Below are 121,896 nucleotides of genomic sequence, written 5' to 3'. Positions count from 1 at the left end.
ATCTATAACCAGTAAATCACTGCAGTGACATTTTTGTCTAGTGGCTTTATAATGAAGCACACTGAACTTGCCAAGGACAGAGCAAAATATTTTTTGCATGAGTTAGAAAACCAGAAATAGTTGAGTCCAAGGCATTTATCAAATATGGGTGTGTGTGTGTGTGTATGTGTGTGTGTACACATGGTTCCAAGTATCTAGTGGACTTTGGCAAAATTTTTTTGACATACCAGTGTTCTCATCTGCAAAATTGGGATAGTAATGCCAATTTCATAGGGTTTCTATGAGGATTAAAGGGAAGAGCATCTGCAAAGCCCTAGTACAGTGCCTGGCACATCGTAAGCATTTAATGAAAGGTTATTATTGCTACTGTCATTTATATTCTAGGATTTCAATCTTTATGATCAAATGATTATGACTATAAGTTAGCCCTGAATCTTCACATTTTTTTAATAAGTTATGTCCTCAAACAACTTAGTTCTGGTGCCATCACATGTGATTTTACCCAAATGGAATTCTTCTAGAATGTCTGAAGCTGTTTTATTATTTCATAATTCTCAGAACTACAAACTCTGCAGATATCTTGTTCGATTTGTACACTTGAAAAAATGAATCAGGGGATCCCTGGGTGGCTTGGCGGTTTGGCGCCTGCCTTTGGCCCAGGGTGTGATCCTGGAGTCCCGGGATTGAGTCCCACATCTGGATCCCTGCATGGAGCCTGCTTCTCCCTCTGCCTATGTCTCTGCCTCTCTCTGTCTATCATGAATAAATCTTTAAAAAAAATGAATCAGTTCTAACATTCATACAACTAGAGATTACATAAAAACCTAGATTTCCATGTTTTCTAGGAAAAATGAGACATTTAAGTTTACAGGACCCTCATTCTCCTGTTGGAGAGCCTCCTGGCATTGAGTAGGGGTTGCCCCTTTGAATGGGGCACACGTGCTCCTGCCTGTCTCCTAATTTATGCAACTCACCTGGCTCTTGGAGACTGCTGAGTTTATACCCCTCCACCCGGGGTGATGCCTTATTTTCCTCATACATCCATGGATTGTCAGTTCTTAGCCTGGTTAGTAGGTCATAGATGAATGAAGGGGAGAGACAACACCTTCACTGCCCCTCACACCAACAGACTCTTTCAGCCTGTCAAGCCTATAGACCCCCAGCTGAATAGCCACAGGGCCCAGTTTCCATGATTCCCCAAAAGCTTCTGAACACAGTCCATCCCCCAGCCTGCCACCCAAGATCAACCCCAACTCCCACCCAATTCCATCTTCCTTTTCCAGCCATTTTTCTTCTCCAACGAACCCAGCTGCCTCCTACACCATTCTCTGAACCTGCCTTATGTTTCTCCAGCTCGGAGCCTCTGGCCTCCTATATACACCTTCCTTGCAAAAGCCTCCCCATCTTTCAAGTGCCACACTGGCAGTCCTTGGCTTGTAAATATAAACTGACACATATGGTATATATAGTGCCTCACAGTGAGCTAAGTACATACCCTAATTTTGCCTCTGGAAGTGCAGGTCTTTGCCACCCTCCAGCACCCTGTGGCAGAAGCCATGTCAGAGGCATCATAGTATCACCAGAATGGGGTGCCCAACATATTGTAAGCGATGCTCACAATATCTAAATACAGGAACACATTTCCATTTTAAGGAGAAAATGAGGCTAACAAATAATCTACGTTCTTCCTCACCCTACTACAACATGAAAACTCATCTTTTCTCAACGTGTTCGTTTGGGCTCTCCTTATAAAGCTTAACTGAATATTAACCTTTATCATATCATTTACTTGATGTCTGAGAGTATTAATTTCTTTAGTGAGAAATGGGGATAATGCAAGCTCTAGTGTGGGCATCCGGGTTCAATGAGGTAAATGCAGAAAAATGTGCTTAGCACAGTGCCTGGCATAGAGCAAATATTAAGGGCATGGCTATTATTATTACTATGTAGAAATTCACCTAATATTTAGAAGCCATTTTAGAAGTGGCTGTCTTCATTCTGTTCTTCTAAAAGCCTTCTTAGAAAAGAACAGGTCAAAGAATATAGTTTGTGTACCTGACTAAAGAAATGTATTTTGCTCAAAAAAAAAAATTAAAATTTAAAATACCAGTGGTTCAGGCAACAGTAGCTTTTTTTAAAAGTATGCTTTTATAACCACCAAGGTAATGATTGATTCAGGGAAAGAGTACCAATGAATGTTCATACTGGTGGGCAAAAGTGTGTTGAACAGGTATTTACAGTCTCACAATCTTAGCCTATCGATTACTTATTAATCCCAAAGGGAGAAAACTACTTTTACATTGGAGAAATTTGGTGGATGTCACTTTAAGCGGTCAAATTATCATCACAAAAGAAAAACTATAACTCATGTGAAATAAGATCTATAAAAGCCAGAAATAAAAATAAAAAAAAACAAGAAATAGAAATTAAAAAAAAAATTACCACCACCGTTATGGGCCAAATGGACCCTTGTGGAGTGACATAATAAGGACAAAACATCACCTACGTGGTATTCTTGCAAAGAAAAAAAATTAACCTGACTTTACCAATGAGAGACCAACCAGATAAATCCAAACACATGACTAAACATGGCAGAACAGATCCTCTTTAGGGAAAATAAGCACCGTCATAAAGATCCTTATTGGGCTGACTAGTGAAGTTTGAATATGTACTACATATTGTATAATAAAAAAAGGGCAAAATACAATTGTCTCTCTCTATATATATTTTAAATATTTTATTTATTTATGAGAAAGGCAGAGACATAGGCAGAGGGAGAAGCAGGCTCCGTGCAGGGACTTGATCCCGGGTCTCCAGGATCACACCCTGGGCCGAAGGCGGCGCTAAACCACTGAGCCACCTGGGCCGCCCTCAATTATATTTTGAATGACCAGATCTTTCCGGAAGATCTAGGGATCTATGTTTTAAGGCCTACCAGTATTAAAATTACATGTGATATGTCTCCTGCATTGGGTTGGATTAGAGGTTTAGGACAAAGAATGTGCAACTGGCTTGTCGTTGTATACGTGGGCATAAAAACTTAGAAAAGAAGAAAGTGGATGCTAATAATGCATGTAATTCTGTGCAGCGTTTGTGGGGATGATGCTAACTGCACAGAGAGTGCTGGGTAAATGTTACCAGATCACAACCACCAGTAGAAAGTTCCAAAGTGGGGTGCTTGTTTTATCTCAAGCTTTTAGGAACTTTGGCCTGATGAGGATGGATTACTAGGAAAATCAGAGCGCAATTTCATTGTCCTTTCAGTACAGCGGGGATGAGCTGTATATAATATATAATCCAATGCATACAGCTGGTGGGAGCAGCCCCGGCCGTCTCTTCGGAGACAGTGCTGTGTTAGCCTCAAATGAGGGGAAACCAAACAACCATGTGGAAGACTGGCTGGTAGTCATTAGAGTCATTCAGTGTTTGGGTCTCTGTGTTTCAGGGGGTGATAGGACCCATTAACAGCTTACTTTTGGTTTCAGAAGCCAGAGATATTTTCATTACTAGTGTCCTCAGGCATAGACTTTTTAATTTAAAAAAAGAAAGAAAGTTCAGGATGGAAATCACCTATCACTACAGGAACGTCTCTGCAGCAGAAACACATTATAGTTTACCTGTCAATCTTAACATCATGCGAGGTTTATTGTGAGCGTCTGGAATGAGGAAGAGGAAGTAGGGAAGAGAGGTGATGGCGGGGTTCACAAAGGAGCCTCTGGAATCACTAACACTGCGGAAAAGCTGAGGCTTAATTCCAAAGTGGTACTGAGACTGGGGCTAATAAGAAAGCAACCATTCTGGCTCTCAGATTTTCCCTACTTCTTCCAAAGCCACAATGCCCTATGTTTTGGACTTTTTGGGCAGGTGTGATGGTAGATTCCAGCTGGCTACAGATTCTTTGTCACTCTCCCCAGCAGGAAGTGGATTTTATTTCCCTTTCGTTTGAGTCTGGGCTGGCTCTGGATCTCCTGAACCACCAGACTGCCCCAGAAGGGCACCGAGCAGTTCCAGGCCTGGCCTTTCGGAGCATGGCGGCTTCCGCTTCCTCCCTCTTGGAACACTTGTGCCAGTTATGCTTCCTCTGAGAACCCAGCTCCCGTGCTGGGACAGGGCCAAGCCACACCCAGAGGCCCTAAGCCGGTATCCAGTGGCAGCCCGTGGGAAAGCCATGTAGGACATCACAGCCCAACCTCGCCCCCTGACATCCTGTGCCACAGAGGCAGGCCAGCAAAGGTCAGGCCACTCAGGAGAACCACAGAACCATGAGAGAGGATAAACTGTCCTAAGCTGCTAAGTTTTGGCATGCAGCAACAGATAACTGAAATTTAAAAACGAAAGGTTCATGAGAAGGAAAATGATCTTGCTAACCAGAGCAGAGTAACCAAGCACAGGTCAGGACACTCGCTGAGCGGAAGCAGAACTGTGTAGAACACATGACAACATCTTTATCCTTGAGCGGGTTTGACCTCAAAACTGGCTTCAGGTTCTTAGGCCTCTTTCTGATGTTTGACACAGAACATTTAGAAAAAGAAAAAAAAATCTCATTTTAATACAGCCTCATCCCAACACGTGTGTTTCACACAGGCCTTATTTTTTAAACAGAGTTTATTGTATTTAATACATTATAAAATTTGAAAAATTGTAGGAAAGCAGCAGACTCAAACTGGAGCAACTCTAACAAGTAATAATTTCTGGCCCCTTTGCAAAACTGATCAGTTTAAAAACAAAGTAATGTTCACATCTGTGAGGCGGACAAAAAATTGTGACTTCTGTACAAACTACATTTAAAATTTCATGTCTAATGTCTTTCGAATGCAGTGTGCTCATGAGAGTTTTCTGAAGTCCTGCCAGTCCCCGCCTAAAGAGAGGACATGAAACCTCCATACGCAAAATAAACTCGAGTCAAGGTGTTTTTTTTTTTGTTTTTTGTTTTTTTAAAAAAAAGGAAAAAGAAAGACAAAGGAAAAGAAACGATGGATGGCTGTTGGCAATGGAAACTGTAAGGAGATGCGTCCTCACTGCTCATGGCTTGTTTATTGGTCAGGGGCCTCGGGAGGCCCAGGACACTTCACGGCCATCACAGCACCAACTGTAGCTACCACCTTTTTTAAAACATTTTTTGTTCCTTTTTTTTTGCATTTCCTACCTTTTGACATATATATATATTTATATATTTTTTTACACCTTGAGGATATCACTATTCCAATTGTTCCCATATGAATACAGGTGTGGTCTCTATTGGATATAAATGTGTCTTTTTATTCATTTTAGGTCCAGGACTTGGTTTGCTGTCCCAACTGCACATAAATGTCCCTTTTTTGTTTGCGTTATTAGTTGTGTACGTTTTTTTTCTTTTTGCATAAGAAATCTGTCCATTTAGTCCAGAGGCTCTTGCTTTATCCGGATGACGGAGGGCACGCGGGGCGTCCGCCTCAGCTCCCGCCGCAGGACGTACTCGCTGAACTGGGACGAGTCCACTCCTCCTCCACAGGAGCCCACGATTTCAAATCCTCTCTGCTGTAACCTCTCGAGGACCTGCACGGGGCCAAGACAAGCATTGGGTTAGGGGGAGACAGGTCCTCTGGCCACACACACACACACACCCAAAGAAGTGTCCTGAAGTTTGAGATCTTGTGCAGCCCTGGTCACTCTTGCTCGATTCCCAAATCTCTTGAGTTCTTACTTTTTATTTTTTTATTTTTTAAATTTTATTTATTCATGAGAGACACACAGACAGAGAGAGAGCCAGAGACACAGGCAGAGGGAGAAGCAGGCTCCATGCAGGGAGCCTGATGTGGGACTCGATCCCAGGACTCCAGCTGAGGCGGACATGCCTCTTCGCCCTGGGCTGAAGGCAGCACTAAACCGCTGGGCCACTGGGGCTGCCCCGAGTTCCTACTTTTAAAGGAAGAGCCTTTACGAAGACTGAAGGGCAGGAGGGAGGGAACATCATTTCCAATACCTCAGATGCGCCTTTCCATGCTTGCCTCGCACGCACCGATACATTTAATGATTACAACCACCCGGCATTGCGGGTGATCAGCCCATTTCCTACATGGGAAAACCGAGGCTCCCAGCCTGTAAGTGATAGAACTGGGTTTCCAACTCAGGTCCGTTTGGCCTCAGATGCCACGTTTCTTGCAACATGCAACGCTACCTTCTCTGCCAAAAGAGAGGATTCACATTTCAAATCTCATTTATCACTAAGATATCGTCTAGGAGATATGATAAATGATATGGCCTGACAGCGATTTTATCTGAATTTACTCAGCCAGTGATTCATTCCCAACTCACTCTCCATTGTTGAAAGCTGCCAGTACTAACTTAATATATTTTGGTTTGGAAGATGGATATCATTTCAATAGCAGAACAAATGGGCTGCTGAAGACAGTAGAGGTTTATCTACAGGTTTTCAAGTTTATGGCGTCTGAAATAGATTTATTGCCCACTGTGCATTCAGAGAGGCAAGAATAAATGCAGTGGTTATATGTTGGAAAACACATCCAAAATAGAGTTCTAAACTTCTCACTTAATGATCACTTCTCATAATCTCTTCAATTTTGAAATCAAATACGTGACGCCAGAAAGACACTTGGGTCAGTCACCTACATGTCTGACAGTCTTAAATCCCGGAAACAACTCCTACAATCTTAGATAAGCAGAAATAAGGAAAAATTATCTAGAGCGCCATTTCCTTAGAAATCCAACAGATACTGGACTTGCAAATGTTCCCTAGGCTTCTGGGTAAAATTAAATTACTGCTATACCACTCTAAAGGAAAGACAACTCAATCATAACTTAAAAAAAACAAGTCTGGCTCAAAATTTCTTGCGGGGGATGAAGTGAAATGTTATTAAATAACTTTCAAAATTTACTTACTGTAAAGTGAGCCCTTACTATTTCTCTTTAAATTATTATTAGTTTGAGATGCCTGGGTGGCTCAGTGGTTGAGCATCTGCCTTTGGCTCAGGTCATGATCCTGGAGTCCTAGGATCGAGTCCCACATCAGGCTCCCCAAAGGGAGCCTGCTTCTCCCCCACCTATGTTTGCCTCTCTCTCTCTGTGTCTCTCATGAATAAATAAGTAAAATCTTTAAAAAATTATTATTATTGGGTCGCCTACTTCTATGTGGAATATAATTTGCTATTTTGCAAAACAGCTAACTAGAGATTGGAAAACAATACAGGCTGCTTTCTAAAAACTCAAACTTTGAATGCTGGCAAATTAAAAAAAAAAAGTCCTTATGAGAACATTGTACCCTGCAGCACTCTGTGTCTGTAGCTACATTCACAATGCATATGCACACCAGTCAGCAAAGGGACAGGATGAAGGAAACAATCCCTGAGCTCAAAATCAAGATGTACTTTGGTGGCAAGTCAATAAAAAGGTGAGGACCCAAGAGCCCACTCTAAGATTTCCCCAGCAAAGGCAGGGATGTAGCCTGCCAGCAAGAAAAACTCCAGTTTGCTTGGCTAAACCACTGCACTGAAAAGGATTCTTTGCTTTGATAAGGAGAGGAATTACCGAGGTAGAAGAAGCTGTGAACAATGAAGCACCTAACTCTGGTACTGTTTGTCTTGCAGTGTTGTTAGGTTGCTAAATTGTTAAGTAGGGAAATCCCGAAGCTTCCTACTCAGGCATCTGATAGAGCTAATATCATTATTCCAGATGTTATCATTATGTTATCATTATTCCATATTATTCAATGTTACCTTGATGCGGTCAAAGCTTATTTCCATGTCACACAAATAGCCACACTCCTTGGCCATTTATTTTTATTTTTTTAAAGATTTTATTTATTTACTTGACAGAGGGAGGGAGAGAGCCCAAGCAGGGGGAGTGGCAGCCAGAGGGAGAGGAAGAAGCAGACTGTCCGAGGAGCAGGGAGACTGATGTAGGGCTGGATCCCAGGAACCTCGGGATCATGACCTACAATGAAGGCAGATGCTTAACCAACTGAGCCACCCAGGCCCCCCTGGCCATTTCTTTTTAAACATAAATTTGTAAATAGTAAAATTCCTTAAAGTTAGTGATCACTTGAGAATATTAAAATCTTTCTGGGGGTGGATGGGAGTATCAGTTCTTGTGCATCTTATCCTAAAAGCCTAAAAGACAAGTGCCTATTTTCTTGGTTGGTGGAGCAGGAAGCTAGAGTTATTGACTGGTCATGGTCACATCAGGCTGTGTCACTGATGATCTTAATCCAGATGAAAATGTCCACATCTGATGAGACTTGAATAACTGGGAAACTTGTCAGGCATGTGAATTTATTCAGTGGCCTGAGTGGTGGGGCTGGGCTTCTGTGTGAGAGATGGGGCCCTAGGGAAGCAATGCTGTCATGGCTCTGATGGGTGCTGCCCCTCCCTCCATCTGGAGGGAAGCTGGGGCAGGTTGTGTGTGGGGGACGTGAAAGGCTTTCAGAGCTTTAGAGGCTGTGATAAATAGCGGGGGCCCTGCTCAGGAACACAGGGTGATGCGGGGTGCACCTCTGGCCCCATCCAACATAATGGCTGCCACACTGCCTAAGAACACCTGGCTCTCTCTCCTGCACTCCTGCGACACTGCTTCTGCCAGTGTCTCCTGCCGTTCTGTTCTCAGACATCTGTTTATACATTTTAAAAATTATAAATAGTTGTGGAACAATCTTCAGGGGGCAGAATGGTAGAGTGGGCACTTCTAGTCTTTGAGCTGTGGGAGAGGTTTCATTGGGTCTATTCTGAACAAAACCATGGGCCCATCCCAATTAAGAAGAGGAATAGGGGGAAACCCCAAGCCCTTATTCCACTGACTTCAAATCGTTTTGAGTCACATAGACCTGGAGCCAAGACCCAGGTATGCCTCTACTTTCTCCTCAGCAAGACAGAGGACTCCCAGTGCTTACCTGTTCTAAGAAGACAAGGCATGTACAACACTTGGCCCAGGGCTGCCATGCATTAGTTAAGATGGTGAGCATACCCACTAGCATCTAAGGGACACATCACCTCACGTGTCATCCAAACTTCTGAATTCTATGCCTAAGTCTCCTTCTCCCATAGATTTTTCTGTCTCAGAAAATAGCAATTCCATTCACCCAGTTCCTCTGTCAACAATCTTAGTCACCCTTGGCCTCCTAGGACCCGCAGCCATTGTCAGAAACCTTGTTAGCTCTACTACACTCAAGATACTCAGGATTGGACCCTTCTCAAAGTTTGCTAACTGGTTGCTTGCACTGTTTTCCATTTACTGCTAGAATATTCATTTTCAAATGTGAGTTACATCATGCCACACTTTTGCTCAAAATCCGCAAATGGCTTTCCATTTTACTCACACAAGCAAATAATTCAAAACCACAAGAAACTGAAACAAAAAATCCCAGCGTGCTTACCACCGCCCAAAAGGCAAACCATGATCTGTCCCTGGCCACCTGCTGGCTTCGTGTCTCAGCACGCACTACGCCTTACTCACTTTCTTCAAGCCACATGGGCTCTCCTGATAACTCCTCAACATGCCAAGCAGACTCCTACCTCAGAGTTGTCACACCTTGCTGGTCCCTCTGCCTGGGAGACTCCATCCTCCTCTTGCTACCTGACCAACATTTCTGTTGATTACTGTTTGCTGCATTCACCCACCACCCCCCTATGCCGCTCTCCCCCGTCCCATCCTTCCTCAGAAGGTAAATTCCGTGAAAATAGAGGTATCGTTTCTTTCTTCATCTTCTAGATCTCCAGTGCTCATACCAGCATTGGGCACATAGTAGATGTTTAACAAACACCTGTGGATTGAATGAGTGCGTAGCAGGTGCACACAGTTACCTACCCAACAGAGGTGATGCCACGTGAGAGTTTTCCAGCTCTCCGGAGGAAAGGCGCTATGTTAAGTAGCTTAAGGCAAGGTTAAGTAACAGCATTAAGAGCGACATTTGATGCCACACAGTGTATGACAAGGCTATACCTGGACCGAATTGAGGTGACAGTAGCCATTCAGTGGAAACCTAATGACGTGCGTTGAGTCGTGATTCCAGCCTGCGTTGACAGAGTTACACATCACGTCGCCGATCTCTGGAAACACCTCTTCTATCAAGGATTTGTCACCGCTAAGCGTGATCCTTTCTCCGAGGTCTGGGGCGACACGCACCACTAGGCACTCACAGGGCCTTGAAAAGCGACCAGTTTCTCTGTCCTGCTTCCATCTTTCCATCTCCAACAACATGGGCTGAAGCTGAAAATATTTTGCCTCTTCATATAACAAAGTGTAGTCCTGAGGGGAAACAAAAGGTATTTCACAGTGCAAAATACAAACACGAAGCACTGAAAATGCTCACAGGTAAGGGGGTGATTTTTTTCCCCACCTCTGTTACTTCAATAATCAAATATGTGTGTAAATGTTTCATGCACAGCACATTGGTGCATGCATTCATTCAGTGATGATAAAAGGAGCTTAAGGGAATTAAGGGCCAGATTGGCCCTATTCTAAATGCTCCCCATAAATCAAGTCCTATAACCCCCACAACCGCCCCTGAACTTGGAACCATTATTATTCCCATTGTGCAGATGAGATAACTGAGATGAGAAGGGCCGAACCCATGACTTCGCTCTTTCAGCAGAAGAGTGCCTGGGTATTTAAAATCTGTGGGATGAGAATCCTCTTTACATTCTCCCTGTGGAGCCAGGCATGGGATGCTGTGAGGGAGGCGCAGGTGCCCTATTCACGGGAGGCCCCTGTTCCCCTTCACCTTCATGGAAGCTGAGGGCTCCTGCGGGAGGCAGGGGGCCACTGGAGGTGGGAGCGGGGCTGGAGATGGTGGCGGGTGGGCACCTGGAGGCCGAGTGCTGCTTTTACCGAAGTGTGGGTGCCGATCTGTGCTGGTCTGGGGGCGGTGGGTGCACAGCCCTCAGCTGCTCTCTGTGCTGCCATCCTAAAGTGAGGGAGGCCAACTAGCCCATGATCCCTGCAGGATAGACGTGCAAGAAACGAAACCCATCCCTTTCTGAAAGCACAGCCACCCATTCTATGAGCATGGTTTCTTTTTCTTTTGCCTTAAAAAAAATCTACTGAATTAAAGCAGAAATCTAGCAAGCAGGTATTAAAACACACACACAAGGGGCGCCTGGGTGGCTCAGTCAGTTAAGAAGCTGCCTTTGGCTCAGGTCATGATCCCAGGGTCCCAGGATCAAGCCCCATGTAGGGCTCACTGCTCAGTGGGGAGCCTGCTTCTCCCTCTCCCCCTGCTCCTCTACTCCCCCTGCTTGTGCTCTCTCTGTCTCTCAAATAAATATGCAAAATCTTTAAAGAAAAATAAATAAAGCACACATACAAGTCACTGAATGGGAGGACTAAAGAGGTGGAGGGGGAGGCAGCGAGGTAGGAATGATATTAGGAAGAGGGTCAATATTATGCCTACACGTAGCTATGACCACAATCATCTCTGGGTGTGTGGCAAGTGGACACTTGTCCCAGCTTGTTGACTGAGAACATTTTAATGAGCTGACACGGGCGTGTCTGCCAACCTTCCCGGGGCTGGAGCTGGCAGGTGATGCCTGGAGCCTGGTGCCTGCAGCAGGGCCGACACCGGGAGCCCAGGGCCCGAGTGTTGCCAGACGGAGGCCCCTGCCATCTGGATGGGGTGGCACGTGGAGAGGATGACCACAGGAGAACAGGTTTTAGGTGGCACTTTGCTCTTTTTCTTGCAAATTAAGCAACAAAGGCAGCAGCAGCAGCAGCATTATTTGGGGCCTCCAGAGAAAAATGTGGAGAGGTGGGGTAAGACAGTGCCAGTGGGCCCCCAGCTGGATCTTCCACTTTCTGTGTCGAGACATCCGGGCCAGGTGAAGGTGCTGTCCCAGCCACTCAGCGTCCGGACCGCTTCTGCATCCTGCCTTCTCCCGGCAACCCCAGTTCTACAAGAGTCTGGGTTCCCCGCTGGAGAGGCGCATGGACTGACACCTGCTTCGCCTCCCGACCCACAGGAGGTACGGTTGGCTTTGAGGAGGTGAGAACGAAGCTGAGGAGTGGCCACTCTGAAGACAGGACAGAGACAGAACCGAGGCCCCCTCGGCCAGCTGGAGGGCAGGCGTGGGGAGACTGGGGGTTCCTCCCGGGTACCTGGGACCCCTGTGTGGGGACCGAGCTGTCTCTGAAGTACATCAGCTGTGAGTTAGCGACCTCAGTCCTGTACTTACTTGTCAAGATGACAGCTCTCAAGGAGATTTAAAAACAGCACCGACAGTCACACAAGCAATAGAAGTGAGAGCTTCTGCTACTGCTTTTTATTTTCCTCTGAGAATGAAAAATTTTAGCACAAAGAAGAATCTGGACTCCAGTGCAAATGTGTCATCCAGTCTTCAAATCTGAGGCTGCCTAGAGCAGTCTTAATTGACCAACCTTGGCCCTTATGGAGGAATTCTTTCAAACACTGCTGAATAGTGACCATTAGCCTCTGATTAGATGCTTCCAGTGACGGGAAGCTTACTACTAACAGGCCACAGCATCGACTTTGTTGGACGCTCTGGTTAAACTTCGGTACACTTCTTGGTTAGAGTGACCTGATTTTCCCTGTAGTTCCAACTTATTCAGATTCTGCTATCTGAGGCTACAGTGATCCTGAACTTTCTTTGACACATGAACCTTTCTTACATTTGAAGACAATGGTTATGTCTTACTACCATTCAGGCTGAAAATACCCAATCTTTTCAGGTCTTGCTCATTTGTTATGACGTAGAGGTCCTTCAACATTTGCTACGTGCTTGACTTTGTCAACATACTTCTAAAACCCAAACCGGAAGTGAACCTAACATTTCAGAGGTGACCTAATGAGTGTGCTGTAAAACCTTCGCTTGGCCGGACATTCTAACCACTCTTAAAGCAGCCTGCATTCATCTCCGATGGCTGCTGCAACACTTAACCACACACCGCGTGGCTTAAAACCACACACATTTATTCTCTTACAGTTTTGGAAGCTGGAAGCCTAAAATGGATCATTAAGGTGGTGTTTCTTCTGGAAACTCCAGAGAAGTATCCATGCCCTTGCCTTTTTTCAGCTTGCAGAAGCAGCCTGCATTCCTCAGCCTGTGGTCCCATATCACTCTCGCCTCCACTAAGGTCATATCTTCTCTGACTCTGAGGAGTCACATCCTCCTGCCTCCTCCTTTCACTTGGAAGGACCCTTGTGAGTACACTGGACCCACCTGGATGACCCACAATGATCTCCCCATAGCAAGACCCTTAACTTATCACACCTGCAAAGTCCTTTCTGCCATGTAAGGTGACATATTCCTGGGCTTCCAGAAATCATGATGCGGACATCTTTGGGGGGCCATTATTCTGCGTACCTCCCAGCATAAGGCTGTATTAACTTTCTTGTCTGTCCTATTACCCAGCCAGTTTACATTTTGTTTCCAGTGGAGTCTCTACACCTTTCCCAAGAGCTGCTCTCGAGCTAGGTCCTCCTCTTACAGCATTTGTGAACAATTTTAAATCTCCACTATTTATCCTTCTTCAAATTGCCTACTGTGGGTTCTGAATTTGTTCCACTGAGAAAATGTGGATTCTTTCGCCCAGTGCTCTGCTCTCTCATTTTTTTTGTCATTTTGAACCGGATGTTCTGTTTCTGTATGTGAATCATTTCTTAAATGTAATGACAGGACAGGGCTACATGCAGGCCTTGGTTCAGGCTGATGGCTCAGGTAATAAATTAAGGTTCTGGATTCTGGCTATTTGAACAGTTATAAAGTCTATAATTCTGAGATCAACCAGTCCACAGTTGCGGCATTTGCTGGGTGTCTGGTTGAAATACCGTGTGTTTGGAGGGGCCTCCAATGGGAAGGCTGGACATGTGGGAGGGACCCGAGTCTCCCTACTGCCCAGAGATTCTCCTTAATTATTTTCCAGTCTCCTTATCTATAAAATGAGAGGAATAAATCACATTAAAGTCACTACCAGGGGACGCCTGGGTGGCTCAGTGGTTGAGCACCTGCCTTTGGCTCAGGGCATGATCCTAGGATCTGGGATTGAGTCCCGTGTCTGTCTCCCTGCGAGGAGCCTGCTTCTCCCTCTGCCTATGCCTCTGCCTCTCTCTCTCTCTCTCTGTCTCTCATGAATAAATAAATAAAATCTTAAAAAAAAAAAAAGTCACTACCGGGCCCGATATTCTGAGCCTACATCCAGGGCAATGTCCTGATCCAACAGTTTGTCCACCATAACCTGAAGGTAATAAGGCTGGCAGGATGGGGCTACAAATCCCCTATGCCGACTCTAAATCCTCAACACTTTCTTTTTCCTTCTGAGTTCCCAAGCCACATGGGTAATTCACCCTGAGGTCCGGCCATGGACTGACAGAGAGCCTCCCTGTATGGTGCTGCTCATGTTCATCACTCCCTGCTCTTGGAAAAATAGGGAAACACTGGCCCTTATCAGATTTGTGGCCTGCTCAGTGATTGCTCCAGGATCCTGCCAGTGGTTTTTAATGTGTAGGTTAAAGGGGTCCCCTGAAGGTCATTGTATGCTCAGGGATGTATCTCAGGGGCCTAGCTTTGAGCTACCTCAGGCCACCAGGTCATCTTGCCCATCTCTACTCGACCATCTGGCTCCATCTCTTCCTTTACTATGTCATTCCTCCTGGTGTCTGGGCACAGTGCCGTCTGCGTGGGGGCAGCAGACGCTGGGGAGTAGCCGAGCACCCAGGCTCCACTTGGCCATCGCCCCCCCCCCCGAGGCCGACTTACCTCCCAACATCTGCCAGCTCAAGAATGAAAAAGGCCCTTCTTGTTGGTGTTACCATTTTCTGCATGGTTAAGCTCACACTGGCCATTGGTTTTCTTGGCAGGTTCCTTTATATTCATCTTTCTCTACTTCCTAACACGCTTCCAGTCTTAGCTTGTCAGAGAACCAGTGCCCCCGGCTGCCCTTCCTTAGGAACCTCGTCCTCCTTCCCTTCCTCAATCAGCATCAGTTAATTTTATTGTCTAAATCCCATATATTTTAGAGTTGATCAAGTTTCTCTTTAGAACTCTCTGACCTTGTGCTTGTTTCCTTCTGCTCTCTGAATCTTTTGAAATCGTCTTTCCTTACACCCTGGTTCCTATCTGGCAACACCCACTGTTCCTTTCTTTGGCTTTTACAACCTCTAGACAACTCAGTCTCTTATCCCCAAGGTATGAGGTAGAAATCAGCAGAACTTTATGGGGCAGCAGCCGAAGGTTTGGCTCTAGATTTTTTTTTCTGTTCTTTCTTTCTTTTCTTTTCTTTTTTCTTTCTTTCTGATTTTATTTGCTTATTTGAGAGAGGGTAAGAGAGCATGAGTAGGGGGAGGAAGAGATCAGAGGCAGAGGGAGAAGGGGAGAGAAAATCTCTCAAGCAGACTCTGAGCTGAGTGTGGAGCCTCACACAGGGTTCGATCTCAGAACCCTGAGATCATGACCTGAGCCGAAACCAAGTCAGACACTCAACCGACTGAACCATTCTGGTGCCCCTGGCCCCAGATTTTCTTTTGAGGGAAATGAACCCAAAGCATCCACATTTGCTTTCGGCAAAGCAATTCCAGAATATACTAGACACCGTCATTCCTCTGCCCTAGCTTCTGTGCCAGTTTTATCTTCTCCAATTAAGAAAGCATCATTCATATTTCTTGCTTAGCTTGCTTATCATATCCAGATAAAGGAAAACAGATTATTTAGACCTATTATCATGTTTAAATAATTTTAAAATCCTAGAATACATATTTTTAAAATAATTTTTTGGGAGATTTACGGTGGTTTTTTTGAGGCATAGAAATATCAAGATCCCATTTTATAGACAAATACATTGAGCTTTGCTAAGACCCCAGAGATAGGTACATGGAACAAGAAGGAAAATATGGGTAAACTCCAAAATGCAAATTGACCATGTTTCAAAAGCTTACTTCTTGATTAAATATCTGGAAATCAGAAAACATCTCCCTAGAAGAAGAAAAGGGATATAGACCGTGTATTGGTTTCCAATCGCTGCTGTAAGAAATTACCACATATTCGGTTGCCTTAAAACAACACAGAGTCACTCTTGTAGTTCTGGAGGTCAGAAGTCTGAGGTGGGTCTTAGGGCTAGCTAGCATCGAGCTCCCCGCAGGACTGCCTTCCTTCAGAAGCCTGTAGGGGACAATGGCTTTCCTTGCCCTTCTCAGCATCCAGAGGCTGCCTGCATTCCTTGGCTTGTGGCCAATAATCACAATACTTCCTTGATCACATCTTCTCTGACTCTGACCCTGACCCTCCTCCTTCTCTCTTTCACTTATAAGGACCTTTGTGATTCCACTGGCCCACCTGGATTATCCAGGATAATCTCCCCATTTCAAGACTCTTAATCACATCTGCAAAATCCCTTTTGCCACATAAAGTAATATATCCTGGGGATTAGAATGTGGACCCCCTTGGGGGTCATTATTAAGCCTGCCACACACATTTACTGGTTTCACCGAATAGTTCAGAGGTTTATTTAACTTCTAATGGCCTTGAAGTTTTACACAGTAGTTGGCACATCCTTGCATTTAAAAGTCAACTCAGTCACTTGTTCATTTTAAAATCCATTCATGTGCCAGACGCCGTGCTAGACTTTGTACCATGGGGACAAAGAGGGATTTTCTCTGGGGAATGCATCCAGGTCGTCCCAGGAGTTCCCAAGCAGTGCTTAGCTCTCCAGAAGGTAGCATATGTACATCAGGGGACCCACAAGGCAGGGGCACTGAGAAAACGAGGAAAATGAAGAACTTTATAGTTTATATTTCAAAAATAGACTCCAGGTAGTAGTCTCGAAAAAAGAAAAACCATCTCTGCAGGATTTAACTTCCTTTCATTTTAAAGTTTTTCAGATTTTTTGTTTGTTTCTTTTCTTTGCTTTCTTCTTCTCTTCTTCTTCTTCTTTTTTTTTTTTTTTTTTTTTTGGTGTGAGGTGGGTCACCATAGTTTTTCCAGTATTTCAGGTCTGGGGTGTCTAAAATTCTTAATTTCCCTGGCTCTGCAATACTTTTTTCTTTAAGAGGACTTGATATTTTTATAGCAGTTTTAGTTCATAGTTAAAATTGAGGGGAAAGGGACTCCTGGGTGGCTCAGTCAGTTAAGCTTCTGACTCTTGGTTTCCGCTCAGGTCATGATCTCGGGGTCATGAAATGGAGCTCCGCTTGGAGTTCCATGCTCAGTGGGGCTCTTCCCCTGCCCCCCACCCAATTGCTTTCTCTTTAAAAATAAACAAAATAAAATCTATAAATAAATAAATGAATAATAGAGGGGAGAGTACAGATATTTCCCATACCCTGCTCCCCACACATGCACAGTCTCCTCATTATCAACATCTCCCACCATAGTGGTGCATTTGTTACAGCTGCTGAACCTACACAATCATCCAAAGCCCATGATTTATACTGGAATTCACTTTTGCCCTTGTGCGTTCTTTGGGTTTGGGCAAATGTACAATGGACATGGACCCACCCGTTACCATACCATACAGGGTAGTTGCACTGCCCTAAACTCCTCTTTGTTCTTGCCATTCATCCCTCCCACCCCCTAACCTCCTTTCTTTTCTTCAAAGCCCAGAAAGACTGGCCCACTTACTCCTTTTCCTCTGCCACCATGTGAAACTTCTGGCCAGGAGGCCTCCTTCCCCTCCAGCAGCACCAACTGCCTGCTTCTCCTGACTATTCTTGTTTTTCTGGGGGGAGGATATCCAGCTGAGATTTATCCTGATGGCTAGTGAAGGAACAAGAAGCAGCGGCAAGGTGTCCCTTCTCTACCTGACCACGGTCTCCATCACCCATTGCCTCCAAATGTCCTAGAGAAAGGTAAGGTGATAATGACGGGGTGTTTGTGGCAGCGTTGGGGAGCAGATCACTCTGCATTCTGAAGCCACACCCTGCCTTGGCAAGTTCCCTGAATACTAACTGCAGGAGTTGGGGCCGATGTGTAGAGTGGGGCATGGGCAGGGGCTAGAGATGCTATCTGAGATGGTGCCCAGACTGCTGGCTGGCTGTTCCGTCTGCCTCCCAGTCCTCTTTGGTTGCTATGGCTAGCCTTGCCTCTAAGTAAGTGTCTTTGGGAGAGGGAGAGAAGTGGCCCTGGGCAGGGGTACTGGGAGTAATAATCTCTGCACCAGAGACACAAATACTAGGAGGCAGCAGCTGAGACTATGACTGGAGCAGCCACCCTAAGTGGCCACTCTCCTGGGTCCCAGAGAAGAGATTTCTTGGGGGTCTACCCGGCTCACCACTCTGTCTTCTCTGGAGTGAGTGCCTATAAGCCATGTCTGCTTGCCACAGCTGACTGGCTAAAGCATAAGCACAGGAGCCACTTGAGCCAATTAGATGATCTCTGTACAACCAAGGAAGGGGAAGGAAACCCAGGGCATTGTTGGAGCAGAGCCACGGGCCTCACTCCTGAAAGCCCCAAATTCCCACGACTGAGGTCCTCAGAATTGCCCTGGTATTTCCACCTCTGAGAGAATGCTCCTGCTAATTCTATGAGATAAGCTAGTATCCTTCCCATAAAAACTTCCTTCCTCTCTTTCTGGTTTTCAACTAGGGCTGACTTTGACCTTAGATGACGTTTAGCAAAGTCTGGAGACATTCTGGGTTGTCATAAACGAGAGAGGGGGTTGGTGCTACTGGCTTGCAGTGGGTGGAAGCCAGGGATACTGCACAACATCCTATGATGCACAGGATAGCCCTGCCACAGATAATTTATTTGGCTCAAAAGGTTAATAGTGCAAGATGAGAAACTCTAAGCTTGACCGGGGTCATTCTTGTTGCTAGCATTCGAGCACATATGATTACTAACATGATGTAATATGAAGTGCACAATATCACTAGAGATGTATTCTCACCAAAATGTTTAATCTAAACCCGTCGGGCCTTCAGACATGACTTGCAGTTTACAGGCAATCAGAGGCTAGAGTAGTGAACTAAACTACACAGGACAAGGCAGCCAGACAAATCCAGAAGGGGGGCATTCTGCGGGGCACCTGGCCCAGTTTCTTCAGCAAGTCGGCACCATATGAAAAGTGACAGACTATGCTAGGTAATAAAAGGAAGGAACATAACTGGATTCAATATGTGCTCTTACAGCAGATACCATCCTGGAAAAAACATCTGCAAAGGACATTTTGGGGTCAACCTGGGAAATGTGAATATGGTTCCAGTGTTAGAGAAAATTAGATTTTACTGAAATAGGAAGGTAGAGATTATTGTCTGAAATAAGGATAGGAAAAGATCCAGAAGGCCATGCGTGTGCTAAGGTTGGCAATCTCCGAGGGGTGGGAACATGGGGTTTAAACTTTTTTGCCTATATATGTTTTCAAATTTTGTACAATGTGCATAAAGGTTATTAGAAATAACTAATACATTTTTAAACTTAAGACAGGGATAGATAAGTTGTGGGCTGTGTGTTAGTGAATTTTTCTAAATCTAGGAAGGGTAGTCATCAGAGACTATAAAAGATGCTAGCAACAGAGGACACTGACCAAAGATGCCCAGAATAAAAGGCTAGAAAAAATGTAATTTTTTTGTGGTTCCCCATGAAAAAGGGAATCAAAGTGTACTGGACTCTTGGTGTACTGTGAATCACAACTCTGTGTGTGTGTGTGTGTGTGTGTGTGTGTGTGTGTGTGACCACCTGTACAATGCAGAAAACAGAGCAAAGATGAACAAGTCAGTGTCACTGGGAGGAGGGGAGAATGAAGGGAAGGAGGACAGTCATCTCCATAATATAACAGCACGGGGAAGTTCTACAATCACTTATTAGAGAATAGATTCCAATGGCTTTCAGAGGGAGCAGGGCATAAGCAGCTGCCACTTCAATGGTGTTGTGAAATATGAAATTATCTAAGTTGCTAAGTGGGTATCCAGCTCAGACAGCACATTTGCAAGATGGCATTTCAAGGGGTGTAGGACACTGTGACGTCAATGTTGCACACATTGGCTCAACCTTGCATTGAATAACTGGAGAGGGAAGCCAGAAATCAAGGAACTCTTTCCCTGGCAAACCCAGTTAGGGCAGATTCTCTCCTCATGCCATGTCCCCTCTTCCAAGTCAGGAAATCGACTTGGATGAGGAACACAACACAACTTGGGTTGTTTGGGGATGGGCAGTCTGAGGGCTCCTCTGCGTGCACGTCTGTATTTGTGGTCAGCACAAGCTGCTGCTTCCCACCATCAGTCATGGGAGCTGAATGGTCACTTTGGCTTGCACTCTCCTCCTGCTGCTCCTCTAGGTTCCAGAACACCCTGTCATGGACGTATAGCCTGTCGCCCAGAGGTTCTGTGGGAAACATCTCAGGGCCTTGAGAGACGAGAGTTTCATTTGACAAGCTTTTTGTCTTTTTCCCCAAGCGTGGGCTACAGCTAAATCCTTGGCCAATTAACAGGTATGTTTTGCACTTGGCACTGATAGATAGCACATCTTACAGGGTTCTGGCATCCTCAGGGAGCTCGAAAGGTTCAGGCAACCATCCCCATCCTAGCCCAGTGGGTGAAGCCTCAGGGGACTGTCCTCCGGGATCAGCCACAGCTTAACTCCTGTGAGGAAGTCCATCTCTCAGCATCTAACTTGGATGCTCTTGAAGAAAAAGAATAACACCTGCTACATTTAAATATGTTCGAAATACCTAGCTCCATTTCTGGAACATACTGCAACTCACAACAAATGGCTGTTATCATGTACTAACTGTAATTCCCCATCAGTTGTTTTGTATTTCCAGGATTCTGTATCTTTTTTAATCATGAGATTACAAATTAATATTTTACCCTCATAGTTGTTTAGGATGATGGTATTATACACACGTTTTATATGTGCCCTTTTGTCCTACAAATTAGTGTCCTGCCTACTTACATTTAGCTTCTGGCTTCCTGTGACTCTTTTGACCCTTTTCTGCCATATTTAAGGTAATTAATACTAAGTAATTATTATGTGCCCAGCACACAATGTCCTTTAGAATAATATAAAAATGTCCCTGCCTGTGAGACTCTTACAAAGTAGAGAGTCCTGATATATACATAAGATCTCCAGTTTGAATGTAATCAAGTATATGACCGGGTATGGGGTAGGAACCAGAATCTGGTTTGAATGCGGGACTCATTTCATTCATTTATGTATCCATCCATGCATTCATTCACTCATGCCATAAATATTCACATGCTTAGTATGTGCCAGGGCTGAGCTAGTGCCACAGTCACTGCTGGCCAGCTTCCCCAATAGCTATTCCCAGCCCCTATCCCTTGCTCATTTTTCTCTATAGAGGCTAAAAAAGAAAAATATCCCTTTCTAGCCAATGCCCTCTAAAGGGAAAGTCTACTGGGGAATTTTCTGGCAAGGACAATATCTTGTGAGTTAAAAAGGCTTTCACCTATATTTTTTCTGCCTTGAATGAGGAGGTGATGCCTGGGGCTGTGGCGGGCACTTTATGACCTTGAGGGGACAAGTGCGAGGCCAAAACATCAACACTAAAGATGGAAAAGCAAACAGACAGAGAGTTCTGGTCCTTGAAGACACCACTGGGCACATACCCCTGTCAGTAACAGGCTTCCCTCTTCAGCTATTCATGGACCTCTGATTTCTAATGTGAGAAAAGAAAAACAAATCTCCATTAATTTAAGGAGATTATGTACTTCCAAGAAGTATCTGGAAGGTACTACGGATTAATCTCCATTAATTTAAGGTGTATTCCAACACCTGCTGCCGAAAGCACGTGTAACCAACAGTTGGGTATACAGTGCTACACAATGGAGACAAATAATTACAAATGTACTGTGTGTGACCATGGCGAGAATCTCAGGGTACAGGCAAACCTAAGCTGGACTAGGCAGGGATGGCTCAACAATGAATACAATGAGCCCTAACGACAAATAAAGGCCAAGAAAAGAGCATTAAATAGATCGGTCTCTTTGAAGAGGGCAAGAAGACGGTGTGCTTGTGGAAGTAATAAAAGCCCTGTAGGGCATATGTGCAGAGGAGAGTCCAGTGGTGGGGAGCAGGGGGCGTGGAGCCCTCTGGGCCTCATAGACTCTGACAAGGATGTGCTGCTTTGCTCTGTGAACAATGAATGGGAAGCCTCTGTAAAGTTGTAAGCAGAAGCAAGTCATGATAACACCATTTTTTTTTCAAAAAGTGTTCCTTGGTGAGGGATGGGTTGGGAGACAGGGGAGGAGGGAAAAAGGCAGAAGGGTAGATCTATTAAAGAGCAACAGGAGGGATCCTTACCATGATGGAAATGTTCTGTGCCTTGATTATATCAAGGTCAATATCCTGGTTGTGCTGTTGTACTATCATTTTGCAAGATGTTACTATTGGGTGGAATTGGGTAACATAGGATCTATTATTTCTTACAAATGCCTGAGCATCTCCCATGATCTCAAAATAAAAAATCTAATGAGAAAGTGTGTCCCCGGTTTCGACATGGAGAGTGGATGAGAGGGGGAAAGGGTGGGAGAGGTAAATCAATTATGAAGCTGCTCCAAGTCATCCAGAGAGCTGAGCCTTGGATAGGGAGGTGGGATGAGAAGAGTGAATTGATTCAAGAAGTATCTGGAAGGTACTATGGACTGGCTTGCTGATGGATGGTGTGTAGCAGGTGAAGAAGAGGACAAAGTGCAGAATGACTTCCAGGTTCCTGCCCAGAGTTGGCAGGTGGATTCTGACATTTCTTACACGGATGGGACGCAAAGCCAGAGAGCAGGTTCCATGGTGGTAGTAGGGTTGGGGAGGTAGGCATGGCCAGCTCATGATTGGGCAGCTTGAGGAACCAATGAACTCTCCACGTAGATTCTATTCTGAGTAGTCATTTGGAAATGCAATCCCCTTAAAATAGAACTAAACGTGAAACTTCCTCCCTTCACCCTCTTTCTAATTTCACTGCCTTCCTTCTATGAAAACGTGAGCGATTAGGAAAATGTTGGCCTCCCCACCATTGCCATATCACACTTTCAGCCCTTCTTTTTCTACTCGCTCTCTGACATGGGAAGAAGTCCAGATCTGACTGGTGAACACCTGACATCCCAGGTGCCAGGGCTGATTACTGGCTGGGGCCACTGCTAAAGTCTGTGCCCATTTACAGCAGGCCCCTCTGCCCCCTTCTCTCACTCCCTATGCCCAATGCAGAACTCAGCCCCACTTCCTGTCTCCACACGGACCAGTGCCTGCTTTCTAGTAGCAGTCTGGACTTTCTTCTGCTCTTCTGCTTCTAGCTTCTGTTCTGCCTGCAGCTGGTGTGAGGCCTGCTGCCTAAACTGGCCAGCCTTCTCTGTCCATGTCTGAACAGGTGTGTCCCCAGGTTTACACTGAGGGCTGCAGGTAGGAGACCTCCCTTTGGACTCTGCATAAGATGCTTGCCAGGGAGTGAAATGGTGTGAGGGGAAGGCAGGAAAGAGGTTGGAAAGTTGGCACAGAAAAAAAAATTTAACACATTGAAAATTACCCTTGCAAACCTTCCAGGAAGGTGCCATCTGAGAAACAGATTCCCAATATGTTTTCCTTCCTGAGTTGGAAGAGCTCACCACTGATAAAGTAGCTTACTTCCATAAGGAGCCTATGTTGCACAAACCAGCTTCATATGTGTCTTTAGAGCCTGAATGACCCTCAGCACCGTCAGAGGCACACTCTGGGAGGCCCCTAGTCATCGCCACTAGCTGGGGAGCCACGGGGTCACACGCCACCACAGGCTGGTTCCAGGGCTGCCAGGACGTGTCCAATGTGAGCTGCAGGTCTGCTCTTTCTTTCCCATTTTCTCACTAAGTGTATATACTTGACTAGTGCCCCACTGCTCAAAATCCTGAAGGAGAGGATGAACGCAGGTCCCCTGAATCCCTATTAATTTTGGATGTAATTTTCTATATCTTTGTGTATTTATGCACACATATACATAATTTTTTACATAAATATGAAAATGACTATGCATCTTCTGCAACTTAGTATTTTCACTGATAAAATCATGGTGATTCCCCACCCACCCCGCCAGCTGCTAGCTAATGGAGCTATTGGTAAGTATGTGCCATTGCTGAACATTTTTTTTTTAGTTGTGTTAAGGTTTTGCTATTACAAATAATATGACCACAATAAACATCCCATGTACATTTATCTTTGCATATTTATGCAACTATTTCTAGAAAATAAAGAGACTCTGAATTGCTAGATCAAAGAGTATGTACGATTGAAAATTTAAAAACTGCTGAATTGCCCTCCAGAAATGTTTATTCCCAACCACAACGTATATCCCCAACACTGTATGTTACCAATTTCTTACTTTTTGCCAGTCTGATAGATAAAAAGGGGTATCTACATTTTTGTTTCTTTGATTCTACAGAGATTAAATATTGGCAATTTCTATATTCTTCTTTGGGAGATTTTTGTTTCTATCTCATGTTTTCCATTGGGTTGTTATATGTTTCTTATAGATTTTATTAGCTCTATTAATGATAATAATCTTTTATTGCAAATATTTTTGGTAGGCTAACACTCATCTTTTATTTCTATGTGGTGTCCTTCATACAACTTTTTTCTTTTAAAGGCTACGTCTGGGTATTCAGTCTTCCTTAGGTAGGCCCTCTCTGCCTCAAAATTATACTTTCAGAAATTCCTTTATTTTTTTCTGATATTTTGTATAGTTTTAATTTTTATGTTCATTTCTGGAATATCTATGAACTTATGATAGGAGATAGGGCTTTGGCTTTACATTTTTTCCAAATGTCTCTGTGCCAGCTACCTCAGTGCCAGTGACTGATTGTTCCTTTGTTTTCCCACTGATTGAAATACCACCCTTATAATATATCAGATTCCTTATACACACATCTGTCTCCAGACCCTATGCTCCTCCACTGATCTATTTGTCAATTTCAGCTCAGATGGGATCACACTTTTGAATTACTCTAGCTTAGGTGCCTGGGTGGCTCAATCAGGTAAGCATCTACCTTCGGCTCAGCCCATGATCCCAGGGTCCTGGGATCCAGCCCCTCTTTGGGCTCCTTGCTCAGCAGGGTGTCTGCTTCTCCCCTCTCCCTCTGCCTACTGCTCTCCCTGCTTGTGCTCTCTCATTCAGATACATAAACAAAATCTTAAAAAAAAAAAAAAAGAATTACTCTAGGTCTATAGTAAGATCTTATGTCTTATAGGATACTATTATAATATAGGTATAGCCTACTATTACCACCACTATTATCATCCATAATAATTTATTTAGCTAGTCTTTTTAAAAAATTAGAGCTAGTCTTAAGCTTTGTTTCTTCTTCTTTTTTAAAGATTTTATTTATTTATTCATGAGAGACACAGAGAGAGGCAGAGACATAGGCAGAAGGAGAAGCAGGCTCCCTGCAGGGAGCCCAATGTAGTACTAGATCCCAAGACCCCAGGGTCATGACCTGAGCCAAAGGTAGACGCTCAACCACTAAGCCACCCAGGTGCCCCAAGCTTTGTTCCTTCTATGTAACCTTTATATATGGATCAAATTTCATTTAAAAAAAATGTATGACTTAAATGGGTTTGTGCTGAATTATCATCTGGGGACAGGTGACATCTTAACAGTATTGACGCTTCCCATCCAGTAACACAGAATTTCCCTTCATTTATACAACTCATCTCTTATACTTTATGTAGAGATTTGCAGTTTTTTATTTTTTTAAGTTTTTTTTTTAATTTATTTATGAGAGACAGAGAGAGGTGCAGAGACATAGACACAGAGATGACTCTGGGATCAGGCCCTGAGCCAAAGGCAGACACTCAACCACTGAGCCACCCAGGTGTCCCAAGATTTGCAGTTTTTTAAATCAGACTTTGCCCATTTCTTGTTAGGTTTGCTGCTAGGTATTATAAATTTTGTTGTTGTTGTGAGTGGTATGTCTTTCCATTATATCATATGACTGGCTCTTGCTAACTTGTAGGAAAGCTATTGATTGATATATATTGATCCTGAATGTAGAGGCCTTAATGAGTTCTTCATTAGTTCTAACAGTACTTAGCTGATTCTTTAGAATCTATTTAGAGAATATTAACAGCTGCAAAGATTACATTTTTGTATATTTCCTTCTAATATTAACACTTTCTGTTTGTCCTTCTTGTCTGATTCCACTGCCTAGAGTTGCGATCACAGTGTGAGACTAACACTTGTTACTCACTTCAAAGAGAACAATCTAAAATTTTACTGTTGAGTATAAAGCATGCTTTAACATCTGAGAGAATAAGTCTATTAAGCTAAGGACGTTTCCTTTTATTTTCTACCTTACTAAGACTTAGCAGAAGCTTTGAATTTAATCAACTTATTTTCAGTGTGTTAAAATAAATGATGATTCAGTCTTTAAATAAAATCAGTCCTCTTTTGGTCACATAAAACTTTAATGACCATATACTCTATTTCATGAAGACAGTATAACCATGTCAGAGACCTCTGATGCCATTAGAGTTGGTAAATGTTAAAAATGTAAGAGCTTGAAATATTTAGGGGGGAGCACATCAAAACAAATCACATATTTATGCTATTGGTAATTTAACGTGAATCCCTCACCTTGAAATCATCAGGAATGAGGAGTTTTGATGTTCGTAGAAAATTCAAGATATATCTGAACATCTGTCCATCTCTGTCAATGAAATAATGCTGTTTGAGACTGTCCAAAACAATGGGCTCTGTACCATCAAAAAGTCTTCCGATTCTGTGATAGAAAAGAGGGAACAGTGAAAACAATTAGAATCAATTGTTTGGCCGCTAAAACTAGGAGCTACCATTTTGTGTCACTGTCAAAGGTAGCCGTTTCAAAGATGGCAGTTAGGAAAAATCACCCGTTACGTAGTTATGGTTCTCTGAGAAGTACTAGCCCTTGCTTGATAAATACTTCAGGACCAGACAATTCAAAATAGTCTCAGGCTTTCTCAAGTAAATCCTTTTATTCACTGTCTGTTACCTGTAAAGAAAATGTCCCTGACATGGTGATTATGGCTAAGTGCTGTCACTGTAATGGAAGAGCATGTCTTTCCCCTGGGTTACTTCAAACCACCTTCTCTGCTACTTCTTAAAAAATGTTATTGCTCCAAAGTGTCTTTTAAACAGATTCTACAGAGAAAGCAATTTCATTTTTAAGAAATCTGTTTTCTGAGCTTTCCCCACCCATGAATCACAAACTTCCCAAAAATAAAGCAATGCCTATATGCTAACATCTACATTTAATTATAGAAAGAATCATTGAAAATATCACTTGTCTAGGAAAATATGTTTTCCATTAACAATATACAGTCTAGTTTCTTAGTTCTCAGCAAAAATCATTTCTAACAGCCAGGCATCATTTTAAAAAATAAATATGTTGACCACCCCAAAAATATGACCTAGTACTGGAACATGAGTGGCTACAGGTAATTTTTTAAAAAACAGGAATCCACAATATGTTTTTCCCATTTGTAGAGTTAACATTTGAACAGTGTACTATAGTTAAAGCATCCTGCATCCATTTGTTATCATTTATCCCTTTAAGGATGGCTGAACCTACATATTTTAGGATATATTCAGTTAATAGAAAGTGGTCACATTTGTACCATAAACGAGTAGAGAGCTGACTAATGACAAACAAATATCCTATATCAGAAAATAGAATTTACACACTAGAAATCACTTCCTTGACCAAGAGGTGCACTGCACTTTTTATTAACAGTGTAGGCAGGCAAATGGCTCTATTTCTTTATGAAAAGCTTTCTTTGGGACTCCTGAAATGTGGCAGAGGTTATGGTAAGTCAATAATTTCACCCCTCCTAAAATACAAAAAAAACCCCAAAAAACCAACAAATAGAGAAGCAGCTCCTCCTCCCCCCCCCCCCAAAAAAAGAAAAGCTTGGGAATTTGTTTTATAAAAATTTTTAAAAGATAACCAGAAAACTCACGTCCCACCCGAAGGTAGTAAGTGCAAAGAACAAAGCAACTTACTGCAGTCAGGTCCTATTTCTAAAACTCAGTATATTATTCTCAGCTAATGTTTGTGTCCAACTTTCCATGAATTGAGGGTGATTCACTATTTGTTCCTTCCACAATTTTACCCAAGGTGTGGGGCTCCCAACCATCCTAGCACTCTTTCACTGAATGCAACCTTGTCATTCATTTCCATTAACATATCAATCAAACAGGCTACAGAAAGAGGCAGTGAAACTAAAATACACTTAGTCACTTATTTAGAGTGTTTCCAGGACTGTTTGGTGTAAGCTGGGAAAGAACAAGACTTGTTTGCTCATTACTAAGACATTTTACTCTTCATTGTTAACATGATAAATTTATGGTTGACAGGAGGAGAAAAGAGAGTTCTGTTTATTAAGTGCTGTCCAGATAGCAAGCACTATGCTTAGCACTTCATGTATGTAAAGGATCCATTATCTTCGTTTTAAAGATGAAGAAACAGGCTCAAAATGATGAGTAACTTGCCCAACTAGTTAAGTAGCACTGGGGGATCTGTGCACAGTCTGATCTTAAAGGGGCCTCCCTACAAAGAATGGAATGAAAAGAATGACCACTATTGAAGGAAAACTTTTGGTCTAGAGTTTTTCTCTCTAACTTGTTTAGCAAGGGCTCTCTGCAATGAAATCCAAGCATGTGTATTGATTATTTTTGTGGCCTGTAATTTATTAGTGTCAGTGACTGCAAGTCACTGGAGTCAAGAGATGAAAAGTAAATATTTTATTCTTAAATAAATCCTGTGCTTATTTTCTGAAATGCTCATTTTCAAAATCGAGACTGGGGCGTACTCTGGCACAGCATGAGTGATTAGTAAATCTCTACGGAGTCAACGAGTAAAGGAGTGGTTGAGTGGTGTGGGGAGTATGGCTCGGCCCTTCACTAGCTGTCCTCTGGGTCAATCGACTTCTCTGTGTCTCCATTTCTCTGACAAAATGTCTGTTTCTTTTATAAAACTGCCCTTTCTTCTTGGGGTTGATGAGAAAATCAAATGGGGTCATGGAACACTCAAGAAGAGCACAGCCAAAGAAGGCGTCCCCAACTAGCAAACACAGATTTCCAGGAAAGCGTATCTCGGAAGACTGGGGGCACTATAAGGAATAGGATTCTGGGGCCAAATGCAAAACCTGAGCTTAGGCGTCTTCTTCTTTAAAAAAAAAAAAAAAAAAATATATATATATATATATATATATATATATATATATATATTTATTCATGAGAGACACAGAGAGAGGCAGAGACATAGGCAGAAGGAGAAGCAGGCTCCCTGAGGGGAGCCCAAGGCGGGTCTGGATCCCCGGACCCCGGGATCACGACCCCAGCCAAACGCAGACGCTCAACCGCTGAGCCACCCAGGCGTCCCTGGAGTATCTTCTTTACAGACCTTAGTGAGGTCGGGAGAGATGCTCCATTTAGAAGGCCTTTAGGGGACACCTGGGTGGCTCGGTTGGCTCAGCGTCTGCCTTGGGCTCAGGTCATGATCCCGGGTCCTGGGATGGAGCCCCGCACCTGGCTCCCTGCTCAGCAGAGCCTGCTTCTCCCTCTCCCTCTTCTGCTCCCCTGCTTCTGCTCTCTCGCTCTGTCAAATACATAAACACATAAAATCTTGAAAACACATAAAAATTAAAGGCTTTTCGGATGGAAAACACCAACCCGCCAGCCACCCCTCCTCCAGCAGGTGCAGGATACTGGACCTGTGAGAAGCACCTTCGCGGGGCACGCGGCCCAAACGGGAGGTGCGGAACGAAGACTGAAGGGAGGCCCAGCGTAGGCCGGAGGGCTGCCTGGGGGAGGCTGGGTCTCCGGGGGAATCACTCAGGCCCGACGAGGGCGGGAGGTGAGGAGAGAGGGAGGTGAGAGGCCCCGGTGGTTTGGCTGCGCGGGGGCGGCGCGCGGCCTCGCCTGGAACCTTCGCATCCCCCGGAACCTTCGCCGCCCACTCACGCCGGGCCGGGAGGCTGCGGCGGGCGGACCAGCGCGAGCGGACACCAGCCGTGGGCCGCGCCGGGGCCCCTTCCGGTCTGAGGTGCGAGGCCTCCCCACAGGGAGGCAGCGCCGTCTTGGAGACACCGAACGTTAGGAGCGGGAGGGGGCAGCCTCACGCGGCTGGTTTTTTTCCGGACTTCAAAAGGAAGCCTGTTCTGGGCTGTGAGAACCAAGCGGAAGGACAGGGCGGTGCCGACGGCCGTAAAATGGCGGCCGGGGCGGGCGCGGAGCGTGGCCCGGATGGGAGAGCATTGTCTGGCCCCGCCGACAGGGCGGCCGACGACGCAGGCCGCGTTTCTTGCGGACACATGAATGGACTCACACATCAAACCGCAGTGATTTGTAGACTCTGCGGCCTGGAAACTATGTGGCACTGATTACAGTTTACCAACCTTGGAGAACATTCCTGCTTTCCACCTGACCGAGACCCGGCGGGCCCCCGCTCTTGTGTGGCCGCCTCGGCGTTTGGGCGCACTGACCCAGGGAGCCGTGCGGGGAAACACTTCCTTCCACGGTTGTTTTTTTTTTTTTTTTTTTAAAGATTTTATTTATTTATTCATGAGAGACACACACAGAGAGAGAGAGAGAGAGAAGCAGAGACACAGGCTGAGGGAGAAGCGGGCCCCGCGCAGGGAGCCCGACCGGGACTTGACCCCGGGTCACCAGGGTCACGCCCTGGGCCGAAGGCGGCGCTAAACCACTGAGCCCCCGGGCTGCCTTGACTTTTTTTTTTTTTTTTTTTTTAAACATTTTGTTTGGGACAATTTCAAACTCAACGCCAAAGCCAAGAAAATGATATAAGAAGTCCCGCCCCCCGCCGCCCCAATGTGTCCATCCGCCTCCAGGAGCCGTCAGCTCTTGGCCAAGCTTGTTTCGCCTCTGCTGCCACCGCTCCCTCTCTCTCCCGCAGCGGGATTTTTATAGGAAATCCCAAACATCCTGTCATTTTATCTGTGACTATTTCATTGACTAGTAAGATGATCAAGGCTCACGAAAAATACGCATTAAAAGATACTGAAGTATTTTGCTCTTGCTTTTTAATATTAACATTCTGTTGATTATTGTTTATGGAACAAACGATGCAGGATCAAGTCTGCAAGGAAACTAAGCTCCTTCTTGTAGAAAGGAAGTCTGGTTCCCCACCATGGCTCCCCTCTCCCTGGCATTAAAGAATGTTTTTTTTTTTTTTTTTTTTTTTTTTTTTTTTTTAGGATTTTATTTATTGGGACGCCTGGGTGGCTCAGTGGTTGAGCGTCTGCCTTTGGTTCAGGTCATGATCCCCGGGGTCCTGGGTCTGAGTCCTGCCTCGGGCTCCCCACAGGGAGCCTGCTTCTCCCTCTGCCTATGTCTCTGCCTCTCTCTCTGTGTGTCTCTCATGAATAAATAAACATCTTTAAAAAAAATTTTTTTTAAAAGATGTTTATTTATTTGAGAGAGAGTGAGAGTGCACAAGCAGGGGAACAGCATAGGGAAAGGGAGAAGCAGACACCGGGCTGAGCAGAGAGCCTGATGCAGGTCTGGATGCAGGGCTCCACCCCAGGACCCTGGGATCATGACCTGAGCTGAAGCCAGACCTTTAACCTGCTGAGCCACCCAGGCGTCCCAAAAGAATGGTCTTACGTGAAAGAGAGGATAGGGGTAGGGCCTGATAATTTGCTGTGAATCAGTTACTAAGAATTTATTTTTTCTTGTGCATTCACTCATTCATTTATTCATTCATTCATTCGACCTGGTTTCTTTGACTTACTGTGACTCGAGTCCTTAAGAATTTCCCTTTATTGTGCAGTCATTCAGCTATTCATTTATTCTACCTATATTCGCTGCACTTGACCATGCGAAATATAGGGAATGCAGTGGTGAATAAACCACACATCCTTGCTTTTGTGGAATTTAACAGTCTGTGGAGCTGGGAATGCAGATCAAGTGCAGTGTGTCCCTGGGTGTGCAGTGGGTTAGGCAAGTACACAGGAGGTGCACTCAACTTTGGGGACACGTGGAAGAAAGGGAAAGTTCATGGAGACCTGAAGGATAAACAGAAGTTGGCCAAGTACCGGGGTGGCAGGAAGGTCAGGTAAGAAAGGAGAGGGGTAGGGAAGATAGAGAGGCTTGAAGCTAGAAGAAACGAGGCATGTGATTACTCCCCACTGGGGGCAGAGTCAGGAAAACTGAAAAAGGAGGCTGGAGCAGCAGAGTGAGATGGTGAAAAGCTGTACCATCCAGGTCAAGGAGTCTGGATTGGGCTTGGAGGCTGATAGGGGCTGAAGTCAGGCTATGCTCTCCGATGCTGTTAGGTGGAAGAGCAAATTTAGAAGTGAGACTGAATGAAACACGGATCTGAAATCACATCTCCTCAAAGATGCAGTTTGTGGCTTATTCAAGTCCTTTCTTCTCTGCCTTGCTTTTGGCTGTTACTTGCATACAGCAGAGGTTCTTCACCCTGGTGGCACACTGAAATCACCCGAGGAGCTTTTAAAAAGTACTGCCAGATATTCTGATGTAATTACTGCTCAGGGCTGGGGCTCAGGCATCTCCCCAAATAAGCCTGACAAACAGCTGAGTTGAGAAGCAGTGCAAAGGAGGATGAGCAGACTACAGAGGAACAAGTCAACATCATGAACGTGAGAGGTGTTCAGTTAGTCATTCCGTCCCTTTGAACTGTCGCAGCACCTCTTCTTAAATAGCCATCCACATTTTTAAAAGTGAAAGGTCTCCGGGATGACCTAGATCAACATCCCATTTTACAAACGGAGAAACGGAGTCCCAGATATGCAGTGCTTGAGGATGCACAGCTGGGTGGACGCAGAGCTGGCTCTGAAACCACCATGCTGTCCCTGGGGTAATGGGCAGGGGTCACATTCAAGCCCGTGGAGGACAACTGCTCTAATGCTGGTTACTAGTTATTGAATTGTGTTCCATGCCAAAGAGTGAGCTGGCTGTTTTACGGGCTTTATCTCATTTGGTTTTACAATGATCCTACAAGGTGGCCATATTACTCCCAATTCACAGATGAGGAATCTGAAGCCCAGAATGGTTGTCACTTGGCTTAAGTTACAACCTGGATCTGATTCAAAGCCTGTGTTCTTGACCAGTAATTTATAATACCTTTGCAATGTGTAATTTCAAACAAAGAAAACAACACCTCGACAGCTTTCCTGGGGGAGTGCACAATTTTTATAGTTCAGTAGAGTTTGCTAGAAAATCTGGTGATTATCAACTCTGTAGAGAAACTATTTAATAGCTGCGATACAGAAAGTTGAGGCTCAGGGGCAGGGTAGGTACCCTAAACTCAACCGAAGCAAATCAAAATACTCCAAGACTTCAGAGGCGACTTCCAAACTGTTGGTACAACGTGAAGGGGGCATAAAATGAGTTGGGAAATTCTGAGGACAATGAAAATTTCTGGAGAGAGGAATTACACATGAGGTTCCAACGCCAGTTACCTTGCAGGTCTCATGTTCTCCTATGCGCCGTGTCCCTCCATTTAATCCTGACACACCCTGTGGGGATTTGTCGCTTTGCAGCTAAGGAGAGGTTTCCAACGCTTCCAAGACTCCACACACCCTCTTCAAGCCGCCTGGTGAACACCAGGTCACATCAGGCACCGTGGCGTGTAAGATGATACCGGGCCCTCGCTTTCCCAGAGGCAAGCGAGTTAATCCTCTCAGTTCTCCAGAGCCAGAACGCACACGGTAATTATACAGCAAGGGAGGGCCTTTCATCTGCAGGGGTGCAGGATCATCTTGCTCTGGGAGGGTGGAGAAGACCCTGCTCAGGGCTGAGGAACAAGTGCCGAAGACAGACCAAGGGATAAGCTGGTGACAAAAGGTCAGGACAGAGGCTGTTGGGCCGTGTCACCCACTTAGCTTCCCTTGGCCAAGAAATGCCTTTTTTCTCCACCGCTGGGCTTCCATGCCACAGAAAATATGGTCTGGACTCAAGGAAAAGATCTCATTTAGTTTCTTGACCAGATTTATTTTGCTGGGTAAGAGTTTCAGAAGCAACGGGCAAATTACCCCTTTTAGCATTTGGGGGATATTTTTAAATTATAAAAGTGATACCTACTCATTGTTGAAAATTGGAAAAGTGTAGAGTAGAGGACGAAGAAGCAGCAGAAGAGAAAAACAACTTGCCATTAGCCCACCAATCAGGACATCACTTTTTTAAAAATTGGATTTGAAGGGTATTTTTCTCTGAGTAATTTCCTTTTCAGAAGCACCTGTACCTTCATGCTTTTTTTAGGTCTACTATTCCAAATTAGTCTGTTATGTTAGTAAGTTATGTCTACTGCTCCAAGTTACCTTCCCAGCCAAGTTTTCGTCCTAATATTTGAAACTCGAGAAAGATAGCAAATAGGGTAGAGGGCTGGGTGAAGGTGGGTGTGTCTGTGGCCACATAATCGTGAGCGTGCAAGTGCATGCCCGTGCCAGAGGTGTGTGGACAGCTGTCACTGCCATTGAAACCAGAGTCAGGACAGCAGAGAGGGAGGGGAACACAGAGAGAGGGGCAACCAGGGGGTGCCTCTTCCCCCTTCTGCTGAGATGGGAAAGGAGAGAAACAGTGGTGGGAGGGAAGAGACATGCTAGGTTGATGGCTGAAAACTGGACCCTTGGGAGTTCAATATTGTACTCTCTCTATTCTTATATATATATATTTTTTAAATGTCCATAATAAAAATATTTTTTTCTTAAAAAAAAGGGAATGCTGGGTATTATTATTATAATGTTTAAAAAGAAAGAAATCACCAATCCACTTAGTGTTCTGGAAGTCTGAATTATCATAAACACTGTTTAATATGCTTAAAGTATTATAACTGTTAAAACAATTCTGGGAAGAGTTCTTTATAGTTCCCACACATGGGAAATTTTGTCTATATTTCATGCACACTGATACAAATTAATTCAGAGCTTGTTACAGAAATGGACAGAAGTAATTTAAGAGAGGGAGAAAATACCTTCTTGGTAGGAATAAACAAAACAAATTGTATCTACTTATGGGGAAGTAATGTTTCCAGTACTGTTCCCTGAGGCAGCATCATTTTCTTAAATGATACATAGAACTGAAGAAAGCAGGGGAGAAAGGAAAGGCAAGTTTAAAATATAAGAAAAACGATGAGAGCGAAACAACCCCGGAACTTGGCATTTTCGAGAATTGATCACGGATGGTACTACTCGGCATGAGTGTGGCTCGAGGGCGAGCTCGGGGCCACTCAGGGGTGCCCCCCCAGGACTCTGACTAGAACAATTATTATTTTTTTTTAATTTCAAGAGTTACATTGACTGTGAACTATGGAAAAATATATTATTACAATTAACATGATTTTTTTAAGCCACCAAAATTTACATAAGTAGGCTTTTTATTTCTGCATTTATTGAGTGCCTACCATGTTCCTGGTGCTTGGCCAGGCCTTTTAAAGGTTTTTTTTTTTTTTAAGATTTTATTTATTCATGATAGTCACACAGAGAGAGACAGAGAGGCAGAGACACAGGCAGAAGGAGAAGCAGGCTCCATGCAGGGAGCCTGACGTGGGAGTCGATCCTGGGTCTCCAGGATCACGCCCCGGGCCAAAGGCAGGCGCCAAACCGCTGCGCCACCCAGGGATCCCGGCCAGGCCTTTTAAAATGAGCCTGCTGCAGACCCACTGGGAGTCAAGGAAGGATAGTGAAGGACCCAGCCAGCCCAGAGCAGTCAGGGAAGGCTTCCTGCAGGAGGCAGTCAGTGCAGAGTCCTAGGGCTCAAGAGGTATAAGGAGATGGGTACAGGGTCTTGGAAAGAGATTTCAAGCAAGAAGGAACATGATGGGGGCAGCCCGGGTGGCTCAGCGGTTTAGCGCCGCCTTGAGCCCGGGGCGTGATCCTGGAGACCCGGGATCGAGTCCCACGTCAGGCTCCCTGCATGGAGCCTGCTTCTCCCTCTGCCTGTGTCTCTGCCTTTCTCTCTCTCTGTGTGTGTGTGTGTGTCTCTCATGAATAAATAAATAAAATCTTAAAAAAAAAAAAAAGGAACATGATGGGTGAGGTGGGAGCACAGCCCATGAAGAGCATCTCTCTCAAAGTATGGAGCCCAGAGGAGCAGGTGAGGGCACCATTATTCACAAAAGTTTGGGCATGGTGCTTTCAGGAATGTAGGAGTGTAGGAAGCCCCAGCACACTTGGCCCTAAAACTCACAGACCTGGGTTTGAATCCTGGCTTTATCATCTTTCAGACCAAATCAGTAAGTTTTGATTTCATCATCTGAGAAGTGGGATAATACCTAGCCCAAAGAATTCTTAGGAGAATAAATGGAGGTCCAATAAGAACTATGCTTCCTGAGAGTTCACTGTGTGTAGGACCCAGTAGTGAGTGCTCACGACATGCCTACTAGGTGGGTACTCTCACCCCGTTTTATGGGGACGCTGCAGCCAGCTTCTCAGCCCCGAGGCCAGAATTCACACTCGGGCAGCTGGACTGCAGACCCGGGCCCGGAGCCGCTCCCTCAATGCCTGCTGGGCGCTCTGTGCCTCAGCAGAGCACTGTGCCCACCTGGCACGGGCTCGGGGGAGGCTGACAGATTTTCGTCCTTCGGCAATGGTGTGCTACGCCAAAACAGGACTCTGACTCTATATGAAATCCTGCTGTGCATCTGGAATTGGAAGAAAACCTTTACAGTCACCTGGTCCTGTTCTCTGGCTCGAGCAAATGCCTGCTTAAAAATGATTTCTAGAGCTATTTTTCTAAGATCAGTCCAGGATCAGATCATCATAACCTCCCCTGAGAGGCCACTTGGATATTTTCGGCTCAAACAGTTTCTGTTTAGGTTTTCTCTCGCTTTTTATTTGGGCAGGCAAGCATGCACATGTGCACACGAGCCTGCCCCCATAGGCCACCCCGCCCTCCTCCCAACAGTCTATTCTATATTTGGAGGTATTTTTGACACTCTTTTTTTTTCTCTTGATTTAAAACCCTAGAATGTTTTCCATTTTACAATAATTACTATTCAGAGAAAAAAAATATTACAATAGCCAACAGTTTTTGAGTTTGTTAGATATGCTGCTAAAAACTTCATGGAATATCTGATTTAAACCTCACAACTCCATAAAGTAGTATTTTGATTTTACAGATGGAGAAACAGAAGCCAAAGCCATTAGGTGGGTTGCTGAGGGGCGCTGAGGGCTGCAGCCTCTTTTCCCTGCAGAGTAAGGGCAGCCCATGCTCCGTGCTGCCCCTGACCCTCTGTGGCTGGCTGTCCCAGAACATTCTGCTGCCCCTTCCCACTCTGGCACCTTCCACTGGCCTTCATTCACCTTGCAGTTCCACTCTGATTTTCTTGTTTCTAGTTTCTTGTTATACGAGCAAACTCTTTTATATGTGTTCTCATTGATTTTAATCTGTTTTTGAGTGACTGTTCTTATTCCTGGGGTAATACTCCTGAATATTAGCTGACCTAACAATTGAACCAGTGCTCTCCTGTGTGATGACACATTCTCGGACATCACTCTGTGTATCACTCTTCTAATAAACGGACCCTGCTTGGTCCCTCCCCTGTGACTGTGCTCTCCCGGTGGCCCCACTTGCTCTGCTCCACTTTGAGATTATCAGTGACCAGGATGTGGAAGGGAACCTGTCTCCATTTCCTCTGGTGTTTTATTGTGACTCTGGGAGGTGGCTGACAACATGTCACAGTAGTCACTTCAAATAAACACGTCACATTAATTATATGCCACTCAGACAGAGGACTATGGTGAAGCCAGCTGTTTCTATTTTCAATTTAAAATTTTTTCCTGCTTATCATGAAGCCAGCAGAACAGCAGTTTACAGTGAAGTACTTCAATATTTTGCTTAGTACCCAGAGGTGAAAAACCAGAGACTTAACAAAGTGCTTAATAAAAAAAAGAAAGAATGAGGTGACCCAGGTGGCTCAGTGGTTGAGCATCTGCCTTCGGTTCAGGTTGTGATCCTGGGGTCCTGGGATTGCGTCCTACATCGGGCTCCCTGTAGGGAGCCTGCTTCTCCCTCTGTCTATGTCTCTGCCTCTCTGTCTCTGTGTCTCTCATGAACAAATAAATAAAATCGTTTTAAAAAATGAGAAAAATACCATTTACCTAAAAATGAGGTAAATGATCTTTTGAAAGCCTAAGAGAAGATATATGGAAGAAAGCAAGTGAAAAAAAAAAAAGAAGGAAAGAAAGTGAATCTACCCTAAGTCTTCTGTACCCCATCCTTGCTCCTACACACACACCACACACATTCACTCAGCCAGTACTGATATGGTCCAAAGGTCTTAGTATAGCAACAAAGAATGGTTCAACTGCTCATGAGTATAGTATGGTTGGATGAATGAAGATGACTGAGTTCTTCTGTCCCTGCCTGACTTCACAGTGACAAGGAAGCTTGAAAGTACACTCAAAAATGAGGCTTTGAGGAACAAAGCCAAAAGGGAGGAGGGTTAGCCTCGAGACTGTGAGTTAGGCCTCTATAGATGGAAAGAAGGCTGCAAATAGGACAACAGTCACATTTACACAGCTTCAAAAGTACATAAACATTGTAAAGTATATGTAAAAAATGTTCAGACTGCCTTTTTAAAAAAGTCCAGGATTTGCTTCCTCAAATCATGATGGACAACATGCCTGGTAGGCTTTTTATTCTGAGAAGATTAAGATTTTGAATTTATGTCATAAGATGATTTAAATAATCACCAAGTGAAAATGACATCTGAAAAATACTAAGTTTCTATCAGCTTATGATTCAAAGACAACATTCTCGGGTGTGTGTGGTTGGGAAACAAGGAACACGTTGCTGACAGCATCCTGCCTTTGGCTACACCATAGTCAACAATGTGTGGTGGTAGGTGTGTATCTTGTGTAACCATCTCCGCCCTGCTGGGGTTTATCATAGTTCAAGAATTTACCCAGAGTCCCCACGCCGGTCCATAGACACCCAAGCAGTGGGTGTTAGCTCTCTATTTCTCCCCGGCCCTTCCAACAAAATTCAGAACGGAGCCCTAACCTGCAAAACATTTTAAAAAATGAATATTCTCGGCTAATAACAAGAATTTCTTATTTTTTCTTTCCCTTTTTAGATGATTATTAAACAGCAGGTGACAATGTTTAGCTGTCATCACAAGCCATCGTTTCCCATACTTGTTGCTCCATTTGAAAGTCCTGTGGGAGAAGTGTACTGAAGCCAGAGCTCCCTTGACAAATAAATACTTTTGCTAAGTTTGAAAATCTACATAAAAGGGGCGTCTGGGTGGATCAGTGGTTGAGCGTCTGCCTTTGGCTCAGGTCATGATCCCGGGGTCCTGGGATCGAGTCCTGTATCCCTCTTCGATCGAGCCTGCTTCTCCCTCTGCCCGTGTCTCTGCCTCTCTCTTTATTCTCTCATGAATAAATAAATAAATAAAATCTTCAAAAAAATCTACATAAAGGATTACAAATGGGTTCTTCAAGAGCCCAACGGCATGCATACTTGGAAATACAAATTATATTGTCACTGTTTGGTGTTTCTAACTGGCACAGACATCCAGGCAAGGTGAAGACCAGAGCTTCATCCATATTTAACATTGTTCCCTGGGTTTGCTGGGTTGTTACAGTCTTTATTCCAGTCCACTTTAATGAGTGCGACAATTTTCTCTGATTTCCACCCTTCATGCCATCTTGTTCCTTCTGCAATGTATCATCAAAATGGTGATGTGCTGATGAAGAACTTTCCATAGGGCCCCTAAGATTATGGATCAGTGGGATACACTTAAAAGATCCTTCTTTTCTGCTTTGCTATTGACTGCACTGCTTTGAGTTTAGAAGAGTTTTCATTTTTTAGGTAAGCTTTCAGCCCTCAGGGCCTTCTAAACTGTTTCTTAAAAAAAAATCAATTTTTGGAGGGATGGCAGGGGCCTTGACAAGTCTAATGAAGCTGGGCAGGAGTTCTGGAACACATTCAGCTCAGATCACGAAAGCAAGTTTGGGCGCGCTCAGATCCACCTTCCAGTGATGAAGCCCTTGGCCTGGCAAGGTTCACTGCTGTTTGAAAGTGGTGGTTAGCTGTTATGCACAGTTGTAATTTCTCTTCTGAATATGGGAACACAGTAAGAAACACTGCGCAGAAGTAAAAATAATCATTACCACCAAAAAAGATAAGCAGCAATGTCATTACTAAGCAAACGGACACATGGCACTTATGTAGCAGCAGGAAGCCATTATCCAGTGACAGTGTCATTTCCACTGACACTGTATCTTGATTAGATTCAGATGGTCTAGCAAAAAGCTGATATAATTGGGGGATTGAGACTTGGAATTTCTTTTTCTTTAACATTTTCTTTTGCAAAAGAGATTGCCACCAGATTGAAGCTTCTGGGTATCTGCCTTTGGAATATTAATACACGACATGGATACAGTTGTAACAGTACAATTTATTTCTAGACACCCCCACAGCACTACGTCTCACACTTTCTTCCTTCTTTCACTAGGGCCACCGTGAGCACACTCAGAAGCCCTCCATTGGAATGGAGGCATAACATTATGCCCCCACATCAGCTTGCTGCTTTAAGGACCAATTGTGGGTACTTTTTTAAAAATTTTATTTATTTGAGAGAGACAGTGAGTAAGCATGAGCTTGAGGAAGGACAGAGGGAGAGAGAGAAGCAGCCTCCCAGCTGAGCATGGAGCCAAATTTGGGGCTCAATCTCAAGCAACCGGGATGGAGACCTGAGTTGAAGTCAGATGCTTAACCAACTGAGCCACCCAGGTGCCCTCAATTGTTGCTACTTTCTATCTCCAGGCATCCTGAGGGTAATCTTTCAGAGGCAGAACATTGATAATCCACCTAGTTGAAGCTATAAATCCTGCATTTTTACCAAAAAGAAATGGCATTTTAATGAGTTACTTCTATAGTGATAATAGAACAAACAGTCTGGCAGATGTAGTGAACCAGACTCCTCTATTAATGTACCTTGGCTTTCAGCAAGGAGCATGCGTGTGCTCAGTGGGCCCACAAGGAATCCTTCAATGTGACTCTCTGAGGCTTACTATTATTTTTAGAGTTCTCAAAATTCAAATGCAAATTACAACATCAGGTGTTTTGGTTTTGAATAATAAACGCTTTTGTTTGGAATCTAAGGGGGGAAAAGTTTATTTTCTGCACTGGTTTAATACAGAAGACTCCCCTAACTTGAGAATAACTTGCATTGTTTTATTTCAGCCACGAATACACACAGCATAGACACAGGGGTGCCTCCTTTCTGATACAGAGAGATTTCACATCTCTATGAAGTGGATCATGGCAGCCTGGGAAGATGCTGTGAAGAACTATATGGTAGACACAAGAATAACGCTGTAGGGTGTAGTACTCCTGCCCACAGAGCTCTCTACGTAACCAAAATACAGTTCATCCTCTGGAAGTTCACCTAAAATGTTTCAATGTTGGTCCTCATTTACCATAAAGTAAGTCTCAAATGAAGCACTCCACCAAAATCGGTTATGTGACTGACAGGAACTACACTCTGTTTTGTTTTGAAGAAACTACACGGTTTGAGGATCCAAAGTCCTAAGAGATTCATGAGCTGGGTTGTGTGAAATAACAATGCCAATTCTCAGCCCTTTTAATGGAATTGTTCTTAAGACACAGTTTATAAAGTGGAGTCTATTATTCACATATTAACCTTGTGAAAGATTACCAGAATCTTCTATGAACTACCTACTAATTAACTTTTCAAATGAGTAAATAGAGCATAGAGCATTATAAAGTACTTTGTTGTATGATGAGGGGAAACATGAAAATACAATAAAAAACACAGGGCAAAAATGATCTTGGCATTGCTCAATGACACTATTCATTACGACATATCAAAAGAAGCACTGTCCATATCATTGTCCCAAGTGACGAGACTCAAGCCAGAATCAATAGGAAAAGTCTCCCTTTAATGACTTGTCTCCTGCCACACCACTGCCATCCCTTCTCTGCCCCCCACTGACCCCGGTGGGGATGTTGGCACGTTTCTGTTCCACACCCGCCTCTGAAGACCTGGTGCCCAAACTTTGAGCTGCAGGTGGATCACCTGATGCTGATGAAAACTGCAGACTCCCTCGGATCCTGACACACAGGTCACTTGAATGGTGGGGAGGGCCCAGGAATCTGCATTTTTAACTCTGGTCTGGGGGGATTAGGGAGGAGGTATCAGTTGGAGAAAAACATTTAGAAGACAGGTGTCACCCTTCTGTTCATCTGATTCACTGGGGGTTGTTGACTGGGTTGATTTATTTCCTTCTCCTTACTCTTTCCCTTAGGGTAAAGAGACTATAGAAAAATCCCTTTCTGGGCTTTGTCTTTGAAGAAAAAAAGCATGTACATCCTTGAGGCTCTGATTAGCCTAGGCCTACCATTAAGTCCTTACATCACCCCAGAGCCTAAAGAACTGAGTGAAGGCCACCTTAAGAATAAAATGGCTTGAAGTTACCATTGATGATCTGCTCTCTTGGCTCACAACCACTGTGAGAAAACATTCCAGAAGGTGGTAAGAAGGATTACATGGCTGGCCATGGGAAACATTAGACTGTCCCATGCCCTGCTCCAGACTGATGAAACTTGAATCTTTGCAGGTAGAGCCAGGTTGGTTTGTTGGTTGATTCTAACATGCCCTGAGGGTTGAGAAGCACAGCTCTAAAAGAGGAAACCACAAAGGGCCTGGAGTTGGAATGAGAGTGGGAATCCTACTCAGTCACTTGACCCCTCAGAGTTGCAGTGTTTTTATCTATAAGCTGGGCTAAATACCAGTCCCTACCTCTAAGATCACTGTGGCGTGTTAGATGAGAAACACAGACAAGGAGTCCAGCCTGGCCTGTAAACTAAACTATTTTGAACACCTTTACTCAGTTACTTGTCCTTTACTGTTTTGAGGACCTGGCCCCCATACACCATTACTTCACCCAATAATTAATTCATGTATCAAGCAAACTTCTGAACATACACTCGGCGGTGGTCACCATACCACGTAGGAAGAATATAGGAGACTGAGAAAGAGCTCTCTAGGGCCAGTGTTTCTATCCCAAATGAGGTTGAGTTCCTGGTGAGTTAGAAGGTCAGAAAGATCGAGAACAAGACCCAGGGTCCAGTCCTGAGTGGCCTCATGCTAGATACCCAGCAAAGGAAGTTTGCCGAATCTGCTCTGCCGTCGATGGCACTGCGGCCGCCACTGGCCCGGGGCGGTAGGGTGGCCTTCACCTTCTTCCCAGCCTAAGCCAGGAGTGGCTAGGGGAAAAAAACAGCTTTGTTATTTGCCACCAAGGGGGCTTCTGCCCTCATTCATTCATTCATTCATTCATCCATTCATTTACTACTTTGGTCAAACCCGAGTATAACTTCTGCGACCAATGAATGCAAAATGAAAGAAAATGTCTCAGGAATAGTATGAGGGTCAGTACAGCAGTGAAGTGATCTGGCCCTGGGAGAAGACTTTACTCCGTATCCCCCTCCTGCTGAGCTGAGGGGTGAACATCTATCTGTATGTGCCAGGGAGCACATGTCAGGGAGCAGGAGATGAGTAACAGAACTCAAAAGAGGCAACCGAGCCTAGATTGGGGTGATTTGTCTAAATGACAAAAATCTGCTTCTAAATTGAAACTAGGGGGATCCCTGGATGGCTCAGCAGTTTGGTGCCTGCCTTTGGCCCAGGGCGTGGTCCTGGAGACTGGGGATCGAGTCCCACATTGGGCTCCCTGCGTGGAGCCTGCTTCTCCCTCTGCCTCTCTCTCTCTCTCTCTCTCTCTGTCTCCCATGAATAAATAAATAAATAATATCAAAAAAATAAAAATAAATAAATTGAAACTAACAAATAAACTAGATTTTGTCATGAAAATTTAGATGAGCAATATGTAGGAATATAATGATCTTTTGGCCTAATACAGGGGGCACGCTATATCCCAAAGTGGGCGCATTTATTCTGTGTGTTATTCTTCTTACTTCCTACCTCACCTGGTACTAACTCAAATGCCATTTATTGACTGTCCTCCGTGCTTCCCCATGTAAACCACAGGGGAGCAAGGACTTCTGTTGGCCTGTATACGCCCTGGCCACTGGGGAGCATGGAAGAAATCATCCAGTAGATGAAAGAACAGGACAGGAATAAATACAGGCACCGTAGCAAGGCTCCATGTTTCTTTGAAGTCTGCTCTAAGACAAGACTTTATGAGTTATATCACTTTAAAATCTAGGTCTGTTTTGTTCTCAAGTGGCAAAGGAAGTTTGCTGAATCCGCCAGTAGTGTAGCGTTAAGTTCCTGGCTTTTCAGTACTGAAGAGAAAATCCAGTTTCATCATTCAAAAAAAAAAAAAGTCTTCTTTTGAAGCTGGTTTCATTTACTCTTTGCCTATATAACTGAGGAGCAATTTTGGAAAAGCAATAATGTAAGATGACAAGAAGAGACAGAGAAAAGGAAAATTGCCCCTATTACCCTGGAGAAACTTTCCATTTTTCATTTGCCAGGTTGCTTTACCTCCGTTTCAATCCTCCTGTAAACTAATTTTCTTTTTTAAAAGATCAACTCATCTGAGCAATCAAAACTGTTCACCATTAGGTTAGACTGTCCTCCTTTTATGCATTTCCATAGGCGTTTTCAAAGCAGCAGGGATATGCTCTTTCTTTCCATTTGTGCTGAGAGTTTATATCTCAGTATGACTTCTACTTCCCCGGTAATCTGTTCTGTGATTTTTTTTTTTAATGTGAGATAGATACTGCATTATAAGATTTATTTATTTGAGAGGGAGGAAGAGTGAGAGAGAGCGCAGGAGGAGGGACAAAGGGAGAGGGAGAGACAGTCTTAAGCAGACAGTCTTAAGCAGTGTGGAGCCCTATGGGGGCTTAATCTCAAGAGCTCACAACCTGAACTGAAACCAAGAGTTGGACACGTAACGGATGCACCACCTAGGCACCCTGATGGGCACTGCATTATAAACCATGTTGATCTAAAGAATAGGTTATATTAAAAAGCCCCCTTCTGGGTATCCTACAGTAATTCTGCAAGAAAGCTCAGTGAACTGTGCTCCAAGGAGGATGCATTTATTTTTTTTTTGGTATATTTGTTGGGATCCTGAAATGCAGGCCCACGTGATGACAGGACGGGACCATGTCTAGGGCCTGGCGTACGAAACTGGAACCATGATGTCAGAGTCACGGCACAGAATCCTCAGCCCTAATGCAGGATTACAGAAAACCTCCTCGGCTGGCCTACCACAATTACATGGAAATCCAAACGCTGCAATTCAGTTGTCCTGAGAGAGTGTGCACATCAGTCTCTTACTGGAGCGCTCATCCAACTGCTCTTTTGGGGCAGCTCCACGTGAACCATGCCTTCATGGCTAACACAGCAAGAGTGAAGCACGCCAGAAGCTGATCTCTGCTGGCAAGGCACACATGTTTGGCATCTCCATCCTAAAGCTCCAAATACACACACCCCTTGGGTGGCCATGGGTGTTGACTGTAAGGCTGAAAGGCCGTCTCTTGAGTTTTGCAATTACCCACATATGCCAGTGTGCTTAGTAACTCTGCTGCTATTTAGGAGAGACCAATTTAGCATAATCTACTTATGTGGGAGTTAACTCATGTACCGGGTTTAAAATACACAAAAGCTCTGTCAAGCAGTCAGATCGGATGGCTCAGGGGATTGTAACATGAGATCTCGTCTTTCACCTCTGGGTCACTGGCTGACCCGCTCTTTTAGTTAAGACCCCTGTCTTATTACCACCCGAGAGGTTTCTCTCATTAGCAGTCACAGCCCACTTTCCGGGTTTAAAAAGTCTACATCTGAATAACCATCAATAAAGCTGCTGTTAATACTGGTTTTGTTCATAATAAAGGATGAAAAATGGACCTGTGGACTCAGACTTTCAAAGCACAGAATATTTTTGTTTTGTTCTGTTTCGTTTTAAGTAGACTCTGTGCACAGTGTGGAGCCCAACTCGGGGCTTGAACTCCCAACACCGAGATCAAGGCCTGAGTGGAAATCGAGCTGGACACTTAACCTACTGAGCCTCCCAGACCCCTGCACAGGGTGCTTCTTTAATATCACACACACGTGGCTACAAAGATATTTCAGTGGCAACAGCGGGAGATTTTAAAGAGGCCATGTCATTTGGTACCAATCTTAATTACTTAGGACAAATGATTTAGATACCTAGATTTTGTTGTTATCAATGATGTTAACAATGGGTACCTTAGATTTTTTAAATCAGATATAATCAGGTGTATTCTTGAAACATGCAGGGCCCGGGGCAAGAGAATAAGTGAGGGCCACCTCCCATGTTCTAGATACTAGCAAGTAACAAGTATCAAGTTAGCAAACTGTCAAGTAAAATATATTCTATTTTCTTTGTAAATCCATTAAGAATCTTCCTGATGGTACTATATTTTTTTGACTTCTGTTTTGTTTTGTTTTACTCATTTGATGTAAGTTGTTGCAGATCTGAACTGGGCGTTTTTCTTGGTGATTACAATTCCGAATAGCAACTGGAATCAGAGACTTGTCAGCTCCTCTGCAAGGGATCTACCTCCTTGATCCCTGAGGTGGTGTGGATCAGCCTTGGTCTCATAAACACCTCCACAGAGCTGTTTCCATCTTACACAAAACATTAGTAAGACAGAGCACATCACCGATGTATTCACCATGTATGCACTACGGCAGTTAATTTGAAACCTTCCGTCCCTTTAGCTAGAAACCACCTGACGATGGATGTGAATAACAATGTGAGTGATGAACCGTGCTGTAAAATTAAAAGTCAGCTTGCTTACTGAATCCCTACTCACGGCTTACAAGTCTCCCCCATCCAAAAAAAAAAAAGCACAGGGGGTACCCACAAACAGGGAAGGCTGGTAACCTTGGTAATTAAAGAAATAAAGATCAAAAGGTATTTTCTTTTGGTGGAATGGCCATGATGATATAGCATGAAATATTCATTGAGGAAGAAGCTTATATTCACTTGGAGGAACTATACATCTTGGTGTTGTTTCAAAGCCAGATGGTGAAAATCAGGATCTCTTAGGCAAATCGAAAAGATTCCTATTTTATTGGTCTGGGGCAGGACTGGGCCTGGCCTTTTAATGCTTCCCAGGTGCTTCTAATGTTTAGCTGTGTGGTCCATTGTACCATTTTCTGGGGTTCTAAAGGTAGTCTTTAGCCAAGAAGGTGATAAATAGAGACAGAATAAAAAGCTACCTAAAGTATTTCAAAATGGAATAAAGGCTCTCTGCAGGACCTTTGAAGTTGTAGAAAGACATGACATCTTTTACAATCACTTACTACAAACAAATTAGGATTTTTTACACTACAAGTCTCCCCTTGAATTTCTAGAAAACAAAACCAAGGAAAAAGTCTTCTTCCCCTTTGGGCTACACCAAGAGAAAGGCAAGTGGGAGAGAAACTAGGGTGTGCTGAAGGGGAAGAGGACAGGGAATGGTCCCATGGGGTGGGAAGAGTTGGAGCTATTTGTAATTACATAGTCATGGACAAACTAATCTCCTAAGATTTATCCCCAAAGGGTTGATGATATGCAAGAGATATTCTCAGAAGTTGGAAGGAGCACCTGACATGCATAAGAAAAGCGCAAAACTCTTTCTTCCCCGTATCTTTGACTATGAAAATTTATGTAAAGATCCCATTAAACTGATCGTTGCCTTGAAATGAGCAATGAGTGATTTATAACACACACACACACACACACACACAATCCAAGAGGGAGCAGAGTGGTCTATTCAACATCTAAAGCACTGTCATCTGCTTTAGGTGTAAGCAAAAGAAAGAGAAGTCACTTTGTAAGGCTTGTTTCAGAGTCTCAACATATATGCTTTAAAATATCTCCCTAACAATAAAGATGATCTTGGAACAGCTCAGCAGCTCTGGGACAGGTAGGAGCACCAAGATCAACAGTACAGGCAAGGATTCCCTGGAGCCTGCATTAATTCAGACAAGAATCTAAAGTGTGCCTGTTTCCATGGTCTAGAAAATGAAGGAATGGGATATATTTGATATTTGGAAGCCAGTTTGAAAAGAAACAATTGCTAGGTTTGGCAGAAGATTAAGCATAAATGCAATACTATGTGTTGGGCGTAGGGCCATGGCGTGCTTTTCGTAATCACATTTAATCCTCTCAATAGCCTTGAGAGGTTAGACAGATCTGTGTCTATTTTACAAGAGAGAAGACAGGCGCTTAGAAATGGGACCTGTCCATAGCCAAACAACTACTGAATGAAAGAGTCAGCATTCAAATGTGGCACTAATGAACCATAACATTGATGTTTTCCCCATGATACCTTGGCCCAGTGGTGACAAGAAGTGTAGGGAAGGATCGGGAAAGGAAGATGAGCAATTTCATCTTTTCTAAGTAAGTTGGTGAAAGAAAAATTCAAGTTTTGATGCATGGGAGTATCAGGTTGGGGGAGAAGTAGGTTTGATTAGAAGTTTAAAAACCTGTGTATAGTTCAGCACTGTCCAATAGAAATAAAAATGTAATTTGGGATTTCCTGGGAGACACATTAAAAGAGTAAAAGGCAACAGGTGAAATTAATTTTAATGACACATTTTATTCAACTCAGAATATTCTCATTCCAGCACGAAATCAATAATAAAAAACTACTGAGATTTTTTTTATACTAATTCTTTACAATCCAGTGTATGTTTACACTTAGAGGGCATTTTGATTTGGACCGGCCACATTTCAAGTGCTCAGTGACTGCACAAGGCTAGTGGCTGTCATAGAGACAGTGCAGATATCCAGAGTACTGAGATCACGGAATGCGATGCATGTCTCAGGGTGTGGGGAATGAGGATGCGAATGCAGACTCTTAGAAAAACCCATGCACAGGTGGCCAGAGGCAGACTCTCCCAGCGGAACACTGTTTGAGGTCTTTAAAGTGGCAAATTATTTGAGAGAGGAGTTGAAATAAATACATCATATGTGAATGGGGTAATTATTAACTTCCCTCCTGGATCAGAGTTTAAGAATCTGACTGAAGGAAAAGGCCATCAGATCAGATTCATGAATTCTGCTATTGCTAAGGATTGGCTTTCTGACTCCTCCGTTTTGTAGCTTGCCCCCTAGAATTCAGGACTCATCTGAAGAGGCACGGTGATTTTCTTTTGTTGGTATTAGCTCAGAAGGAATGGAAGTATTTTTTTAAAGAAACATTACTTACTTATATCATGATATTCTTGGGAAATATAGCCATCACGTGGCATGATTTTGGAGCACCTCTTACAATGCGCTGAGGGAAAGCGGGGACTCAGTAATATTAATAACTGATTAAATAATTCCATTTAATAATATACAGTTTCTTTGAGAATAGAATTAATAGTCATCTGTGCTTTAAGAAATCATTTCACTTCAATGGCAGAAAATGAATCTGGAAATCGAGAGAAAATATTTTCATCTTTCCTCTTCTCAACCTTCACGTTCTGTCATAAAGTATCAGGTAGTAGAGTGAGAATAAAGAAACAGAAGCAAAGAAACTGGTCTTCATGCAGTTACCAGATGCCAGCGATGTCTGCGTTGGTGCTACCTGTGCAGGCTATAAGCTACCTGGTATCTGTCATTTTATGAGAAGTTCTCAAAGATGCAATTAGTGCTCTCCTGAAGCCCAAGTGGTGTGTTTCCATTTCATGTGAGCAAAACCAAGCAGAGAAACTCCCTTAACCTGAGTTTAGTCCACATGAGTTCCTGCCTCCTCCTCCTCCACCCACCAGCAGAGCTGCCGAAGATCGGCTCCCTTAGAGGACCTGGGCATAGCCCCCAAATAGAGGCAGAGCCAGGAGGGGTGTCCCAGAGGTGATAACAAAGCAAACTGTTTCCCTGGAACTCCTTTAGAAGAGGGTGGGTGGGGACACGGGAGGGGCTGTCTCATGAGCATCAAGCGTGTACTGCCGATTTGTAAACCACTCTGCCTCTTCAAACACTTTCTATATTTACTTATCTGCCTTGAGTGCTCAGAGATCCCACTGCTCTTCTTCTTCTTCTTCTTCTTTTTTTTTAAAGCAAGTCAATCTTGGCTTCCTGGACTTTTGCATACTGTTCTAAATATACTGCCCCACTCACTGATAGGAGTCTCTCGTATTTTTTTTTCCCTCTAGTTCACAAGTTGGCGGGCCAAATGATCTCCTAGAAAATTCTAGGAACTGATAAGAAAGTAGATGGAAGAAAAGCTCATGGCAGATAGAAAGCATCCTTCTTTTTGTACTACGACAAGAAACGTGAAGATCTTCGCAGGGAGAAATATCATAAACTCCATTCCCATGTGACATGTCTACATGCACCTGACTAAGCTGTGGGTCAGGCCCTGACCAGGGTGAGATTTACAGCCACATCCAAGGGCAATCCTGGTGGCCGGGTGGCCCACACGGCGCACTCATGTTCTAACCCTGGGCCCCAGTGAGGCCACGCTGCTATGCTGGTCAAAGGAAAAACAGTTAGAGCATCAAATACATGCACTTCCGAGCATGACTTTTCCTTTTTTCAGATTACCTGGATTCGGGGTATTTGGTGAGGGTGGCCAGGCTGCTGGTGTACATGTGACCACCCACATCAATGTGGACGGGCGCATTGGATTTTGTGAGCTGTGCTGGAGTAGGAATGCCTTGGTTGTTCAGTGGAGATGCAGGAGATCTAGTGATCAGAGGTCTTGACATATTGGGTCGACTGTCCTACAGAGAGATAAGCAAGTTTAGACACGTTTTCGTTTTTCAGTGGAGAGAAAGGAAACACATGCATCATAAAGAATGAGCCAGCGACTAGTGCTGATACTCATTCAGCAATAAAATCTCCCCAAATCAGCAGGCTCTCGTTCTTGTTGTAATGGATGTTAGAAAAACAAAATCTGTAACAAAGAAAAGGAAAACTTCCTGTGCTCAGAATCAAGGAGCTGAACTAATGTTCATTTCCAATCATCCTGAGCTCTATGACGGCTTATTTTACTAATGAATTCTCACATTTAACAACTGGTAAATGGCACGTGGAGAGCTACTACTCATTCCAAATGAAAAGACAATCAACACTTAAAACAGCCCACGTCTAAATAAACTACGCGTGCCTTATCCTTCTTTTCGGAAACTTAACTGCTATGCAGTTGGGATATATACAGACCTTTTGGCCCTTGTGTTCTGCAACATGTTTTCCTCGATTTCTGTTTTTTAAATCAGGAAAAAGAGGGTAGGACTAGCCTGGCCATCAGCACTGATTCTCAAAGCAACCTTGTAAATAGGCACCATAAGTTCATCAGCCAAGAGTTTTAAAACAAACAAACAAAACAAATCAATGCACACTCTGCCCGTCTGTCCTCTGCCTCTCTCTCTGTGAGACCATGGGTCTGGGGAAACTGTGAAAAGACTGTACCCTTCAGTGATAAGTATGTGTTTGTGAGCCACAAGCAAGCTGCTCTTCTCTATGTCAGACTTCTCAAAGAGATCAAGCTCCCAAGGTAGACATGGGGCAGGTGCCGAAGGAGCAGTCCCAAAGGCAGAGGTACAGTGTGAGTGACAGAGCAGATGGAGGACATTGCACGGTGGCAGTGAGAACATGCTGGAGGAAGTGTACTCTTCAGGAAATAAAATACTACATCCTTTCCATGGATACAATATAAATATTTCAAACACTCTCTAAACATGGTCGATTGCTTTTAAACAAGAGCCCAAACCACAGACAAGTCAAGTCAGGTCTCTGGCACTCAATGAAGGGGTCAAATATTTAGAGTCTACAATTGAGGAATAAGCTAAAATAGCATTTATGTCTGAGTTCTGCAAGATGAACGCCACAACAATACTCTCAGATTTATAATTTAGCCAGAGATTGTTTTCAAACATGCAAACAATGTGTGGCAAAGCCCATGATAAAGCATAATAAAGGGATTTTGAAAAATGCCTTTGATGGAGATTATAAAGGGGAAGTCATCTAGTTTTTGTGCATAAAACCCAGCATGATAAAATATAAATTTGCAAAACATCACAGATTTTATGATCTGAAACAGCTTTAGGAGTTACCTAGGGCACAACTGTAAGACTACTTAGCATTAACCACATGTCCAGGCAAGACCGTGAATGCACATGCTTTCTGAAACTGCATCTACCATGAATGGGGTGGGATGGGGCCTTTGCACAAAATGCTGACCATCTGTGTTGTGTTTTTCTCCATGCTGAATTAAACAGGGCCCAAACACAGTCATAAGAAAAGAGTTCATGTTTTATTTCTTAAATTGGGTGGTCGGTTCCTGGGTGTTCGTTGTATTATTCTTTGTACCTTCCTATGTATTTTTAATAATGCAAAATGGATATTAAGAAAACATAAAAGGATGTTTGTAGTACACAGTGAAGGGACGCTGAAGAGGTGTACCGGATGGGGAAAAAACTAAAAAAAAAAAAAAAACAAAAAAAAAACAAAGACACGGTTGATAGAAAAGAGAAAACAGTTAAGGTTTGAAAATATTGAAAGTTAGCATTTTAAACTTCTAATGACAAAGAACATTTTTCCTTTAAAAATGCAATCACATAACCTCTACTTTTAAGAGATACTTCCTACCTGGCTAAAGACACTCCCCTCCTCCCTCCCCAACACATACCCGCCCCTCCCTGGTACGATTCATCCCATCACAGCACTGCAGTGTCTGTAATAGTTTTTCAATTGGACACATTCTGTATCCTGCCTGAGGGTGCTCAGGCGAAAATGAACAGATTTGCAGGGTTAATACTGTAGTTAGACTGTGACCTCATTCAGCACAGCTCCAACACTGCGAGGTCTATATAGAAGCAGAAAAAAATTAAAGCATAACTGATCGGCTGAAGGATTCCAGACTTCCCAGAATATATACCATTTACATTGTAAATCATAAATGTATGGATATTGCTACATTTAAAATTAAGCTAGTGTTCCTTCAGCGGCAGGGGGTGGGGGGGATTAATCCTTAAGGGCCAGGAGGGAGTTTCACGATGGCCCAGCTCGGGCCCCGCTCTGGCAGGACTGCCAAGTATTGGAACTGGTCTTTGGGGAGCTGCCTGACTTTCTCCCCTTTGCTCTTCTCTATTCTGAGAGCCTTCCCTGGTCTGTGTGTGTCCTGTTAGCTGGATCACTCCTAAGGCATTTTTATGTCAGTGGCAGATCGAGAGAACTTTTAAAATCCGTAGGCTGGGATGTGGGGAGGATACTTGGGGTTGGAAGGTCTTGGCACTTATAAAGGATACTCAGTACCTACTGTGTCTACTCCAGATGCTTCATCTCACCCACTCTGGCCACCCCCTTCCTCACCAATGACTTTTGCTTCTTGCCCTCGATGCTGAGTTTCCAGATGGGGTGTCTGTACCTGCAGCAGCCTTTTCCTACCAGCCTCATGGGTACCAGAGTTGGTACCAACACTCCTACCAGGGCGTTGGAGGAAGCCAACACCCAGGGTGGCCAGTTGAGTTGGAAAGACCTAGGTTCTCAGTGACATTGCCAACACTCTGAATCAACCAACTCTGAGCCTCTCTCAATTTCCTGTTACTCGGGAAAATAAAGTTCTTTATTTTTAAAGCTAGTCTGAGCTGGGGCTTCTGGTACCTATCCTTCCTTTCTTTACATGGCTGCCTCCCTGTGAGGTCATCTGGCTTGGTGAGACGTGGCCTGTGATGTCAACAACAGCTGCCTGCTGACAGATGCAGCATTTTCTACCATATTATGACCATTTTGAAGCTCCACTTCCCCATCTGCTTTCCCTTTGATTGCTCACCCAGCATCATCTCAGTGCGGATGTCTTTTAGTATTATTTCACAGGAAAGGCAAACCAAACACTTTTACTGGGAAGGGTGCAAATGTCTTGGTTGTGCCATCATCACCCCTGAAGAAACAGCTCAGGGTGCTGATGTGTATTCAGTAAGGTGCCCAGACCCAAAGTCACCTCTAATAAACTCCTCTGGGAAACAGACCCCTCTACCTGGGAGACAGAGACCGTGACACGAAGCTACTTGGTTCCGGCCCTTCCTTCTGCAGCCCATTGTTCCCTCTTTTCTTCCACAGTATTTACTAAGCCCTCCTAAGAGCCAGCTGCTGCACCAGACATCAATATAAAACAGAGAACATGACACAATGGCCCCTGACCTCACCGGGCTTGCTGTATGGTGGGAGACAGAAGCCAAGAAACAAGCAGCTGCTACGAGGCAGGGGAAGGCCCAGTCACTAGGACAGCTGAGTTGAGGGGACACGTAACCCAGGCTTGGGTGCCGGGAGGAGGGATGGGGAAGGTGCCCTGGAGCCAGCCTAGGCTGAGATCTGATAAAAGAGAAATTGACACAGAGTTGGATGCTGGAAGGAGGGTGTCAAACAGTATTGCCATGGCCCCAAGGTCAGAGAGCACACAGTACTTTCTAGAAATTAAAAGTGTAGCGTGTTGTGAGAACTCTCCCACTTATTTTTTTTCCCCAAGGTCTGGTGGGATAAGGTAAGACACAGAAACTTGTAAGATGATGGTCTGAGAACCACAGAATTAAATGTTAATGAAAACGAGAAAAATAAAACCCACTACCACATCCTTATGTCTGGAAAGGGAGAAAGGGTAGGGGAAGGCGGCCAACAGCCAGCTTTCTAAGCAGCGCTGTCCAACAGGGCTTTCTAACAATGGGAACATTCCAGATCTGCTCCATTCAGGAAGGTGGCCACTAGCAACACGTGATGATTTGAGCATTTGAAGTGTGGTTAGTGGAACTGAAGACTGATTTTTACATTTCAACTCATTTAATGTATTTTAATTAATTTAAATTGTAATGGACATAGCCACATGTGGCTAGTGGCTGTCCCACTGAACACCATAGTAAACCCTGCTTGAATTTTTCTTTATATATGGATGCCCAAATCATGAGAGACTTGAGCTTACCAGCTATGTTTATTGTATGTATTTATTGACTGATTTTATAAAGTATTTTTAAAAGACTTTATTTTTAAGTAATCTCTACATCCAGCATGGGGTTCAAACTTACAACCCCAAGATCCAGGGGCATGCCCTACCAACCCAGCCAGGCAGGTGCCCCCAGCCAGGCTTAAATGGAGAAGCAGAGTTACTTCAGAAGTGAATATAAACTGCTTATGACCTCACAGCACTGTATCTCCCTTTTAACTGATTTTACAAAAATAAATGAAATTAATAGCCATGTGGTGAGGAAAACGCAACATTTAGGGCTCTCCCAGAGAGAGCAGTGAGAAAAGGCGCCAGACACAAGAGCACATCCCATGTGATTCCACTCACACGAAGTTACAGACCACGAAATGAGTCCGTGAAGACAGAGCTCAGCATGCTGGCCACCTGTCGGGGGTGGGGGGGTGTTTACTGACTGGAAGGGGTAAGAGCGAGCCTTCTGGACTGCTAGACAAGTTCTAAATCTTTTTTTTCTTTAAGATTTTATTATATTTATTTATTTTCTCATGAGAGACACAAGGAGAGAGGCAGAGACATAGGCAGAGAGAGAACCAGGCTCCCTGCAGGGAGCGCAATGTAAGACCCAATCCCAGGACGCCAGGATCACGACCTGAGCCAAAGGCAGACCCTCAGCCACTGAGCCTCCCAGGTGTTCCTGACAATATCTAAATCTTGATCTGGGTGGTTTCACGATTGTACACATGTGGACACTTAATATTTGTTCACTTAAAGTTCTACTTAAAAAGAAAGTGAACCGAAAATAATCTTGCAAAACATGTCAACCAAAACACCTTACTGCTCAAATACCCATCCAAATTTCTGCGAAATAATTGCCTCTTTTAAAAGCTAAAAAGATGTTTATTATTTCCTTCCATAGGATGCATCAAAGCTGACTCTACTACTCTGACATGAAAGAGCCATTTGAAATTTTATTCCAATTCCTCTTTCCCTCATTTCTATCCTGTGTGGATTTTCCAGGCATGTGGATCAGTTTACCTTTAAAATTTCCATTTCCCAGCTGCTCTAAGTCTGAGGCTTCCTTAGCTCAATCATCCACCTCACCTACCCAGCAAAGCAGCAGTGATTTTTTGGTAGGAGACTCCTTCAAGGGATTTGACTTTAGGCATCTTTCAAAAGAAGCTAATGAAAACTTTGCCTTCTAAATCTAACCTAGCTGAGTGTGCTATTCCAACAGAAGCCCCAGGGGCAGTGCCGGGGACAAATGAGCTCAAGTTTAAACTGGAAGTCTTAATGACTTTATTTGTTAAAAACGTATGCCCCTGTCTTATGTCACGTTTCACTATCAAGTGGGACTATATTATCTCTTTCACTGGGAAAAGAAACGGGTTTCTTGGGGATATTTCCAGAAAAGCATGTCAATAGAAAAATACTTATCTATATTATTATAACATTCAATACAGCAGTGAGGGAATTTAATACAAATCATAACTTCTACAAATTTCAACCTGGGTTTAAAATATATATATATTTCTCTCTCTCTCTCTCTCTCTCTCTCTCTCTCTCTCTCACACACACACACACACACACACACACACACACACACACAGACAGACTCAAGTAGCATCCATACTACATGGAATGCCCAGACACTGGAGCTTTCCCATTAATTCTATTTTCTGATAGTTGGTCAACTGCTTAGGGTATGCAAACTGTGATCACAGTATCTTCAGCATGGACCCTGCCAGTTCCTAGGATTACCTTGGGAGTGTTAATTCAGACCTGACACAATCTCAATGGACTCACAATAATGGCTCCTGTAGAAAAACATTGCTTTACTGACCACAGCCGTATGACAAGACTCCCAACAGTAATGTCAATGTATTTTGGAGAGATCTCATTATTTCTTCATTTATTCAGGTAATACTTAATTGGGCTCCTACCATGTGTCAAGCTCTGTGGTCTCTACTGACTTTAACTAAATAGCAGAATGACCCTGAAGAGAGAGAGAGAGAAAAAAAAATCTTACAATTCCACATGAGTTTAAATAAAATAAGGGCAGCCCCGGTGGCTTAGCGGTTTAGTGCCACCTTCAGCCCAAGGCGTGATCCCAGAGACCCGGAATCGAGTCCCACGTGGGCTCCCTGCATGGAGCCTGCTTCTCCCTCTGTGTCTCTGCTTCTCTCTCTCTCAATCTCTCTCTCTAATAAAATAAATAAATAAATAAATAAATAAATAATAAAATAAAATAAAATAAAATAAAATAAAATAAAATAGCCCAGCAGTGATTTAAAAGCAATGAGTATTGAAGGGTGCCTGGGTGGCTCAGTCAGTTAAGTGTCTGCCTTCGGCTCAGGTCATGATCTCAGGTCCTGCGATGGAGCCTCACAGCAGCCACCCTGCTCCATGAGGAGTCTGACTCTCCCTCTCTCTCTGCCCCTCCCACTGCTCAAGCTCTTTCTCTCTCAAATAAATAAAATATTTTTAAAAATATTAAAAATATTTTAAAATAATATTTTTTAAAAAATAAAATCAATGGGTATTGTATTTACATTTAGAGGACTGTTTCTGTCAGTCTCTGAAGACATCTAAGAATTAGGCCCCAAACCCTTCTGATCATCCAAATTTGACATCAAATCCTCCATTCACTGTATCATAGGAGCCCCCTTCAAACCCACAGAATATACTTAATCTATGCATTTATAACAGGTGTGATCATGGTTTTCTAGTGCATAGGACAGTATCTACTTATAAAAATAATCTAGAATTACATCATTTCCAAAACAAACTCCAGACTAGCTTAGATTGGAAAGCACATAATATACTGAAGAAAGATTTCTGCCCAAAAACAGGAAAGAAAAACATGTCCTTCAGGTAAGACTACTTTCAAACCTTGATATAGTAGGAAAAGTTACCTACACAGAACACACTATGTGTACAGGAGAAAGAACCCTGGTTTTGGAATGTGGCCCTGCTTTGAGCTCAGCCTCACCCTTTGTGTGATCTTGGAGAAGTTTCCAAACCTATCAGACTCCAGTTTCTCCTATCATCTCTAAGACCGGGCTGAATCTTCTCACCCTACACAGAGAGAAAGCCAGCAGCGGGGGAGATGTGTTTGTGAAGGCATACAATACAGTGCTGGCACGGAGAAGGATGAAGGTCGTTTCTTTCTTTCTGCACATGGAAAATGAAATTTCACAGAGCAGTAAACCAGAGGTACAGAGGAGCCTCCTACGGACCTACTGAGAAGTACAGAGAACTTTAAAAATAGTTGAGGAGGTAAGATCCATGGGGGAAAAAAGGCAGCATTTTGCACTGATAAAAGGATTCCACGGTGGGGTACAGATAAGTAAAAAAGAAAATAGGACAGAGCATAACACAATGCTAGTTATGTGCTTTGGACAAGTGTATGAAAGGAAGTAGAGAATGAAATCATTATGGTATGTTCATAAAATGAAGTGGCACTTGAAGTGTAGTGATTTTCCTTTTCAGATCAAAATCAGATTATAAAAACCCCAGACAGCAAAAATAGGAGGCTTCCAAGTTGTTTCAAAACGACTAGCAACTGTGTTAAATTAATCTGCAATTGCTTCCTAATCTGAAATAGCAAAATGTTACTCTTCTTGCTGCCTGCCAAGAGGAGGGGCTACTAATGTTTATCTGTTTCAATGCACAGTCTCTGCCAGATACCCAGTGCATGCCCTCAACATGCCTCTTTGTTTTTTTCTTTTTCAAATGAAACATGTATCTGAGAAGCTCCTTTATTAGATTACCAAACTGGGACCATGAAAAAGTACAACTATTTGCCAAAATTTCTCTGCTTTCCCTCCACAAAAGGAAAGTGAACTTGAAAAAAACCCACCATTTTGATACAATTTTCCTGTGCAAAAATAGTTGCATTACTTTTTAAATTATATCTCTTAGATATTTTAAATATATTTAAAATATCAGAGTATTTTATTTTTTATTTAAAATATTTTTTTGAAGATTTTATTTATTTATTCATGAGAGACAGAGAGGGGTGGGGGTGGGTGCGGCAGAGACACAGGCAGAGGGAGAAGCAGGCTCCATGCAGGGAGGCTGATGTGGGATTCGATCCTGGGACTCCAGGGTTAGGCCCTAGGCCGAAGGCAGGCGCTAAACTGCTGAGCTACCCAGGGATCCCAATATCAGAGTATTTTAAAGACACACTACAACTCAACTATGGGTGTTACTAATTTTTGTTTTCTAAATTAAAACATTAAAGTGAAAAGCACAGATTCTGTAAAAGTTATATAGGGAAAGGCTATTAATTCAAAGATATGTGTAATAAAAACCTCTGGAATTAAACACATCAAGATATTAGTAAGGTTTAGGACTGGGTGATGATATGATGGGCAAATTTTGTTTTTGTTTTTATTCTCTTGTGCTTTGTGGCATTGAACATTTATTACTCTTGACATTTTTAAAAAACAGTATTTTTAAAAAGGAAAAGTATGTATTGTCCAATTAAATCATTAGTACATATTCTTGGCATGTTGCTATATTTTACCTTCCTAATCAGGATTTTTATTTTTTTGATATTTTTGAACAAATGATTGAATGAAGAAATACAGAAATGGAACTGAAGTTTGGGATAATGCTTCCTTTCCCTTTATTTTCTTGCCAGGGAGGAAATGTGCAGAACAGAAAATTAAATGGATGCCTCAGGTTATGGTAAGCTCATATTTAGCTGACACAGAAGTCTATTTAGTTGGATCCTGAAAGATCATGGCAGGAGTGTATGGTTTCCACATTCTTGAAAACTATCTGGTCATTTGTACCTTCTCCCAAGTCACCCCCATTCCCAGACCTAAAACACAGCAAAAGTAAGATGATAAAAGCTGTCCAGGCACACCTCCCAAGTTTTCAGAAGTTGGTGTTCTGCATGCACTCTCTTGGAAGGAGACTGCAAACAGCAGAGGTTGGCAGTGAAACTGTATCTAACCCTCATAGAAGGCCTTTTAGTTTGAAATCAGAAACCTCTGCACAATGTTAAGTATTATCACCATTTAACAAAGAAGGAAGCTGCTGTGGGGTCAAGTGGCTTAGCCTATAATTATCTAGTAATGAATTTATGGTGATATTTTATACACTTGCCACTGTGTACCAGGAAAAGGTTACCACTCTCCATTACTAGGCTATCCATACTTTGGCTTTCGCAAGAGAAGGGACAGATTTACCTTGCTCCATCCACCTTCTTCCACTTGGTCTGTCTTAAAATGAACACAACTGGCTGGAGGGTTAGCAGGATGGTCAGTGGTCATGCAGAAGGCAGGAGCCAGCTGGCCCAGCATGCGGACTCCTCGCCCCACCCCCCACAGACTGTATCTCCCCACCATAGAGAACTGGCATTTTATTTACTCCTCTAACTGCTGGTCCTAGATCTTAACTACAGGACACATCTGCCTCTAAAAAGACAATAAACTTGACTTATTGACTTCTTGGATGTGGTCATAAAAACTCCTTGTATAGCAGTGTCAAAAGCTAAATGTGTTCCTTCTAACTTTAATTGCATCCCTGGGAACCTCCTCTTAAGATTCTTAGATGGCTATTTGCTTGCCCTTTGTGCATTAAAAAAATAAAAAATTAAAATATACAGCTTTCAAAATATACTAGCCTACTCTAACTTACATAACAGATGTTTCAAAAGGTTCATTTGCTCACTTGTTCATTCATTTAGAAAATGTTGGCTGGCTATTCTACTTGAAATGGGCTGGGCTGGGCTGGGGCAAGGTGGAATTGAATTTTTCAGGGAGCTGACATTTTGGAGAATCAGCCATATGCACAGGGAAATCCTGAAGAAAAGAGATATCCATGCGAATAAAAAGTTTTTAAATCAAATCATGCTTTAAATGCTCTGAGAACTGGAAGAGCAGCACCTGATGGCTCAGTCAGTGAATCATCTGACTCTGGGATTTGGCTTAGGTTGTGATCTTGTGGGTTGAGAGATCAAGCCCTGTGTAGGGTTCTGTGCTCAGTGGGGAGTCTGCTTGAGATTCTCTCCCTCTGCCCCTCCTCTTACTCCCTCTCTCTCAAATAAATGGATAAATCTTTAAAAAATAAAAGTAAATGCTCTGAGAACTACTTATCGACACTTTTAAGCATATCCTTTCAAGGGCAAGCAATACTTTGGTCCAACAAGGAATGCATTCCTCTTCCTTTTATGAACCTAGAGTACACTGTTGTTAAATAACACACACATGTACTTAGCCATTTCATGTTACGAGGATCATATAACTTTTGACTCAATTATTTTTTACAGAATTTTTTTCAGATTTTATTTATTTATTTGAGAGAGAGAGAGAGAGAGAGAGCAGAAGCAGGGAGGAGAGGTGGGGGAAAAGCAGACTCCCTACTTAGCAGGGAGCCCAGTGTGAGACTTGATCCCAGGACCCTGGGATCATGACCGAGCTAAAGGCAGACACTTCACTGAAGGAGATCCCCAGGTACCCTGACCCAATTATTTTTCAAAAGAGGGAATTCCTGCAAGTACTTCTGACAGTGCTGACATTAACTGAGGTTTCTAAACTCAGTGTTCTTCAGAGGAGGGGACAAAGGAGAGATAGGCTCAAGCTGCAGCCCGGGCCATGTCACTGATGAGTTCCAGGGCGTATCACTTCAGTCTTCCCACTGAGAATATATGCTGTTGGACTAGATGGTCCATAATGCTGTTTTCAGTCCTCATTTTTTTACTATTCTGTGATTTAAAAAATGTATCAGTCACAGAGATTCAAATATCTTAAGGTAGATAGCATTTTAGGTCAGAAATTGGAATTCAAATCTTCTTTGAAATCAAGGAGAACCGGTCATGAAATGAAAGGCATTCCAAAAGCATGAATGCAAAAGAAAAAAAGAAAGAAGCCAGCCCAGAGAAGTTTCCGAACAGTCACAGCACTTTCTCTAGCCTACTAGGAAGATTAAATTTCATTTTATTATTATTATTTAATTTTTTAAAAGATTTTATTTATTTGAGAGGGAGAGAGAGAGAACACAAGTAGGGGAAGAAGAGGCAGTGGAGGACAGCAGAATCCCCACTGAGCAGGGAGCCTGACTCAGGGTTCAATTCCATGACCCTGAGATTAAGACCTGAGCCAAAGGCAGACGCTTAACCAATGGAACCACCCAGGTGCCCCTGGAAGATTAAATTTTAATCACTACAGTTTTCTATTTGCCTTCACTGACAGGAGGAAATAATAAAATATGGTGCTTAATGAACAGAATGCTTACTTCAGAGATTCTTTACTTGGCACCATTTAATGGGAGTATTGTTTACTTATTTATATCTTGCATTGTTCTAAAATACAAGAGTTGTCTGAAAGCAGCTTGAGATCTCCTTACAGAACAGGAAAACATTGTATTAGTGATACAAAATGGATGCTTTTTAATAAAGTAACACTCTCATATAGGCAGTATCAGTGTCAACTTTTCAAAAAGACGTATTGGGTGATAAAAAAAATTGGGGGTGATAGAGAGAAGCAGTCTCAATGTTTACACACTAGAACCAACTGGTGGTATGTCGCATCGATTGGCTTGCCAGAGGTCTAGCAGTTTGCCGAAAATGCTTCTCCTGGGTGAAATCTGGTGCCAGGTAGGTTCTTTATCAGGAGAAGATGTAGACTGATCCTCTTATGGATGTTTGGGTCCTACTGATGCTTAGTTACATCATTCTGTTTGAGCTGCTAGTGGGAACCGGGGTGACTCAGTGGGCTACCCAGCTCTGCTCTTGTGAGGCGGCTGATGCTATGTCAGCTAGCAGCCAACTGAGTGAGGCCAAGAGGCCTGAAAGCATCCATAACTGAACCGCCAGGCCTGGTAAGAGCACAGTACACTCGAGTCTCAGGATATTTTTGAGGGGATGTCGGCTGATGAAACTTCCTGCTTAGGAGCAGATGGGAGAGAAGATAGCATTGAAAACACAGATTAGCAAGAAGGCGAATGAGCAGTAAAGACAGCAGCCAAACAGTCATCCTCCTCGCTACTTCACTGCAATGAGCTATTCTTTACAATTTTCACACTGTAAAGGAGACATCTGTGTTCTTGGAGAAGTATCTTAAAATAAATACCAACAAGAGTAAAAAAAAAAAAAAACACCCAACTTTTTAAAGATCAACCTGATTGGCAAGAAAAGTTTGGTACAAAAATGGAAATGCAGCAGAGAAAACAAAAATTATACCTGGAATTTACATCCTGCCTATGCACATGAAGTAGTTACCTACTAGATCCTAGAACACCCAAGGCCTCATGAACAGTCATAACCCACAGCCTTCCAAAGGGTCCAGAGAGGGAGGAGGGTAAAGCCAATACTGTCTTCTGCAAATATTTGCAGGAATATTTAGATTAATTGACCAAGGTTAAAAAAAAAAAAGAGTAGCTGATTTAAAGTTAGAAGCAAAATATTCTAAGATCTAAGCCTGCATTCCCCCATCTCATCTGTGCTGTCTCCGTCTGGGGCAATCTGGTAGCGTCTGACCCACTAGGACTTGGATCAGACTCTGAAAACAGCCCTTTCATCTGCCTGTGGCAGCAGACGGCACCGCGCCGGAGCATTTCCGCTAGCGGGAAGGGAACCGGGCAGCAGACTGCCTCTGGTATTCCTAAAAGCCCCAGCTGAATTTTATGAGATGATTATTTAACCACAAGACACAGTACGTAATGCCACGACAGCCATGGAGGTAAATGCAGTTTTGTCTAGATAGAAAAGCAGTCAGTGACAGAGAAGCAGGACAGGGACAGAGAAGCCACAAGAAGATGTAAGAACCGGAGAAGGGGCAGAAAGTGAGAAAGGGACGGTCATGTGGGAGGGAGATGGGAAGAGAAAATGATGGCAAGTACAGGAAAGACAAGAAGAGTGAGCAAGAAAAGCCTGTGTGCTAGCAGAGAGCGGAACCTCATTTCCCAACCACACGTCTACCTATCTACTCAGAAGGTCAGTTTCTGATGCCATCCTGTGGATCGTCCTGTTTATTCCCTAGTAGGATCTTCCTTGATCCCTCTATGTGGGTAGCTGTGAGGGAGGTTTGGGAAGAAGGTTTAAAGTGTTCTCCAGGCCCTGCAATTTGTTGTGGTCTTCTCTCTTATTTTAAAAATTTAAAAAAAGATTTTATTTATTTGAGAGAGAGAGAGAAAGTGAGCACAAGCAGGGAGAGGGGCATGTAGAGGGAGAGGGAGAAGCAGACTCCCCACTGTGCAGGGAGCCCAACACAGGGCTTGATCCCAGGACCCTGGGATCATGACCTGAGCAGAAGGCAGATGCTTATTAACCGACTGAGCCACCCAGGGGCCCCACTGTGGCCTTCTCTAGAACACATCTGAAGCATCCCTCCCTCTATGTATTGCTTCCTTGTAAAGGATGTGGGGTTGAAGCCTAATTTCTGGAGAACCATGTAAATCCTTCACCCGGGGAAAAAGTTTACTGATATATGGGCTCACAGATAAATGGTTCTAGCCTGTGGTGTGGAGGATCACAGGCATCCACAGAAAGCCTACAGATACAATCAGAATGAAATTGGGGGTAAGCACTACCCAGTTATCTTTCCTATCAACTCCCCACGGTACTTAATGAAATACTTTATTTTTGCACACAGTAGAAAATGAATAAACGGTACTGATGATGATAAAGCAAATCTATAATTGAGGGCTCTGATCTTCTGGTAAACAACCTCAGTGATTTTTCCTTTGGGGCAGTGGTCCTCACACACTTTCTAATGTGTCACCTACCCATCCCATCCATCACATAAAAAATAAACAAAACCCACAATCTCATGGTGCTAATGGGCACAAATTTTAATTAAGGCCACATTAAGCTAATGAGGTGATAGGGATTTTGTGGAAATCAACGCATAATACTTCCCAGTGCAGAAGCCCGATGCTGTCACACCCCACACTAAAATCACCAGCACTGCGGGGAACTGGGCAGCTCTGGGCTTGCAGGGGAAACTCCGGGGTTGGCAGTCTTTGCCAAGGTTTACAAAATGACAAACAAGGTGGCAGACCAGTTCTGTGGGGTTGGCTGGCTCTGGATCCCTGCAGCTCCGAGGGACACACCGGGACATGTGGGGTGGGGCTGACCCGGACCACGGAGTCAAACCCCAGTAAGTCCCATCCGGGGTGAGGCGTTTCCCTAAGTGAAACGTGCTCACAATCACCCCTGGGAATCCAGCAGGCTGTGGGCTCCCGGGCACAAGCGTGGGTTCTGTTCACTCTATGCCAGTCTCGAGCCCAGAGCACAGCACTTAGTAGGCGCCAAATAAACATCTGCTGCAGAACTGAATCCTGAATTCCACGAAGAGAATGTAAAAGGTGGGTAACACCATAGCCACCTCCATCTTTCACCTTCCTTCTCACAGACCTCTTTCTCTTCTCTCCAATAACCCTTTAAAGTATTGGAAACCACTTTCGAACAGAGAAAAGGAACAGAAGGGGAAATAAAAAATGAACCTGGTGCTCAATAGGTAGAATGCTTCAGGTGGGAGCACAGCAATAGAGCCACACGTCATTTCAACACAGAGACTACAGAGATGTTAAGAATAACTTGGGTGGAGGGGCGCCTGGGTGGCTCGGTGGGTTAAGGATCTGGTCTGCCTTGGGCTCAGGTCATGATCCCGGGGTCCTGGGATAGAGCCTGCTTCTCCCTCTCCTCCCCGCTCATGCTCTCTCTTTCACTATCTCTATCACTATCTCTCTCTCTCTCTTTCTCTCAAATAAGTGAATAAAATCTTAAAAAAAAATAACTGAGGTGGACATTTATTCTGTAATAGAAGTCCTACTGCTTTTAAGGGAAGTAAACTATTTTATGGTATAATCTTATGAACTGACAAGCTACTCCTTATAAATTGTATGTGGAAAACCACTAGTAGCACTTTAACAATGGTATACAGAGGCAGCACGGAGTTGGAGTCATGGGCTGCAGGCTGGAGTGCTGGGCTTCGGTCCTCATTCCACCACATGCTTGCTGGGTGATTTAATCCTCTGTGCCTCGGTTTCTCCATCTTTAAGAAGGTATTAACAACATCTTTCATCATTATTGTGAAAAATCTGTAACTCACATCAAAAGTAGCAAGTTATGAAAAGCACTTACCTAGTTCTTAAAATATAACACCCCAAAATATGTAAGCTATTATTTTTAATGATGGCTTTAAAGATTTTTACAAATGGCAATTGTTCTTTTTAAAGGATTTAATGATCATTTTTAAGGGATACTTAAAAAATACAGGTCTGCGCATAAGCTGCTCATCTAACCATCTTATTTGTTCTCTACTTTCTACCGGTTCTGAACTTGCTGTGAAATCCCAGCTTACTTTACACTACACAGTATGCAGTGCTGCACAACTATTCAGAAACAGAAACTCAGCAAAGATAATACACATTATCTGATACACATAATATGTATCAAGCTGCGTTCAATATTATTAACCACCAAGAATAAGCAGTAATTCCTTTGTCCTATTACTTCTCAAATCTCTTAAAGCACAACATCTATCTTGATGAAGACACTTGGTGAACAAAAATTTGCCTGACAACAATAGCGAATCTCACCAGTACTGCCTTTCCCCTATCTCCAGGAACTCCTGACTCTGACACTGGCCTTGGAGAGCCACTGTGTAAAGAATCCCCCGTGGGAATGGAAGTGCCCTTGGAGACACAGAACACACATCTCCTTTCTGTAGCTCTGAAGTATGACAAATAAGCCAGATGAGACCCTGGTATGTGAGTGATGTTAACATACCAACTCCCTGTTTCTAGGTCAGTCCAGTATTTCTTGGAAAGGTGTTTCTTGTGGAAACAAGTAAGAATTCTAAATCTTTTTCTTTCTTTTTTTTTTAAGATTTTATTTATTTATTTATTTATTTATTTATTTATTTATTTGACACACACACACAGAGAGAGAGAGAGAGGCAGAGGCAATAGGTAGAAGGAGAAGCAGGCTCCCTGTGGGGAGCCCAATGTGGAACTTGATCCCAGGACTCCAGAATCACCACCTGAGCTGAAGGCAGATGCTCAACCACTGAGCCACCCAAATGCCCAAAAATTCTAAATCTTTTTTTTTAAAATATTTTATTTATTTATTCATGAGAGACACACAGAGAGAGAGAAAGGCAGAGACACAGGCAGAAGGAGAAGCAGGCTCCATGCAGGGAGCCCAATGTGGGACTCGATCCCAGGATCACACCCTGGGCCAAAGGCAGGTGCTAAACCGCTGAGCCACACCCAGAGATCCCCATAAGAATTCTAAATCTTGACATTTGAAAATGTGCTGACTTTCTAATGGAAACCCCAAACGAAAAGGTAGATCAACTAAAGTCAACAATAACCGCACTTAGCTTCCTCACCTATTACTAGCTGGAGAAGACGATTTGGGTATTAGTATTCACTCAACCATTTATATACACTAAGACTCAAAATAAATCCCATCACTGGAATTATTTTATCTGCTAGTAATGGATTTGATATCCTGTTTCATATAGTTGGTATACAGAAATTAAAATGTTAAACAAATTAAGCAGTGATTACCATTTCTCTCTCCAAAGCTATATTAAGCTATATTCAGTTGCACCAATATAATTAAGTTGGATGATAATAAAGAAGGCAGTAGGAGATAGCAAGAAGTTTGCATACACGAAATGTAAAAAATAATTGTGGAGAGGTACTATAATGGTTGTAGGTAAAAGTCTATATATTTGGAGCCAGTTGCTGTCATTTGTTACTCTTAATTTATAAATCTGTAAGAAAGCATCAAAATCAATTCAATTCAGTCTTAATGAGACAGCTCTAGCAGGAGCCCATTCACTATACCTGTTCTAATTAGCATGAATATGTCCTCCATGTCAAATCTGACAATACATTTAACTAAATTAATGTTAATCCCATAACACAGGATCATAGTTGAGTCAGCAGCTCTAAAACAGAATTTGCATATTGATATTTTGATAATGAAGAGCAAATGAGCTCAGGGCTGGAAAAGAACTGGATTGTGATTGTTTCCCCCAAAAGGGAGACTAAGACTCAAGGTGAGACTCAGAGGCTTGGTCAGGGCCCAGAGCTGAGAAGTGCCTGGAAAGCACAGCGTTGGTGCATGTGTGCGCCCAGCTAGTCACCCCCGCTGCCATCTCCTGAGAGATGCTGGGAGTCCTGCATCACCTTGTAAAACTAAATGGAAGTCAGATGATTTCCCACCTCAATTATTGATGATGAAGAGCATTTCTTAAGATTCCCAAACAGAAGACCTCAGGTACCCCTGTGGAGGTTATTAAGTATAATTCTTGCTTTTTAATTGCCAGTTAGGCTAAAATTACTACCTCTTCAAGATTTATATGAAGATAATTTGGAGATTTAGTTTGGGGTGGATGTCAACACAGACGCTAATTGACCCTAATTCACATGTATTCCATATCACATGTAAAGTGATATGAAGGATAAGAGAGGAGAAAAATATGACAAATTAGAACCCAAACAACCAAAAACTAAAGTAGCTGCTGGAAAGACACTGTCAGCTAATTCCCTACCTTAGCTCTAAAATGTTCAGTATGTCCCCTCACAAAAAACTAAGATGATTAACTTTCAATTTATGCCTAGAAACATGTACTCCAGCCTGGCTGGCACTAGAGATATTGACATGGGTAAGAACAGTCCCACTTTGAACTGGCATGACTTTAAAACGTCTCAGTGTTGGGCTAGCATCTCCCCTGTTTTCATTTCCCAAAAGCTGGAAGCATGGGGAGCTGGATTTGAGTGCTCCTGCCCAAACCAGCGGCCCCACGTTGCTAAACCTTCTCTGCCATAAAATGTGGAGGCTGAACTCCTTCAGGAGAGTACCCACATTTGTTCATGTGAGACCCTTCTCTTTTCAGAGGAAAGCTTACACTTTAGTGGCAGTGTGCTGGGGAAGGGGTGAAAGAAGAGGTCAGGCCCGCTGCTCCCTAGAGGAGGGTGAACGATCCAGGACCCTGAAGAGTGACGAGCTCAGGCCTGGATTATCACCCAGGGGCTCCAGCCTCTGAGTCCACTAATAACAGCAATGATAGTTAATGTTTTGTGTGTCCTTCTGGCATGCTGGACCCCAGTCACATTCAACTCTTGAAACGCACTCATTTAATCTTTACAATGACCTGCAATATTTCACTAAAAATACCATTACAGGTATACACCATGCTCTGAAGCTCTGATCTTGGCAAAAGTTCACCTTCCCTCAACTAAATCCATTCCTCAGGTGGCAGTAATCAACGATTTTAAAAAAACAAGTGAAAAAACTTCCTTTTATTAAATGGCGAAGAGTGCTTACCCCATAAGACTGATCTCAGGATTTAATGAGGATATGAGGTATCTAATATAGGGCCATGATGGGCATAGTAAGGAAATAAATGTTTTTTCTTAAGTCTATCATGATTGTGCTCCATCTAGCTACAGCATTTCTTTTAAGATTGTATTTATTTGAAAGAGAGAAAGCCAAAGACAAGCATGAGTGGCAAACATGAGCGGAGGGGGTGGGGAGCAGAGGGAGAGGAGAAGCAGACTTTCCTCTGAGCAGGGAGTCTGATATGGGACTCAATCCCAGGACTCTGGAATCATGAACTGAGCTGAAGGCAGACTCTTTACTGACCGAGCCACCTAGGTGCCCTAGCTACAAAATTTTAAGGGCCAGATTTATTATATTAAAAACTTCTCTGCTAGATGACTGTGGATTAATGATTCACTTTAAGAGCAGACACAGGCAAAAAAAAAAAAAACAAACAAAAAAACTAGCACAGATTACATATACTATATACTTTCATTTCTATGAAATGTTAGCAAAGGTACTTATAACTAGTCTACAGTGGTAGGAAGCAGATTATTTATTTATTTATTTGTTTGTTTGTTTATTTGTTTATTTAGAGTGCACGTGGCTGGGGTGGGGTTGGGGGGGTAGGGGAGGGAGAAACAGAGAGACAAGGTAAGAGAAACTCAAGCGGACTCCCTGCTGAGTGTGGAGCCCAATGCCGGGCACTTGATCTCATAGCGCCAGACTGTGATTGTTTCCCCCAAAGGGGAGACCTGAGCGGAAACTAAGAATCCGTTGATCTTAGTTTCCACAGGCACCCGGGAGATAACTTGTATCTTGACTGAGGGGGTGGATACATAGGTATATACACTTGTTAAAACTCACTGAATTGTACACTTAAAATTGATTCACTTTGTTGTATGTAAATTATCTCAATAAAAGTGATTGAGAAAAAGGGTAGTTCCAAGGTAAAAAAGCAAGCACAAAATTTTACAACTGGATGTTTAACCAAGTCTCTTCTCTTGCATGCTCTCATTGGGACTTACTAAATCACTATTGTGGGCTGAACTGTGTTCCCCAAATATTCTTTTGTTGAAGTCCTAACCTCTGGTACCTCAGAATGTGACCTTATTTGGAGAGGATCATTGCAGATATAATTTGTTAAGATGAGGTTATAATGGAGTAGGGTGCACCTTAATCCAATATGACTGGATTGTGTCATATAGGACTTGTATTCTTACAAAAAGGAGAAACCTGCACATGGGAAGAATGTTATGTGACCATGAAGGCAGAGATCAGGGTGATGCTTCTACAAGCCAAGGACTGCCAGAGATGGCCAGCAAACCACTGGGAGCAAGGACAGGCGAAAAGATACTCTCTCACAGCTCTCAGAAGGAGCCAAATCAGCTGACACCCTGATCTTGGATTTCTGGCCTCTGGGGCTGTGAAACAATAAATTTCTGTCTTTAAAGCCACTTAGTCTGTGGTACTTTCTTATTGGTAGCCCTAGGAAACTAATACAAAAGAGTTCATCTTTTTTCCTTCAGTTACATTAGGACTGGACAGTTTAGCCAACTATAATTTTTTCATGTTTCCCATTAATCAATTCTTGAGGACATCTATCCCCAAGACAGAGTCCATCAAACTTTGCTGAACTCTGTGGAACTCATTAAATAACAATAAATGTATTTTCTAAACACTTACTGTGTGCCAGATACTGTGCCAAGTGCTTTGTGAGCCAACTCATTTAATCCCTGCCACGATCGTAAAGAATTAATATAACATCATTTTCAAAGAGAGAGAAACTGAGGTTTATAGAGGTTAACTAATTTGACCAAGTCACAATGCCCGTAAGTGGCCAAGACCTAAAGTAGATTTCAAGCATTTCCTGCAGTGCCATGTATGCTGCTCCATGAATCTGAAAATAGCATTAGTGGCTGAAAGCCATGTGTATAACTTTCACAGTTACTGTATTAGAGCTAAAATTATTTTAAAGAATACAAGTAAATTTACGGGTATGTATTTTTTTAAAAGCTCCTCAAAAATTGTACTTTTTTCTTTCTTTTCTTTTTTTAAAGATTTTATTTTATTATTTATTCATGAGAGACAGAGAGAGAAGCAGAGACACAGGCAGAGGGAGAAGCAGGCTCATGCAGGGAGCCTGATGTGGGACTCGATCCTGGGACTCCAGGATCATGCCCTGGGCTGAAGGTAGGTGCTAAACTGCTGAGCCACCCAGGGATTCCCTACTTTTTTCATAGCAATATCACAGCATTGTGTTTCCTAAAATATTGTGAGAAACAGTAGTGAGAGATATTATCAGGTGGGGGAAGATGGCAAGTTAATGATCAAATAAATATGAGAAACATCAAGGTAAACAGATTTCTTTATTTGGGCTTCCAACTTGATGGGACTGTACCCTAAATTTACCTGACTGGGAACCCTATGTTTTTATTTTATTTTCTTAAAGGTTTATTTATTTTAGAGAGAGAGAGAGAGAGAGAGAGAGAGCATAAGAGCAGAGTGAGGGGCAGAGGGAGAGAGAGAGAGAAATCTCAAGCCGACTCTCCCCTGAACACAGAACCAGACTTGAGGCTTGATCTTAGGACCCTGAGATCATGACCTGAGCCGAAATCAAGAGTTGGATGCTTAATTGACTGAGCCACCCAGGTGACCCAATGTTTTTATTTTTTTTCAGAGGGGGGAGGGGCGGAGGGAGAGGGAAAGAGCATCTTAAGCAGGCTCCACACCTAGCACAGAGTCTGAAGCAGGGTTAGCTCAATCTCATGATTCTGAGCTCATGACCTGAGCCAAAATCAAGAGCTGGATGCTTAACCAACTGAACCACCTAGGTGCCCCACCTCTATGTTTTTAGACACCTATTATTGCAGGACTTGTGTTTCCCCTCACTTTGGGGAAAGTCAATGGTGTACAATGATTTACTCTCTGTTTAAACTAGCCATGGATTTATTTGCCTATTACAAGACTCAACAGTTTCATTCTAGAATATGGATAATAATCAAAGTTTCACTATCTCAAAGGGTTGCTGCAAGGGTTAAATTAGGCAATATCCATGAAAGGACATTAAAATGGAAAAAAATCATAAACCTAAGGCAAGTTTTGTGTAGTTCTGTGAAAAATCTTACTGTTTAACACAGTTTTTGAGTTTGGAAAAATAGTGGTGGGGAGCTTCCTTTAATCTGTTGACTACTCTCTGCTCATTTAAGAAAAGCTTCTATCATTTTAGAAAATGCAACCCATGTTGCAAGGATTAAAGTTTAGGTGATCAAACGCTGGCTGTCGCCATTCAGAACCACTCCCGGGTCCCAGAGTCTGGACACACTCACCAGAAAACACGGCCAGTACTAGTGGCTTCAAGCAGAGAACAGATTGCAACCTGCAGTTCAGGAACACCCTGAACCAAAAGGATTCAGTCCAGGAGTGGCTCTGGGGTGGGGTAGTGAGGTGTCAACTAAGGAGCTTCTCAGCTGTGACCCAGGGCTTCTAATGCAAATGCCTTGAGACCACAAGCTTGGACATCCAGCCCCTGCCCATTCAGGAGGTGCATCCAGGAACCCACCTGGAGCTGAAGTGCTCACTCTGACAACTAGAGTAGGATGCTGGCTGCCTCACCTGCACAGACTGTCTGCTTTCCATCAGGGGGCCTGCCTGCTGACTGGGGACAGTTCCCAGGACCACAGATGACCACCCGCACTCCTGGCCTCATCTGCTTACCAGGGATGCCAAGATGAAGACACCCACAAACAACCCAATCACTTTCAGGCTTCAGTGAGAGAAGAAAAGATTCCAAAGGATTCCCCTAGAGTATATACAATGAGAATACTCAAGGTCCCATTTTATTTCCAAAACATTCTCTCTACAGACAGAATTGGCTTCATTTAATAGTACATAAGATTTTTAATTTTCCCTTAGCAAGGATCTGTACTATTTGCAAGTCCCCAAATTCACTCGTGCTCAGAAATCGATATCCTCGTGACATCCCATCTTCTATGTTGTCCTATTCTTACCAAACCTTGGGGAAGCTACCATATACCCAAGGATTTAAGAACATTCTGCCTTCCAAAAATCATAAGGAATGCATGCAAAGCATCTGAATATGTATACTGAATGCTTGAATCCATAAGCATTCATCAGAAAATGTAACAGTGGTTGTCTCTAGGGAATCAAAAGTAGAGGTTCCTTTTAATGGTATATTCAAATTTTTTTAACATGCATGCATTAAATTAGAAAATATTTTCAAATCAGAAAAACCCGGGGTACCTGGGTGGCTCCAGTTGGGCATCCAATTCTCAATTTTGGCTTGGGTCATGGATCACGCCCTGCAATGGGCTCCCTGGTGGACATGGATTCTGCTTCTTAGGATTCATTCTCATTCTCTCTCTCTCCCTCTCTCCCTCTCTCCCTCTCCCTCTCCCTCTTTCCCTCCTCCCAGCTCCTGCATGTGAACTTGAGCTCTCTTTTGCTCAACAGAAAAGAAAAATCTATTTTTTTTAATCTTTTTTTTTATATTTATCTATGATAGTCATACACAGAGAGAGAGAGAGAGAGGCAGAGACACAGGCAGAGGGAGAAGCAGGCTCCATGCACCAGGAGCCCGACGTGGGATTCGATCCTGGGTCTCCAGGATCGCGCCCTGGGCCAAAGGCAGGCGCCAAACCGCTGCGCCACCCAGGGATCCCAGAAAAGAAAAATCTAAAGGCACAAAACCACATATGCCCTTCCAGGGCTCTTTGTTCCAGCCACAACTTTTATTCCTCCTCTGACACAATGCCTTGATTACACTGCCTGGTAAACTGCACTCAAAAAGGTCCTCTAGAAAGAATGCTAAATATCAAGGGTTCATGCCCCTAAAATCACTCCCAGAAAACCCAGCCAATACCAGCCAACAATCTCCAGCACTTTCTTCTGATGAGTCCAGCAAAGGGCAGAATTATCCAAACACCAACTTGAAAAATCTTGGCTTATTTCTGGGGGCACCTGGCTGGTTCAGGTAGTTAACTGTCCGACTCCTGATTTCAGCTCGGGTCATCATCTCAGGGTTTTGAGATCCAGCCCCATATTGGCATGGAGTCTTGCTCCTGCCTCTCTCGCTGTTCCTCCCTGTGCAAATGTAGGGGCGCTTTCTCTCTAATTAAAAATAAATAAATAAATAAATAATAAATAAATAAATAAATAAATAATAAAAATCTTTAAAAAAAATCTTGGCTTATTTTTGGTAATGAAACTCTTTTTTCTACCAGTAAGGGTGTCCCAGGAGGCCTAAGGGGTTAAGAGGAAGATACCTGCACTGGGTGCTTCAGCACACCAGTACTGTGCTAGGTGTGGTACACATGCCCCTCTGTGAGGCAGGGATGCCAGTAATGTTAAAGTGTAGTTAAGAGATTAAGGCAACCTGCTTCAGGCTTCAGACAAAGTCTAACACACTAGGTCTGGTATGCCCTGTGATCTGCTTTGTGTCTGGAGCTGAATTCTGGGATATGATTCCCTGGTATGAGCTAGTGTCCCAATTCCCCACTGCCCTCCGTGAGGTCCGACCAACTGGTCCACCTCATTCCCTTCTCTGCACCCCAGAGTTCAACTGAACTGGCTTGGTATTTCCCAAAGATTTTCCAAAACTTTTGTAGGAGCTGTTCCCTCTGCCTGGACTGCTCTTCCCAGGGTGGGCCCCTTCATGCCTTGAGACTTCTTTCCAGAAGGCCACATCTAAGCAGCCCCACTCCCCCAAACCACCTGTCATGTCCCTGTGTTTCCATTCTCTGTAGAACACTTACTACTATATAATATTTCCTTGTTATTACCTATTTCCCTTTTGTCCCTGTCATTCATTCTTCCTGGAATGTAAACTCCAGAAGGCCTGGGCCCTTGTCAGTTTGCGGGACAGCACCTTTTCCAGGGCATACACAGCACCTGGGGTGGGTGTTTAAGGGAGAGATAGGCAAATTATTTAGATATCTCTAAGCCCCTACCCTCAGGGCTCAGCCTTCAGTTTACACAATCCTGTGGGGCAGGAGACCAGTCTTTACCAGCAATTAACCCTGAGTGGGGAAAAAAAAAATCTGAAAATGCACAAACTTGTAAGAAGAGACCAGCAAGGAGGCATGCCTGCCTTGACATTTGCCGGTACCTGGGAAGGAAGGAGATGTTGTCTCAAATGCACCACAAACCTCCCTGGACTTCATGAACTTCAGGAAATCTGGGGCATCCTTCCAGCTCTGTGAGGCTGTGGTCTACATCCGTGTTCTGAACAGTGGGACACACATCACTGTGGAGATGCAGGGTTATTTCAGGTGGTACCCAGACGACTACTTTGTTGTTTCTAAATACTTACAAGTGTTTTTTAGTAAGTATTAGAGAATATAGCCAGCACATCAAACCTGTGATTTCATGCCTACTTTCATTTGGGATGAGGGTAAAAACAGTCAATAGATAAATACTAGGTAAATACGAATACTGGTGAAATGAGAAAAAAGGTGCACGGTGAAGTCCAGAAAGGGGTGCCTGCTTTACTCCTGTCTCCGCCAAGGCATCCAGAAGGACTCCGAAAAGGAGGAGATGCTGGATAAAGGCTTGGTAATGGGGAACACTAGGTGTGGGTAAAGCTGATGTGGAAGGTGGCCCTTCCCAGAAGAATTGGTCTTTTCAATCCAACCTACCCCCCACCTTTAAGGGATATTTCCCAACCACTTTCAAACAGGAGAGTTTACAATGGCCAGTTTCCCTGGCTTTAAAGCAACGTATTTTCGGTAGAGAGTAGCTGTGAGTAAACAGCAGAGTCTAGAATGCTAATGATTTAACCCCTTAATCCCCAAACTACCTTTCTCCGTCTTTCTTTTAAAGTCCCTGCTGAGAACACTGTTGTTAGTACCTTTAAGAGCCACAGCTTTCCCTTCTCAGCTCTTTAGGAACAGAAATCTACTCCGCAACACCCAGGAGGGGGCCAAATACAAATACAAAGAACACAGGCTCAGCTGACTGCCCCGCAGGGATTTGGGAGGCAAGGGTCAAGGGCGGGTCTGCTTCCCCTCCTGCCCTCTGCCAAAGAAGAAAAGAAAAAAAAAAAAGCTTCTGTTGAAATGTTAACTACAGAGAGTTTAAATGGGGGGTGGGGAGGAAGGAATACTGACGGAGAGAGGAAAAAGGCTGGAATTAGATTCCTTATTGCTTTAAAGTTGTAATTCCAGGTCAGTGGCTGAATTTTTCTGTTGTACACAAAAGTGCTCAAATCAAATCAAAGTTGTTATTATCAGGGTTCTATCGAGATCTTCAGAAAGGAGGAAGGTGAAAAACAAATTTTTATGTTTACTATGGAAGAGGATTACTGCAAACAAACAAGTACAGAAATCGAGGGGAGGGGTGCACCTGGGTGGCTCAGTGGTTGGGCATCTGCCTTCCCCGGAGTCCTGGGATCAAGTCCCACATCAGGCTCCTCACGGAGAGCCTGCTTCTCTCCCTATGTCTCTGCCTCTCTCTCTCTCTCTCTCTCTCTCTCTCTCTGTCTCTCATGAATAAATAAATGAAATCTAAAAAAAAAAAAAGAAATCTAAAAAAAAAAAAACCCACCACCACCAACAAAAAAAAACAGAAAGGAAGAAATAGAGGGGAGGGGGAGACGAGCAGGTGAAGCACAGAGGGTTTTTAGGGCAGTGAAAGTACTCTGTGTGATACAACAGGGTGGAAGCATGTCCCTGTAGAATGTGGAACCCCAAGAATGAACACAAATGTAAAATAAGGGAGTTTGGGTGCCAAGGATGTATCATTGTGGGCGTCATCAATTGTAACAACGTATCATTGGGGTACGGGAGGTTGGCTGTTGGGGAGGCTATGCTACTTAGGGCCAGGCTGTATATGGGTACTTTCTGGATTTTCTGCTTAATTTTGTTGGGAACCCAAAACTGCTCTAGAAAATAAAGTTTATTAAGAAAAAATAAGTTGAAAAAATTATACTTGCTGCAAAAAACTATTTTTTTTCTCCCAGAAAAAGCCAGCAAATTAAAGCCCTTTTCTTTGAGCATCTACTTTATTCAGGCCCAATTCAGACTGGAGTCTAAAACCTCTCTGCATACCTGCACGATACTTAAAATCCATTAAGGTGAATGCTAATGAATTCCCCAAAACTCAAGACCCAGCCAGTTGGGTGTATACAAGGCAACGCATAAGTTGCCTCCCTGGTCTGAGAAACATTTTCATACAATGTTTCTATTTTATCTTAGCATTTCTTTCAATAAAGTAGGGCTCTATCTTGAACTGGATCTTCTGCTTTGTCAATTACTCCACTCAAATACAAAAGATAAAAGATGTTCGTATTCTGCTCGGTGAATGAGGGCTGTCTTTTAAGTGGGGAGATGCATCCCCTCACTGACCAGGAGTTCAGACTCTTCAGGGAGCACGCTGGGGGGCTGGCAGAGGAGGGGCCTCTGAGTGCTAGTGAGGGAGGTAGGCTACTGTGTCGTAGTAGTCTAACCTGGGTCAGTCTCTTTCATCGGGGATTTTAGAAAAGTACATAAAAGAATTAACAAAACAACCCAAAGCCAACCATGCCACCCATCCTCTGGATCTTGCCACCCTGCAGGCCCTCTTGCTCCCTACGGACTCCTTTCCAACAACATGTAAACATGTTTGGGTCTCTTCCATCTTAAAAAACATACAAAATTGGGCAGCCCGGGTGGCTCAGCTGTTTAGCGCCGCCTCCAGCCCAGGGCCTGATCCTGGAGACCCTGGATCGAGTTCCACATCGGGCTCCCCTTGCATGGAGCCTGCTTCTCCCTCTGCCTCTCTCTCTCAGTCTGGGTCTCTCATGAATAAATAAATAAAATATTTTAAAAAAAAATACCAAATCTGTCCCTTCAACTCCAGTCCCAACTCTCCTGCAGTCAAGCAGGGAAGAGGTGGCTGGTTCTCTCTCTTGGCTTCTCACTGTGCCCTCAGATCACTCAAGCATGTCTTCTGCTTGCCACCCACAAAACTACTCTGCTAAGACCACTAATGGGCTCCCTGTAGAGAAGCCAGAGCCGGACTCCCAGGTGCCATCTTATTTGAAATCTCAGCTGCATTAACAAAATCGACCACTCCACCAGCTCCTGATCCACTATGCCCTACAAGTTCCTTGGGGCTCCGTGCCAGCAACCCCTTCTCTGCTCTGCCTGGGAACATCTGAGTGTCTTGGGGCTGCCTTCCCTCGCTACAATTTCTTTCCACGCAACACAACCCACCCCAAGTGGCTTCAATTATCATCTATAAGCCAATGAACTTCCGAGTTTTGCCCTCCAGCCCAGACCTTTGCCAGACCTGTTATCTACCTCCTTATCCAACATTCTCACTTGGTTATCCCAGGAACCTCTCAGATTCAGTATCTCCAAAGCAGAATTCCCCCTTCTATTCCCCAGGGCTCCTTTGGCAGCAAGCGGGCCTTCTTCTGACACACAGCAGCAGCACAGAACCACCGTTTGCCTCGTCTATTACTATTACGTGAACTCCTCCTGCCCCACCCCCGCCAGTCTCAACACCCTGTGGATTCGATTCTACCTCTCAAATATCACACAATCACCTGCTGCTTCTCTTCTCTTCACAATCACCTACTGTAGTAGTTACACCACTATAACCATCTCATAGCTCTTAGGCATCAACACCTCGGTCCACCTTTGTTCTATTTTCTCTGTAATCCATGGTCCACATCTTGGAGAGAACTTGTTTAAAAAAAAAAAAAAGTAAGTTGGATTGTGTCCTCCTTTGCTTAAAACATATCCAATAACTAACTGCCCAGGCCATAGAAGAGGTCTGAAACCTTTAACATAGCCTAGACATAATGGCCTTGTTGAGAATGCTCTAGCTTTCTCTCTCACCACCTCGCCATCACTCTCTATGCTCAAAGCCCACATTTCCTTTCAGTCCCGGGATATTCTGGAATGTTCCATGCTCTTTCCTGCCTCACGGCCTTTGCACATGCATTTCCATCTCTGTCTACCATATCTCTCAGATCAAAATCCTTCTTCCCTTCTGTATTCTCTCTGAACCCCCTTGAAGTGAAAATAAAGAGTAAAGGCTAAAGAACAACCAATAGTTAACAGACCAGTGGGAAAAAAAAGTACTAAGGAAAAGGAAAAACAGACAGGTGGGTTTATATCTTTTTATTAACTGTACTTGATCTTCTCAGACCATTCTTTAAATTTAAAAGAAACTATAACCCAAGGAGGTTGTGCCTAAAACCAGAACAGACACAAATTCCCCAATGATATTAAAGAACCTTGAGAGGACTGATTTTATTTTCTGTAGCTGTGGACAATCAAAAAAGGCATCTGGAATCCATGAGCAAATCTCATAAAAGTAAAATGGGGTTAGCGGCAACAGTCGATATTTCCTAACACGATATATGTATGACATGTCTTAATATTAATAGAATTAACACTACGAAAGCAAAAAAAAAAAAAAAAACCACTAAATAACCACAAAACCCAAGGTAGCAAGCCCAGACAGCAAAACACAGATCAGAAGTGAACAGATTTCTTCTCCCTAAACCCAAACGAAAACACTGCCCCCGTAAAGTTGGAGTTCCCTGAGAAATTCTACATTTTACACTCTCAATTCTATAATGTGAGCAAATACAATAGATTGCATGATTCTGTGAAATCAAATGTGTGCCTTCATAAAAGCGTTTCTCTTAGCTGTTATGGGGGGTTGGAGCTTGAGCCTGGGAGAAACAGGGGAAATGAGGGAGATGGGGAAATGATAAAAGGAAAGACAAGACAGTCTGAGTAGGCCTGTAGGAGAGAGGGGAACACTGGTCCCTACTTAATACACAGAGGAAGAGGCTGACGTCCAGGTCTGGTGACCTCGGCAAAGTCCATCTTAGTCCCTCCCTCGTCCCCAGAGTGCACAACCTTGCTGATCAGACCCACACATCTGTGAGGACAGCCCTGCTCCTACCACCAGTTACCCTGGGTGGTGAGTCATTTGGGTATAAGGGATTCCCATGGTGTGCCAAGAAATCAATAGAAGAGAGCAAATTAAATTTGGAACATATGAAACAGAACTTGTCCTAATCTCCAGGGTCACTGTCTTAACCATCTGATGCTCAGAGCATAACATGGTAGAGGCACACAGTAGATGTGCAAGAAATGTTTAAGGAAAAGTAGGTCTGTTTTCTAATGTGTAATCAGAGGGATGTGTTGTTTCTAACCTGCAAAGCTAAAGAATTCGTTTTCATTTCTTCAAATGAAGGTGAAATATTTAAATCCTTTCTGCTCAAAGCTATGAAGGCAAAGATTATTAATTAACCTTAAAATGTTCACATAAAACAGTTTCATTCATTTCTACGAATGTTTTTGAGCACATAAAATGTGCCATCCACTATACCAGGTGTGGTAAATAATACAGCAATGAGTGAAATGGCAATGTCCCAGGAATGGACGTTATTGAAAGAGTAAAACAAATAAAAATTATGAAAATATTAACTCTCACTTTTAAAAGTATTCAACCATTAGTATTTGAAGGGCTACTCTGCATATGGCAAATAAAGATAAAATAACCCAAAATCAATTAGAAAATTTCAACCACAGGTTGAAATACAGTTAAGTCAGATACATGACTTTCTTTATACATAATGTTAGGTTGAATATTGCAAAAAAAAAGATATATATATATATACACATCCTTAAAACATAAATCCCCAAAACAGAAATGGCGACAGACATGATCAGTATGCCAAGGTGTGTTTAAACAGACCAACCTGATACTGGAATTCACATCAAAGAGTAATGAAGGCTCTAAAAGAAAATTTCCCTCAGTGCATTTAAACTGCGATCTAATTTATAAACATGCAATTTGTAAAAATTTGATTTGCAGACATTCTTGCCAGGATAGGATAGTAGGAAGGGATTAAGGGGAAGGAAGTCTAAAGGTCACCTGACCAGGTGTTCCTGTAATAGTTGGCTTATTGAGAAGGGCTTCTCGTAAATTGGTTTAGGTGAGTTAGCTGATTAACAGCCAGTGAGGTTAGGACACAGTTTAGTTTAACCAGCAGCTGTGCCAGCTCATCTCTCATTCTCAGGCGCTAATCCCAGGATTCCTTAGCATCACAAATATGGACTAAGGCTTTAACAAACAAGCGCCCACCTGTGTTAATATTTTCTCTTGATTCCATCCATAACACCTAAGCTGCTTTCTTTTGCAGGATGGGGAAAAAACGCAGATTTCCTGACAGACCTATTTGGAGAGGAAGTCCAGGGGAGTGTGTACCCCAAAGAAGAAAGACCTTAGCCCCTCAGCAGCTAACGCTGCAGTGGGTGGTGCGGAAGAACCATGCCCTACACAAGTATTAACTCAGTTAAGTCTGAAGCAATCATGTCGGAAAGGCTGCAAGTAATCTAGCAAGTGAGGAGACGGAGGCTCTGTGACCAGGAAAGAGATTCTGAGCCTGTAAATCAGGACTAATTCCTGACTCTAGGTCAGATTCTGCTACTCAATCTCCCTGGGCCTCCATTTCCTCACCCTACCTAACAAATTGAGGTGGTCAGAGGTGTTATGCCCTCTGAGCTCTTAAGAAATGAACCATGCTGACACCCGGGCTATAGCTTACTGTCCTATCCTGTCCCTAATTATCTCGTTAGGGAAGCTTCAAGTCTGCTCTCGCTCATCCCACAGCAAGCATCTTAATCTGGAAGAATGATTGAGGCCAGTCACAGCTCCATCTGCCCTGGGTTCATGCCTCATCCATGATCAGGTTCACACAAGCAGCCAGTATGTGTGGTCTGCTTCTGTATGGGTGGGACCCAACTGATGGAGGGGGGGGGGATCAGAAGGAAGGAGTAGCCACCCAGTCACTTCGGTCTGCTAAAGATAGTTTCTTTAGTTTTAAAGTCACTCTCATTTGAATGCCAAGTCCACGAGAAATGAGACCTCTATCTTGCTCTTCACTTGGTTGTCAGTGATTAGCACACACTAGGTGCTCAATAAATATGTATTGAATAAATGGACAAGTGAGAGACCCAGAATCCAGTCCTGAATTCACTACAGACTGCCTGTCTTTCCTGGGGCAGGCTATTAATCTCTTTCGCCTATAAGACTGTTGTGGGGATTAGATGGAATAATGAGCACTGAGTATTTACGGGAACATGTTATTCATATATGTTAGCAATTTGATTGACTATGGGGATGAATTCTTCAGGAATGAGAGGCGTAGCCCTAACACCAAGCAATGCACTCAATGCTAACGATCTAGTATATAACTTCATGACGTAGTGTTTACTGACCTCATTCCTAAACAAGTTGGTATAGACGAAATTAAGAGTAAAATGTGAATTATTTCATGATTTATGACAGTTGAGTAAGTATTTTATTTGTCAAGCAGGAAAAGAGAGTTAAGAGAATGACATAATCTCTCTCAAATTAGCACTTTAACACAAAGAGTGCCACTGTTCTATGTAATACATTGCCAGAAAGTTTCATACTCTTTATTGCATCTGGATGAGATCTTTTCTGGTTGTAAAGTGGCCACGAGAATGTTTTTTAAAACTATTTTTAAAAAAACAGCGCTGCAATTTATCCTATGGTCATATGTATTGTTTTTAAGACAGAAGTTTAAAAGATCCTATTTCTATATTCTATAGGATCAAGATACTTGTGTATTCAAACAAATTTAGAATATGCTTTACTGGTATCAGTATGTTCTCATGAAAAACTATAAAAGAAAAAAAGAACACTATGAAAGAGATCAGTTTCTATAAACTCCATCCTTATAATTAGGAAAAAACAAATGGTGTGCTTTTTAATGAGATGGATAATTTTATTGAACACTGAGGACTTATACTGCCATATTTATGTCATTTCAACTTTGCTGTATAAAACCTACTTAAAAGTTAGTCCAAAATTAATCCTTTAAACATTTTCTATAAAGTATGTTTAAATTTTCCTCTTCATAATATAAATAAGAGAATAAAAGCTTGAGAGTTTATTTTTATACTTCAGTGAATTACACACTGGCTCAAAAAGGAATATGTAGGTAGACTATAGTAACCACCTCCCTCTGAACTGTACAGTTTTTATGATGCACCATCTGGTAATCATTATTTTATTCTTAGCATAGATGTGGGTTCTCTAATTAGTTTTTTTTTTTTGCATGCTTACGTTCTTTCACCTGTGTTTATAAATATTTTGTGATTTTTTTGGAGGGGAGATCTTCAGTCTTAGCTTTAAAAGAGGATACTGAGGGACACCTGGCTGGCTCACTTGGTATAGCACGTGACCCTTCATCTCAGGGTCCTAAGTCTGAGCCCCACAATGGGTGTGGAGATTATTTAAAAAATAAACTCTTGAGGTGCTTGGGTGGCTGAGTCGGTTAAATGTCTGACTCTTGATTTCAGCTCAGGTCTCGATCTTAGAGTTGTGAGCTCAAGTCCCACATGGGGCTCCATACTGGGCGTGGAGCCTACTTTTTAAAAAAGTCTTAAAAAAGAGAACATTGAGGATCAACTATAAATTATAACCATCTCTCTACTTTTCCTCTAGCCTGTCAATAACCTCCAGCCAACATAATTTTTAACAAAGAATTGTTATTGAGCCCATACTATGGGCTTTTACTACTTACAGTATTCCTATTATCTTCCTCTAACAGAGGAGAAACTAAGTAACTTGCCCAAGGCCATTCAGGGTAATTCTTCTCCTACCTCTAACTTGGTCTATCCTTTGGTTAGTTTGATTAGAACTGATACGGAGTGTTAAATATTTGCTCCAAATTTCCTGTAAGACTGGAGGTAGCTTTGCTACTTACCTCCCCTTCCCTTTTCTTTTTTCCTGCATCTCTTCCTTGGTTTCCTTTTTGCTCCTGGGTCACCAAAGTGTCCTTTATCCCTGTTATCGGTTGTCACCAACAAATGGGCCACATGTCAGTCGCTGATACTTCCCTGAGATCTTCTTGCAGTATGAAGTCAGGTGACCCCAGACGGACAGATCTGTCTCACTCGCCTGTTCCGGCTGGACAAGACCTGCCTGCCAAGAGCAGCGGCAAGGGAAAAGCCTCTGTGGGAAGGTCTGTTATCCCGAGCCAAGAGGTAAACCCATGCCCCATAAAGCGCCTTAGTATTATTAAACATTTTCTATTTGTCAGGCACTTTATAGTCATTTTTATTGGTTCTTTTTACTAGTCATAACTCTGCATCAGAACTGGGCTCACTTTTTCTTTTAATTAAGTGGTCTGAGCAAATGGGAAAGAGTGAAGGACTTTGGGGCGGGGTGCAAGCCCTCAACCTCTGCAAAGAATAGCGAGAGGCCAGCAGAGCCCACAACCTGCCCCAGTAGCAGGCCTGACAGGGAGCCACCAGCCCTCAACCATCACACACAGGGCTCCACAGGAGGTCCCCAAATCAACCCAACTACAGCTTTCAGCCACTGTCGTCTTGACTGCGTGCTGACATTTGGAAGACTGAGCCATTCTATTTCACCCTAATCCAGAATGTTCCCTTCATTTTCCTGCAACTCCAAAAGCACAAAAATCACATTAACATTTTTTTAGTTTTGGGATCCCTGGGTGGCTCAGCGGTTCAGCGCCTGCCTTCAGCTCAGGGTGTGGTCCTGGAGTCCCGGGATTGAGTCCCGCATAGGGCTCCCTGTGTGGAGCCTGCTTCTCCCTCTGCCTGTGTCTCTGCCTCTCTCTCTCTGTCTCATGAATAAATAAATAAAATCTTAAAAAAAAAAGATTCTTTTAGTTTTTAAAAGACACATCCAGGGGCGCCTGGGTGGCTCAGTCGGTTAACCATCTGCCTTCATGATCCCGAGGGCCTGGTCCTGGGATCAAGCCCCTCCACAGGCTGCCTCCTCAGTGAGGAGTCTGATTTTCCCTCTGCCCCCACCTCTCCCAATCCTTGCTCCTGCTGTCTCTCTCAAATAAATCTTTTTAAAAAGATAAAAATAAAGACACATCCATGTGCACACTTGTGGTTCAGTCCTTTTACTTTTCTTCAGTGCTATGTACCTGCTGCACCGCTTTTATAACGTTAGTTATAAATTATTCTCAAAAAAGTACCAGTGTAGAAGAGGTCTGGACCTGGGGTTGGAATCAGAACTTTATCTTTGCTCCTCCATAGCGAGGTGAACTTGAGAAAGTCTCTAACCTCTCTGAGGGTCAGTTTTTCTCACCTGCAGAATGGGTTTAAGGACCTATCCAACCCCTTCAGCTTGCTTGTGGGTAGACTATCACAGAACATGCCTCATGATCAGGGTTTATTCTCCATGTTCCTTGTCTGCCTTTGCCACAAGACTATGAGTGAGTCCTCTAAGGACAAGGACTTCATCTGTTTCCCACCATCTACCTAACCCAGTCCCTGACTCTAGAAAGCGCCCTTTGCAGCCTCCTTACAATGGAGTCCCATAGAAGAGAGTCCTTTGCAAATGGTTAAAGCACTATTCACAAGTACCTCAGTATAACCAATTGCTCATAGTATGGTCCCACAGTCCTGAGATGTGAAAGAAATAATGCTGGGCACCAAAGGAGCCAGGATTCGTAGTGACTGGAAAAGCGATAATTAAAATGTAAACTATGAAAAAGTATCAGTTCTGAATTTCTTTGGGTTATTACACGAATACTTAACTTTAAAATACATGGTTTAACAACTGGGTGAACATTTAGAGGGGCTGATATGTGGTGAAATGTGGTACCTTCCTTCGTGTTGGGACATCTAAAATAGCCATGTTCTCAATGTGATAGCAAAGAAAAGGCTTAAATTTTGACAAGACAAGATTTTATTTTTTCCAAGTTTTCACATTCTCCTTATACACTTTCAAGATTTCAGTGTTTAGTCTTTCAGTTTCATTAGGCCACCTTCGGTCTCATTTCTTAGACAGTGATACATACCATTTACTCTCCAAGGTTTACTTGTGAATAGTAATTAAATGAGACAAGACCTTCTTCCTCTCCCAACTAGTCCTTCCTTTTGACTTTACCTCGGTATTGCCATTCTGGTTTCTCTGGTGTCTTAACTATTTTTAAGTTATTCCTTACCTCCAAATTCCCACCTTGCACACAGTAAGTGCTCAATAAATGCTTTTTATAAATAAATGCTATTTTGAGAGTTTTTCTGTATTCTCCTTCACCTTGACTTTTTTCACTCATCTTCCAAAAGGTACTAAAGCATATCACTTAGATGGTAGTTAAATGCAAGGATGGAATCTATGACCCCATGATCCTCTTCATAAGTCCAAAAAAAAAAAAAAAAGCAATTGGAAAAACATACCTGGAAACTCATCACTCCTCTTTCCCCTTATGAAATGATCCAGAAAACATGAAATCACCAGCATTATGAATATCCCATCATTATATGTTGGCAAATTGAACTTAAATAAAAAATTTTAAAAAAAGAATATCCTATCATTTATTATAAAAAACTAACATGTAAATGAACACTGAGTTGGGAAGGAAAAGAAAACAAAGCTACCTCAATCAGTTTTCTAATATTCTGTTATACTTTTATTTAGTTCCATGTGTTTCTACAGCAACATGATTTTAAACTGCTACCTCAATCCAATGAAAAATAAACATCTGCACGTCTTTTCTTCCTGGAGTAAAAAACAATGAGATATTTGTTCATGACAGAAGAAGATATCTAAAATTTATTTAGATATAATTTTGTCAGAAAGAATGTCATAAAACAGAAGCCAACATTCCAGATGAGCTGGCTTACTAAAATTAACAGAATTATATTTATTAACTAACAGAATTAATACAATTCTAAAAGCCCACAAAAGTATCCCTATAAGGACTGTGGTGGCTGAATACTGAATAATTGAAGGGCAAACTAAATTAGGGGTAATGAATCCCTGCATCATCTTATCAATCATTTCTACTTTATAAGAGCACTTTGTCAAACTTAAAACACATCATAAGAGGTCATTAATTGGTCAGCAATACTGCATCAAAACACTACCAATTACCCTGATTTTGCTCTGTTCAAAACACGTATTATTACATCTCAACTTTAAGTGAAATGTCTATTGATTTATATAATCTCCAGGGCAGAAGTCAAGTTTTAGAAGATTATAGTCCATTCATGCATTAAGGAAATGTGAATACCACAACATAGGATCTAGCCAAATATAGGCCCTACTTCTAGAAGAATGGGAGTTATTACTATAATGACCTTCCTAATGCTGTCAAAACTCCTGGGTTTCGATCATTTCTGGAATCCTAAACCATTCCAAATAAAATTCAATCTCTTGTGAAAAGCTGTTGATCTCATTCTAAGCTAACTTTTGCAAATCTGATGGAGTCTGGGCATCAATTATGCCCTTCGGGGAACTCTCCCTAACTCCTTCACTTGAAAATTTCCAGGGCTTTGGAAAGAGAAATAGGAGCACTCTGCAGAATGAACCTACAAAATGTAGTGATCAATCTTACCCGGGGCTACAGTGTATGCAAATCTTAAAAAGCAGAGGACAGAATAACAGGCTTTGGGGTAAAGCATCCACAGGGATGGGATGGGCTTTCTTTTCCTTTTTTTTTTTTTTTTTTTTTAAGTTTTATTTATTTAAGTAATCTCCACAGCCCATGTGGGGCTCAAACTCATGACCCAAGATCAAGAGTCACACTCTCTTCCGACTGGGTCCACCAAGCGCCCCAAAGGCTTTCTGAGGTAAGTGAGAGACAGGAGGGCCCTGGTGAGCCACAGTGCAAGAGGCCGCCTGGAGACTTCCTGGCTCCTAGGAGAGCAGAGCAACTGCTATCGGCAGGAGTGTAGGCATGCCCCAGGAGAAGAGAGGCCCCGCACAGCACCCACACAAGCTTTTCACCAGGGAAAACTGAAGTCTCAGACTGGGACTCTAACACCAAGATCAGCAGTTTTCCAAAAGTACGACATCCTGTGCTAAGATAACAAAATGATGGAAAGGCTTTCAGCACTTCTCAAATAGTAATTCCCTTTACACTGGTGACCCTGCAAGTAGGTACACTGGTGACCCTGCAAGTAGGTGTGACCGCGTTCCCCCTGACCAAGGAGGAAAGGGAAATACAGGGAAACTCTGGGCAAGACCTGAAACGGTCCAGGGGGTCTGGCACTGGCATCTGTTCTTAACTGCTATAAGACGGGGCTTCTCAAGAGGCTACTATAGTCTCCAGGTCCACCGAAGGCTGGGGGACCCCCACACAGTGAGAAAGAAGTACGTATGCACTTGGAAATACTCTTGAATTCTCTGCTAATGACTGATTGATTTTTGCTTGATTGTAACAAGTTCTCTCTTAAGTGGCTCTAGGAAAGCACCGAATGTAGTAATAAGAATCCGATGGTATGTCACCTTCTCTTTGTTGGATTTTTCTATTGGTAAGAATTGTGGAATCAACAGATTATGGATTTAAAAGCAGAGATTTGGGGCACCTGGGTGGCTCAGTGGCTGAGTGTCTGCCTTTGGCTTCAGGGCATGATCCTGGGGTACTGGGATCGAGTTCCGCATCGGGCTCCCCACAGGGAACCTGCTTCTCCCTCCGCCTGTGTCTCTGCCTCTCTCCTTGGGTCTCTCATGAATAAATAAATAAAATCTAAAATCTAAATTAATTAATTAATTAATAAGCAGGCAAGCAGAGACTCCAGAATCAAACAGGTCTGGATCCAAATCCTGGCACAGTTACTTATCAGTTGTTAGACCTTAAACAGGTTAGTCAAGTACAGCTAAACCTTTGTCTCCTCCCTCAAAAATGGAAATGATAACCATAACTCCTTGAGGAACTGGATGAGGACCAGGTGAGACACCATGCGAACCAATGTTCATCAAGGTGGTCTGCACACAGAAATTGCCTGGGAATTATGTGAAAATCAGCGGGAGCTGATTCAGGGATACGGAGTGGAGGGAGTCTGTATTTCTGACAAGTTCCCAAGTGATGCAGAGGCTGCCGGTCAGTAGGCCATGGTAAAAACAAAATAAAACAAAACAAAAAAACACAAACCTCTGTCTGTCTGTCTGGTGTGTCTGTCTTGGCCATTATAATGGCAACACACCACTTTATAACTACAGAATCAGTTAGAGGTTGTGACAGCTGACATTAAGACTCGGCAAGAAGGGGGTCTCGTTTGTTTCCCCAGACTGCGGCCCCATAGGATGAGACCTTCACAGCCAAAGCAGGCCTCTCATTCACTCCTGCCTGGACTGGGTCCAACTGCTTACCTAGAACCTAGGCTAGGGAGCTGGGAATGCTGAAACAGTTCTCATTTCTAGGTTATATTCCTTCAAACTAACTGGCAAACAACATAATGAGTTCAGGTATCAAAACTCACCTGCAAGCTCAAGAAATTTGCCTTCAATACTTATTTCTCAGACCACAAGTCACAGGTGGGATAGGAAACAAAATGGAGGGTTTTTTCATGTGTCAAGTTTGTATACACATATGTGTGCATCTGTATCTGTATGAATGTATTATCCATGACCAGGCTGTCTAAATGGAGGGGGATGGAGAAATCAGAAATATCAAATAAATGTGTGTGTGTGTGTGTGTATACACACATACATATAGTGAGTGCATCTACTAGCTTGATCCATGGCATATGGTGGAAAGCACCCACATGGGACAGATGCTATAAGTAACAGTTCCATTTTTCTTAGGTGGGAGAGGAAGGGCAAGGGCTGAATGGTGAGACACCTGACTGAGCTGGGTGAACCTGCACTGGAGATGTGGCGTTAAACTAGAAAATGATGATTAAAAGCTTCCAAACTAGTCCTGACATTCTAATTTGGTGACCATATTACTCACAAAGGAAGTGCCATTCATCTCTGCCATCCTTCAGCATTCCTTTCTGAATTCCTCTTTTTTTTTTTTCCTAGAAGCCTACAACCTGATGCTCTCTTAAATCTGTCAGCCCTTTCAGGTAGTACATTTTACCTTCCTTCCTCCCAGTTGGGATCAAAATACCCATCTTCCTGGGTTCACTGCCAGGTGATCAGGAGAAAGCAGTGGCTGGAGGTGTGAATTTGACGCTAGGCCCTCCCAGGAAAGGTTTGCAGGTTAAAGGTGATTTTCAAATACCTACCTGGGGGGGGCGGGCTGGGGTGGAGGGGTGGGAGGCGGGGCATGGTCCGCTGATGGGTAGCTAAACAACTCTGGCGGGCTCCCAGTCCTCTTTCCTTCAGGGTTGCCCCACGTCCCTCAGCTTTCCAGGGTTATATACATGGACTCAATCAACATGGGAGCCCTTTACCATCCTCACACCATTCCTCCAGTATGACGTGTGGAGGCCGAGACAATTAAGGCCATTCCATCTCAAGTTCAACGTTAGCACAAGTACAGCCATCTCAGGCCCCTGTGCATAAGAGCTGAACTTTACCCTAGTTCAGTTACAGGAAAAACCACAGAACACCCTTGACAGAAAGTCCCATATCAGAATGAGAACAGAGCTTAACGCCCTTGAAAGCCCCATATCAGAATGAGAACAGAGCTTAACGCCCGTGGCAGGAAGTCCCATATCGGAATGAAAACAGAGCTTAAGAAATTCCTCCACCCCTTCTGGAAATCCCCTAGACCAGCCCATAAAAACCCAGCTGTAACCCACCTTGGGGTCCAAGTCCCTGCTCCGCTGTGTCGGGTATACTTGGACCCAAGCTCAAGTTTGCTAATAAACCCTCGTGTGCTTGCATTGGTGTCGGCTCCTTGGTGGTTTCTCGGATTCGCAATCTTGGGCACAACATGAAGGGCACACTTTCCCTGCATCCTGCATATTAAACACCAAACTCATTGCCTGGAGAGCCAATTTGCAGGAATCACAGGTCTAAACAGGAATCACAGGTTTCAGAATGCAGTGGGTTTCCAGAAGGAAGCAGCCCCACAGCAAACCACTGTGACAAAACCTCTGATGAAACACTCAGACGCTCTGGACTTTCACGGTCTTATAAGAGATCTCCCACTTTGCTGTTTTTGAAAATTCGGTCATCCCATACTTGGACCAAGTTTAGGATAGGATGTGAAAAAAAAATGAGTGACTAATAAAAATTTGCGGTCACATATAATGTTATCTTTTTTAGAGAGAAAGAACAGGCTCTGTCAGGTTGTTAAAAGTAGAAGTTGAGAGAAGTCTGAGTGTAAAGAAAGTTGAACAGAGGATGTAGAGAATTACCAAAAACCTACAACACGTCTCATTAGGTTTGGTCTCCTGTAGTACAGTGGATCTACTGTGGTCGGCTGTCTGGTTTCAAGCCGCAGGCATCTGGAAATATAGCCCTTGCTGTGGTGAGCTATCTCAACTGGCTTAAACACTCATTTATTTCTAGACTACGTAGAAACTCATTCCCAGTTATAAAGACCATTCAGAGCCCATCCTCTCTTGAAGAATAGCAGGCCAAGAGAAACTTTTACAAATCTGAAAACCCAACGAACCTAAAATCGTACAGAACCTGAAACATTAAAAGTTCATCTGTTTCCACTGTGATGTGTGCGTATCACACAGTCACTCTAGTCTGAAGCCCACACTAACTTGCCCATCCTCTGCAAAGCCCCACTGAGGACTAAGGGCAAGGGCCAGATCCTACTCCTTTAGACAGCACTTAGCAGGTCAACAGGGGCTCAATCAACAATGGTTGAATTCAGTGGCCTTACACCACCATTAGTGTTAAATAAAAAAGTTTGCCCATGCAATGTTTCAAATCTGAAAGGTACGTTTTCTTTAATTTTGCTTTATCAAGGGCAATCGATATCCCTTCTTGGACCAACTAATTTCCTCTACCTTCTCTTTTTAAATTGTCCAGAGAAGTCTTTAAAAAGGCATCCTGACTAACTGGTATAATGCAGTGAAGGATCAATCAAGAGAAGTAAAAATAGGTCCTGGAAATAGAGTATTGGCAAATGAAAGACCCACAGATTACCAGCTTATAGGTTTGTTCCCAAGATTGTCAACATGGGCCACCACACCACAACTCCTATATCAATTTTGCTTTTCAAATGGCAGCTAAGACACCAAAAGGTCATCTTGAAACTGAACTTTTTATTAAATAACTGAAGTGGGCCCAAGCCAAGGCAGAAACAGCCTCAGCATTCCCACGTGCAATGAGCAGTCCTATCTGAAGAAGGAGCTCTTATTTGCAAGAAGAGGATGGCCTTTTAGGTAACATTTGTTTTGGGGAGCCAGATTTTAAAATCGGGGTGACAACACAGATTTAAGTTTCAAATGAACGGGAGCCCCTTTCTCGTTCAGCAGCATACTTCTTTTCCCGTTTCCTGGAGCAGACTTAATAGTAAGCTAATACACACGTGGGTTCATAGCAATTTAAAAGAATTTACTTGCATAATGACTGCGGTAATAATATATGAGTTAAAAATACAGATTTCTTTCCCAAAAGGACTGCTGCTAAACACTAAGGGCATCACCTTTTAACTTTCTTTATTTTGATCTGGTTTTAATAGTTAATGAGGCCCAAATCCTGCCAATGCAACTGCCTGCCAAGTGGAAAATGGATTAATTTATAAAGATTCCTGGTACAAAAGCCAAAATAGTAGGTGCTCAATAACTGTTTCCTGAATGAATGAAAAAAGTTACATACTTAGGTTACTGACATTTAGTTTCTCCACCAATTTGAACGGGAGGGCAAATATTCCTACAGTAGAAAAAGGAAGATAGCCATAAGCCAACATTCAAGATCAGGGAAAATACCTGTTTTATACAAGGCAGCTAATCCGAATAGCTCCAGATAACCATTACAAAAAAGTCTTGTTAGAACAGCTTTGGCTGTTAAACCCATGACTCCCTTCATGTTTACTGAAGTTTGATTCCCTCTTTAAGAAAGAGAGTAAGTAGCCCTCCCAAATTAAAAACAAGACTTTGGCGATTATAAAATACATGTTTTTGTTTTTGTTTTTTTCCCCCATTGGTAGACAGATTGAATATACGCTCTCCCTTACCACAGTAAGCACCTGAACGATCACCGTTTTCCCTCCCGGTGCTATCAATATCTGACTTCTCAAAGGCAAGGCTCAACTGTGTGTGCCCCACAGAGAGGCTGCTTCAACTTTCAGCTGGGAAACTCTAAGGATGACTCTGGTCCCTAGGGAAGCCAATGAAACAGACACAGTAGTTGTGTACCACCAACTCCAGATTCTTCCCACTGCTTATTTCCTATGTGCAGAATTCCTTACAAGTATTTCTGGAAATAATCTGGGTAAAAGTCAAATAAGAGCAACTGAAGACACCTTTGTCACAAGCCTACGACTTCGTCTAAGTATATTTTAGGGAGCTGACTTCCACATTTTTGTTTGGTGCTGGAGAGAGGCACAGTCTATAAAGCTTTAGCAACAAAACTATGATATTTAGGATCTAGACTCTTATTACATTCTTTTTGTGTAAGTGATAAAGACTAAAGTTAGAAATCTTGTTCTCCATCTAAGCTGAGGTATTATTCTCTGAGGCAGGAGAAATGCTGTATTTTCATGCAAGGAGAACAGCTCTGAAAATGTAGGATGGGCTATGCTAAAACCTTTTAAAATGTACCATGTGATCTCCAAGATTGCTAGGAAGCTCCACCAGTAACTGGATCATCTTAGGTCACAACAGCTATGCAGGAGGAGGGGAGACAAGAATTGCCCTTTGCTTTTAACAGCCATTCCAGAGAATTAAAGAGTGAACTTCTTAAAGCAACCATCACAACCACAACTCTCCCTCCTCAACTCCACAAAAGCCAGGAACTTCACATGCGTAAAAAAATCACAAATTCTATAATCGTTAATCCTTGAATGCATTCATTTTTACACCAGTCCCACAAATGACACACTTAGTAATATGCTCAAGAAGTAAAAAGAGTAAATGCACTTAAAGTAACGGGCTCTTCATTCTTTGAGAAACCTGCCACGTTAAAAGAGAACCAGAGTATCAGGGTGCGTGTTATCAAGAAGTCTAGGATAATACAATCAACAGTGATTTCCATGCAATGCCACTTGATAAACCTGGCCAATATTAAGGTTAGACAGTCTATGTTTATAATTAAGTAACAATGACCGAAGCTCAAGGTACACACAGCACTTCCTGAAGATTAATGACCAGCAAGAGCAGTTGATGGCTTGAAGCCGTGCCTCGGGCCAGTAACCCCAGCCAGTCAACAATCCCAAGGAAATGCCATGGACCTCAAAGGTTCCAGTGATGTTAATAAATACAAGAGGAAAAAGTTTAATATCGGCTTTCTACATAAACCAAACATTCGTTTCATTCTTAGAATGCTCAGACTTCATAAAGTGAGTTCTACAGAAGTTACTAAAGAGTTTCCTTAAAACTTCTTAATGCTGATGAAAAAAACTTACTTTAACATAGATGAAAAGCTGACTTGAATATGGGCAAAAAGAACAACTTTTTGTAGTGTTTTAGCTAAAGTAATGTTTGCATAATAACAATATAGCCAACATATGGACACCCAAATCTATATTTAACTTGAAACTATATTTATCTGACTGTAACTCAGAAAAGAATCAGTAGTCAGGTTTACAGAACTCATTTATCTCATTCGGTTGAAACAAGACTGTGACAGAGCAACTACATTCCTTAGGCCAAAACAAAACCCACTAAACAACTCCCGCCTCCACCTTTTGTGAATCTTAACTCTTGATTCTGTAGAACACTGATGTCAAGAAACCGGCAGACAGATGCCAACAGACAAACTGTTTCATTATTATTCCAAGCAGATATATACTTTAGTAAACTTTCTCAGGCTTTTTTAACTCTTAATTCATCATGTGTGACTCTAAACCAGGATTATTTTAAGGGTCTTACTTTACAAGAAGGTGAATATTTACTTTTGCTTTCAAGGAAAAAGCAAACTCAACTTCTCCCAAAGAAGAATTCTCCTCTGTAGCCTTACAACTCCATAAAACCACCTCCTGATCTGTCGGAAATGTACCCCCGCCACACACTAGAAGCACATAAAGACACATAGCCTGCAGGTCTTGTGTATTTTAGAGAACTTTGGTGTTTATATTACTGTTCACAGCCCCTTTCTCTGCTGGCCTTGAGGCTTGCTGATTAGCTGGTAAACCTTTGAAAGGGTCAGTTTGTCCAGAACTGGAATTTCCACTTTGGAAAAAGCACAGAGGTACCTGACATCTGTTTCTTGAAAGGCCTGCACTACACCTTCCAGACTTACAGTCACAATTCCTACTTCTGCTGGATGGCAGGGAGGTCAGAGTTGTAAAACCTCCGTGGGTACTACTGCCTGCAGAACAGAGCAGAATCCCCAAAGACCTCGGCTTTCTGGCTCCTGGAGAAGAGTATCCAAAAGATTAACACAATTTTAACAATTGAATATATCCCTCTCAACGAGACAAGCATCATCCAAGGAAGCCCTCGATCTCAACCTAAAATTTGGTACTGCTCAAAATTAAATCATTTTAATATTAAAACAGTTCCCTAATCCTTGATGAGGACTCTGAAGCCCAGAGAGGTGAACTCATCTGCCCACGGTGGCTCAGCTTCTGGGCTACATACAACTCTTTAACTCTGGGTTAAGAGCGCCACACTGCCGTGCTGTGCTGTTTTCTCTTAATGAAATATCTACGTTCTTAAGTCTTATCTGTCCCCTAGCTGGTGAGCTTCATGGGGCTGGGGAAAGGCAGCAATGTTTGGTGGTCACAGTGCTGGGCACCACAGGGCACAGAGCCTGGCTGGTAGTGCAGAGACCCCTTCCATCTCTTAACAAGAGATGACTTCAGTTTATGGGGGCTGCACCCGGAACATCACTTTACGTTCAGCTACCTGTTATAGTCTAAACTGGCCACTGGACTGCCCATCTCTCTCCACTCCACTCTCCACCACCCACTTACAGGAAGCGGGCTTGGGGTGTTTTCTTTTTCAGTACCGAGTTGTTTTTGTTTTAAATCTTCATAAGTTGGGGTGAATGTGCAAGAGAATATTGTAATGGTTACTTTATGCAGATAAATTTTAAGTAACTGCTTCCTTTAAATGCACGGTTATTCCTGCTCCCTGCCTTAGCAAACTCAAGCGTTCAATGGAGAGTCCGGGCTGCCGCCATCCCTTTTGTTCTGCGAACTTTGAAGTTTTAGCCTTATACTGCGCTGCAGGGATTTAGGGAGCGTGCCTTCTCACATCTTTTAAGGTTAGATGTAAACTTTCCAGAAAAGCACCGAAAGTTAAGCTTCTGAGGGTGAGATCAAATCTGACTCGGTATATTTAGTACTTTTCAAAGCAACGCCCCGCCCCCACCCCAGAGCTGCATTAGCACACGAGTTAGTCCCCCGAAATGGTACCAGAGAAACATTTCATGCATAGAGTTTGGTTTGGTTACCTGGGTGGGGGAAACAATAGCAGGTGAAACTACTGTGGGAGAATTGGTGCTTCTGTGCCCATTGGCTTCTGGAAGAAGAGGCAGGGGGTCGTGTTTCACGGAAACCACCACCACCGCATCCACAGGCTCCGAGGGGCGGATACAAAGTCTTTTGGGGGAAGAGGGGCCGCAGATATCCCCCGACCCGAACACGGACTCGTACAGAGCGCGCTTGGGCGCAGCCTCGGATTTCACGTCGGGCCCGACCTGGCTGCTGTCTTTGGGGAGGATATAGGTGTTCCCCAGCGAGGGCGGCTGGGGGCGGTGGTGGTGGGAGGGATGGGTGGGGGGGTGGTGGTGGTGGGGGTGGTGGCGAGCCGCCCCGTTGAGGGCCTCGGCGTAGCAGCCCTGCGGGGCGGGCGAGCCCAGTTTGGTGCCGATGCCCGCGATGCTGTTGAGCGTGGCGATGGAGACGGCGCCGATGCAGTGGTTGGTGTAGGTCTTGGAGAGCTTGGCCGCCTTGGAGAGCATCTGCATCCTGGTGCCCAGCAAGTTCTTGCCGATGGCTTTGTTCTCGTACCAGGTCACATCGCCCTCGCTGCAGTGGTCCCGGGGCCGCTGGAAGAACGCCTTGCAGAGGGGGTTCCGCTTGGACAGGTACTTGACGAAGCTGGCGTAGGGGCAGAACTCGGTGCCCGTCTCGTACATGCGGGGCAAGTTCTCCTCGTCGCTGCTCTCGGCACGCTTCTTGCTCCACGACGACGAGCGCGACTTGTGGTAAGGCCCGAGGGACTTAAAGTAGACGAACTTGCGGCCGTCCTCGTCCATGGCCAGCCCAAAGGAGTCCTCCTCCAGCTCGCGCTGGTTCTCGCGGCCGCGCGTGCAGAAGTACATGCACGTCTCGAACCAGACCTTGTTGAGAAGCCCGAAGGGCGTGTTGGTGCTGAAGACGCTAGAGGTGTAGAGCTTGCGCAGGTCGGCGCGCGTGATGGCTTGCTTCTGCACCACGGGCCCGGCGCCCTGCTCCTCGAGCTTGCGGATGACCGCGGCCAGCGTCAGGTTGGCGCTGCGCAGCTCGGGGTCCTTGGTGAGGTCGAGCGTGCGGCAGTACGGGGGCTCGTTGAGGTAGCGGTTGAGGGAGCTGCGGATGCTGATGAGCGACGACTTGCTGTAGAGCTGGCCGCTCTTGGAGCGGGCCTCGGCGTAGAAGGAGCGCAGCACGCGGCACAGCGCCCCCTTGTCCATGGTCTCGAAGTCCGGGCTCTGCGCCTTCTCGCTCAGGTACTCCCGGAAGATGCGCACGGCGTAGCGGGTGGCCAGCCGGGTGTTCTCGCTCAGCCGGGCCCGCTCGGGGCGCTGCAGCACGTCGGGGTCCAGCTCGGCGCTGTCCCCGGGCGGCCCGCCGCGGGCCCGGGGCGCCAGCAGTCGCGGCGGCGCCTCGGGCTCGAGCGCGGCGCTCTGGTCCATATTGATCATATGGACCGGCTCGGGCTCCAGCTCCTCCCCGGCCGAGTCCTCGGGCTCCAGGGGCTCGTCCCAGTCCAGCCCCATCTCCTCCTCCTCCTCCTCCTCCTCCTCCTCCTCCTCCTCGTCCTCCTCCTCCAGCCCCCCACCTCCGTCCTCCTCCTCCTCGTCCCCCGTTATCTGCACCTCCTGGATCTCGTCGTCCTCCTCCTCTTCCTCCTCCTCCTCCTCGCCCGCGCTGCAGTAGTGCGGGCGGCCGTGGCGGCGGCCGCGGCCCCCCGCACCGCGCTCGCCCTCGCCCCGCTCCCCATTGTTCTCGGCGGCGGCGGCGGCGGCGGCGGCGGCGGCGGCGCCGGCGCTGCCGCCCGCGCTGGTGTTACAGTCCCCGCTGCCAGGCATTCTCGCCATATTGCCGTCTCTCTGCCAGTCCTCGGGCAGGGCGCATGCGCTATATTGGACCGCAGCGCTGAGAGCTTTTGTGTTTAATGACCTTCAGCTACCGGGAGGCAAAGCCGGGCTCTTAAAGGAGCCGCGCTCCAATTGTCAGCTCGGAGCGCTGCTCCGGAGGGGCAGCGGCGCGCAGGGGATGGAGGGGAAGGGAGGCGGGGGTGGGTTAGACAGGGAGAGGGCAAGGACGGGGGCTGGCTGGACCCTCTTCCTCCCTCACCCCTCTCCCCACTCCTAAGAAAACTTTGAAGGGGGGGGAGGTAAAAAAAAAAGAAGAAGAAGAAGAAGAAGAAGAAGAAGAAGAAGAAGAAAGGGGAGGGAGAGCTGTCGGTGGGGGTGAAACACTCCCAACTTACCCTCTGGCGGAGTGGCGCGCGGGCCCGGGCGGGAGAGAGGGAGGGCCGGCGGGAGGGCGGGGCGGTCTCGCGTCTCTAAGTAATGCCCGAGGAGCAGTGCCCCTTCCGCCGCCCCCGCATTGCCCCCCGGAGCCGGGGGTTCGGGGAGGCGGCAGTGCCGGGCGGGCCGCGGGTGCTCCTCCGAGAAGCCCGTGTCTGGGGCCGCCCAGAGCGGAGCGGAGCCGGCAGGTTAATGAGCAGGGTGGAGGAGGCACGGCGAGGCCCCGCACCCTCTCTGCGCCCGCGGCCAGGGCGCAGCGGGCGAGGCTTGGGAGCGGGATGGGGCTGGCGGCGGCGGCTCCCCCACCTACTTGCTGGCGGCGAGGCGCGGGGGCCTGGGGCCAGCCGCACGGCTCCCAGCTCCCTTTCCGACTCTTGCAGAGGAGCGAAACACGCCCCACGTCAGCCTCATCCCTTTCGACTTTTCCAACAGCCTCTTTTAAGCTGTCATTAAAGACCCGGGGCGCTCCCCGTAGGTCTAGGGCAAGTCCGCGCCGGTCCCGCCAGCCTGGGGAAGGAGCGAGAGAGAAAAGACTGGGAGGGGCGGGTGGGAGGGCAGACACGGGGAGAGGCGCTGGGGGCCCCGGGGACCCCTCCCCACCCGCGCGGGCCGCCGCCCTGTCTGCCCCGGAGCGCACGGACACGACTCCCTCTGGCGAGGCGCTCCACCTGGCTGGAGCTAGAGCAGCGCGCGTCCCTAAGGCCCGTCGGCGGGTGGGCGGAAAGAGTGAACTTGGTCTCGGCCGCCCCCGCCCCCGCCCCCGCCACAATTCCGGCAGTTCGGATCCCGAGCGCGCTCTCGTTCCAAGTTTGCCAACCGCCATTCTTTCGCCCTCCGGGCTGCGCTGCCTCCGGCGCACGGGGGCGGATACCTCCGAAACTGGAAAGGCGGCCAAAGAGCTCGCCGGGTCCCGCTTTCCCATAGGAGACACTGTCCCACTTCCAGCCCAGCGCCCGCCCCCGGCGCGCCCAGACTCCGGGCACGTCCTCGCGTCGCCGCCTCCCGCGCTCTCCCGGCCCACGGGCAGCGCCCCCAGAGCCGCCCCAGACCTCGGCTGTTTTCTTTGGCGGCACAGCCCCGGCCACCTCCGGAGCTCGGACTGCATCCTAATCTGATCCTCCTCGGGCAGCCTCAGTGTCCCCTGGCGCCCCCGCCAGCTGCGAGTCGCAGGGGCTAGGGGAACCGACGGAGCCGAGTCCCAGCAGCGCGACCCCCGGGCGCGCCGACCCTGCAACGAGACCGCCTCGCCAGCTCCCCCGGGGCGTCCTCGGATTTGCCCCCGAGTCCTAATTGTAGGCACTTCGGCTATAGAAGTGTTGTCAGTTGCCCGTCCCCCCTCCCCCCACCCCCGGCCTCCCGGATCCCCCCGTTTTGCTTTCAGGGCAGTTTTATAAGTTTACGCATCAATAGAAGCCCGTCCGTCAATTCGTAATTAAAAAAAAAAAAAGAAAGAAAGAAACGGTAAGGGGGGGTAGACTACGTCTCTGGGCCGTGTGGGCGTCTAAGTGGGAGTTGACGACGTCTTCTCCAACAATCAGTGCGCGCCCTACGCGTGGTTCCTCGGCCCTGGACGCCGCAGAGAGTTGGGGAATCGGCGCCAGGTGTGAACAAGTCGGAGCAAGTCGGTGCTTTCCGGCCCCCCCTCCTCCGCGCGCGCGCGCACACACACACACACACACACACACACACACACACACGGCACACGCTCTCATCTGCCCTACTGTCCGCAGAGAACCGTCCGGGGAGGTGAGGAATTCGGTGGTTGCACTCCTCGGGAATCATCCCCAAGGTTCTGCGGGCTTTGTCCCAAATGCACAGTGACCCCAGAAATATGTAGGAAGGCGTTTGTTTCCTGGAGCTCAGGGCAATAGGCACTAAGTTAGTTGCCCTGGAGAACCCGTGCACACACCAGTCGCACGGGGCTACTTCCGGAGGGCTGGTCCCTTGTCCCGGGATGCTCCCAGGTTTTCCCGAACACTCGGGCAGGGACTTCCAGCAGCGCTGAACACTCAGGTGGGCGCCCAGCAGGTTACCTACCAGGGGCTGCTCTCCGGTGGGCCTCACCGCGAGCGCAGTGCACTGAGGGGCGGCGCTCCCGGAGCGGCCTGGGGACCCCGGCCCACGCTCGAGCATCGGAGCAGAGCGGCTCCCCAGGTCTCCCCACTTAGGCAGGCGACCCCCCCCCCAGCTTCCCTCCCTGCTGGGCGAGCTGCTTTGAATTGCTTGCAATTTGCCGGAGGCGGTGTGCTGGGTTGGACGCTCCGGGAAACAAAGCAACCAAAAACAGCTCCCAGTTGACGTCAACTTATTTCCAGAAAAGAAAATAGTTTTGTGCTCCCAGGACAAAATACCCCTCAGGGCAGGTCCCTACCGGCAAAAGCCAAAGGGGAGAGGGGGGTGATGGGCAACAGCAGAACCAAAAAAATAAAAAATAAAAAATAAAAAAACCAAACAAACAAACAAAAAAAAAACCCACAACCCCAAGTGCAGATAAGTCTTTAACGGATGTAGCAAAACAACAGTTTCAGATGCTGCCTGGACAGTTTGCAAACAACGGGCAGGACCCTTGCAGACATTAGATGGAAAAACGCACCTTGGAAAGTATGCCTTGGCCTGATTTTCTGGCAACTATGAACCTGCTTTGTGGCACCAGCTCCTGAGAAGCTACCAAAATTCTTTGCCCATTTAATGATTCTTCATCAAATACTGGAAAAGACCTCTTCAGGTTAGAACCTACAGTGTTCATCCAGAAGAACACCCAGAAAAGCCCTTCCCACCACCACCAAACATAAATAAATAAGTTGCTTGACTTTAAAAACCCAGTAACACAAAATTACAGTTGAGTTTATAAAGGAGTTCAACCCCATGTTTGGTAAGTGATTCCTTAAAAACATCCTGTGGTACCATAACTCAATACCAAACTGAGAGGATCAAAAAGGTTTCTTATTTCCGCAAAGAGGCAGTAATGGTTGTCTTCTATCAGCCCAGCTGGGATCCCTCCACTTTGATTCCACCCCATCATAAAATCCACTGAACTCCCCCACCACTTATAACTGATGGCTCCTCTTTGTAAGGATGATTTCTTTATTTCTTGTGCAGAATGCATAGCTTCTTTATATTAAGTCATTCTGGTGCTGCATGAAACATTTATTACAATTATTTAACTGTCACAACTCATTACTATAAAAGCTGTGCTGAGATGTTTATATGTTCAACAATATGGTCCACATTTTCTAATCGCTTTCATAATCATTAAAAAGTACCGTCTATATATTTGTGCTGCTCTATTTCTTAGATGACTTGAAAGTAGTGACATGGTTATTTTGGAAGGAAAAACTCCAAATGTTTACCCCTCATTTTACAACCCACCTACTCCCACTCCATGTTCATACTTTATGAGAGGTTATACCGTGTAGACACACATTCAGCTCTTCTTCCTTTTTGCTTCCAATCTATGGAGCATCATCTGTTATATCATTGATGTAGTTGCTTTTTATCTGCCTTTTTCTTCTGCTACACCAATATACCTTTGTAGTTGAAGCTGGAGCCTGGGCCATGATGAGCACTCCAGTCATTTACATTAAATGAATGAATGAACAGATTAGTTAGATTTATATTTAGCGAGAAACTTCTTGGTAAAAAACTTAAAATATCATGGATCTGAATTTCTACAGTGAAAAATCAGGACAAAAAGCAACTGCAAGGCGGCATTATTGTTTGCAAATAAAATACACGTAAAGACTGCTTTGGTTTACTATTTCCCTGCCATAATTGCCTCTCTGGGAGAACATACTGTAGGAAGTTATGGCAGAAGTAGATTGAAGGATGGAGGAATGGAGGTATCAGTATAATAAACTAGGTGGGAAATATCAGAAAGGGAGATAGAACATGAGAGACTCCTAACTCTGGGAACCTAACTAGGGGTGGTGGAAGGGGAGGTGGGGGGTGTGTGACTGGGCACTGAGGGGGTCACTTGATGGGATGAGCACTGGGTGTTATTCTATATGTTGGAAAATTGAACACCAATAAAAAAATTATAAAAAAATAAACTAGGTGGTTTGGGGAGGATTTAAATTGATAAAATCAAGAAATTTTGTGGGTTCTTGGGGGCAGAGACCAGAAAAAGCATAGGGTTTATCACATTCAAGTCCTGCTTTCTTGATTTGATTACTAAAAGATTCGTAAACTACTGTGGAGGTTAAATTGTAATTCAAATTGAAGCTATTCTGATCTTTGTTTCAAAGTTTCACTGTTAAATTCTGTTGAATTCATGTGAAGATCATCTTGAGTAATAGGTTTTGAACTCAGATGAAAAATAGAACCCATGTACTCTAACTCTGTAAAGTGGAAGAAAACAATAATAACTCCAGAAGAGCAAAACTAGGTCTTATTTATTGCTGCATCTCTGGTCCATTTTCAATACAATTCCTTAGCATATTTTAGCAGAGTGGTTGGCGCCTGATAGATACTCAGTACGCATACAAGTATTTGTGTGTGGGAGAGAGCTGCCCTCAACAAAAGGAAATGTAGCAGACTGCTTAAAACTTTATCTTTGAAACAAGACTACATGGGTTACCATGTACCAGTCACCTTTTTAATTTTTTAATTATTTCTTGAAGATCTTATCTGTTGAAGTAATCTCTACGTGTCACCCCACTGTATGTGGTCAGGTGGCTAAGGTGTGGACTATGAAGCCAAACTTTCCTGCCCTACCAAGGTCATCCCAAGACCAAGTGTCACATGCTCTACCCACTGTGCCAACCAGGTGCCCCATCTAGTTGCCTTTTTAAAATGTGTTGGTTCTCTCATTATTTTATTATCTGGATGATAGCTAACAGCCCCTACCTCAAAGGATTATTTCAATAATTAAATGAGTTAATATGAGTAAGGCACATAATACAGTGTCTGGAACAGTAGTAAACATTCAGCTGTTAGCTCTTATTTATTAAGGCTCTATTTGCCAGGTTTGATTATTAAAAAGAAAAGCAGGGCCAGAAGGGCTCACAAAGATTAAGCCACTTTCCCAGGGTATCCCAGACCATAGTAGGGCAGGAAAGTTTGGCTTCATAGTCCACACCTTAGCCACCTGACCACATACAGCCTTCTAGGAACCAAAGAATTGAAGAAGAAAAGTCTTTAAGGGAGCATTTACTTACCATTAAAATACCTCTGTGTGTCATTTTATTTGGGAATCAAATTTGCAAAGCCAGGATTGTACTAAATGGAGTCCTAAACTTGGATTGTGAGCAGAGCAGAGATGCCCTAGGAAACTGTCATCTTTGTCACTTGGTCCCTAAAACACTAGTATTATTTTCCTGGGCTCTTCTAAGTAGGGACCCATCTGTGTCTTAGAAAAAATGACAATCAAGAATATTGGAGATTGAAGGAATGTCCACAAACCGGACCAGACCAGCGCGAGGTGTTTTCTATTGAAATCCTGGGCTGTTCTGCATAAAACTCCTGGGGACAAGGAGGGTATTACCTATTTTTATCTTCGGTACTTTGTCAAAAAACAGGTCAGAGTGAACTTAACACGGTGATTGACAGGAGTAGAATTCTTAAGTTTCTAATTGCCACCCAGTAACTATTCTACCTAATAATCACCTACTGGTCCCTGGGCTGTTCTTAAAACAAGTAATGTATGAGGGGAATGTAGTTTTCCATAAGTAAATTGTGGTTTTTGTGGAACTACAAAGTGTGCTCTTTGTTATAATAATTTGATAATGAAACCACTTGGTTACTAAAAAACCTCAAATGTAACGGCTATCAAAATTAAACATAAAATCAATGATATGTTTCTTTCTCTTCTAGTCACATCTCTTTAAAGGATAAGTGGGTGAAGTGGATGTTAGTCCTCTTATTAATAAAATGTATTTCTCTGCCACTGAAATACTAATTAAGGTGGAAAAAGAAGTAAAGATATGTGTTAATGTCATGTCACAAGTACATATATAATAAATAATGGAGGAGCTATTTACAGTTGTTTTGGCACATAAAACAGTCCTTAAACTACTTGGTACAGTTTTTAAAAGTAGCCTATTCAGTAAACACAAAGCAAAACAAACAACAAAAAATAAAAACCCATTTTATACCGAAATATTGTATGAAAATGTTATTCTCATACTTTTAAATTGTTAATATTAATTAAGATAGCCTTTTATAAGAAAGCAATTAGGCAATTTCTCAAAAGCCATAAAAATGTTCATGTTCTATGACCTAGAAGTTACTTCCGGAAATTACCTTCTTCAGAAATACTTAATTTTCTCTGTATTTTGGTAAAGTTTGGTTTATTGCATCCAGACCACTTGGACAAATGAGTTTTGCAGTACCTGTCACAAAGTTTGCTCTAGAAAAACATTTCATAATATCTTAGAGACTGCTCTTGTTTACAAAGTTTAGAGAATAATTATTTGTTCAGTGAATGAAGGAAGAAGTTCAATTAGAGTAAAATCATGTCTTTTCAATGTTCTATAGCAATGTCAAGCACCCTTGGATGAATATGGAAAATGATGGTGAAGATAAAGGTTATAAAATAAAAAGGGGAAGCAAAATAAAATCTAAAGTTCACATTTCAGTATCTTCACAAGTTTGAGAAAGTTTAAGGACTGGATTTCGGAGCTCTAGATATCAGAAATTAGTATCTAGATATATCATGGCAATTCACAGGACATGCTGAGGAGTGGGTATATACCTGCCCCGTGGCTATGTTTCTAAATGAACTAAAAAAGAAGAAAAAAATCCCCTTTTAAATACCCAGAAGCACTAACCCACATTTTGAACTAATTGACTTACTTTTTCTTAGGAAAGCTTAATTTAAGTGATAGGGGCACATGGGTTTATCTGAATATTTAAAGAAGCCCTGGGATGGGGGTTTGTTCTATTTCTTTAATTTGATGCTGGAAATCCAGGCTTTGCACCCCATCAAACAGAAAAACCTCAAAGAGGGGCGGGAAAGCAGAAAACCTTGTGAACTAATCACTCTGTTTTGGGACCTAAATTTGCAGAGCCAGGACACAGTTGATACCAGTATAGAGCTCATAATTCTTCATGTGGACTCTTCCTACAGTCTGTACTTTGATTAGGATATGCCTAGGGCCACAAGTTGTCATTACTTCAAATAAAAGCAGACTCCTCGATCCATGATTGCATCTGTTTTATTGTCTTTTCTCTCTTTCTGGCTCATTCTCTTAAAAAAAAAAAAAAGGGCAAAGCTGTGGTCCATGATTTTTTTCAGATTATAAAAGCCGTAAGTCTTCATTGGAGAAGATTCAGAAAGTATAGAACTCTGGAAAAATATATACACGCCATATTTCTTTCTTAACATTTGGTGAATGTTTCCTGCGGGTCTGGTTTTTGTGTGAGCACTCTTGAGTTGTTCTCAGGAATATATGTGACGATTGTTCCTATTTTCCAGATGAGTAGAAACCCCCGAGGACTTAAATAACTCACCCAACATCACATAGCTAATGAGGGTCACTGTGGAGCACCTACACTTCCTTAACAATCTACCAGACCAAGTCCTTTCATTCTATTTCCAGGGCCTAAAAGAAAAACACTCCTTCTATTTGAGTATATTTCCATAAAATCAGTACCATTGGTTTACTGTGAAAGTATGACATCATTCAAAATATGTAATCAGTAGATTTTTGGCAAAAAATGTAAAGTATTTGTTGAAAAAAAATAACAGAACTAAAATCATATGTGCAGATTTTACAAATGTGCCTAGTACACCTAAAACCACAATAGTGATCTTCCTACCACCCTCCATGGTAGACGTTTCAGTTACACTGCCTGGAATGCCCCAGGACCTTTCTAAGGGATCCTACATTGTTCATGCTACTGATGAAGGGACAGATTTGTCAAGCCAAGTGTTCCATCATATGACCACTAGCCCTGACTGATTAGATCAAGGATAGTTCTTTGGACAACCAATCCCTAGGCTAACTAGAAGCCTGGACTGCAACTCTTGAACCAAACAGTCTCTCTCTCTAGGAATTATGACAAGAGTGAGAAAAAAAGGCAGCAGAGCCATTGAATCAGCCCAGTCCTGCTTGAGGAGCTTGTTCCTACTGAGAGTGCTGTGGTGGGGCTCAGGGTACTCAACCCTCCAAGAATCCTCACCTTGGTTTTCAGTGAGGTTCCACTTCCATTTTAGTCTCTCTCTATCCCCACAGTTAACACTCCTTGCTTATAACCAGGAAATCCTAACTATGCCTTTACTCTCAGTCCAGGTCCAACTCCCAAATCTCAGACTTTGTGAAAGTCACCAGAATTCACCCTCTATCCAAGACTGAAACCTGGACAACATCCCTTCTTCTTCCTCCTCTGTCATACCGTCACTCACCCTCTACTTCCACTGAAGCACAAAGCCCTGCCAATTCTCATGATTTGCTTTATTTATTTTTATTTATTTATTTTTAAGTAGGCTCCACGTCCAGTGTGGAGCCCAACACTGGGCTTGAACTCACAACGCTGAGATCAAGACCTGAGCTAAGATCAAGAGTTGGGCACTTAACCAACTGAGCGACCCAGATGCCCCTCACAATTCATTTTAAATCCATGTATTATCTTAATTCAAGTGTGGATTAATTATCTTTCCCTCTGTATCGGTCATCTTGGGCTACCATAATAAAATACCACAAACTGGATGGATTAAACAACAGAAATTTATTTCCTCATAGTTCTGGTGCTGTCAGAGTTTTGGTGAGACCTCTCTTCCTGGCTTGTGGACAGCTGCCTTTTCTGTGTCCTCACATGGCTTTTTCTCTGTGATTGTGTAGAGAGAGTCAGATGCAGATCTCTGGTGTATCTCTCTCTCTTCTTATAAGGACACCAGTTCTATTGGATCAGGTCCCCGCCCTTTCGAGCTCATTTAACCAAACTACCTCCTTAAAGACCCCATTTTCATATACAGCTACTACCCTGGGAGTTAGGCCTTCAACACACGAATCTGGGGGGCACGCAGTTCAGTCCATAATTCCCTCCAAACCTGCTCCTCCTTCCTTATTTCCTGTCTCTGCAGTGCACTCAACTTAGGAGCCCAGGGGTCACCTTCACTGCTCCCTCATGTTCAGATCACATCTGTCCCTTTCGGCTTGTGCTCTCCAGTCCCAATGGCATTACCTTAATCCCGGTCACCTTTGCTGTTCTGTCTCAGAGAACAGAGTAGAAGCTGAGGCTGGGGTATTGCCACCCATGGAGGAGGGAACAGCCTTCACGTGTGTCCTGGCTGTGATTAGTTTTTTGTCCTTGGATGTCCACGGGATGCCTTCAGATCCTCTAACTTGCCCTATTTGTATAAGCTCCTCTTCCTTGAAACCAAGAAACGTAGACTAGGTCCTTTAGTGGTGCCCACCATCCCCCCAAAACCACCTTACCATCTAGCCAAAAAAATAATTGCTCTTCTTTAAAAACGCTTGTCTCTCATCCTGCATACCTTGGTCCATACACCCTTGACCCAACATTCTCTTCATCCCCTTGCTCAATGGTTGAACTCCCAGAGAACTTTTTGGAATGATTCCACATGTTACCTCTGTTTGGAAGCCTTCCCCGACTTCAGCAGACTCATGGGTCTCCTTCTCTATAATGAGAGAGTATATCACAGTGGTTGAGTGCTGGGGCTCTAGTGCCAGAAACCTGGATTCAGATCCTGGTTCTGCCACATTGGTGTTGTGTAATTTTGGGCAAAAATTTTCACCTCTTTATGCTTGTGTCTTTGTTGATAGCATGAGGGGGGTGCTGCTATGAGAATTAAATGAGTTAATATAGGGGAAAAGTTTAGAATAGCACCTGGCATACTGTAAGTGCTTAATAAATGCTAGCAGTCATCATGATCCCGTACAATATGGATGGCACCCACCACAGGATTGTGAACCTTTCAGTCTCCACTCAAGTCTTCTGAGGCACCTTCTCTGATTGTTTTGGGCCAGTCTTCCCTATGCTCCCTGCCATTCTGGGCAGACTGGTGTTTTAGTAGTTGCATGTATTATAATTGCTGTTCTCTCCTTAACCAGACTCCTTGGACTCCATTAAAAGACAGGAGCTTATTATTATCATTATCATTGTCATTGTCATTATTATTTGTATTCACTTTGCCCAGTATAGTTACTGGCACATAGATGTCTGTTGCATGTGTTACAACCACAAACTTACTTGCCTGTACCATCCGTTAGTCAGCAAGATCCTTGTATCCATCTTATTCTTTGTATAAGGAGGGGCAGTGGTGGTAAGTTAGACTGAGCATGGACTCAGAGCCAGACAGCCCACTTTAAATCATGGCTGTGCCACTTCCTAGCCGTGCAATCATGAGCAAGCCACTTTTCCAGCCTCATTCCAATTAACTTGACCCTTACCCCAGCCTGGGCTCTTGCTCACTGCATTGTGCCTTAGGTCTAGACCATCAGTGACCATTCATCTCCTGGGCCTTTGTCTATGTGGCTCCCCTCTGTGTCAGGTACCTTTCCCTCTTATGCATTTGATGCATTCCTGCTTATCTGTTAGGACCCAGGTCACCTGTCTTAGAGGCTTTCATGAAGCCATCCCTACTCTTTGTCCTATGCTCATACTCCTATATTTTTTCATTATAATAATATCTCTGCTGAGAGGCTTTGATGTACCTGCATATGTGCGTATGTTCCTAAAGAACAGTTTTTCAAGGTTGCAGAATATACAGTACCTACTCAAAACAAGCCAAAGGAAACATCACAAATCATTAAAAGGAAATAAATACTTATGGCTATATCCTAGAATGATATGATAATGGGAAGCAAGTCTTCAAAAGAAGTCAGACCAACTTTTCTTTAAAGAGTAGCTATTCTGGGAGTCAATGAAAGGAAAGGAGGCAAAGAATTCATTAAAATCGGTCAGGTCCTTTGAAGATGAAGACAGCCAGGCAAGAGTGCTAAGTATCAGATTTCTGTGTAATTAGGGAGCAGGTCTGTTCCAGATCATCTCCATCTCTGGCAGAGCCTCACTTTATTTTTGCACACAATTGAATTCTTTCATTCATAACCTTTCCCTTCATTTGAATATGGCTCTTAGGGGAGGCATCAAAGGGCTTGGAGATCATTGTTGAATCAGGTTGTCTTTATATATTACGTGGTGGATATGGAATCTTTATCTTCCTTTCTGTTTTTCGATCAGGAGGAAGCCATTCTTTCTTTGAAAATGAAGCAAGCCTTCCCAAGAATGTACTCTGCACCTTAGGTCTCTGAGAGATAAGGAAAGCCCAACAAGAATACACAAAGGTGCATTAGAGAGGTTTTCATGCCCACCTGCAAGAAAGAGACTTGCATTTCTTCATTTGGGGACTTTCATTTTGTGGGCCTTGGTTCGGTTCTTGTGAGTCTCAACTCACTTTTTTTGAATAAATTAAACTGTCTCTAATTTGCTGCTTGATGCTTATGTGGGGGTGAGCATACTTCGCTTCCAGAACTTCTTCCCTGTGGGATGTTGAAGTGTTAGTGCCAATTTTTTTTTCCCAAAAGGAGATGGAAGAGTCAGGTTTAGTACTAAGGATTAGCTCAGCAGTGGTTGTTAAACTCTTTGAGATCATTAGATGAAAGGCAAAAATAAAACTGTACTAAGTATACATGTCATCACTGTTTTTGTTATTATTGTGGGAATTTGCTATTCAAAGAGTATTTTATTTTATGATTTTTAAAAGATTTTATTTATTCATGAGAGACACGGGGAGAGAGAGAGAGGCAGAGGGGAAAGCAGGCTCCCTGTGGGGAGCCCGATGTGGAACTCGATCCACAGGACCCAGGGATCATGCCCTGAGCCAAAAGCAGATGCTCAACCACTGAGCCACCCAGGCACCCCACAGAATATTTTATTACTGAATACTTTTTTCTCTGAATTTGTGATATCCTAAGTTTTATTTAGGAAAACTGTGTTTCTTTCATAGGCATTCCTTAGATTTCTAACTGAAGGTAGCTATATCTTAGTAGAGTCTGAAGCCTCTGGGATATAGTCTTTCTGTCCCTTCATTCTATACCTGTGCCTAACACAAAGCCAAGCATATAGCAGGGACCAAGAATCATTGGTTGAACTGAATTGAATCTAACGCCTTGCTGTTTTGAAATGTGATCAAATAGCTATAATTAAATACTATTTCTTCTTCAATAAAGTCAAGGCAGGCTTTTGGCAATTTTAATCATTTTTCTTCCTGAAAATCCAGTTTTCAAGGTTTTATGGTCTGTCCCAGGATCCTAGCACTGAATCTGTGGCCTGAGTAGGGTAAAGAGGAGGGCAGATTTCACAAGGACAGCCGAGTCTGCCCAGGCACCTGCCCTGTGTTTTCCCTGGCTGCACTTCCTACCCCACCAGGTCCACACCTGCACTACAGAGGCACCAGACCAGTTCCACCAAGCTCCTTCTGGCTGTCCCTAAAACAAACCAACAAAAGCTTGCCACTCCCGGTGCACTGCCAGGCTCTGAGTTGGTTAACAATTCACTGAGAAGACAGCTCTGAAATTGCTCCTGCCTACAGAGGGTGAGGGTGGGTATATATAGAGATTTCCAACTTGATGAATCTGTTTGGGAAGACTGAATTTGCAGTTTGGGGAGAGAGCTTGTGCAGGGACCGTCTGCATGAACATTCTGCTGGAGCAGCCTGTGTGCTGAATTCACGAGGCTGGCACTTGACGGTTCAGCTTGACTCTGCAGGCTCTGTGGTCTCATCCCAAAGTCACAGCCCACACAACTGGCATTTCCCATGGTGGCTTGGAGAACTTTAGACAATAATCCCCAAGCTCTGTTTTGGAGGCCGATCTTGAAGGAGAGAGGGAGAGTAGTGATGAAGCCATCTGTTCCTTTCCACCCAGGAATCTAGGCCCCCATGTCCTCGAGTTGGTCTGGGCCTCAGCTTTGAGGTTGGTGCCACAGAAGGCTGCTTCCTGAGACAAGAGAAGAGGAAAAGCTTTCTTTCCCTGCCAGGAAACTCTCTGGGAGCTAGGGAAGAAGGGAAATGACCCCGAGCGTCCCCTGCATCCCTCTTTCTCCCAGTGGAGTTCAAATATTCATCAGGCTTCCTGTGATACTAGTTACCTGTTATTCCACAAATTACTTTTTTCAGAAGACACATTCATACAACATCAATATCTCTATCTTTGGTACATCTCCCAGGACAGGGCACTGGATGGTTTTTGCTAATCTCTATTTTAGGATAAGAAATCTTGAGGCATTTGTCAATGTTTTAAGAAATATGTCACTAACTCTAAAATGTTGATATTGGAAAATTATTTACATACAAATTATATGAAAACCATCCTGGAATTTATTTGCAACCCCAACATGCTTTCTCAAGAGTAAGGCAATAGAGTAATTGTTAGAGCTCTAGAGGAAGACCCATCTTAGGGCTGATGTGAGAATGAGAAGGAAACTGCTATTGTTCTAGACACACAGGTCTAGTACTTCTCCCTTTTAAAACACCCACCATAGGGGCATCTGAGTGGTCTTGGGATTGAGTACCGCACTGCGCTCCCCACAGGGAGCCTGCTTCTCCCTCTGCTTCTCTCTGTGTCTCTCATGAATAAATAAATAAAATCTAAAAAGATTTTTAAAAATAAAAAAAATAATAAAACACCCACCACAGCAAATTGGAATAGGATACCCACTTTAAAGATGTGATTCCCGCTTATCCATGTCAAAAAAGCAGTTGTCTCTGTATGTGATCCCATCAGAAGAAAACCAGCAATGAAATGATATATTTTCAGAAAAAACATTGTTTATGAAATCAAAGTCAAGACGATCAAAGCCTTGCTTTCTTAAACATTTGTAGAATTTTAAGTTACAAAATTTTATATTATTTTCTTCTCTGGCCACTTGAAAATTCATTCTCTGTTTCCTCTCTGTTTAATAAGACATGATTAACAGATCCCATAAGGTGATGTTAAATGAAACCCCAAATACAGCAAAAGTAATGTAAGTGGAATTATCAAGGGGGAACGAGTGGAGGAGGTAAGTATAAATGGACCAGCTCATGCATTTTTAATGATCTCTTTTCTTCAACACGAAACAAAAACAAGGAGGTAGGAAAGGTGCAAAGGCAGTCATTTATATAATCATTGCATCTAAAACCGTTACACCATAGAATAATAGAAGTAAAAAAAAATAGAGTAATTAGAATGATCCATTGAGAGCTTAATCAAGGCCAACACTGTTTGCTGCCTGTTAATTTGTAACTAATTTGCTGCCATTGAAACACTTTGAGACTGAACTCTATAGAATGGAAGTGGAATCCTGGAAGCTGTGTACACAGCCCTGATACCTTCCTGTGCTGCGCTGACCTTCATGTTGGTACTGTTGAAAAGCCTAAAGTTGTATTCCAAATGTATCTTCTTTGGGAAAATAAGTGTTCGTCCTTCTTTTCCTCCTCTCTCCCATCTTCTCTCCTTTTTCTTTTGAGCCCAATCCCAGGACCCCAGGATCAAGACCTGACCTAAGGCAGACACTTACAGACTGAACCACCGAGCTGTTGGTGGGGGAGGGCAATTTAATATTTTAAAAAGGCAATTAGCTTGTTAATCCTATCTGCATTGCACAGAGCATTTTATCAAGGCCTGAGTTGAGGCATCTTTAATAGTATGTGCCTGACCCTTGGATGGTGAATTAAAGTTTACGAAGAAGCACATTTGTCTGTATCATCTCATCTAAACTTCACGACAAAGAAGGGCTATTATTATTCCCCAGATGACAGATAAGAACATTGAGACAGTGAGCCTTTAAACAGTTTGCTCCCAAATTATTTCACCCAGGTATTAAGATGCAAGGTCCAGACTTGAACCCAGTATTTAGGTCCCCAAATCCTGTATTTTTTCTATTTTTTCACTATGCTTGGCTACCACCTAAAAGTTGTAGAACCCCAAGGGAGGCTCTGAGAAATGAGCTTGGCGTTTTGAGCAGAGAGCTTCACTCTGTAACTGATAAAAACCCACTCAGATCTCTCCTTTCCTGACAACTCACAGCTCAAATGTCATGGAAAAGAAACACTTCCTACCTCTCTCGCCTTTCTCCCGCCCCCGACAACACTCTTCTATTCAGGCTGTCAGATTTTTCTTGCAAGGCATTTGGGACTCAAATCAGGGAAAGGGGGGAGGCACCTTGCCTTGATTCTCATGGCAATGACAACCAAACTGTTACATTAATTGTTGAGGGGGAAGTAGGGGCACAGATTATTCACAGAGAACAGATAATTCCCAACGCACCTCTAGTTATGAAATACCTTCTCTAACTTGATCTTAACCTTCTCCTAGCTCAGACCTGAAATCACCGATTGGAACTTAGTTTTAGGCAGAGAGATACACAGCTCATAAACTTATTCATTCTCGGATAATGAAGATTAATATATTGTCTGAGAAACAGAATTAATTAGATATCAGCAGTGAATTAACTAAAAGATGGTATAGATTTGGCACCAAGGTCAACCAAAGTCAAGTGCGAGCCAAAGTTATGGGACAGCCAGGGGCCTGTGAGTAAGAATAGGCAATCTGTGTGCAGCAAGAGCTTAACTTCTCTGCAACCAAAGATCCTTGACTACAATCTTGAGAAAAGACTTATATTGGTAAAACCATTGTCCAACAATACCAATCAGGCTGTCCTCAGGCTGTACTCATATACTAGGTAGTAAAGCAACTAAGTTCCAGGTGAAGCAAGCTAAATACACTTTGGAACAACAAGGGAGGGCTTGTTGTTGTTCCACGGAGGCAGAGAGCCTTTGTGTTATCCTTCAGGAAGTGTTTATGTAGGGTGTGATAGGTCTCAAGCTGGGGAGTGACCTGAAAAAGCTGTGTGCAGAGAATATTAACTCTGCAAGAATGTGTAGAGGAATTTGGAGGAAAAAGATGCTTAGAAGAACCCAGAGATGAGGAAGGGTAAAATCTGACAAGCCTTGCAAGGGACAGTTTCTAGAATGGACAATTAATTGGAAGGAATTCAACAAGGACATCCTCATCAAGGCACTGGACTTTCACTTGAGTACTTTATTTTTAAAAGATTTTGTTTATTCATGAGAGACACAGAGACATAGGCAGAGAGAGAAGCAGACTCCCTGTGGGGAGCCCAATGCAGGACTTGATTCCAGGACCCTGGGATCGCGACCTGAACCAAAGGCAGACACTCAACCACTGAGACACCCAGGCACTCTATGTCCATGGTTCTAAGGATATTTTTGCAGAGGAAATTTCAAAATTCTTTACTTCCATTGCTACCCATCATAAAACATTTCTACTGGTAAATATCCATCACTTCTAAAATTCCTCAGCTTTATTTTATAGAATATAAGGGCTCAAGAGTAAATTTCTAAGTAATCACTGAATATGAAAAAAAAATCTACAACTCTTTCACTAGTTAGAGGGCAGGGACTGAGTCTCATTCATCTTTGAGTTAACAGGAACCAGTGTGGTCCCTTGCATATACACAACCAGTGACTATAATACATTTTGAACAAATGAATGAATGGATTAGTAATTACATGAGTGACAGAGTTCCAATTCTGGAATTCCAATTGGAATTCCAATTCCAATTTGGGAAAACTTTCCATAGCCTTAAAAGGAGGAGAAATAATCAAGAATACTCCATATTGCATATCTTTTAAAACATCTATATTGGCACAATTACTTCAAGGATAAACAGTTAATGTTTTATATAGGTATTCTGGAATCATGTATGGTGATTGTGCATATTAACTGGCAGTCATAGCGTGACTCATTTCAAAGAGACATTCCTTAAAAATAATCACAGAGTAGCAAATGTAAGCTTTGCTAAAATGTACCTCCATACATAATGTTCCATAATGCCTCTTTAAACAGGGGCATGAAGTGTTTGGTATAGTAGCCAAGAACGAATTAACTCACTAAGTGAGTTTACTCTGAGTACGAAATAGTAGATGGTACTTAATTGTGTATCCATTTAAAAATACTGAAACCTCATGCTATTGGTAGGATTTTTATTCTTAGATGGTACCATTAAAGAATGACAAATGAGATTCCTCTTGGTGTGAAAAAATTACCTCAGGTAATTCAAGGCAAGTGAAATCACAGGCATGGTATAAACGACTTCATGAGTCGGATTATAGCAAGTTTTTTTTATTGGTTTTGGATGGCATTTTATTGGGGCCAGAGTTATGAGAAGGACTAATGGATGTCAACTCAGGATAATTGTGACAGTACAGTGCTCCTATTAAAACTGATCAGTATGTGGGGCCATGACCCAGGTGAGGTGCTTGGTTGCTTCCAGAAGCAGGAACTGCAAAGTGAGACATGGAATCATACTGATGAACCACTTGGGGTAGGGCTGCCAAGCACTCCAGTTTTCTTCTCCTTAAAATGTCTTTCCATCAATCAAGCAGCAATTATTTATTCAGGAATTGCCAAGCATGGTGGTGAACCCTGAGACAGTAAATCAAGTGTACCTCAGTCTAGGCGAGGAGCTTCCATTTTTGTTAACTAGAGTAAATTCAATTTCAAGATGGTTGTCGTGTTCCTCAGAGTCAAACTTGTGTAGGAGTCGAAATAATACTGGAGAAATTCACGTCAACATTAAGGCTGTCCTCAAAAGAGCTTAGGTTTGGAGTGAGTTTATCTTATCTTAAATATGTTACTATATTAAAGGCTGATTTTCTAAGATACAGACCATGCAAATGTACTGTTACCTGACTTGTAGATACCAGCGGTTCTAACCCTGTTAGACTCAATCCTCTTTTTCCTAACAACTAGGAAATTCCTCCTTGCTGTCCTGTAATGCAATTTATAGCTAGTATAGCCTATCTGCACATAGACTCTCAAGAATCATTACTCTGTGAGTACCAAAACAGTCACAGAGAAACAGAAAGAAGAAGAGTGGCTGCCAAATGCTGGAGGAACAGGGATGAGGAGTTATTGTTTAACAGGGACAGAGTTTCAGCTGTGCAAGATGAAAAGATTTCTATGGATGGATGATGGTGCACAACAATGTGAGTATACTCAATACTGGACTGTACACTTAAATACGGTTAAGGTGGTAAATATTATGTGTAATTGTAAAATCATTATATCAGCTTAGTTGTGATAAGGGAAATACAGGGAAAGTAATTTATTTTCAAATAATATAAACAACAAATCATTAATGTCTGGGCATAAATCTGCTAGAAGGCATAAAGAATCGGTTAGAACCTGGCTATCTGCGGAATCACCATGAATGTGAGCGATACAGATGTGATCTGATACGTGTGTTTCCAGAGCAGTCCTGCTGAGGAGGGCATTCACCAAATGGCGAATGACTCTTGGAAAGTTCTGCACAAAACAAGGCACTCTTTTCTCTTAATGACTATGGTTAGGTGTATTTTGGGAAAATTTAGCGTGTTTAAAATTGTGCAAAGGACTGTATTTATAAGTAAAGCAAGTTGGATTCTTAGATAAACATAAGCAAGTTTTTCATCTACATATTGGGTTGTATGAGAACGTCACGAAGAACACAGAGCAGGACTTTGCTGTTTGAGACTGTTCCTAGCACCGTGGGACATCTCCCATCCCTGGCCCCTGCCCGCCAAATACCAGTGGTATAGTCCACTGGTACCACTTCTAACAACCAAAAGTCTCCTTCTTGAGAGCTAGTGATGGAGGCTGCCCACACTTGATACCCCAGATCCAGCCACTCTCTCAGTGATGCCATATCGAGTTTGTCATTTCACTAGGATTTTCTCCTTTTTTGGAGCTCATAGTTTGATAGTCTTTTACCCATCAAAATTAATAAATAATACAATGCCTCTCAACAGTGTTGCCCAGTTAGCTGAAGACCAAATAACTGAGGATCTTCAACATGTTTTCCTCTCTACTTTTTTTTTTTATTTTAAAAAAATATCTTATTTATTCATGAGAGACAGAGAGAGGGAGGCAGAGACATAGGCAGAGGGAGTAGCAGGCTCCCCGCTGGGAGCCTGATGTGAGACTTGATCCCAAGACCCAGGGATCACGCCCTGAGCCAAAGGCAGAGGCTCAACCACTGAGCCACCAGGCATCCCATCCTCTCTACTTTCAGAAAAGCTGACAAATAAATTAGCTGATGTCAAATATTGGTTTTAAAAACTAATGCTTAGTGGTATTACCATGGGACACTTCACCACTGCCTTTCAGGTGAGTGCAGTGTCCTGAACTGCTTGCAATCATTTAGGGAAGATTAACTCCCATTCACAATGGGTCCGAGTTAGTATGTACTTTTACTGTGCTCTTTTCATTACAAAATTCATAATTGTCGAGAAAGCAAGAGCTTTGAGGAGGGCAGGCCTTCTTCGCTTTTTACATTTCTCACAGCACCTCTTACATAGTCTTGAGCACAGGAGGCACTCAAATATCTGAGGAGACGAATTGAATTTGTCCATGCAAGATATTTATAGTAACTATCAATATCAAAGTATTCAAAACACCCTATCTTCAATCCCTCCAGAGAGACGGATTTTACGGTACTGTGTTTCACCTTAAACTGTGTCATCATCTCACAACTCACCGAGACAAACGTGAGTCAGTCATAGTGAAGATCAAAACTCTTCATGTAGGTTATTCTTCCCGTGATTTCACTGTAGATAAAATGAAGTAACCTGAAATCTGCAGAGTAATTATGTCAGATAGCCTCGCGTCATCATTTATTCATTCCCAGGATAAAACTGTTTCTCCTGGGCCCTGCAAGAAACAAGTTTGGCTAAGGCAAGCAACCCCCAATTATAATGATATCTTTGCTGTGGAAAAATAAATAAATAAATAAATACAAGTGTAATTAAATTTTGCAGGTGCAACCACCCTGCTCCATGAACCGCGGAGGAAACCTGTGAAATTATCCTAGGCAATTTTCTCTAGTGTAATCTGGAAATTTGCCCACCTGGAGACATAAACCCACAATTTCCTCTGCCCTTGTCTTATCACTTTTATCTTGTCCTGTTGCAGAAAAGAAGCTGGACCCAACACGGAAATCTCAGCGACAGGGTCAGATTTCTGTCAGAAGTGTTTGAGTGCTGGGCCCAGTGACTTCCATGGTGGCTTTCAAGGCCGGAGAAACCAACCGAAAGTCCTGCAGGGCCCGGCTGCCGGGCACCCGGGAGGCGCGGGAGGCGCGCGCGGACTTGCAGGGCCCAGCGCGGGGCCAGAGCCCGCCTCCCTCGGAACCGCAGGCCTGCGAGCACCCTCCTGGGAACCAAGCTCCCCGCCACCCGACTCCGGGGACCCCCTCCACCCCCCAACAGAACCCTTGGTAACTTTCCTCTCCCTGGTGGAGGAGGGCCCGAGCCCATCCCATCGCAGCAGAGGGGCAGAGCCAGAAGCCGCGCGTCTGCTTTGTTTCTGCACGTCCCTGTCTGTGTGACTTGGGGAAATGGCTTTCTTAGCCTCGGGCTCACCCTCTCGTTAAAGGAGCGTCTTTATTTGCACAAGTGCTTTAGGATCTTCAAAGGGAAGACGCTCAACCATTATTCACATATTTGGACGGCTTGCAGGCTATGCCCGTCACACCTTGCTGTGCCTCCCAAATTTCTCAGGGAGCTTGGGTCTGGGGAGTGGGAGAGCCTTGTCTTCCTCTACTCCCCACGCCCTGGCCAGCCCTGGCCACCGAAGCCCCATTAAGCACACCTATCTTTGATGACTGGAGCTCCTGGGACAGAGCCAAGGATTGAGGCTCTGGGGTCAGCTACAGCCACAATCCGAGTCGCTGTGTTATTAGAGTGGCTTGCTTGCTTTTACTTCCTACAAACACTTAAAACACCTATGAATACCTGCAGGAGCATACACTGTGTATGGGTCTGGATTCTCAGGTAGCTGTCCTTTACTTGGACACCACTCTTTCTGGAAGCCCTGCCAACACTGCCCCCACAAACCTCATTAGGAGTAGGACTAGGAGTCTCTTTTATACCCTTCTCCCACACTCCATGCCTCCATCTATCAGAGCACTTATCACCATGTAGTATAATTGTGTGTTTATTGACCATCGAGCGTTTGCCTGTGAATTCCTTGAAGGCAGAGATGATGGCTTATTGCCCTTTCACCTATGATTGATACACTGTGTAGCCCACAGTAGGAATTCAGTATATGTTTGTTAACTGGATGAATGGATACATAGGTGTGTGGAACATTTGTAGGATTATAATGTATTCTTTCCATTCTCTTGATTTCTTTAATTTATTGGTTTTCATGAATTGTATTTTCTTAGGTTTCAAAAGTTATAGAGGTTGCTGGTGGCCATTTCAAATAATCCAGAAGTACAGAAAGAAGAAAAAAATGAGTCTTCTTTTGTCCTTCCTCATCAATCCCATTCCACTCCTCCAGAGGGAATCACTGTTAAAATCTTTTCTTTGCATTTATAAACATATACTTAATCCACCAACACAAATATTTTGAAAAACACGACAGGCTTATATTTTAGGCATTGTTCTGGTCTTGTTTCTTGCCCCCACCTAATATATAAATTATCCCATTCTTGTTTGTAAGTCCAGAATGTTTATTTGTTCCGGCACTCCTCTTCTTACTTATTCATTATAAAAATGTTCAATACCTCGTTTTAAAAAAATCAAACAATGCAGAAGGTATAAAGTGAAAAGTAAAATTGTCTTTGTTCACTGCTCCTCTTGGGCATTCTATATCTCAGACGTAAATAGTGGTAATCATGCCTAGTTTTACTACTTTGGGTGGTTATCCCAACAATCCCAAATTACATCTTGATTTCTTAACATTAGGTTGTATCTATCAACTTGATACGAAAGGAGAAGATTGTTCTACTATTACTCCACCTCCACCTCGATTCCTGATTTTCTTTCTGTCTTTATGTTTGTTTTAGTGGTTGCACTGATAACCTTATATAAAGTCCATACAATTCTGTCAGGACCTCTGAACCTTGCCCTGCTGTTCGGAGATGCTCTAGCATCTTCCCTCTCCCTGCACTCCAATCTTGTCTCAGTGACACCATTACTGTCCAGGTTTATGACACTGACATCTGGGCCTTAGTAGTTTCCACTTCTCCTGTGCAATGCTTCTGCGTTTGGTGTCCAGAAACTAGATGAGATTTCTTGTTGGTTAATAATACCTATCTTGTTATTGTAGTTGCTATAAATCAATTTTTTTAGGATATCTTTTTTATTATCTCAGTAGGGTTTGGGGGAGGTAATAGAGATACTTAGCCTGCCATCTTGAATTGGGTTCTCTTGCTTCTTTTGAAGATGATTTTTTTTTCCAAACAAATGTATTAGTACTCCTTAATTCTGAAAGCCCAGAAGTACAATTGTGACTGTGGTTTGGATTGTGTTTGAAAGAATTTAAGGATTTGGGAACATGTCAATCAAGATGATTATTTCCATGCCTTCACTGTTCTTCCTATTCACCACCTCTGCTTGCTTCCCAATAAGTAATAATAGCAAAGCTCTTCTACAAGATATATTTTTGCTCTCCCATAAGTATCAAGGAATTGAAATTGCTTATATCATAAACCATTGTCTCCATTCATTCTTGTGTCCTACCTTCCCAAGTAAATAGTAAACTCTTTGAAGAATCACTAAGAGCTTCTGAGGCTGCATTTTCCCCCTTCTTTTGAAAATTCGTACCTCACAAAGTGCATGTTGTGTGGTTGGCGTTTGATTAGGTTTGCCAAATTTAAGCGGACTGACCTCAGCAGTTGGTTCTCCATTGCAGGCTTCTGGGCTCCACGCCATGGGAATAGCATGACTTTACCCAGTTTGTCTCTGGGTCATTGTATGAAGGAGCCCTTGAAATGCCTGAGCAACTCCATTTTGATCATAATTACACATGGTTTCTTTTCCCCTTCTTAGGGTGACAATATTAAATGCAAGAGGGAAACCGATTTCAATTACAGTGGATGCCTTACCCTTCCAGTTCATCAAATTACACATACACCACTTCCGTGGAGGTGATCCAGTGTAATTCTTACTACTGGGGAGCATGAACAGGGTGCCAATTACTTAAGAAGTGCTCATTAGGAATTAGAAAGCAAATATAATTACCACATGCCAATTGCATAGGAAATAAGAATGCTTTTCAACAAAGCCCGGGTTATTTTATATGTCCCATATAGCTCCCACGGGATCTGTTCTTACCTGTTTTTTTACTCCACCAGATACAGAATGCATATAGAAGACAAAGACATAAGAAATGGTCAATGTACTAGACTAAAAACTCCTTATTTGTCTTACTCCCTATATCTCCTGTACCTAGCTGTGTGCACCGTAGGTGCTCTAAGTATACTTAATGGAGCTTTTCAATACTTATAGTAGAAAAGAAGTTTATTGTTTTACAACATGGGGCTTTTTCTTGACATCACAAAATAGGCACTGAAAGGTCTGAATGTGCTAAGGTGGTATTTAAATTTAGAAAAAGTTTTAG

At 43.6% G+C, this 121,896-nt stretch overlaps 1 protein-coding gene across 2 annotated transcripts; it reads right to left on the bottom strand.

The window, feature by feature from the left end:
* Positions 1-4,587: 4,587 nt before the first annotated feature.
* KCTD1 (potassium channel tetramerization domain containing 1) lies at positions 4,588-98,642 on the bottom strand. 2 transcript variants are annotated; one of them, XM_055323513.1, is made up of 5 exons: positions 98,506-98,642; positions 50,361-50,539; positions 26,479-26,623; positions 9,931-10,236; positions 4,588-5,535 (listed from the first exon to the last, which is right to left on the bottom strand). In XM_055323513.1, the coding sequence occupies exons 2-5, from the start codon at positions 50,522-50,524 to the stop codon at positions 5,377-5,379; spliced, it is 774 nt and encodes a 257-aa protein (XP_055179488.1). In that variant the 5' UTR covers positions 50,525-50,539; positions 98,506-98,642; the 3' UTR covers positions 4,588-5,376. The 2 variants fall into 2 exon arrangements, with proteins under 2 accessions (XP_055179488.1, XP_055179487.1); XM_055323512.1 differs by lacking the exon at positions 98,506-98,642 and adding an exon at positions 96,260-98,491.
* Positions 98,643-121,896: the final 23,254 nt, after the last annotated feature.

The sequence above is a fragment of the Nyctereutes procyonoides genome, unplaced genomic scaffold (genome assembly GCF_905146905.1).
Source record: "Nyctereutes procyonoides isolate TBG_1078 unplaced genomic scaffold, NYPRO_anot_genome, whole genome shotgun sequence".
Classification (NCBI taxonomy): domain Eukaryota; kingdom Metazoa; phylum Chordata; class Mammalia; order Carnivora; family Canidae; genus Nyctereutes; species Nyctereutes procyonoides.
The sequence above is the reverse complement of the archived record's forward strand: the minus strand, read 5'-3'. Positions and strand labels throughout refer to the sequence as shown.

Bases quoted from the DNA above. Each gene is read 5' to 3' on its own strand.
- KCTD1 (XM_055323512.1), bottom strand. From the start codon at position 98,110: ATGGCGAGAATGCCTGGCAGCGGGGACTGTAACACCAGCGCGGGCGGC. The intron at 50,540-96,259 runs GTAACCAAACCA...ATCTCTCTGTAG, and splicing joins CTATTGTTTCCCCCACCCAG to GACAGTCGACCCAATATGTC. The intron at 10,237-26,478 runs GTGAGGGATTCA...GTTTCCCCTCAG, and splicing joins TCATTCCTGATGATTTCAAG to GACTACACTTTGTTATATGA.